Source organism: Melospiza georgiana, chromosome 1, assembly GCF_028018845.1.
Source record: "Melospiza georgiana isolate bMelGeo1 chromosome 1, bMelGeo1.pri, whole genome shotgun sequence".
Lineage (NCBI taxonomy): Eukaryota > Metazoa > Chordata > Aves > Passeriformes > Passerellidae > Melospiza > Melospiza georgiana.
The window spans coordinates 18,748,465-18,892,643 of record NC_080430.1 but is presented as its reverse complement, the minus strand read 5'-3'; the positions used below and the strand labels follow the sequence as shown (position 1 = coordinate 18,892,643).

Genomic DNA, 144,179 nt, shown 5'->3' with positions numbered 1-144,179 from the left:
AGAAAAAAAGGCCCAAGAAAATCCTGTGATAATGAAAGGAGATGACAACCAGGTTCGGGTAGTCAGACATTTCTGTTGACATTGAAGGGTCAAATGTAGATATCTGGTGGAGGGCTGCAAATAACACTGTGGGTCAGGGTTTTCATGTACAAATAGTTCCACACGATGCCTGAATTATGCTCGAGCTGCTTGCACTTGCACTGGCAGTGCTAGGGTGGGTATTTTTGTCATGGCTATACTGGGAAGATGTTACCAAAATAGGGAGAGTGGTGTGACGTACCAGCACAGTCCTACAGCTGTGAATGCCCACCATGCGACCACGGGATTGCTTTCCACAGAATTTAGAGGTTAAAAACCCCCAAAATTAGGCTAGTAAAATTGAATCTATGTTAGGGGATTAGGTACTGTGACCAAAAAAAAGCAAAGTAGGCTAGTAAAACTGCATTTATGTTAGGGGATTAGCCACCATAACCTACATGCCTATGCCAGCAGAACTCTGGAGTATCTCAAAAGTACTTGTGTCCTGTCTAACTTGTGATGGGTAACATCCGTGCCCAGGAAAAGCAAACAGACTGCAAAGAACATGATTGTAATAAAAAGGGAATGTTTTATCATAGAAATATATGGGAAGTGTTTCTCTTGTCATGCATAAATCAGGAGCGTGGGGTTGCCTGAATTTTCCATTCCATTAACTCTGCACTTTTTGAGTTGAGATGAAAATAACTGGAGAAAGGAAATATTCTGTGCTGTACAATGGGGATATCACAAGGCATGTTAAATTGCCGCGTTACTTTGTTGGGCATTAGCCTGCCACTAACTTCTGTTTATTACATGGTTTATCTTACAAAGTAATTGTGTTCAGAATCCCGTTTATTGCATGTGCAGGAAGGGCATTATTTTATCCTTACATTATTGGGATTTATTGCTTATACTTTAATCTGCTTCATGCTGAAATTTGACCAAAAAAATGTAAAAAGAGTTGAGAGGGAGTATTTTTCTCTGTTTCACGTTTAGATTCAACAGAGAGGCTTCTACTTAGTGGAAACAGATATTCCATTAAAAGTCCACTGCTGCTGTATAATTTAAATGCTTTTTCAACACCACAAAGTACCTCAAGCCAAACAGCTGGTGTTGACTAAGAATGGTATTTGAGCCTGTTACATGCTGTGATTATTACTTCCCAAACAAGAGTTTATCCTTCATTTTCAGTGAAGATTAAATTAATTAGAATGGCAATGTGACATGGGAATAAGGAGGTGAGTGAAATTAACAGTTTTCACCTACTCTGAGATTTATTTAATTAACTATTTTAATTTGGAAGTGGTGATCTGGGACTATATTTTAGCAGTGATACTTCTTTTTGGGCAAATAGTGAGCTTCACAGGTCATGCAGGAAAACACAAGCTTATCAGAAAGCTGATCAGTGTTTCCATTTTGACTATGCATGACATACTAAAAGAAAAAAAATTCTATTGAACAGATTTAAAAATCTGTCTTTTCGTAGCATGTATTGAAAATAAGTAGTATCCCCCGAGTAAGTAGGAAGAGTTGGAATGTATGAAGAAATTGTATTTTGCTCCTTTATTATATTTGAAGAAATTCCTTTCTCATGTTGCTGTAAGTTGTCATGCTAGAGAAAGCTACTATTTCCTTTTCTCTCCATTAAAATGTAGTGAGCATTCTCCTAAACCATCAATATTATTGCAATGCTTCTCTCTCCACAGATCAGGGGCTATTTCCCTCTCATCAATAATCAGGTTTCATGTTTAAAATCTTATTTTTGCATTTATAATCAATTGTTGATAGAAAAAGAAATCTTCACTATCCTTACAGTTGTCTTAAGATTTCATAAGTCATTTAAAAAAGAAATAAAAATGAAAAACATCTGCTTTAGAGACCAACCCCTAAGAATGTGATTCTACAACAACGCTGGTTGCCCTCACGTGCCCTTAATGACCACTTATTGGCAGTAACATAACTTAAGGTTTTAATTGATGCTTTAGCCAGGCTTTTGACTTCAGAGTAGTATTTGTAAAGATTCTAATTATCATGATATAGTAGAAATTAGAAGGCAATTTGTAAATGTTTAGATCAATGTGATTAATACAGTAAAACTACAGCAGCCTGAACATGTATACAGCTTTACTTGGGGGAGCAGTCTGTGCTTAAAAAATACTGACAAATAACTGCAGATTCAGGTATTTTGAGATAAAACACCAACAGTCTGACCAGATTTTTATTTCCACAGAAATCTGGTGTGTAGTGTTACTTGTATTCCACCAATCCCACAAATATAATTTGCATTCCACCAATAATATAAACAAAATTTATCTCTTCTCCTGTTTGAATTTCAACCACAAATGCATACTGAGATTTCTGAATATTTATTATTTTAAAATATGTAAGCAAGTAAATCTTAGTGTAAATCTTCATGAATTTTTGAGAGGCATGTAGACATCTGAGGTATTTTGATTGAACCTTGAGGAATGTTTCTTGCCATGAAACACAGACTGGAAATCTGTATTTCCACTATGTGCCGTGGTAAATTCCAGACTCCCTTTCTGTGAGGATTTTCTCACTTTTGGTTAAAAATTACTGTGTGAGTGACAGTCTCGCCAAAACTAGACAGTATTTTGCCCCTCTGGCACACATTTGAAAACACTGGATACAAAAGGAATGTAAACAAATTGAAAACAAATTAATTAAACAGCAGAACTGTTTTGTAGTAACATTCTAAGGCGTTCTCAACCTTCTGCCTTAGCACTCACCATTTAAGAAAAGACCAATTTAGAGGTTGCATTTTCTGTTCCAAACAAGTGAGAACAGCTTTCACTGTGCATTGCTTACAGTGGTACAATTCCTAAAAAAATATAGTCCTTTAACATTTCCTGATCACAGCAATTTTACTCATCTCCTAAACTATGCCCTTTGCATGCAAAAGCCAGCCATCAGAGTTTAAACAGCCTTCCCCCTACAATTCTTCTAAAAATTACTTTCCTTTCACGATTTTGGTCCAACCTGAGGCACCTTTATTTCATAGAGGCAGGGAGGACAGAGGCAGTTTGTTTCTGGGCAGCACGGAGTACCTGTTTTGAGTTAGCTCTTGCTTGTCTGACTCCCCTGAATGATTCTATTGATTTCAAGGGGTCCACTTGCATGAGAAAAGTGAGCAGCAGAGACTGGATGCTCCTTTTATTGTTTCATCCAACACAGATTCATTTTATAGGATCAGTTATTCTGTGTGATGAATGGGAAGTACAACTAAAAAATTGAGCCTAGAAATCTAATGTTAGCAATGAGCGTATGAAAGTCTGATTGTGAAATATGATCCAGAACACATTTACTAACAGACAAAACTCAAGACTCATTTCTCACACAGGCAGGACTGTTAAAGTCAGTAATACTTTGCTTTTCCATTACAGCCAACAGGATTTCTGCTGCACAAAGGCTAAGCAAAGCAAAGATGGAAAGATCTGGTGCTTGGAGCAGGAATGTTTTCATTTACTGAAATCTCATGTGTGCAGAAGGTAGAATTAATTTAATTGCAAATAAATGTCAAGAAATAAATTAATGAAATAATATTAGATTTTGCTAAGAGAATATGTTATGGGTAAGCTATTCTTTTGTGTCAGTCTTCCTAAAGAGAGGGAAACAAAGGAAAATGGGTAGGGGAAAAAAAGGCTGTACTGAAAGCACATACAGAAATCAAACACAGGAAAACTGTTGGGGACTTAATAGTGCTAGAGGTAAATTGGCCACTATTCTTTCTATCAGAAAGAGACCAGAGTATTTGATTAAGTTAAACAGGAGCCATTTCTTTGTTCCTGAGAACAGAGAAAGCTGCATTTCAACCAGACAACTGAGACAGAGAACCCAGGAAAAAAAATCTATTAAAGAGATAACAAAGGAGAAAAGCACTTACACTAATTCTGTCAAAACTCATGAAGCATCCTGAGAGGTTGATAAAGGTGATATTCTTCTAAGGCACATAGAAGCTATAGTAGAATATTTGTGGTAGGTCCAAAGGATTGGTGATTTCTTTACAAGTTAAAGGCCCAGTAATGCCTATGAAATAAGCTGAAATGATATATTTTTGAGGGTCAACAAAAGAGCACAGCTGTGTGGCTTAGAAATTAAATGTTATAAAGACAAAAGCACTCAACCCCTGTAATACTGAAGTTATTTTAAAAGGCTATGTAGAAAGGCAGGCCAGCAGATTTAATGAATATTTTAGCTGTTTTACCTAGAGCAGGCAACCCACACATCCTAAATAGAGGACTGACAGTAGTATTGATATAAATAAGAAGATAAAAACCTGTGATTTCTTGAAGCTGGTCATGTCAAATTAGTACTCTTTTGTCTTCATGATAATTTATTATATTTACCAGAGTGTAAAATAAAACAAACACCTTGCCTGATCCTGTATTCACTTAAATCAATGTTCACCCTCAAGCAAAAAATAATTCTAGCTGACTACTGTTACCTATTTGTCAGATTTTCAGATGTGAAGAAATAGTCCGTTATCCTGTAAAAAATAGTCTAATTTTCCTATTTCTGATAAATTCACACTGACTGTATTTTACAACAGTTCATAAACTAAACACATTTTATGCAAATACAAAGGTATCTTAGTTGGGCTAATTTAGGGTAGATACTGATTTGAGAGCAAAATATGGCTCATCAGCTTCCATATTTAAGTTAATGCAAAGATTTATTAGTCCTCTAGGTAAACATTGACCTTGGCTTCACCTTGGTCAATATTTACTTCTCAAGTTAATAAATCTTTATATTAACTGCAATTGAAGTCACTCTCTGCTTAAAAGATAAAGACCAAACAGGTCCTCATATGAAGACAGGATTCATCAGATAAATGCTGCAGCTTGATTTATCTTTTTGCCCACTTGTCTTAAAAAAATGGTAATCCATAGATGGTGAAAGATGTTCCTCTCTAGAGAGAAAGAGATTTGGGTTTTTTGTTTGCTTGTTTGTTTGTTTTATTTTTAACCTGTAGATTTGTGATTTTACTTACAGTACAAGGCAATGGCGCCAGCTTTTTGACTCTTGCACTTAGGAATCTTGAGTTTCCAGGATGCTATTCCAAAGGATGTTACATTCCTACACAATCTATTTACCTATGGGCAAGCCTGGAGACTGAATTACTCAGTGGACAGCCCTCTTGCTCACTGACTTGGTTGCTATTTGGTTTCAACAAGGTGACAGGTTTAACTTTTTGAAATTCACTGCTATTTTGGGAAAAGGTGCTGACTGGGGGTGATGAGAATGACACTGCAATGAAGCACCAATAATAAACAAATCAACTAACATGTGAGGACCTTGGAAAACCAGGAAACTTTGAACTTATCAGAAGAGAAAAGACATCAAAGACTTGACCTAATCCAGCTACCAGGAGTGGGAATCTGAAGTACTGTAAAAGAAATTGTGTCAAGGAGCATTTGGATAAGTCAAGGATGAGGTAACAATTAGAGATTTCCCTGAAATTATAAGTGAAAAGGAAAACCAGACAGGAACAAATTTATACATCTTCTCTTTCTATGATTTCAAACATTATTGCATTGATTAAAATCTCACTATGCTGTTTTCTCCACATTTAACTAGTGCTTTTAAAAGCCAAAACAAACAACATATGTTTTGTCCATGGGTCTCTCTGATTTAGTTCAGATTGGATTAGATTATGCCATATATAATTTTTTACTGCATTCTGAACAATATTAAACCTTTCTGCTGGCACAAAAAATTGAGGACTTTCTGAGAAATACTCAATTACAGAAATTAAAAACTTAACTTTCTGAGAAAGAGAATCAAAGCAGCAATAACTTCAGAATCTAAATGGCAAAGCTGTTTCATTTTTAAAACCATATTTAAGATCTCACTTAAATAAACATCAACCACTTCACTTATGCAGGCATTCCCTTTGAAGTCAATGGGATTAGCCATGGATAAAATTCATCCTAAATTCTGTGTAGAAAGACAGGTACAAAGTCACTGAATCACTTAAACCCCACAGAGTCTCAGGCTTAAAAGCTGCAAAGGTTCCTTGTTAGTCCTTTGGACCGGAGTGCTTAAAAATGTGGAAATCTGGGGGGCAGGATTTGTCCTCACTGGAAGATGCTTTAAGTCTCTGCAGTTACATTCCTCTCTTCCATCGAGCTGCAGTTTCAGCACCCTCTTGTTCTCCCCATGCAGCGCTGATGAGTTTACAATGATGCTGTGGTGCCTTTCTGCAGGCAGTGCAGGGAAATGTCATGCAAACTCCATTAATAAATCATCCTATTGGCAAAAACTGTTTGAATGGCACAGCCGGCTCTACTAGCAGGACAAAGTATTGCATGGTTGTGCGTGCGTACAAAAGTATATATTCTCATCTTTCAACCCCCAAAAACCTGATCCATGCTTTTATCTCTTTTTTCCCTCCTTTTTTCCCCTCCTCGTTGAAAACAGCAGCTTAGTCAGTGAATGACGAGGCATACAAAGGGATACAAGCTGTATAAGTCAGTGGTGACTGGTATGATACACCTCTGACTTCCACTGTAAATGGTGTAACTATTCAGAGCTGTACTCCTCTCTATGCTTTCTTATTTCTAGTTCATGAAAATAAAGCCCAGATAGAATTTCAATATAGGTATAAAATCTGCCAGGATTTAAAAAGAATTTTTAAAAGAATAAAAATGAATAAAGATGGTTTAATTTACTGGCATTAGAACTGAGAGCTGGGAATGTAGCTGCTTGAAGGCTATACTGCGAGCAAGTGGCAGTCCTCAGAGACGGAAAACCAAACAAATTATGGCTGCTGACTCCCAATATTCCACTTTAATTGGTGGGGGTTGTCCTGGAGAAAGATACATGAGCCTTTCCCGGCGGCAACAGGAATTTGCCGTATATAAATACAGGGGCCCATTTGCGTTTGGGTCTTTCACGCACCCGCGTGGGAGGTTCGCGCAGGGAGGCGGCCCGTGAGCCCCGGCACCGCTCCCGCCGCGGCTGCGGCCCCGGCCCCGCGGGGCTCGGAGCCCGGCTCGGGACGCGGCACCGGCCCCGCTGCGGCAGCGCTGCCCCGCCGGGGCGGCTCCGAGGGCTGCGCGGAGGGAGCGGGGGCTGCGCGGAGCTCCCGCCCGGTTGCCATGGGACCGGCGCCGCCGCCCCGGGGCCGCCGCTCCGCGCCCGGCACCGCCGCCCTCCCGGAGCCGCCGGCTTGCGGGAAGGGGGAGGGGGCTCCGGGGCGCTCCCGCTAATTTTAACATCCTTCTCCTTCTCCTCTCCCCGAAATCAGGCGGCCGAAATTGCCGGAGAAGCGCCCCCGCCCCCGCGGCAGGCGCTCGCCTTTGTTGTGCTGAGCCCGGCAGCGGCGGAGGCGCCGCTCGGTGAATGGCAAAGTGTCTCTAAAAGGCGCTGGCGGGCGATGCCCGTCCCTGGCCAGCCGGCGGCGGGGGCGGGGGGCGGCCGGTGCCTGGCGCTGGGACACAAGAGGCGCTTTGAGGGGTTCAGACACCTTTCTTTCCCCGTTTAATCCCCTCTCACCCTGGCGTGACCGGCTCCCCGACACACTGAGTGCCGAGTGAGCCGGACACACAGGGTAGGCAAGGGCGCATGTGTGTAATTAATAAAGTAAATTAAAGGGTTTTAAAAATTAATTCTACTCATTTAGTCACCAATCTGTTAATGAGGCAAGGAAAGCCCCCGGGATCGATAGTCGGGAGTAAAGCCGAAGCAGGTGAAGGAGGTGCCTGCTGAAAGATAAAAGCTTTATAGAGGAAGTATCCGTATCTCAGGCGATATAAATATATATAAGAGGATGTGTATAAATCTTTGCCTGGTCTGGCGGGGTCTGGATTCCATCGGCGCGGTGGAGGCAGCCGCCGTCTCCCCTAGTTTATGGGGCTCCGAACTTTCCCTTCGCCGGTACCGCGGGGCTTCAACCTTTGCTCCGCCGCATCCTCTCAGCCACAGGAGCCTCTGGCTCCTACCATAAATATTAATACTCTGCGCTAGTGCGAGGCATAATTATCTCCCCTTAATTGCAAATTCAACCAAAAATTGAGCCTGCTGTCATTCAGGCACCTCTAAATTATTGTAATTAGGGCGCTTTTTTTATGTCAAGTGAATCCCTGGGCTGAATGTTAGTCCTTGTATGCAGTAGTGCAACATGTAAACCATATGCTGTGCCGCTGCTCGGGAGAAGCCGCCCTGTCCCGGCTCTCGGGGAGCGGCTGGGCTCCGGGAAGGGCTCCGGGAGGAGCGAGCAGCCCTCGGGGAGCCCCGGAGGCTCTGCCGGCCCCGGCAGCACCTCCAGCACCGGGGGCGATGCGGGCGCGATGCTCCGCACCAGCACCGCGGCTGCCTCCCCACTCTGGCACCGCCAAATCCCCTTCGGAGAACAGACCCGCTCCCCCTGACCCCCTGCCCTTTGTTCCGGGCCGGAGGGGCCTGGGATGGGGTATCGGAGCCGGGCAGGACGGGCTGGGGAGCGCCGGTGCCTCAGCTGGTGCTGAACCAGCTTCCAGTGCCAGTGCGGGGGCTGCCGTCTGCAGGTGCTGCCAACTCCTGTCTGTTCCCCTCGTCTTTTGGGAGGGAGAGAATGCGTCAGTGCCCAGCACAGGTGCCTTGAGTGGCCTGGCACCGTGTCACGGAGCCAGAGGTGAGGCTGCAGGGCACAGCCAGGGTGTGTGGATACAACGCTCCAGCCATGCCTTTCCCTCAACCAGCCCTCCGAGCAGCGGGCAGAGCGCAGCTCCTGCAGCCTGCAGCCCTGCCCAGGGCACCCGGGGGCTGGGGCCTTCTTCAGGCTCATGAGAAAAGCCTTGTCTTTCCCCAGAGTGCCTTGGTAGCTGAGGACGCTGCTCCTGACCAAGGACATGATCATTCTCTGTGAAGCTGGGCTGCTCTACCAAAGCTGAAAGGGTGAGAACTAATTGTTCATGTGGAAACTTGCCATGTGGAAACATGGCATCAAGCTTTCAGAAAACTGCTTAAAACCACAAGTTTTTAAATTGGTGCTCAGGAAATGATCTAGCACAGCACTAGGTGCAAGAGCCACGTGAACACAATGTGCTTCTGCCCCGACAGGAGAGATGCTGCTGGCTCCAGTTGTGTGTGATCTCACTTTTGGTGGCAAGGCTGTGCAAGGAGCTCTTCCCCTCTTATCTCCAGTTTATTCATTCCTGTCCTTGTGCTGCCTGCTGTGATGGACTAGCAGAGCTGTTTGAGTGGTGGTGAGTGATGAAGACTGAAGAACTGTTCCCCCCCAATTCTAATGACTCAGAATTCTACTGGGAAATTGTGCACCTCCCTTTCCTTTACTGGGCACATCCCTACAACTGGGCCTTCATTAGCACAGGCCACACAGGACTCACCTGCAGCTTCTGATTTCCCAAGATGGAGCGCAGGATAGATGGAATTATATTCAGCAAAAAGTTTACTTTTTGTGATGTGCAGTGTTCTCAGTGCAAGGTTTTTTCTGAGTAAGAAATTCACAGAATAGAAATCAAAAGAAAAAGTACATAGAATGGAACACTCAAAAGTAGGAAATAACAGCCCCTGCAAGTTAATGTGGCCTTACTATAAAAGGGCTTTTGGTCCATTTAGATTTTGAGATTTTACCTTATCTTTGCTGCAAGAATCTCCCATGTAATGCAGAAGATGCCTCCTGCCCGGCAAGTGAGTCCAGATTGTGTTTTTGTCCTTCCCTGGCACGGGCTGCAGTGTTGGGCAGGCAGCAGGAGCAGGCAACTCTTTTCCTGAGGGGGAGCCCACAGGCAGCAGCTTTGCCTTTGGGACAGCTCATCTGTCACCTGGGCTGGCCCTGTCACAAAACTTTCTTACGTGGCTGTTCTGTGCTGTGCTTAGTTCTGGTCCTCAAAGAGCAGGAGAGACCTGAGGTGAAGGGGACCTGATTTGGGAAAAGCTTCTGTTTGAGTTGTTGAGAGCTATGCTGTGAGTCCATGAGGTACTACAAAATGTGAAGATATCACAAGACTCAGCTCTGAGGGTTTCCAGTTTGGACATCCAAAACACAAGGCACTGACACATCTCACTGTGCCTGCCCAGCCTCACCTGGGCCTCCCTGACCCTGTCCTTGGCCCAGGGCCCTGTGCCAGCCCAGTCTGTGGCTGTCAGTCCCTGCCCCTGCCCTTGGCCCCAAGGGAGCAGCCAGCCCTTTTTGCTCCCTAAAGAAAACCCTTCAAAAGATCTGACATTTCTGCTATCATTTTTTTCTTCCAATTTATGTCTTGCATATACAACTAAGAGAATAATGCCACCTTGCCTCACAGTGATGTAGTGCAAATACATCAGGATTTCTAACAAAATGAGCTGGCAAGGTGGGAAGGCCAGAGGAAGCCCCAGAGAGAAACTGGTGGCAAAGTGAGAGGCTGGAGAGTCCCCACTGGAGCACAGCTACAGCAGCTCCCATCTTAAGTTCTCCACATGGGAGTGAAGAACTGGTGCTTCTCTCTCTGTTGTCTTGAGCAGCTAAATTGCTAAAAACAAAAAGGTCCTTTGAAAATCACCAGACATGTTAGCTACTCTGTATATCTGAAATTATGTTACACTGTGATATTTTTCAGTCTGTGGCCTGTTACTTGCCTCCTTCAAAAGCTTTTACTTTACAATGGCAGAGGTGACCTGTTCTGGCCCTGTTGAAGTCAATGGGAATTTCCCTGTGACTCATGAGTGCGAGTATTTCCCATGGGGTAAAAAAATTTGCATTCCTTTGCCTTCTTAAATTCAGCCCAGGTTAGTGCAGATTTGTTTAGTCCTAAGTGTTACAGAAAGCTCTTTCCATGAGCCTGCAGATACTGGCCCTGTTTGAGGTAAACTGAGTTGTGTGTTAAGTTCCAATTTTAGAAACAAACACAGATGTGATAATTACCACCTATGAGCAGGAAACCAAGATGGTGTAAATGGGTCAACATGCTGCCTGGGCTTGAGCCAGAGAAGTGTTTTATTTATATAACAGAAACCATAGTATGTTTAGAAGGGAAGTTTTAGATTCAATCATAGGCCCTTAGAAACAGTGACAGTCAGTGAAGCTTGTGTTATAGTTAGTTCTCAGTAATTCTGCAGAGTTAACATCTGCTGTATATTTTATTTGTTTTGTATATTATTTGCAACAGTATTAATAACATTGTTTGCAATATTAATAATGCAGGATTTCTGTGAGCTTGTGCTGAACTGTGTGCAGCAAATGGGGCTGGTAACATACCACCTGTGAATGTGCAGTTATTTATCAGCAGCTTTGGTGGGAAGGGCCACCGTGCAGGAATTGCTGCCCATGCTCTCAGCCCTGCCCGGGGGCAGCATCCCAGCCCGAGGGGCACCGGCAGGAAGGAATGGTGCTGGCTCTGCGGTGTGACAGCATGGAAATGGCACTCAGAGTCTCTGGCCTGCTTGGAAACAGAGGAGGATGTGAGGGTGAGCTTCTAGAGGAAAGAGGACGCTTTTCTGGAAAATGTATTTTTGCGCAGATGAAGAATTCCCGCCGAGTGCCTCGGCAGCAGAGAAAGGGGGGTGATGAGATGCAGAGCTCCTCCTTGCCCACCTCGACGGCGCGCTCCGTGCCGGGATCCAGCCCTTGCTAGCTCCGCTAACAAAGTCTCAACCCAGATTTTCTTTGTGCCGGAAAAGAAGCGATTTTGGGAGGCGAGCCTTGTGGCCCGCAGCTCAGGAGAGGGAGGCAGGAGAGGCACCGTATCCCATGGAAACTGCAGGGGGCACAGTGTCATTACTGCAGCGCCGGGATAATTAGATGCTGCTAACTCGCCTCCCCTAACGACGAGCTCAGAGGGGCTGTGGGTGGCAGGAGATGCAGTCCGGGCTCCGATCACCACGGCAGTGCAGGTGTGATGCTGAGGCAGATCAGGGCGGGGGCCGCTCCTTGGCGAGGAGCCCCCTGTGACACCGGGATGCCACGCGTGTCACCCTGGGAAAAGCGCTCGCTCCTGCCCGCAGCAGCAGGGACCCGGCGCGGGAGGATGCGCTAAACGCCCTGGCAATTTAAGGCAATCGGTTTGCCTCACCTTTTCAAAAATGTTAAAAAGCACTGAATATAAAAGAATTCTTGTTAACAGCACGCTTTCAGCTAATGCAACAATTGTTTTATTTTCAAAATATTTTCTTTTGGAAGCTGAATACATTCACTGTTACTTTTTCCTCCTCACCTATTCTGGGTCAGCAGGATGAGGCATTTGCTTTCAATGTGAGACATACATAGGGCCATTCAAACGGTATCTTGTGGCTGGTTTTTTCCCCTGCAGAAATGCTTGGTATAGTTGACATCACTGGTTCAGCAATCTACAGTGCTGAATAATCATAAACATGTTTGTCCTAGTTATTCCCCTGGAGGATTTTTCCACCTAAGATATTTAAAGGAATATATTCTTGCTGTGACACGGGTCTATTTTAGAAATACTGTCAGGTTCTAGTACTGTTAAAGTTCATAGATTTAGTAATTGTTTTCCCACAATTAAAACCCAAAAGGTTTTGCCTATAGATACAGAGCTCTTTACCAGCTGAAGACATCATAGCTGTCTAAGCAAAAATATTTATTTTATTTATATAAAACATCGTCTCATATTAAATACATGTATGTGAAATGACTGTTTTGTGGTCTTAGAACTGATAAAGTAACTCTGGAAATATTTTTTTCTCTGTGAGTCATTTCTGTGAAATATAGCTGGGTACATAAGGAGTTTGATATTGCTTGAGCACTTGCTCTTTCTATACACTTCAGATAGTGTTATATTTTGTAAACTTTTTCCCTCTAATACTTGTCTCCAGGACCAGAACAAAACTTACAGCCTTTTCTTTTTTCATATTATGTCTAGGAAAATGACAGTCAAACAAGAGAAAACTACTAACAAATTAAAAAAGGGCAATATAATATTGCTTACTCTTATGTAAACCTAATCTTTGTGAAAGCAGAGGAAAAGAAAAAATTATTGGGGAAATGGTGTTTCCTGAGCTTCCAGGAAGCACTGTTAACAGTTTATTAGAATTTGTTGTAGTAGTTAATAGAATTTCAATGAAAGTATCAATAATATGTATAGTATTTAATAATAATTATAGACTAATTAGTAATTATTAATTTTAGTTGTTTCCTGGTTTTGTTTTTATCTGATACCAGTGTTATTTGCAGATTACCAGTCATGTATAGCATTAGGATTTATTCAGATACTTTATTACAGTTAAGCTAATTAATTAAGGAAGTTTATTAAAAATTATCCAAAATACACTGTTTGTAACAGTACAGTGGGTTGGACCATGTATTCTCCTAGTTAAAAAAATTATCTAGAACTTCTGCATATATTTAACAGCAGAAGGATTCATTTAAGTTGGTAGAGGTTTCATCTATGTTTAGGTGACTGCATTTTTAGCTAGTAAAGGAATCAAGCAGAGAAGAAACCTGCCAACTTCTTTCACAGGTGGAATTAGGAAAGGAGTCCAATGGAGAAGAATCTTCTGAGTACTTTTCATAAACTGAGTTACTTATAATCCATTTTTCAGCTCAGCAGGTTCCTGCGATGGAAGGGAACTGATCAGAGGAGATAGGGGTGGGGGATTCCTGCAGGTGAAGCGTGGCTCAGCTGCAGGGAAGATGAACCTTCCCCACAGTTTCTGCCCTCTGATGTGGCAGCACCCCCTTGCCCAGGCCTGGCCAGCTCTGCCCTGGCTGTCCTGGAGCAGTTGTGCCAGGCACATCTCCCAGGGTCAGCTTTCTTCCCCTCCCTTGACTTCTGATCTGTCAGCACCTTCCAGCATCTGGGGCTGAGCTCTGCTATTTCTGAGGGGAACCAGAACAAATAATTCTGCCCATCTGCCTTCACCCCTTCCAGCACTTCCTACAGATTTGTGTTTTGTGATTGATCCTGAGTTCCTAATGGAACTTTGCTGTGAGGAAATAGTCCATGGTGTCTCAGGTAGTGGCTGTTACCTTGGGGACTGTACTTACACCTTCCCTTGTGCAGGGTGCTTAGTCCCCCTTTTCCACCTGAACTTCAGTTCCTCTGAAGATGTATAGGAAATAGATAGCTCAAAGCAATCTGCACCTCCCTGTTAAATTTGGTTAAAGCTGGCCAGAGGATCTGGATGAGAACTGGATCAGACACATTCAGAGACACATGGTGCCTTTGCATCTCGGTTTCCTTAGGAAACGAAGTTAAAAAGATATCCGTATTTTTTCTAAGATCAGAAGCCAAATTAATGCATCTGTGCCCACGGGGAAATCCTTCCTCTGTGACTCCTGTACTTAATAGCAAAAAGCTTAAATGAAATACTTGAAGAAAATAATAGCTGGCTTCATGGGAGGCTACAAAACATACAAGTCTGGCCAGTGTCCATAAGAGCTGGGTGGAAAACTAGTTCCAGGGTCAGGAAGAGCAGCAGCTATCCAGCCCAACTTAGGCATGCAGTTGTTCCTTGGCTCACACTTTTATGACTTGTTTTCCAAATTTTTATCACTTTTGTAGAGCTTTCTATAAGGAAGCTGAGAGATTTAAAAAAGTGGGCATCAGGATTGCACATAGTAGTGGTCTTGGGAGTGAATTGTACTGTAGCAAAATCAATTCCTTTCACTCAATATTTCCATTTGCACCTTATGCCACAGGCTTGTGTTCTGGATGGCCTTTTCAGCTTCCCTCTGAGAAACTGATTTTCAAAGTAGTCTTCTGTCCTTCCAGCACCCCTTGCATTTCTGATTTCCATTAGACTTTCCTGAAATTTCCTGTGGGGCTGTGTCCATTTGTCAGAGCATATACGAATAACGTGTTCACTTCTTTCTGCAGACCTTGGTTTTAGTGCCATGCACCAGCTCTACTGACCAAGCTCTTGAGACTGAGTAGACCATCAGTGAATAGATGAAAAGACTGAGAACTCCACTCAGGAGGTTCTCCCAGGAGAGGCCCTTTCAGATGTTTTCTCATTAAATGACACCTTGCATTTCTATATTCTTAATTGAGATAGCTTTTAATCTATATGTGCCTTTTTATCATCATATAAAGTATCACCTGTTGTGTGGTTCCAAGTCAGACACCTGTGAGAGATCCAGCTGTGCTGGCATGGCCTCCTTCTGCTTTCTAGTCACTGATATCAGGCAAAACGGTCCTTAACTTCTGAGGCATTTTTCCATGTTTTAAAATAAGGAGGCACAATTTGGCATTTTCTATACTTTTGAGAGAACCAGGGCTGTCCAGGCAGCATTTGAGCTTAGAAGCTTGGTGTAGGTACAAGGGTTGTGGGTGAAATGCAGAGTAGAGGATGGGGCAGAAAGGGGTCAGTCCCAAGGAGAAAGACTGGAAGTCTGTGTTGATTAAAGCAGGGATGTGATCTATGCTAAAATTTCTAAATCTTGCCTTTCTTTTGCAATCACACAATAGCTGAGACCTTTTCTGGTGAGTTTCGCCTTGTGTTCCCTTCCAGTGCTGGTCCATGCAGATGTGACAACCTGCTCCTGCTGCCAGCTGTTTCCTTACCTCATGGCAGATGTGTTTGTGGTGAACCCAAGGGTGTCAGCCCAGGGGCTGAGCCATGTGGTTCATCATCCATCCATCCATCCATCCATCCATCCATCCATCCATCCATCCATCCATTGGATACAACTGCCGCTGCCTGGGGGGTTTGCCTTCAGTAACGTGTCTTCATTTGCCATAGGGGTGGTATGACCATTGTTTAATGATTAAGGCAGCCAAATGATGGTCTGGAGAACAGCAGCCTATCCTTGCCCCTGCAGAGCTCTACATTTTCCTCATCAGATTACTATTTAAGCCAAATCTTTTCCAGGCAATCGCTGTTTTCATGTTTGCAAAATAAGGCCTGTGGGAATGCAAGACACTCAGAGGTGGAGTTGGCATGATGAGACCTGTTCCTTGAATCTATGAAGTCCTGTATAATGTCCAATGCTTTGAAAATAGGTTACAGGCATCACAAAATTAAAATTTTCCCCCCTAATCTGTCTCCAGTTCCTGGTCCATAAAATGGGATTAATAATGGTGTCTCATATCTGACGTAGGAGAAAAATAATACAAAATTAGAGAAATAATACATTTGATCCAGTGATTAATGTCCATAAGGACATGAGTAATTCCTTTAGGATAGTAGAGTTTCAATAGCATGTACAAATAAAGTCTTGGAATACACCTTGAATAACAGGAAGAAAACAGAATGCTGGTTTTGTGTTTGTTAAATTAACACTGTCTTCTCTGCATGAATAACATAAAGACCTTGTGGCTGAACAGTGTGCATGTAATCAAAGATCATATATTAAAATCTGATAGACAGATATGCATCTGGAGGCAAATCAAAGTCGCACAGATCTTTAGTTCTATTATTTCCCCAAATCCAGGATCAGAAATCCACTAAAGTGTTAAATATTTTATTTCAATAGACTGCCTGAAAGATTATTTATCAGAAAACCATGATAAAGAGCATCAGGAGTGGTTTTGTGTCCGTCTCCCCACACTCCCTCCCTGCCTGTTGCCTCATCCATGTCGTAAATCCTCCACATTGTTGCTCTCTAAGGAACTGTGCAACTGGTTCATTGTTCGTTTGTCAGTTTGCATATGCAAATGGCACGGCGCCATACATTTCAACAGCAGAAAAAGCTGTTTCTATAATCAGGAAAACTAGCAATTAATGAGGTGGGAGTAGGAGCAGATATTGCTATAGGCAGGAACAGCAGGCTTTTGTGCTGCTCCTCCGCCGCTCGTCGTGTCCCCGCCTGGGTTTCTGAACTGTTCCGTGGTGGAGACAGCCCCTGGTCGTTGTCTCTCCAGTCACTGCTGCCTTCCAAGGGCTCAGCACTGTGTAAACATGCAATTGAAAACTCATTTGCTCTGAGAATGAATTTGAAGATGAGGAGACTGGATTTGAAGCGAACTGCCTAACTGAATGGCTTTCAGAAATGTCATTTCCTCAGCACGTATGCTGCTCTCTGGGCTGCCTGAAGGTGGGAAAATAAGAAACTGCAACAACTGAGGCAGACAGTGGCTGGAGATGTGTATGAGAGCTGGGACACCCTGCCTGAAGGGGCCATGGACAGGAGATGCTTCATTCTGGACATTTGCTCTGCCATATTTTCTGTGTATACTTCCACATAACCCCTGTATTTATCTAGTAGCACTCTACTCTGGTATAAACTGACATACTTTACAAATGGTTTGGATTGTAGCATGGTATTTAAAAGGAAACACAGATGTTAGAGAGCAATTCAGAGAGGAAATGAAAAGAGGAAGAGCATCTGGAGACTTGAGTCTGGGCTGGAGCTCTGGTTGTTGGTTGATTTAGTAGTCGGGGCTCTTTGCAATCAGATCTGGCCTTTCTGCTTTTAAGTAGGTGCTCCAAAGTATTCCCCAGCACACCTGACTGTTCTGGCTATGGGACCATGCACTGTGCAAGGCTCTGGAGAAAGGACAGGCAGAGGAATTACTTTGATGCCAACTCCAGTTGCAATATTCACAGCCACAGATTTTAGATCCCCTTCAGATCTTATCAACCTTCTAGTAACACTGGTGTCCACCAACAGTTGTCTGTTTTAGGAAAACATTGGCAAAGGACAATCACCCAAAGGGAAGAGATTCTGGGGACTCTACCTAAGGGTTTTGTGTTTCAGTCACTGCTCTGAGTCCAGGTAAAGCTGGCAAACCTGCTCCTTTCATAGGTTTAATAGACAGGTTTGAGAGCATCTGCACAGCAAACTGTTCCACCACCTGTGGCAATGATAAATATTTTATACTGTGCAGAATTTGTGACTTGGTTACAATTACTTGCATGTTTCTGTTGTGCTCGTGTCTGTTTGCTGAGTTTGTGCAGATGGTATCTGTGCATCTGAACAGGCTTGACAGAAAATTCTCGTGTTATTCATCTTCTCTCAGGCTGAGGAATAGAGAGTTCAGGAGCAGTTTTATGTTGGAAGTGTAGTGGTGCAATGTTATTTTCACTCCCTGGTACTTGTTGGGAGAGGTGTTTCTTTAACATCCCCACAGCCTGGTACTTTCTCTCCCTCAGCCTCTCTTTGTCCTCAGTGAAATGTGAGATTTAATGAATTCTAAGGCTTACACATAGCCAGTCTCTTTTCTCAGCTAATTTTATTATTTAAACAAACATTCTGTACCCTTCCACTGACTTTGTTAATGCATAGCCCTGCAAATACTGAGTGATTTATCTTTTACTATCAGGGATGCAGTTCATGTCTCCTAATAAGTAATATAGCCATTATCTGTGTTTAATGTAGAAATTTCTTTCTTTCCTTGAGGTTTGGTGCTGTATATTATATGCTATCTAAATCTAGTCAAACTTAAAAGCATCATGGAGGACATTTGATGGAAACCAATCTTAGGGTCAGTTCTTTGTTGTCTTTGGAACTTTTTAGGAACAGTGTGAAGGAAAAAGTAGAATCAGTGAGATAAGGAGATGCAGGGTTTTGGGTTTTTTTCTGCAGACTTGTTTCCAATTTATATTTAAACTTATAAAAAAGTAAATTCTAAAGACAGAATCCCCTTTTTAATTTTTTTGAGGTAGTTCTTCCTTCCATTTTAATTTTTGTTGGAGGAGGAGGAGGAATATTTTACTCTGCTCTGGGGTATTGACCACTTTAATCCTCTAAACACAATATCCAAGCCTCCTGGATGTTTCTGCCGGTGCAGCTGATTCAGGCTCCCAGGGCTGCAGTGAGGGAACAGCATGAGCATGAGAATTCCTGCAACACTTGTGGAGGCCAAGGGCATTAAAGGGAGGGGTGGCTCCACTGAGGGCTATTAAACATAATGGCCCAGATGCAACTGTGGTGTTAGTGGGGATGTGGACGCTGAATGCAAACTCATTGGTTAGATCAGAAGATTTTGTGGTAGTATATATGTGGGTTTGAAGATATTTTTATTTAGTGTGTGTCTGTTTTCTAGATAACTAAATCATGTATGAGTGTTGCAAGTGTATCGGGGTTTTTATTTCTAAAAGATAGAAAAGAAAATGCACCCTTTATGTAGCTTCCTTTAAATAATATAACATGTAGGAGAGTATAATAGATTCAGCTTTAAGCAGGCTGCACAATACTTGTTTTTGAGGGAATTGTTCTGTTCTTTTGGAAATCCAGTAGAATATTATCAACATGAATAGGATTGAACGGTAAATGCTTAAAATTATCAAAGCTAAATACATGCAATTTAGCCACAAATTGCATACAGTAACAAAAATATCACTAGCAGAACTTGTAAAGGAGTCTACATATGGGTTATGGTGAGCTTCAGCATTTAGAGGAAGAATGATGAAAAGAAAGAAGAAAAGCAAGCTGCTTATGGAAATCATTTTCTGGCTATCCTGGGTCATAAATAATCTGTGCCAAAATGCACAAAAAGCACTAAAAAGGTTTCTTCAATGCAAGTTTGACTGTTCTAGTATCAGACAAAGCAGCTAAGTTTGCACAACTGCATAACTGCTGTGTGCATAAGCTATTTTTTCCCTAATTTTTTAAAAATTGCTGTTATCCCTTCTGTTATAATGAAGTTATAATGAAGTATAGGATATAGAAAAGTTTGCAGTCTTTAACATTTTACAGAGCTAAAAATAAAGTCCATACATTAAAAAAAATCCGAATTTCTTTATAAAACCAAATGACACCTCTGTTGATTCTATGTGAACAGGAACATGTAGGTTGTTTTTACCCCACATTCATTGTCTTCTAAAGACAATGCAAGTTTTGATGGTGCCTTTATGTGCCATGATTCTCTTCATATTGTGAAAAATGCTTTCATGTTTCTGATAGAGAAATGATAATTTGCAATCTTGAAGAGATGGTCACATAAAGGAGACTGCATGCACTGAGCTGCATCTGCTGCACAGATGAGGTAATGTCTGTGGTGCACACTTGAGATTAACCTGTTTGAAGCACAGAATACCATTTTAATGATGAATTAAAAACCAAAGGGGTGTGTGTGTGTGAACATATTACTTTGGGCAAAAAGGTGAAATCCTTCTCTAAAAAGGTTAAACGTGAAAGAAAAACACTGTGCTGCAGAAATGAGCTGGAGAATTAATTCATTGTCAGAGGGAGTTTGGAGGAAAAAAAGAATATCTTCCCAAGATGACATATGACTTACTGAGGGGCTGAAGAAATGTAGTGGAGGTGTAGAGGGGAAATAGATAAAAATAATTCCTGTTTCCTCTTACCATCAGACTTCCAGGTGTTACATGTTTTCTTTGCCTCCTGAGTCTAATAAAAGACTTGTGGGAGTCGATGAAAACATTTTTGCCTCTGTATTCTATTTTCCCCCAATAACAGAAATTCTGAGGGGAAAAAAAATGAAACACCATGGCAATCTGAAAGGCATTTCTTTAGTTGATGTAGATTGGAAATTATTTTCTTACAGGACAAGAAGTGCAGTCTTGGGTCATAGTTCAGCTTTTACACCAGTTTTGATCAATTTTCACAAAATCAAGGCTTTAAGAAAAGTAATTGCCAGACAGCTTCAAAATCTACTTACTATTGCAAGTGATACATTGAAACCTTTTTGAAAATAATTGGGGTATCATCATTGAGTCCATATACTACTGAAATATACTGTTTTATATACAAAGAGGGGAAAGAGCAGGTTTGATAAACTACTACACTGAAGCTTTAGAAATGCAGCACAGTATTGCATATCTAGATAGACTCAGTAATTGCTGGGACTTTGTAGCCTAATGATTGAGTCTTTTCATTTTCCAGATGTGAGGAATTTCAGCCCCTGTTATGCAAAGAAACTTCTTGCTCTATTTGTATTTCTTTTAAACTGAAATTGTAAGCTGCTTCACTAACATGCTCCATTTATCATGCTCTTAAGAGTACACCTACAAAAGGGATTTTGTGTAACTGCAGAAAGGGAAAGATGAGAGGTAGTTTTAGTAATTGAAGAAGGTTAATGGTGAACTTCTTGCATGGATAATAACAAATGTCACCAAAACTTCAATTGTTTGCTGATGTTCCATTGCCACTAGTTACAATAATAAATGTTATATTAACAGGACAATTATATTAATATAGAAGTCCTTAGATAATTATTTTTATAATGATAGTATCTAATTCTGGATATGCAGGTGCAAGAAACACCTATAATTAAAAAACTGTACATAATGTTGATGGTTTCATGCCAGCCAGCAAGAATCTTTCCCCTGGAAAGGCAGCGAAAATACCAACAGAAGCATGATGTAGGTCATGGATTAATGACATGAAGGTGTGTCAGGGGAAGTTTAGGCTGGGTAGCAGGAAAAGGCTCTGCCACTGGAGGGTGGCTGGGTACCAGAGCAGGATCCCCAGGGAAGTGATCGCAGCACCAAGCCTGGCAGAGTTCAAGAGGCATTTGGACAAAGCTCTCTGGCACAAGGGGTGACTCTTGGGATGGTGCTGTGCAGAGCCAGGAGCTGGACTTGATGATCCTGAGGGGTCCCTTCCAACCCAGCAGATTCTCTGATTCCTTGCTGCTTGAGGTCAAACTGCAGCTGCAAGTGGTGATTTCTGTGGATGCACCTTCCTGTACAGCATCTAGAGGAGTGGAGGGAGGAGTTCTTCTTGGATTTGTTTCATATTACTCTGTGGAACAGGGGTTTTGTTCCATTAATGTCCGTGTGTCTCAGCTGATGTCCAGCACTGTCAGTGATGCCGCGGCTGCACTGCGTTCATTTAATGCACGGAGTGAAGGCTGCTGTGCCACCCAACCCCTGTGTGCTGGGGTGTTCAGACAGAAACTGCTGCACTCCTACTCTGCTCAGCCTGTGCATGAGCCTGAACCTTCTGGGAAGTGTTGGATTCACTGTAAATGTGCAATAAATTTAGCACTCGGGGAGTATTTTGGGCTGACTGTGAATGTGTGAATCAGTTGTGCAGGCTGCTAATGGCAGATCTGGAGCTTCCAGGCAGTGTCAGACCTATGCTGTGTGAGTGTGCAGCCACAATCACAGCTGGCTTGGCTTGGGAGGGACCTCTGGGGACCAGCCAGTCCAACCCTGCTGTCATGGGATGGTCACCTCTCACTAGCCCAGGCTGCTCAGAGCCCCCTCTGGCCTGGCTTTGAACATTTCCAGGGATGGGGCACCCTCAGTTTCTGTTGATGGCATGTTCACCTCCCTCATTGTAAAAAAAATATTTTTTACTCCTAATCTAAACATCCCCTCTTTAGATTAAAGCCATTACTCCTGGTTTTATACTAGTTGACCTGGACAAATCTGCAGGAAATGCATTTCATTTCCAAACGACAAGTAGCTGTAAAAGTGGCCTTGTTTGGGAAAACCTGGGCTAAGGCAGTCCAGCACAGATTGCTGTAGAGCTGGTCAATGCCTTCTGAAAATCAGCGAGACTTCAGCCTTGTCTTAGGTTTGCTGTTCCTTTAAGAGGGCTGTGTAAGGCCAGGAAAAAAAGAAGAAGAAGAAGAAAAAGTAAAAGTGAGGCTTCTTTCCTTATGGCTTTGCATTGTCTTCCCATAAGCTGCATATGAGGCAGTGATGGAGAGGAGAATGTGGAGTTCCTGGAGATGAAGCATTTCAGGGGAACAAGTACAGGTAAGCATCCAAGAAAGCAAAGTGTGCTTTGCCTCTTTCAATGAATCAGCTGAAGAATGGATTTTTTTTTTTTAATCTCATTGGGAATAATTTTGCTGCCTAGTCTTGAAGCTGGAGGCTATTTTTAATTTTAAGAGGATTTCTCTCTTGATGAGGTGATAACCTAAAATGGCACAGGAGGATCAAATGCAGCATGGTTTTATTCAGGGACTCTTGTTTTACAGTCAAGCCTAGCCAATATGAGAAGGAAGCTTAAAAAGAAATTGTTAACTTTATTGATCCAAAGTTGTTCACTTTTCTGCACATGTGTCTTTATGGTTTTGAACATTACACTACAACTTACATGCCAAAGAAATACTTGGATCCCATGCAATCCTCCAACTGCTTATGCATCTCCAGAATGTTGCTGTATATGTGGAAATACACATATTGCACAAAAAGCATCTTAGAGAAGTAGTTAGGGAAAGCTGCCCAGCACAGGACAGGAGGGGATTTGAGGATGGACTCCTAACAAAAAAGTGAAGAAAATAATCTAATAATAAAGTTGTTTAGGTTGGAAAAGACCTTTTATATCATTGAGTCCTAACATTAACTCAGCACTGCCAAGTCCACCACTAAACCATCTCTAAGTGCCACCTCTAGGTGTTATTTAAATACCTCCAGGGATGGGGAGCTGTGAAAGACTGAGTTGTTAAGTGATAATGGCGCCAAACATTCCCCCATGTGTGGAGTGTGCAGAGGCCTTTGCTCAGATAGAGGTGAGCTTTTGGTGTGTAATGCCAAACCTCTGATCTGGTAAGACAGAGAGAATGAGGGGCTAGGAGTGAGAGAGGGGAGGATCCTGTGGAGATGGATTGTGCTTCTCTTAACACTAAATTGTCCTCCCCTACACAAACCACCGGGCTGTGGGGCTACCCCCTCTCCCCGGGGAAGCAGGGACACTGCTGTGCCCTGAGGCTGCTGGTCTCTGCTGATGGGGCACAATCCACTCAGCTGCTGATGTGATGAGCAGCTGTGCTGACTTACAAGGCATCCAGGGCTCCCAAGTGTCCCAGATCAACACTATTGCATCAATCTCCCTGCCCCAGGGGAGCTCCCTGGGTGTTCCTGAGTGGTTATGAACCCAAGAGATCATGTTCCCCAGAGATTTTCCCCACCACTTCTTAGGGACTTCCTCCTTCACCTGATGGATGCAGTCTGTGACCAAGACTGCAAGCAGCCAAGTTTTGTTGCAGGGCCTGTGGGTGGTGAGATCTCCACTCTGGTCCCTTCTCTCTCTCTCTCTCTCTCTCTTTATTTTGTGCTTCATGCTCTTGTCCTTTCTTTTCCCTTGTGCATGTCCTTGGATGATTTTGTTGTACTTTGATATTGCAATGCTTTTATGTTGTTCTATTAGTGCAGATAATCATAAGCAAATTGGCTCCATAACTGCTTTCCTCTGCAACCAAATTGTTTCACAATAAACCCCACATGTGTGCTCACCAACTCCAAGCCTTACGTGTTGCTCCCCTCTAACCTGCCCCACGGAAGGACCTGGGTTGTTCTCACCTTCTGCAGGGGGCTGGAACAGGACTCCACCACTGGGCAGCCCGTTCCAGTGCTTGATAACCTTGGTGAGGATTCTCTTCCCATTAGTCAATACTTAAATCTCCCCTGCTGCAACTTCAGGACATTTCTTCTTGTCCTGTTACTTGGGAATAGAGACCAACTCCCACATTTTAAATAGAAGTACCCCAGGAGAACCATGACTAGCAATTGCAGGGCTTCTCCCAGGTGCTTATGGAATTTTTCATCTGCCTCTTCATCCTGGCTGGGAGGTCTGTAACAGAGTCCCATCATGGTATCTGCCAGGTTCTCAACCATAAAGATTCAATCCCGCTGGTACCCTCATTAAACTGCAGACAATCAAAAGTGCCCCTAATGCACAGAGCTTCCCCACCTCCTCTCCTTCCTTGCATATCCATCCTGAAGAGTTTATACCCATCCACTGCAGCTCTTCAGCCGTGTGAGCCATCCCACCACTCTTCTGTCACAGCAAATGCGTCTCAGTTTCCCTGCTGCACAACAGCCTCCAGCTGCTCCTGTGAGCTGCATTGGTGCAGATTTGCACTGGTCACAAGGTTAAAGCCCAAACAAAAGGCAGAGGGCAGAAGGAATGTCACCACGTTGGGAAATATGCACTCACAGCTAATACTGTTGCTGCAGATGGATTTTCTGGGCACAATAGCTGGGAGCTGTCCCAGAACAAGCACAATTGGTGCTTCTACCCTACAAACAGCTGATTGTGGGTGGTGAAATTGCTGCCTTAAAATCAAGTCAGGCCATGGACATCCTTTTTCTTTGCCCTTATTGCTTCTCTCTAGAGTGACTTCCAGGGCATCTTTAATAACCTTTCCTTGGCACATACACCAAAGGTATCTATTTTTTTTCACTTTTTACCAGAACGGCTGCATATTTCTTCCTGTTTGCAGCCTCCACCCTCACCCTGAGGACATGATGGTAGGCTATGAACTTCTGAAGTCAAGGATCAGCCCCTTAACTGCCATAAAAAGTAAAAAAAAAAAAAAAAAAAAAAACAGAAAAAAAAAATCCCAATCAACCTTGGCATATTTTTCTAATTGATGTGAATGAGATGAAAGGGATAGCTGACTCCTGTGACCTCTGCCGGGTAATTGTGTATCATGTGTTGCATGAATAAAGGGGTGTGCCATAGCTGCAAAAATGGGAATTGACACCATTCTGCTCTTTAACAACATCCATTGGTGTGTGACATCCAAGTACATTAGCAGCTGTCACCCTTCATTTCTCTTCTGCTCCCCTCCCACCTTCTTTGTTCATTTGCATGATGAAACTTGCATGGTGAGCAAAACAGTTTGATGCTTACAATTGTTGAGATTCTTGTTCCAAAATATTTTCATAAATGTAACTAATTATTAGTCTGCTTATACTTTTTTCATCTTTACCAGAGCAAGACAGAAAGAAAGTCAGCAGAATGTCTGGGCAGGCTCTTCCATATCTTGCAGTGTTGGAACTTGGAGGAGGAGTTCTTTGACAAAGGTCTATGTTACAGATAACGCATTCCTTTGATTGCTTATCAAAGGTTCTTCAGTGGTGCAAACTGACGTGGATTGTTAAGATTTAAATTGCTCTCCAATTTTTTTTTCAATAAAAATATTTTGAGTTGATTTTGTGGTATTTCATTCTCAATCAAGAATGATTAGTATTGAAAATGTTTTGAGAAAAATCAGTTAATATTGTATATTTGTGAAAGAAATATTGCTTCCATGTTTTTAATTCATTAAAGCTTTTGTGTCTGGCTGTAAACCAAACTTCTGTCATGTCTTACTCCTCCATGGAAGATTCTGTAGCAACAAAAGCTGAAGAGCATCATCTTACTACACCATTTCAGTCAACTTAGAGCTGAAATGGTCATGCTTTTGTTTTAAATTATGTATTTAAGTATCTTTTGGAATTGAGAAGTCTAACACAGAGCAAGCTTGCTTTCCCTTCCCTTGGTTAGGGCAGAGAGTTCTCCTGTTGCATAGAGAAGCTGCATGGTACTAATTACACTGCAGGGAAACTAGCACTACTCTGTGTGTGTGCTGGAGCTGGATTTGTTCTGCTCTCATCTGGTCTGTGGGAATTTATTTGACAGTTGAAAGGATGTTTGAGCTGGCTGTTAAGTACTACAAGAGCATTAGGCAAACGGGTCTGAAGATTCTGTTCAGAAGGTCTGTTCAAACATCTGTCTTGCTAAGTCATTATACTTAATATAGTTATACTCAGTAAACCTTTTGGTGAGAAGTTTGACTCTCCTTTTAAAGCTGCAGTTATGCTGTAGAGCTTTTAGTACAAGAACCATCATAGATCTTATGCTGGTACAAAGCAGAATAACTCCAACAAGCATCATAAGGAAATACTGGGGTATGGGCTAACAACAGAAGTGCTTTTACCAAGATGTATCTAGATCCATGGTAAGAAAGACTGGAAATACAAGTTTATGCTGGCACAGTTAAAACAGCAACACCTTTTAGTTTCACAGGACTAATTTGTGTGAGTCATGGATGATGAAAAGGTTATGCTTGAAGAACCTGGTCCAATAACTATTGAATTTAGATGGAGTCTTTCCTGGGCTTTGGATCAAGTTATAATTTCCAACTCAAGTTATTTGTAAGTTAGAAAATATTTCAAACGCCTCTGGATTTCTTTTGATGTGTTGAACATGTTCCAAAGTGAATAATTTGAAGGAATAACATGTGCTTGACAGAGTGAACTTCAGAAATAGTACAACTTGCTTTTTACCATGGTAAATCTTTGCTATAGGAAACTCACAGCTAAAGCCAGACCTGATTGTGACTGCACAGGGGGCAGTGCAAAGGAAGTTGATGAGACCATTTTCTATTATTCTGATTAAAAACCAGAGCAGTGCACTCCAGGCTGTGAATTAGTCTGGAAGGCAACATTTTGATTTGTGGAATAAACAAGAAGGGGCTAAAGAAGTTTTTGTGAGCAGCTTGCTTAAAGACCACATTAAGCCACGTAGGAGGTCTGTTTAAAATTACTTTGTTTAGCAAAAAGCAACAATAAGAATTAGAAACAGTTTGGCTGTTAACATCAAAAACTAATTTCCTAGTTGAGACTTCATGGCAATATCTGTATTATATGAAAGACCTAAACCAAAATATTGGTCAAAATATCCTGAAAAGGTCTGGAAATATGTTAGTATGTGATCCTTGCCTGGTTTCTTTGAACGATTTGAACTTTTCCACCTTTTATCTTCAGGAGAAACTGTGAAATGTAGCCCTCTGGTTAGGCTTGGCTGTGACATTATGTTTCCAGGAGCTGGCCAGTCCCTTAACTCTCATGTACAACCTCCCTTCTTTAGCTGCCCTATGAAATGACAAAATGTGTGCTTGGAAACGTCACAAGCCCGAGTACAGGGACTTTCTTTGCAAGCACTCCCCTATCCCAGACACAGCCTCTGTGTTTGTGTGGGCTGGGGCTGCCTTGCAAAAGCTACACCTGCTCTGGTGCCCACAAGCCCCAGCAAGCACAATTCTCTCTGAGCAGGGTCCCAGCAGGGTTTCTGTTCTGCTCACAGCTTGTGCCACTCATTTACTCCCTGACTTCGGTTCCTCTGATCCTATTATGTCCCAGCTGCATTCTTCACACTGTCTGCCTATAAAGCATGGATTAATTCAAGCTGATAATTTTGATCTATAAAGCATTTAACAGCATAAAGCTTGGCTGTTTGAAGATCATCTTCAGCCTTCACCTTCTGGGTATCTGTGGTCAGCCACGGTTCACTGTGTAATGTTTCCCAGCCTCTTGCTCTGAATTACAGATGTACACTTGTTCTTACTAGGGTGCAACCTGCTTTGTTTCTTTGTTTGAAAAAGCTTTTTTGTTTGAGAATGTAATGGAATTTGATTAGTTCTGTAAATTCTTTCTCCTCTGTGAAGCCATGTTTGTCTCAAGAATACAACAAATCTTGTTTCAGTAATAATCTTGGTAGTAAATGTACTGTTGCTCAGTAGTCCACTGTGCATTTGGAGAGGGTCTGGATAATGAGCCCTGTTCACCAGCACAAGAAAATATATGACAGCAACTCTTCTCTGGATGTTTTTAAGTACAGAACCCCATTTCAGGAGAGCATTTTTTAATTTAAAACATTTGTATTCTAATTTTTCAGAATAACCACACATTTAAAGCACGAGCCTTCAGTTGCTCTGTATATATCAGACTAGATGACTTCTAGGGTATGAGCTGTGATCTGCTCTTCCGCTGCAGCATCATCCAATGAATTGATGAGACACATGATGCACCTTCCCCGAGCAGGCAAGTCAGAGCCCTGTTTGCTACCTTAAAGGCTGAACTGAGAGCTCAAAACTAACTCCCAACACGTGAGAAGGAAGAGCTGCTTCCCAGTGGACCTTAAGAGAATGACAGCCTTTTCAAACCCATCTTCTCATCTGAAGACTGTTCCTCTCCTCTATCTGCTCTCCCTTGCCCAAACGTGCCCATGAAAACAATTGTGTCAGGCCAGACAACTCAGCACCCTAAAGGAAGCCACAAAGTGTTTGTGGGGCTGTGTCTGATGGAGGGGCTGAGTTAAAATGGGGGGGAGATGCAGCTACACAGGGCACGAGGAAATGTTTCTGTCCAAAGAACATCCCCTCCAAAAAAAGCATTTCCACAGCCTGGTTTGGGTCACAGAAAGAGCTTATTTGGATGATGGAAATGTTCCATGTAGCCATCTTCCCGCTCAGTCTTTTCTTTATCAGCATACTATAATATGACCCAAGTCCAGCAGTTTAATTATGTTTTACAGGGGTATCTCCTTGAACCTTTTACTGCATTGCTTTTAAATATGCTGTGGGTTTAGGGGTTTTTTTTAGGGTCGCTATCATTTGCTCTCTAGGCTGATCAGTTCTCTCTGATTTGCTCTACTGCTCTACTTCCAACCTTACACCACAGCACTGTTCCCATTATTTCAGGTGAGAAGGTAATTATTGTAAAATGCTTTTATGGTGTTGTCAACATAGTAATTTATGCCTTTCCTTTTGCATCATAATCTTTATGGTCGGAGATTTTTCTCTGCTCCCATAAGGGACTGTCCTTCCTGACCCCAGAGCAGAAGCAGATAATACCAAACCCAGGGCTGCTTCTTTGTATTTTGTTTTTTATTCTCAGCTTTATTTCTTTACCAGCCTCAATACTGTCTCTTCCTTACCACTTCAGAAAAGCTTTTTTGGTTTGTGCTCTCCTCTTACCCTAAACCCTTGTTACTGCAATCTGTGGAACCCCCCTAGTGACAGGTCACCAGTCTGATGTCACTCCATGCTCTGTAACCCTCTGTGCCTGAGCCATGAGCCAGCTGCTCACCCATCACAGGATGTGTTCATCCAGCTGTGAGCTGGACATCTTGTGCAGAAGGGCTCTGTGAGAGACAGCATTGAAAGCTAAACTGAAATCCAAAAATCTCATTACATCAACTGGTTCCCCTTGATCAGCCCCATGGGTTACCTTGTCACAAAAGGAAATCAGGTTGGATAAGCAGGACTTTCCTCTCATGAAGTTGTGCTGGCTGTGACCAGTGAGTGTGTTGTACAGAAAACACGTTTTCCTCCCTCCAGACCAGGACCTCCAAAAGCATCATTGTACTGCTGGGTGCAGTTTCAAGGCCACAAACACACTGAGCTTTCTCTCCTTCCACTGACTCAGTGCCACCCACTCTCCTGCATGCTGGGGTGACAGAGCAGCCCAGCACAGAGATGCTGCAGCCTGTGGCATGGGAAACACAACTTGCAAACCTCTGAGCCAGAGCCCTTCACAGTGTAATCAGGTCAAACACTGCAATTCCTGCCACACAGATCTTGGCTGACTGAAGCTGCAGAGCAGTACCAAGCAGGTGAGCATGCCTATCACTGCTTAACTAAAAGCAGATTCTTTCCAGTCTACCCTATGAAGAGATGATCAGCATTGCACAGTACAGTTTGATATTTTAACATCTTAAATACAAAGTCTCTGGTGCAGCTGATGTACAAATAAATTTCTATCTAAGACTTACTTGGTTTTGTTATGCAATTCCACAGTGTGAAAGAAGATGGGGACCTGACCCAGAATGTAAAGTTCAATTTGGGATAGCATGCCTGGCTGAAGTAGGCACTAATTAATCAGACCTCTTTGTCATATATGTCTTTTTGTATCACTTGAATCCAAGGTGCTGGGATAAACAGGCACATCTCAGGAACAGAGGACTTTCTCTTAAACTGATTCAAACGTGACCCTGTTATCCTCAGGTGATGGAAGACGAACCAGAATTGCTGCCAGCCCAGCCACTGCAAGAGGGAAGAGCCCTTCCCTCTGCCTTGGGAGGACACATGCACTCTAAACATTAGAGTGACTGAGAGATTCTTGTAACAAAATAGCTTTATGCATCCACTTAAAAATACATAAAACTGAAAAGAAAGTAGAGTGCTTTGGCCTTGGGCAAGGTGAAACACCAGAAATGTAATGAGTTAAATTACCTTCCAGGCTTGTGTGGAAGTGCTAAACCTCTTCAAAACACAAGGTTCTTACACAAACACCATTTATTCCAATAGGACACACATTACTAAATAAAATGAGTCACTATGAATGAATCAGATTGAGTTGAAACAAAGTAGAAGCATTTTATGAACTTGAAGCATATGGGGAATAACTAAAATGCCTAAAAATATTCAGAGTACTGGGTAAGAATGAATTTATGCTGCCTTGCAAGAAGTATTTTTTGTACCTTAATACTTATGGCCAAATAATTATTTTATTTGATTATCACTAATGGAGATGAGACAGGAAGCTGTGAAAAGGGAATGTGATGAGAAAAAACTAAGATTGTGATATTGCTTAATTTGGGAAAAAGGAAAAGCAGCATTTTATTGCAGTTATAGCCACAACTACAGCCAAGGATTAGCTGTGCTCATTTTGAAACTGCACTTTGTGCACACAGCAATTATGACAAATTTTTTTTAGTAGATGGTAAATGAATGACTATGAAATTCTCAAAACAGAAATTCAAGAAGCACCATTTTAACTTTTTTTTTTTTTTTTTTTTTTTTTTTTTAATTAGGCATTACAGAAAATGGAATAGGCCATTCTGCCTTGCTCAAACCATTCTGATAATTTTGTTAAATAAGAGAGGGAATATTCAATTTAAAATGTGCAAAAGCTAATATTTGCATTGTTCAGTACACAGAGGCAGGATCACATTAAGAGAAACTGGAAGAGGAAGAGAATAAACTGTTCTTAGAGTCCTCTGTAGATAGAACAAATATTAATGAGCTTAAAGCATAGTAATGTAGTCAGGTAAGATTTTAGAAAAAAAATCTTTGTAATGATAGAGCTAGTGAGGCATGGGAAGAGAAAGCACAGGGAAGTCATGGAAGTAGCTCCCTGGAAAAGATAAACCCCATTCTCACCAATGTTTATTTACAGCTGAACTGCTCTGGGACTGAATATTATCAACTTTTCAAGTTCTCTCCAGACCTGTTTTTTAACAGTTTTAATAAAGAAATTTTTAAATTATTTAATCTCACACACAAGGCCTTTGTCACTTGGCATTGTAAGGGATGTGCTCACTGCCAGAAAGAAGCTCCTGCCACAGAGAAATCAGGGCATACAGAGAGGAAACAGATTTCTCCTGTAAGTTAACTGCTCTCTATTCTTGTATTTTTCCCCCATTAAATACATGAATTTGAGGGAGACCAAAAGGACAGCACATATAGAGAGCAGACACTGGATAAAGGCAGGCTTTGCATCAGAATGCAATGGTGCCTCTTGATGCAGGGACTTGCTAACTAGTATTACTTCGGAAAAGAAGTGTGCACAAGGGAGGGAGCAGGAAATTCAGATTATACATTTAGGTAATATAGTTGACATAGAAAATTATTGTTCAAGAATTTAAAATTTAATTATTTATTATGTTGCAGTCCTTGCAGTGACAAGCCAGCTGGATCTCCTATGTGGAATATCATCACTGCCTTAAGGAAAGATAACATTTCCTTACACATTGCCATGTACACACTTGTGCCAAAGGCAGGGTCCTGCAGCTGCTTGCTGCCCACCGTGGCTAATGGTTCAGTAATCTGAGCAGCATTCCTTGGGCACCATGCTCACTCCAAACTCTCAGCAGCTGCAGCAGCTGTGTGAAGTGCAACCTTAAATTACCCGAGACATTATTAAGTGAGTAATTAAGAAGCTGAATCTCTCCAGTCTCTATTGTTTCACCTACTTTTAATAGAACAGCTCCTCAGCCCCTTGTCTTTGGGGTATATCTACTTTGTCATGAATTCAGACATGTATTTTACACTTAATACTGCCAAAAATATTGTTTTGCTACATCTGTGCAATAAATTGAAAAAAACAGAAAGTGACAAATATATTAAAATAATTAAAAGTTAAGTCAGAAAAAGACACTTTTCTGCCATTTGCCCACAATGTGTAGCACAGGCTGTATCATGCACTGAAAGCCCCAACAATCAGCATCCTGAAATTCGAGAATAGAAATCCCTCCCTCCTTCCCATGAAAGTCTGGACTTATTCCCAAATATTTTTAAAATGATTGGTTTAGTATAAGATCACAGCTAAAAAAGTTCTGCCAATCCTTCTATCAATTAACTATCATGGATGATCTTGCTGTTTTGTTATTAATACTAGGATTTAGACCACAGATTTGCCAATTACAAACCTCAGTATTTGCTCTCAGAGCCAGTCTCAGCCCAAAACCCCAGAGACTAAATGTTTCAAGCCCCTTAAAGTAAGCATAGAAGAAGCATGTTAAAATCTAGTGAAAAATCTCAAGTTTAAATTTTGTCTTACTTTTTTTCCTTTGTGATACAGGCATTTAACATCCAAAATTCATCTGTAAGCAATCAAAACCACAGGTGAAACACAAGAACAAAGGATTTACCTAGTGAGTCATCAAAGTGCTTTATTTTATAAAGCCTTGCTCATGTTTGGAGTGTAATCTAAGCACTAACATACACAATAATGAGTCTTCCTTGCCCTGTCCAAATAAACAGTTTATCAACAAGAGTGAGTGACAAAAATGCTACACAGACAAAAAGAATGCTTTGCTGTAAATGTTTAAAATGGTCTAAAATGTACACTTGTTGGCCGTAATTAAATATGTACTCTGAGTACCTTGTTTTTACTCCAGGGTCTCCCTGTGGCCTCATACCTTCAGAAGCTTCAGAAAACGAAACTTGGGTGAGAACATAGACAACCAGGGTGTTTAGGGAGAGGAGAAAAAAAAAATAAAATCAAGCCACAGTACCAACTTATTTAAATACATACAATACAAAAGTATACACATACATTACAGTGCTGCAGACATCACTAAGTCAAATGTAACAAAAATCCCTGTGGGAATGGTTGGGGAAAGGAAGAAAAATTAGTACACAGCAACAGGGGTAGTATTGCCTTTGGCCACTGGAAGTGTAATTAAGGGGCTGCTGTTGCAGGGGCTCCTCTGAAGGGAACCACAACACAGGTTATGCAGAGTTGCAGGCTGAGCAGCACTGACACTGGTTATGGAGAAGGCATGCTGGCACTCCTGATCCCAGTTAGAAATGATGAGAGGGAGGTTTGACTTCTCTTATGTTGCCTACAAAATCTAACAATTTCAATAAAGAAATTTTAAAGGCACAGCTTTAGCACAGTGTATAAGTAGATAAACTTTTAAGCATATGTAAATTTGTCTCTTTCAAGCATGAAGTCTTTCAGGGAAAAATACAAGAGGAGAAGGAATACAATGTTGTTTAAAAATTTTAAACAAGTTAAACATGATCAGCACAGTTTCAGGCAATGTACTATACAATCAAAATTGAGTAAATGGTAGGACAGGTCATTTTGATGCTGAAAGACAACCTTGGGAAAAATCCCTCCAAAATATCCTTTCTCATTTTATTGTAAAAGAGTCTATCATGGAGGTGAGCGAGACGTTCACTTTAGTACACTACTGCATATTACCTCTTGGAAGATGACAAACATTACTTCATTTGTACTGCAAAATAACTTTACATGTAAACTCAAAAGTCTTATATTGTACACGGCTCTGAAATTCAGAAATATCCCTGCTTTCCTAATAATGTAAACAGTAAAATTCAGGGTTCATTTTTCAAGGGATAATCTATAATAAAATACTGCTATTTCAACAGTACAACATAAGCATTTAAACTTCAAATTCCCAGTAAATTACAAGGGAATGGAATTTCTATCAGTGTGCACATCTTTCAGGATGGGTAGAACATGGAGCTACTATTGCCCAAAACTATGCACTTCTTCAGATAAGCTACTTTTACACTTGTAACATTATTAGTTCCTATATTGCAAGAATATAAAACAAATGAAAACTTCAGGTAACAAAGAGAAATAAGCAAAGTTTTCCCTTAATGTAAGTTTACTATAGCAAAAATGTACACATAGCATGAATGATGTTAGCTCTTTGTAAGGTAAGAGATGCCAGCTCTCAGATGTCTGAGAGGCTGAACTTCCTGATGCAATGTGCTGAAAAAGAAGACAAAAAAGAGAGGGAGGAAAGAAAAGGACAAAACCCAACTGCTAGGAACCAAATGGGAAAAGCCTCCGGCACCAAGGGCTGTTGCAGCTGTGTTTTTAAGGAGTGCCAGTGTGCAGGGTGTAACATTCGCAGTAAGGTCTTCATTATTATCACCATCACCATCATCATGAAGAATACTGTCATGTATCTTTTTTCAAAATATAAACTGATCCACAGTTTACAGTTTGATATCAATATTGTGGATTTAACATGCATTTACTCTTCCCCACCCCCACCCCACACCTCTTTGCTCATTTATTCCATTTCAGCTGGTAGCATCAGAGTATTACTGTCACAGTGCACTCTGAGTAAGCTGTTCTATTTATTTAAATTATTTTAAATTTTTTTTTGCACACACAAAAGAGTCAGAAATAGCTAGAACTATGCTGGGAATATCAGGCAGCTGTTAAAGCGAGTACTCCACCCCACTTCAGTCATCTTTGCCAGCAGATGTAAACAAAGGGGTTGCTTTCTGTAAGATGAGTGCTTCTCTGAGTTCCTTTTTTTCCCTACAATGTAGCCATTGCTGCTGTCCCCAGGTCTCGTGTCTGTCCTATGTAACATGATAGGTTACGTCAAGATGTTGGCAATAAAGTCCAAGAAGCGCTTTGAATACTGTTCTGGATTAACAGTTGAAATTTCTGCACCAGCCTATACAGAGAATTGGGACAAGAGAAGAAAGAAGGAAGAACCAGTGTTTTAGTTGATGCTTTTGCCATTGAAAATGTTAATAAATTTCATGTTTCAGTTTTCTAGAACCAGAGACTAGAAACGCAAACTGTAAATTGTGACCCACAAGCAGAATCTCACTGGTGCCTTTTTAGGCTTCACAGCAGGACACTGATAATCAGTGCTCATCCCTGTAACAGCTATCATCCATTTCTGAAAAATTTTCTTTTTACTTTCCATGCTTCTCTTTACTTTCATTGTCCTTCAGTCTTCTATATGATTTTTTACAGCACATTAGCCATGCTACCCACTGATTCACCAGCAGATTCTGGTCCCTAGAGCAGCAGTGCCTTCACACAGAGAAGACTGAATTGCCATCCTTACACCTGGCATGTCAACAGTTGTGTAACACATATTGATATCTGAATGCTACACAGCCTCGTTTGAAATACATGGGAAGAGTAACACTTTTTCAATGTTTATGCATTTAAATCTGGTCTCACTGAATAAGCCATACAATTGTTATTTCAATGAAGTAATGATTTCATTAATATTTTTATTTGAGTTTTTCAGAGCCTTACCCACGTTTTTATTTATATTTTTTCTGTTTTAGAAAAGAGACAAGTTGCATGCATGCAATTAATGAATGAACTTCAGTGTCATGTGGCTCAGGATGAAGACAGAGAAATAAACAAAATGAATGTATGAAAGTAATGAAGTTCTGCAGTAAGTTCTAAGCACAATCAGCTTCAATAATCATAGCTGTTGCTCACAAAATATTTCTATCTGTTATTCAAGCCAGAAGTGTGAATTTTTAAAGTCTGCTACTTTCAAAGTTCAGTAATAATTGCCAGATAATGGCTGCATATGATCTGCATCAACCTTCAGCTGCCCAGAAAGCAGAGAGTAATGAAAGCATTGCTTTAGAGAGACAAAAAAATACCTCCTACAGGCCTTTGCAGGTCATATCATTCTCTACTGTAACTAAAAAGCCCAGAGCCTTTTGCCTAAAATTTCTCACAATGCCCTGACCCTTTAGACACTTAGACACAGAAGGGATTTAAGCCTCATGAATGAATATGCTCTTTTTAAGAAGTTTATGAAATTTGAATGTTAAACACCACAGGAGTGATAACAGTAGACATAAATCATAAATCTGGAAGACTGGGCTGTTTCACCATGGTTCTTTGGTGTCTGCTGCTAAGCAGTAATTTCAGTCAAAATTAAATAATGGCAGTCAAGCAGAAGCCTTCACTGAACAGTCTCTGAGTATTTAATATGTAAATGAAATTTTCATGCCTGATTTTGTAAATTGAATTTTTTTTCTGAAGAAGTCTTCTAGAGTGAGCCATGTTATATGTTGAAGAAGTAACTTTCAGCAGGCTGTACCAAACAATGAAACCATCACTAGGGCCCTGCATCTGAAATTAGATTCATGACAGCTTTCATAGAGTGGTGAACAGCTTTGTTTGCAAGAATAAGGTGCAAATCTCACAAATTTAGGACAGTCTTAAAAAGCATCTCACTAGAGTTCTCTGTGGGTGAGAAAGCTGGGCACATAGCTGAAAAAGGAGTTCCACTCTCAGTATGTAATGTAGGATTTATTTCCCCTCTCCTAGCTTTACTGAACTGTCCCCTACCAGGGCACTAAACAAAAACAGGAATATAAATGAGTAAGAGGAAGAAATCAATACAGATACTTACCCCATGCTTTACTGTCTTTGCAGCATGGGCAGCTTTCTTTTTTGCATCATAATGAGTAAGAATGTCAATAATGGCCATGAAGTACACCTCCTTCCTGGGAGCATCTGACAACAGCAAACAGGGCAGTAAGAAGGACTTCTGAAACATCTTAACAACGAGTTCTAACAAAGGAGACTTGGTACAACTCAATCAGCAGCTAAGACAGGTCAATGTCAGTCATAATCAAGATGTGTAAAAAGCACAAGCTTAAGCTGTCCTTAATTCAGAGTTTAACTGAACTCATATATAATGCAAAATCCCCTAAATGAGTGTAAAACAAAAAGCTAGCATACAGAAATAGACATTATTGCTCAGTTAAGGTAACGTGGATTTAATCTTTGTGGAAAAACTATGAAGTTTTATATGAAAGGTAATGCTTCTGTGTCAACAAAGAGAATTACAGAATAAACTAGGCTGGAAAAGGCCTTTGATATCATCAAGTCCAACCTATGACCTAACACAAGGCACTGAGTGCCATGTCCAATCTCTTTTTAAATGTGTCCAGGGATGGTGACTCCACCATGCCCCTGGGCAGACAATTCCAGTGCCCAATCACACTTTCAGTGAAGAATTTTTTCCTGACATCTAACCTAAACTTCTCTTGGTGCAACTAAAGATCATATTTTCTTTATGAATCAAACCACTCTTTGTCAATACTTATAAAAAAAAAAGAAAAGGTAACTTTCCTATATTGAACAGCCACAGGTACCCAGTTACACTTAATTTTACACACTAACATTAAACTCAGTTTTAAGCTTCTTACATACTCCTTATGAAGACTTTCTTAGTTGCAACATAGAAATTGGGTATGACTGCACAAATTTTCAAAAAGCAATGAAAAAAAAGAAATATAACTTGGAACACCGCTTTTCTCATTCTTTTTACACTGTGTTTAACAGTGTTATCTGCCAGAAAAGACCAATTATAGTTACTAGACTTTCTGAAAGGGATGAAAACCCCATGAATTAAATGCTGAAGAACTGGTGAACCAGAATAGCTAAGCATTATGGAAATCTTCTTCTTTCTGCTACCACCAAAGAGCAAATTTCCTTTTCCACATAGTCAACTTGTTTTTCAGTTTATATTTGCCTTTACATGTTTGTGAATACTTTAGAATTCTGATGCAAGGATCAAACCACCTTAACATAGAAATACTTCTTACTGCTTACTTTCATGGGATTTTATTCCATAAACATCAATAGCTGGATCAAACTCCCCTGGAGCCAAAGGCAGTGAGCTGTTCAGTGTATTTCCTGGACTGTCTGGAGGGGTTCCAATAGGGTGGGTTCCATCACTTTCACCTTCCTCTTCTCCATCATTCTCTTCACACTCTACTTCTTCCTGTTCAGCTCTTTCAACATCATGAATTCCAACCAGCAAGCTGTAGTCCATGAGTTTTAACTGAGCAAGGAACTAGAAAGTGATAATAAGCATTCTATCAATATTGCTGAAAAACATAAGCTCCACTTACAAAAAGGTGTCACCAATTGAGAATAACTTCTAAGACAATTCTGAGAGAGAGCAAAGGGAAGATTAAGTGATAAAGCTGGCAAAGAGATACCTGATTTTACTAAAATGTATTAGCAGCACAGAAATTACCTGAAACTTATTCTGTAGCCCATTCTTCCAAAAGCCTCAGGGAAAACAAATCTGTGATTAGTGAAGACCAGTGTGCCTGCAAGCCAACAACTGTTACTCCAGACTCGTGTTTCAGTTCAATTAGATTCATAGAATAGCCTGGGTTGGAAGTGACTCCCAATGACCATCAAGTGAACTCTTGGCCCTGCTGCACAGAAACATCCCCCAGAGTCACACCTTGTGCCTGAGAATATTGACCAAATGCTTGTTGAACTCTGTCAGGCTTGGTGCTGTGGCACCCCCCTCTCTGGCCTCCTTGGACAGCTGCCTTGTGTTGTGGCGCCCAAACCACACACAGCACTTGAGGTGGGGACTGCTCTGTCACTGCTCAGTGTCCAGAGCAGCCTCTGTGCTATCAGGTGTAGAGCATGCTATGATCTGATGCTGAACCCAATCTCTTAATCCCTTTTAAGTCTTATTAAAGAATCATAAAAAACGTTCAAATATTCTTGCAGTGGAAAGCTGTGAAGTTTCACACCCTGAAAACATGAAATGATGCTGTGTTCTCTTCACAGTGACAGGCTCATGTTTCACATCACGAAAGCAAAACATGTATGTGAATGAAAGGGTGGTTTTGAATAAAGAATAAGGATGGGAGATTTTAGGAAACTGAAAGATAAATACAAACAAAGAGTATGTACAAACAAAGAGTATGTACAAAGAGATATGTACAAACAAAGAGTTATTTTAGTTGAGGAGAACAGCATAAGGCAGAAAGAGGGGGATGGAAATAAGGAAAGTATAAAAGCAAAAAAATGGGGTAAACAGCTCAAGGGGGCAAAGGACAGGCAGGACAGAGCTGTGCTGCAGCTTAAAAGCAGCACTGTGATTTCAAGCTTGTGAAACCCATGCTTATGGTATGCAGAGAAAGTGGCTGAAAATAAAAATTGCTACAGTTTTTATAAACTCTAAGTGGTTACAAAAAGGAAGTCAGAGCAGACCAGGACAGAAGGCATTCGAGCTAGACTTTGGCATAGAGAGAGTGATAGGGATGAAAAAGGTAAAATACTGGGCAATGAGAAACTCCAGTTTGTCAAAATCTGATTCTGAGGAAAGAGGTGAGCTGGAGATAACGGTAAATTCAAGTGCTGGAAGAAATATTGTGAGCTTGAGAGGAAGTTTTAAGAAGAAGAAGAAACTGGTTTTAAAAGATTTCAGTATCATTTATTTCAATATAATGAAACAATAGATTCTCACAAGACTGGAAGAGATCTAAGTTTGAAGAGATGACACACAACAATATACAATACAAACAAATGAGACTGGCCAAAGGCAATGGGGTGGAAGAACTCCAGGCATATTATTCACTACTTGGTAAATACAGGGAAAAAAAATCTACTAATAATAATACAGAACAATATGAAAGAGAATGGACTCTTGGGAAAAAAACAGTGAGCTACAAATTAGAAGAGAATGGCTCTTGGAAAAAAATGTGCTGCTGCTAATAACAAAATGACTTAGGGAGATCAGCACAAGGAAAAAAATATGATTTTAAATGGAAAAAAAATATGTAGTTTTGCTCAGGACACCTGCAATGGAATAAGGAGATGGGAAAACAGACAAGGGAACACCAAAACAGCAGTAATGACTTGTGTTTGAACATAGGAAGGGGACACAGGACTTGATTAGGAGAGAAATATTGAAACAAAGATTAATAAAAAACAAGAACAGATGTAAAGCTATATAGCTGAGAATGGTATCCCATGATATGTTTAACTATAAATACTGTCTGATAAGATAATCATATACTAAGTTTTGTGCATTTCTTCTCATTGTAGTGAAATGTGAGCTTTTACACACTGGTTACAAAGTGTGTCTATCTGTTATCTAATAAGGGCAAAAAGAATCAACAAAAGAAAAGCAAGGTTAAAGAATAGCTTGCCATTGTCAAAATCAGGAGCCAGATCACTTCACACTAGTGGTTTACATGGATATTAAACATTTCTCTGTATAAACTTCAAACCCATAAAACCAACCTCTCAAGTCATAATCTGGAATCTGCCATTATATTCCCAGTCTGGTAAATGATATAGATCATACACAATCTACTTTTCAGGGTAAGAAAGTATCTTACACATTCCTTCCACACACTTAAGATATTATCTTCAGCCTACTTGCTGTAAAAGCAGTAGTCAGCAACAGCAGCACATGTTAAAAGAGCACAAAATTTTAACCCAAATAAACTTATCTCTAGAGCTGTGACATCAGTAGAGCACAGTATTTTAAATATAAAATAAACACACACTGATATTTCACAAAGTATTTATGTTTTCATCATCCTCACCACCATAAATTTCCCATTGTTACTATGACAGGAAATTATATTTCCTCAGAAGCAAATTATTAGGTAAATTCTAAAGTAACAGTATTTTGTTTTGTACAACTAATGAGATAAAATCTGAAGAATTTGGAAAGTCAATTCACAGAGCTCTTTTGATATAAATAGCTGAAAGTCTTATTAAGTCACAGACACATTTTGCTACCAAGTCTTTTCCAAATCTGTCTTTTTACTTGAAAACAGATTTTAGTCTTTGAGTATAAAGCTGCAAAATACTGTGTTTAGGAAAAATATTTTAAATTATGCAAACTAATGGCAAGTTGTGTGAACAAGTTAGTCTGATATTTATTATTTGAACAAAATCAGTGAAAATGTTTCAATAAATTCATACATTAACACTTTTCTTTCAAGTATTTACTATACTCAGCCAAGTAAAATACAAATTTATATGAAAGACTACATTAGGGTAATGAGAATCCAATTACTGTATTTAGATTATTGAAGCACTCTACTGTTGTGATACTTAGAATTATTTAAAACTGGATTACTAACATGAAACAAAAAAGGCATGCACAGCTGTGAGGAGGGCAGATGCCCCTCCTCTGTTATGGACTACAGCCCACATTTGGCCTTAGCTCTGGTGGAGCTCCACCTGTAAAATACAGCTAACAATACTCACCTCTCTCTCAGGGGCATTGGGAAGCACTAGGCTTGTAAAGCATTAAGTACTAAGCAGTACCAGCATTTTAACATCACATCATCAAGGCAGGAACAATGTATGGCAACCAGCTATGGCAGCAAGCCATTTATCACATCAGCAAAGCAGTGATCAACTCCTGAAAGTTTAAATTGTGTTTCATTTAAAACAGTCAGTTTTTACAGTTTTATAAACAAGAGCTTTTATTAATGAATTACAGGTATGATTTCCTGGGATATCCATAATTTGCCACACATTTTAATTACATGTAACTGAACAGGCACATTCTTACCTCAACATCCTTTTTGAGTTTCTCAAGGAACATCTTTTTGTTATTCTCATCAATATGAATCTTTTGGCCATCATTAATAAAATCATTGTCTTTGAACGTCGGCAGCTCTTTGGCCTGAAACAAACCAAAATTCCTGTATGAGCACGACTGTAAAGAGGAGTGCAGTGAAGCTGCTGGCCCGGTGCCTCCATGGCACACAGCTCTCCATAACTGCACCTACAGAGCTCTTTGCTCACCTTACCCCTCCTGGAATGGTCTGGAAGGAATGTGTTACCTGGGCAGCAAATGCAGCCAGGAAAAAAGCTCCACTCAATACCACATTTACACCAAACACTGATTTGCATCCAGCTTCTTCCAAGATGTCATTTGTCAAAGGAACTGGCAGTAAGTGAAGTTAAAACAATCCCTCATAACAAAGGGCCTGCATCAGGTCTTACAGAGGAAGTCAGACAGGATTGCATTTTGCACAACCACTGTGAATATTCACAAGTGCCTAATACCAAATAATCATTGGAAAGCATCAAATGAATATTGAATTATGAAATTCTGCTTAAAAGCAGCAAATGCCAGAGAAGACCACCGCCTCTTCAACATGTAATTAATAATCCTGATGTTGGAGCAACTTGATTACCTTCATCTTCAACTCCCTCATGAAGTGATTTGCAACACCTCAAACAGGCTCTGTTTTTAATGGACAGTGACTGGAAGTCTACTCAGAAAGCCCCAGCAAACTGACAAACAAAAGAGTAGTTCCTTCAGGACATTTGGTCAAGCAAGCTAGAAGTAATACTTACTCCTGCAATCAGAGCTTTTAAAAAATTGGCCCATTAAGAGCAATGAACAGCCTTTCTCCCTGCCCCACCTTTAACCAATAGTATGGAAGAACAGGTTTCCTTTACAAGGAAAATGTTACAGAACAACCAGTGCTGCAATTCCTGTGAACTGTCAATGGTCAAGAACTAGTGAGTACCCTGTACAAAACAATTTCCCCTTAATCTGAAAGTCCTTCTCCTAGGAATAAAAGGCAGCTAACAGCCTGCAGGAATGTCCTCCATAAGTTTAACTAGTCAGACATTGCTTATAATCTTACTGGAGATGGTATTTTTCATGAAGTTTATTTTCTTCCTATGAAACAGCAAGGAAAAGAACCTGAGAGCTTCTTTCCTCTACTCCCAACAGGTATATCTTGGAAAGCACAGCATTAAAATGTGAGCACCACAGCAGACTCTGGGAGGTCCTTATAGATCTTCACAATGGCTAAAAGTTTTTTTTGCTGTTGGGCTGCGTGCACTGAGGTGGCCAAAATATTCAGTTCCCTAGCTGTCCAAATTAATTTTTTTGACCTAGAATTTGTGAATTGCTTGAGATCCCACAATGTTACTTTTGTTTAGAAAAATGATCCTTTTCGTCCAATAACTGCTCAAAACCACTTGAGAAATTAGTAACATTGAACAGTTACAAATCCATTATTAAATTCATAGCATCCTGATATCTATGAAGTTTGAAAAAAAAAAGGTCCTAGTCTGGCTGAACTGAATTATTATTGTCTTGCATTTAGAACACTCTGATACATTAAAATACCCTCTAATAGTGATCCTCTATTTATATTTAAAAAAAACCCAACAAAGTAAACACCTAAGCTGCTGAGATGGAGCTAGAACCATTCATCTGACCCAGAGTCATTCAGCAGTGCTCTCCTGCTTTACTCAAAAACAGTGCTGGACACTTTCTGAAGCTCACAATGAATTGTTTACCACAATTGTTTACCACAGTATGACTGCACAGTGCACCATGATGTTCTTTCTGGCCTACTCAGTAAGAGGTTTAGGACAAAAAGGAGCAGGGGTAACATCAGATAAGCATTCCAGGCTAACAGCTGTAGAGATTACCATACTCAATTGAGCAGAGTGTCCCATGGACAGGGCTAATTGCACAGAGGCAGGACTGTGGATCCAGGGATGTTGCCAACACTGGAGGATGGAATCCAGTGCGTGGGACACTTAAGAATGGAGAGGAGATTTGGATGAAATAATTTAAGATGAAGCAATAATGAAAAGAATGCAGGAAACCAAGCTTCCTTTATTTTTAGCCCAAAATCGCTTAAAAAAATCCCCCAGATTATTTTTCCACCTAGTATATCCAAGTTATTGATTAAATTAGGCAGAGGTTAAAGTGAAACAAACCCATTAACACAGAACCCCCCCTGCTAGTGCTGTTTAAAGCTGGAGGGTGAGCACAGAGGGGGGATGTGCTGTGGTTAAGATGCTGAGATGCTTGTTTGCCTCCAGGCTGTGCCGCAGGCTGCCTGCAGAGCACAGCCCAGCCACACCGCGGGGCTGCCAGGGGACGCTGCCTCGCCACTGAGGACAGGCCTGTGGTGGCAAAAATAAACTCAAATTACAAGCAGCGTCTTCTTTGGAAGATGCTAAGGCTGGTAAGCCAATTGTGCAAGTGCCATACTTCACTTTAACCTTGTCTCTAACCTATTTTTAATAGAAGTGAACTAGCAAAGCTGATCTGCTGCAGTTCTTGCCTGCCAAGACCCAAGGGGCACTCCCAAGGACGTTCTGGGCAGTGAGTCAGCACTCCCAAAAAGCCAGACTTCACTGCCATGGATGCAGGTTCCCCCAGACCACGATCATCCCTCTGACAATATTTACCTGAGGTAATCTTTATTCACCCAAATACCCATAGTTATAAAGACTTGGCAAATGTAGACCCATGCAAGTTAAAAGGCAGTTCTGAAGCAAGTGAAGAAGAAGGACAAAGTAAAAGCAGTGGATCCCATCTAAGCAAATGAAACTAAAAAGCCCTGTGCCAGTGGTTGCCCTCACTACATTATTTGCATGATGCTTCCCAGCCTATTCTCTTCCCTCTTTCTAGGTGCTACTAGACAAACCCCTTTTTCTGGTGTACTAGGCAATATTATTCTCCCTATTTATTTGAAGCTGAATAGTCCCAGGATACTGGTGCAGTCCCACATATTACTAATGACAGACACTGGTAGAAGTGCTTCTAGTAGCACTTTAAATGAAATTTGCCTTAAAACTGATTTGTGAATTTAAGAACCAAAGCCTATGAAATATTCAGTTAGGAGGGGCTCTTGTAGTTATGCTGAATTAATAACACATTTGTTCATGCTGAAAAATCCCACTATGTAATTTCTTACATGCTGAAATAAACACAAATAGAATCACATTGTGGCAGTTTAGAGCATTATCTGAATTGAAAAAAATTGAGGTTTTGCTTTAATGAAACAATTGATATGGTTAATTTTTTATGATGTCTCAAATATTTCCAATGAAGCAAAATCCTTGTTGGAAAATGATTCTCCTAGAATGTAATTCATTATAATGAACATATTACTGTCATTAAAGAACTAAATATTTTAAGAGCTACACAGGAGATGAGCATCTAACTACTTCCACTAAATTAATAATAGATTTTCTTTCTGAACCACCTCCATTGTTTTTAATCTCCTACTTAAAGATGCAAGAAAGGCACAACAGATTTTACAAATATAAAATATCTATTAAAAAAGCATGTTATCAGCACACTTCAGGTTTGCATTCCAAAGTTTGCCATGGTCACAGAGAATTTTAATGGCAGGAAGATTTCACTGCCTTTGAAAGGCTGAAAAAATCAATAAAGATTTCTTAGTAACTAAGATGACAGAATGTGCAAAGCCTCATTCAAAATAAAAGTATAGTGTAAGAGCTGATACTGTTTTGAGTTTAAAAAAACCCTTGAAATGTAAGAACCAGGTGAAGTTTTATTTCTATGAACATGGTAACAGTTTTTGTTTATTTCTTAGGACATCTCAATTCAGCATCCTATCCTAATGAGTTGAAATGAATATTAGCAGTTTTGTTCCCCCCAAAGAGATTTTGCATATCTCATGACAACAAAAATAATGGTCACAGCTAACATTAATGCTGGCAATTTTGGAAGCAGCTTGATAAAACAGCTGTAGGTCAGGTAAGTTTCCAAATAAGTGATTGAAAAAGGAAAAAAGACTAATTGTCCTCATGATTTGGCAGCAATTTCTTATCTAACAAAGACAAGATTTAGATTTTAGGAGAAATGTTGCATAGCAGCCTTATTTTTTTCTCTGGAACTAGCCACAAGTCACATTATTCATGCAGCTAATCATGGAAGAATTTGGCTTACAACTTATAACTTTTGAAAATTATGTAAAACATCTGCCAAGAGTGAAGGTCCACACCCTGGGCCTTTTTAACAGCAAATGACCCACATACACCTTCGTTTTTTAAAGTACTGGGCTCACCAGCAGATATGGAAGGCAGTGTTTGGGAAAAAAAGGCTATACTACTAAATATAGTTTGTAATAATTTGGAACAGGTGATTTTGAATTGAATCAAAACTCTGGAGTCACTAGATCTACAAGAGGGAAGAATAACTTCCTTTAGAATTACGCAGTTTCTTGCCTCCAATAGTTCTGTGAGCTGGATCCCAACTTTTGTTGTACAAATTGCCTTGCCCTAGACAGGGGCTCCCATATGAAGTGTCTGCAGCTCAACTTACAAGTCTGTAAAAGGCAGTGGAAATACAGCTGTAACCCCAAAATAGTGTTTGAGGGTAAACACTGGAATGACTTTAGCCAGTACAACAAGCATTTTCTGTAGAAAAAAAAGAATTGTGCAGGATACTGTAGAAGGGTTAAGTACTCAAGCATGTACCAAAATAGAAACTGTCTTTTCAATGCTCAAGGAAATGCATCCAGAATTATCTCTAGCATTATTGTCTTCCTGCTGCAAAATGAACATGTAACATATAAAATGCAACACAAAATTCCCCTGTTATTTTAAAAATTCTTTTAACATATGGAAAGCAGACTTCTAAACAAAAATGAAACAAAACACTCCCACCCCTCAAAACCATACAAGGGCAAACTAGTGATTTATTTTGAAAAACTGTAATGGGGTTGGTGTCACAATAAGGCTAAATGCTGAAATCAAAACCCTGAATGTCTCTCCCTGTCTTTGGAGTATGATGTTTTGAAAAGTATAATATCTGTACATTGCAATGTTTAGATTTATTTCACAGATAAGTATCAGACACTTCACAAGTCTCTTGTGTGAGATCAGCACAAAAAGTGGACTGAAATCACTAATTAAAGTACAAAAATGTTCTGAAATTAGTAATTCTAAAACAGCAGGAAAAAACAGGTCAGATGTTGGAATGATCTCCCTTAAATAATGTTTTACATAGTGACACGAAAAGTAAAAAAACCTGAGTCAAGACTGAATGATCTTGTTCCTATCTTCCTCTACTAAAGCCCCTCTTCCTTAGGTTATACTTTCCTCTCAGAAATCAGTTAATTACTATATGCTGTAATATATAAAGTTAAACACAAAGTTAACATCCAGTGATAACTTCCAATCTAATTATCACAGCTATGTACTTTGCATACAATTTAATTAAGATGTAACATAGCTATCAACTATGGCAATCTTTTTGTCAAAAGAAACTTGAATAGAAAATCCTTTATTTAATTGTATTGACTATAATTTTACTGCACTTATGAATGGTGATTTGTGAAACAGCACATACTACAGAGGTGGCAATGCCACCAGTTTTAGATTGATTTAGAAACACATGATAATCTCTGAAATTGCTTGAGAAAGACGAAATGTGGTGGGCACCAGTTAGGATTTATTTTTCTTCTTCAAATTTCTTTCTGAACTGCTCACTCAGAAGCAAGAGCTTAGATTCTTTTATCAGTACAAGTAGACTCAGCTGTTACTGCTAATTTGATCTTGTACGGCAAGTATGGCATAATTGTGAGCAGCTAGACTGCCTGGGGAGTTCTGCATTATCCTCATTTCACTTGAGAGGGCAAAATTGTCCCAAGAATGAATAGAAAATGCCCACTGCTAAAATAATAAAAATTTTAAAAAGAGTAGTAAAGCCCAAAAAGTCAAAAGGAGCAGCTGTCAGAATTTGACAACTGTTGAAACATCCTGTTCTTTTAAAATCCAAGGCATCTGTACCTGTATGTTATGATACATGTTGCCAAGAAAGTGATGTCTTTATTATTAAAAGTATAATTTCTAACACAAATGAAAGGCATTGTGTGTTAAGGTGAAATTTAAGGGATTGGTGCTTGTTTCTGCACTGATTATCACAAAACATTGAAATGACAGTTTTGGAACTGCTCATCCATATGTTAGGATATTAAACAGCTGATGACAGTCAAACAGAAGGTAAACTGCAAACAGGATGGAAAAGTACCACTCTCAATCAGGCAACTTTTCATCCTAAAAAACTGATTTAAAACATGTTTGAATAGTAATATCTCTTTTACACTACTAAGCTAATGAAGAATTATACTACTTTCTCTGATTTCTTATCCATTAAATCTTTTTGCATAATGTCTCTTCTTTATTAATTGAGTAAATAACTTTTAGTTTGATAGGAAGAAGATTCAAGTACAGAAATTTCACCAAATTTGCCTTTACAAAGTAATTTATCTATAATTTACAGTCTGCATTAGAATGTGACTGAAAGACTTGCTCTTCTGTTTTCTGTCTTTTGCAGCTTTAAGAGAAGTAAATATATCATGCCTAATATTCTGAAAACCATTTGATTACTTGAATGTTGTAATTTGAAACTTGATATGAATGACTTAAAAGCCCATTTAAAAACCAGGCATTGCCAGACAATTTAGCCATACATTTTAGTACCAAAAGCTTCCTTTATTACTCTCACATGTGAATAGCCATACAGTTACAATAACTAATTATACTGCCACTAATTGAAATTTATTAATATTAATGTCATTTCAAGATAAAAATAATAAAATGATTATTTAGCTTGCATCTGGCTAAAAATTAGCTAATAATTTACTACACAGCTCAGGTTTTCAGATTGTCTGGTTTTGTTTAATCCCTATGGGCAATTCGTTCTATGATAGGAGATACCAAAATCTCTTTGAAGAATTTGTTAAAACACCTTCCCTCCTTCCCTTCTAGTCAAACCTTTCTAGTTGTTTTCAAATCTTAAGATTGATTTGAGATTTTCACAGATGACAAGAAAAAGTTTGAAACATTGACATCTATTTAAGAAAAAATGGAAGTAAAAAACCATGCTACAGGGCTCCACTTGCCACTCAGGAATAATGGATCATCTACATATTCAGGTCAACAGAGTCCTCAGGCCCTGGAATCAGTGGCACATGTGCAGAGATACCTCTCATGACAGCAGCTCTTTGGCACCGCTCAGAGATTCAGAACCAAACTTCCCTTGTCTAGTCATATAAATATACAACACCCTTTTTATCTAAGCCTAAAAGCTGTGTGTTAGATTTGAGTACTCTAAGTGAGTAAATCTGTTGTCATGCCTACTGCAGGAGATTCAGATCATAGTGATGACAAGCCTTCTGAACATCTCCAATGCACAGGGAAAATGTATCCTGGCCCTTTCAAATCAAACAGCAGACTCCAGAACTTAAACAAAACCCATGAAATAAACAAAATACTAATTATCCCTTGTTTGAATCCCTAAGAGTCTCAAAGTCTAAAATGATGTTCCCTCTATGAATGTAGAAGGCTACCCAATAATTTCCTTTCTTAGCAATCTTTTTTTCTGAATGCAAGCTTGTCACTTCCCTGCTGCATTGCACTGGCTTTGAGGGGAATGCTGAGTGACAGAAAGCTGCTTCCAAAGCCTCAGACTGTGTGCTGACAACATCCATAGCCTTTGTGCAGCTCCATCCCCAAGAAATCACACCATTAAAATAGCACAATAAGAATTAGCGGGATAAGGCTTTTATACATTATTTTCAGAGAAGTATTCACAATCAAAGGAAAAGTTCTAGATGTGAAGTTGATAAGAATTTTTGTTGTCTGCCTTATGGAAGTTATGATTTCACATTAGATTTACAGCATAATTGTTTTATGCAGTTATATAAAACAACCCACATTTGTTTAATTTTATCTATAGCAAATTCTATAGTAATTCTGCCATGAACTTAAAAAGGAGCAAAATTAAGGCACTGTTTCTTTAAGGTTCTCACTCAATGTATTAACTACAATATACATGTACTATTATTAATCTATCTATTATTATGAGGCATATTCCAGAGATTGCTCAAAACTACTTTGCTAAACATCTGTATAGTATCAGATCCTGTATAGTGACCATACATAATATTTTTAAATTTTTATGTTACTAGTCCAAGCATTTATGTTGCAACCTGAAGCAGTCCAATCCAAGTAATTTGTCCTCATCCTTTCTATCAGATTATTTTAATAGTACAGCAGAGGTTTTCAGTGACATGAGGTATTGTTTCTAAGACACTGAAGGGTTACTTCCTGCACATTTAAAACACTACAGTTGCCACTAAACAAGAACAAAAACAGAAGACAAAAGAAAGAAAAGAGAGCATTCAAGACATGATCTTGAGGGCCTGGTACAGCAGAAGAGAGCTATTGCTGGCAATGGTAACTGCAGCTCACAGGTGGGGCTGTGGTACTGCCTAATGCTCAGAAGAATTTTAAGTGTTCCATCATGCCTTAGGAAAGGTGAAAAAACCTGCACAGAGTTTTTCATGCAGTGAGAACTGACAGCTACTGCACGTCCCTTACTCCTTTAGTGCAGCTGTGTGAACTGTAGAAGCCTCAGAGAGGCAGGTATGGCAAAACTACTGCTTAGGAGAAAAACAAATGATCTGAATGGAATTTGGGAACAACAGAAAATGAAGTCTCTTAAGAGAACTATTGAATGAGCTCATGCTAATTCAGGAGGAATGTGCTTGAACAAATTAGGAAAACAAGGGCCATGGGTTGTTAGAGCTTGCCCAAATTTGAAATCTAAACCGTCTCAGATGATGGAGACTATGTTACACTTCCAATTATCTGTAGAATCTCCAGAGAAACCTCTCCTAAAATGCCATCTGGCTATTTTGCTAAAACCACAAAGAAAAACTGAGAACATCAAATTTTCCAAAAGAACTGAAGTTGGAGGTGAAGAAAAATAAAGCAATCTATTTCTGTTTAGAGCAAAGTTTCAGCCCAGAATTTGAGGGAGACTGTCTCTCATTACAGCTACATGTACATCTAAGTCTTCAGTCACTTGCTTATTTGTATGAGCTTTACATACCCAAGTGTTCTTATAATTCAAGGTTTGGTTCATCCTTGCACTCAGTTTAGAAGGGGTGTCCCATCACATAATTCCATTACTTCCATTACCTGAGTATTCATAAATCTCAATATTAAATAGGAAGAGAAAGAAGATGAAGAAGGAGAGAAGGGAACATAGTTCAGATGTTTTCCTAGCACAGGGCAGGCCCTGAAGAAACTAAGAGAAGACAAAAGGAAAAGGAGGAGGTAGAGGATTGGCTCACTTACCTCTGAAATTACAACACCTTTGCAAACCAATATTCAAAGGTCTGCAGGAAATAGAGGACAGATAAGGGAGGGATAAGGTAGAACTCAAGAGGGAAGAATATGTCAGAAAAAAAGGAAAGGATCAGAACAGCACTGGTTATGTTTGTTCTGACTCTGGCTAGAAGGTTAATTAATTGAAAAAGAAACAGAAATGCACCATACCTTTTCTTTGTCACTGGCTTCTCGAGCCACAGTAGAGCCCTGAAACAGAAAAAATGGATCTAAAAATGTGCATATGTCAGAAACTAATTTGAAAATGTTATAACAGGTCAAAAAGAGGATGAACTGTATCCTTTTGAACTTGAGAAATGATTTAAAGAAAGGTGATATGGTGGGTAGAATGTCCAGGACTGCCGAACTGCTGCAATCATATGAAGAAGATGAGAGAAGAAAGATGGATTAAATCCTCAAATGCTCTACTTCTATTGTCCTCCTAATTCTTGGAGCTTTTCCTCATCTCTCATCCTCATTTTGAGTGTACCGTGCTGGAAGTTCAGTTTGCTTGGCAGACTTCTCATCTTTTTTTTTGGTGCCAATTTAGCTGCATGGGTATGGACTAGCCTATTCAGTCTAACTGTCTGAACATTTGTAACACACATTTGAAAAGGATGTCACACAATATAAACACAAAAAGTATTTAAAAGATCATAAAGTACAAACAAGAACAAAGCATCTCACAGCAACATGGAGTAAAAAGAGAAGAGACCAACTGTGCATTCACAGGACTTACAGTGTTTGCCAAAGACATTTTGGATTTTCTTTTTAAATTTAGTTTTTTGATTAAAACTAGTGAGCAATATGGTGCTTTCTGAATGACCTGGAGCTGACAAAAAAGAAACTGTATATGTTTCCTTAAAAATTTCTTGGAGCAAGACCACACTTTTAAATGCCCAGCGTGTGTTTTTATCACGTAACAGCACTGCAAGAAATAACTACAAATATGGTAACTGGGCATTGAAAGATGGGTAAATTAACTTTGCTGTTTGTTAAAGGGTGTGCATTGTGTAAAGAAGTGCTGGAGTGGAGTCCTACTACCTTAAAGAATGTGAGGATCCCCAACCACACCCTTTTATAGCATGTTTTAATCTGTTTATAGAAAGAAACTTAGAAAACTCAGAAGTGAGGAAGAGAAAAGATATATGGGCCAGATTATGTATGGCCCTGAAGCAAGGACTTCATTGAATTATTCTTAACTGATAATAAAGCCTGGTAAAAGCCTAACATTTCACTTTACTCAGGAGAAATCTTTTATATTGCATTCTGTGCTCCAACAGATTATTAGGCCAGAAAAAAGATCAAGTGAAAACCAAACTGAAGGAAAAGGAAAAAAGAGTCACAATAGTAAAAATTAGGGAAGATGTCAAATTTGACATTTGGTAAAAAAATGACATCGAAATAATTTTAACAAAATGCATCCATGGCCAAAAACCCCTTGAAATCCTATGCTAATTTGTGGTCTTTTTTTCTTGTATCTACAGAGGTAAGACTCCTGCTACAAAGTGAGTTCTAAACTGGTGTCAAAAATATTACTGTACAAAAAAGGAGTCTGAATCTACAACTGCAGATGACGTAGCAAAGAATATCAAGAAAAAGTAATTTATAATAAATTCAGTGTCACTATAAATCTGTTCAGTGAAGGAGTTTGTTTTGAGGAATATGATATTGATGTTAAATTTGAATTGCATGAGAAGTTAAAGCAATGCTGTCCAGCTGGACAAACTGAACAGACTACAGAAGCATTCACAGAGTAAATAACATAAAGAGCTGTTGACACCAGTGTTAAGAACATAGTGTATATAATTATTTTTTCTTTCTGTTGTGCTTTCATGCCCTTTTTAATGCATCTGTACATTATGATGCTCTAAGTCACAGTTCTCTCAAATTGAAAAAAACAAACTTTCTCTGCTAACAATTGCTGCCAATATTACTGAATATCAGAAAGTAAATTGTTGACAATCTGGAAATCAGTTCTTATAAATCAAGTTCAGTCAACTATCTAAGCAATGCTAAGGAGACTTGACAGTAGGAAAGGATGGTCCATCACACAGCATTACAAATCTCCTAATACAGAATGATAAATGAACATCTTAAAGCAAGCCTGGAGATGCACTTAGTGGTTCAGCACATAGAAATTAAACATATTAGAAAGAAGTAGGTTTCTAAGGGGATACTTTGCAGAGGAAATTAAAATACCATCCCTTGGGTAGAAAGACTAAGACTGCATTTTGGGTATTTGTTGTAAGCCCTGTATACTAGCTACTGTCAAAATTACAATGATAGGTAAAAGTTCTGAAACAAAACTAAAACAGATCTTATGATAAAAGCAGATGTCTTGGTTTTTCAAAGACTCTTCTCCTTTTCACTTGAGGTTTTTTTTTTTAAATATTGGATAAATTATTAAGCTTTGGCCATAGTGGTGTACTTTGTTAGCAGCATTTATTGAAATGATGCTATTTAATTGTTTTATAAATGCCCTCTGCAGAATCAACTGTGGCTTTCCATAATGTTGATAAAAACCTGTAAGAAGCAGAATTATTATTGTACTAGTGTGAAGGGTTTTACCTCTAACTACTAGCAACATTTAGCAAACATACCTGGCTAAATTGCTGCACTTAAAAATGCACAAAACATATAAATTTATATAATGTCTATAAAACCACCCTTTAGTTTTGTTAAACCTAGGTGTAGAATGAAATAAGTTATGCTGGCTCTTGCATGACACAATTTTAAATTAATTAAAATTCTGAGCAATATTCAAGCATCAGCATAATCTAACATTTATAGTAAAGATTTTCAGCTACTCTGTCAGTTATTTAATCAGGAGTTATTTCTCACCTTTAAATCATATTTTCTATAAACAGATAAACGATGGCTGAACACATTCCTTGTAACAACCATATATACTTCAACTCCATCCACAGTAAGCCGGTACATGCCCAAAAACTGGGGAAGAAGTGTATTCCCATGACACTCCACAATAAACTGCAGAATGAAAAGAAAACAGAAATTAGGATTGACATATATCACATAAATATATATTTAGATTTTAGATATAAAATAACAAGAAACAAATTTTTTTTTCTGAATATTTGTGTGGCGACAAACTTTCAAAAAATTATGCAAAAGCAAACCCCATCATGAGGAAGTTATTCTGCTTTGAGGCCAGTGTTTAAAAATTAAAATCATAAACTACTGAACTTATAACTCTTGACTTCCACAGACAGTCTCCTAGAAAGAGGAGACTCCATTAGACAGACCTTTTAACCTTTATGTTAACACAAAAAGCAAACCTAAGCAGACAGCATATATTTGGTAGTTATGTCAAAACCCAAATATTTTTTTGAACATCACACTGCTGTAAACCCATACTGTGTTGTCCCAGATCATATTTAAATTGTATGTTTCTTCATTCTCAGTATTTGCTTATGATGAACACTCATGGTGCTGTCACCAGCAAGGGGTATTATTTATTATCACCAACTTTCTGTCAGTTCCTATGTGGTGGTTGCATTTTGGGGTCAATAGAGGATGTGCAAATTCCCTGTATTTATGAATCCTTATATTTCCTTAAGGCCACCATACTCCATTACAAATGGGCTATTAACCTTGAAAAAATTTGCCACCTGCAACCTGCCTTTTTTTCTCTAATCATTTGCCTTACAAGTAATTGTTCTATTAGAAAGACCACTGGAGGAAGCAGTAAAAGCAGACACACACTGATGATGAGAACTACTGAAGGATGAATTTTTATTCCCAGAATAAAAATGCCCATACTATATTAATCCTACTCAGAAACATTCACTTATGTATTTTGTGGAACCAAAGAAAAGTTAAGCCACAATGATACAAACCAGAAAGGACTTGCCAGCTTTCCTCTTTCTGTTAGTACCAAGTCTCAAACAGGAACTTGGAGAAAATGTAAAAACCCAAGGCCCACATAGGAAACATGAAATCTAACCAACGGCCAGCTTTTAAACATTAATTGCATTCTGAAGCTGCTGTTCCTTTATGCCAAAGTGATCCACTTATTAGAAACACAGATTTTAGAAGAATTTAAAACAAGCCAACTGAATAAGCAATTTCATTTGTTTAACAAAGGCAGGTAATATTTGGTAACAAATACTGTAACAAAGCTCTTGAAACCCCTGAGATTTTGCAATTTTAGGCTCCTCTGCTAATTTTAATGAATTATTCTCACTAACTTTATACTGGAATCTACACATATCACAGACAGACCTTTTAACTGGCAAAATAAAGACTGACTGAAGAATCCTGAAAACAATCCTGTCCACCAAGAAACAAAGGAAATGAATGACAAATATAGAAATTGTTGACTATCAGTTGAACTCAATTTTGACTGACTGACAAACCCTGTTAAATCTTGCTGGCACATTTTGGGCTGTAACTCTGCTTTCTGCCTGCCCTGGAGCTGTACTGGAGGTTCAAACCCTAAAGCACAGAACACAGTCACCAATGTAGTTGTGCCACTTCACAGCAAAGCACTTTTAAGCTCCAGCTGCCTATGAATAGGCAAATTATCTTAATGTGCTGCAGAGACTCAATGAATACAAATAAGAAACTTAGGAAAGGAGTATGATTGTATGCCTCAAAACATAAATAGAAGTTTGGCAATAAAAGGCCACAAAAGCAAGGTCAGTCATGAGCAGTGCACAAAGATCGATCAGTTTGCACCTGAGAAGATTTCTGTATTTAAAAAACACTGAAGTTTTAAGTTGAAATTCTCAGTTTGGAGGATTTTCACTGTCATAGGGCTGTTAACAACATCACAAAACAGTTATAACACATTACAGGATACACAACCTATTTTGACCATCCTTTCTGTTAAAGATCCAATCATAAAAGTACTAATCCATACTAGCAAAAATGCATTGATTATTTTTTAACAAATGTTAAGTACTTGGCATATATTCTAAAAGTAAATACTTTTTAAAGCTTTCTATAAAATAAGAAGGGTTGTTCCTATAAAAACATTTATTAACTGACTTCTACTTTAAGATGATTATGTTCTACAAGATGAAAATGAATCTAGTTTCCAACAAGAATTTAGTGTCACAGAACTTCTAGCTATTCAACTCTAATAGACCCAGCCGCTCCTAATCTTATGGCTTTTAATTACAGAATTTGAATTAAAATAAATACCATTGTTCCAGTTTTCCATATGGGCATCTGAGATGCAGAACCTCTACCTGAGATGATACAGAGAGTTTGTGCCATGTGAAGGAATGCCAGCTAGGCATCTTGAGCAACAGACTAGTAACCCTGTGCCCTTCCTCTCAGCTGTGACAGCCACAGTACTGACACTTAAACTGTCTCTTCAACCCTAGCTACTGCTAACACTCCAATTTTAACCTTTCTGGTCCCAATTGTACCCATCTGTAAAATGGCAGTGCCATTACCAGAGCATGAGCACCATGCCCACTGTAACATCACACAATAAATTACTTGGTTAGCAGTATACAGCCCCCTCCCAAACTCTGTACTACGTAACAAGGACAAAAAGGCCACTAGTGAGAGTTGCTTCAGTCCTGTTTGTAAGTTAGGGTTTGCCCTTTGCCAGCACTGTTGTTTCATTATCTTAATGTGCAAACAAAGACATCTGAAAGGGCAGTGTTACCAGCATGGAACACAAGACATGAGAAGCTCTGCTAGTATTGCTCCCCTTGATAAAAAGGGACATGGCCATGCCCTCTCAGACTTCTAAGAGACCCTCTCAAAGCAGGCCAGGTACTGCACAGTTGTTTCCTATCTGCTGCTGACTGTGGACACTCATGCCATTGCAATTGAAAGAAAATCCTCTAAAATTGTTTCAGTGTTTCCTATGACAGTATTTCTTATCCTGATGGGGAGACAAAAGAAAGAGGGAGGAATGCCACTTGCTTTCAGTATCTACAAGGTTGGTCTAGAACTTCCTACCTTTGCAACTATCAATCCCCCATATCTGCATCACAGAGGAGGCAAAACGTGTCATCTGTTTGGGTGGGAGTCCAGCAGGACTTGCACTGGTGACTGTGGTTGGCAGATTTTCAATTTGTCCATCTTGATATAAAGGAAGTAGCAATTTAGTCACCTCAAGGTGCTTTTCAGGAACTTTCCTGAAGTTTCCCACTCACAGCTGGAAAAAAAGTGAGCCTAGAAAATAAGCCAGTACATGCTTAACAGGACTGCTAAATTTCAGTGAAAGAAAAAGACCTTCACTCCTTTAATTTTTTCTAAAAAGAACATTAAAACAATTTTGCTAAGCAGACTTGCTAAATAAAACTGTAATACTCAGCTAATACATTTACAAGTCTATATGCAGCAACAAAATAATTTTTAAAAATGAGTGTTGTAATAAACACCCCATAATTTCCTTTTGTTAATTCAGACAATTTTCATGTTTGTGCACAGCACAAGGACAATATTATTATTAACACAGTAAAGTAACATCAGCATATTGACACGTTTTATCAGCTGTGCAGCACATTGCAAATAAGGAAATTTCTGAGCTCTCTTGAACCCCATGCTTCAAAAGTTGAAAATTAGTAAGAAATTCTTTATGAGTCTATTTTCTCATTAATGTTTGTATAAATACAGCTTCAAGATTCTTAGTAAGAATAAAACTTTACCAATCTAACTAGCTTCTTGCTTCCCTATGGCAATGTTAGTAAGGTATCATATATATAAAAGGATAACGTAATGCATACCATTAATTGGCAAAGAAGTTAGACTACTTTTGGCTCTTTTTGGAAAAACACAGAATAAAATTTCTGTTTCTACCATTTCTCCTTCTCCACTTGGAGATCATCTGTGGAATGATTTGATATTGGTGCAGATTAAATCATGAATTATATCTATCTTCATTCTATGTGAAAAGTCAGCATTCCTATTTCTCACAGCCCTATTTGGCAAACATTAATCCAGAAATACACAACATGCTCATTCTCTGTTACCCCTTTATATATTATTTTCACAAATTTTGGTATCATGATTGGTATCATGATTTGGTATCTGGACAAGCATTTGATAATTCAAGCAGAATTATGCGACAAGTCTATATGTTCACCAGGATACTTCCACTAAAGAGACTGAAGCGCAAGTTACACAATTATTTAAAACTATTTTAGACATTGTGCAGGCCTAGACATTGATAGTAATTTTGTGCTCAACTTGTTATTTTATATCCTCTTGTTTGCAGTCAGAAATATCCTTCACTAATTTTGTGTACAAGCACTGACATGTGGACTCATTCCCCCCCAAAAAGACTAAGAACTTGCTCAGTTATAAATATTCAATTTATTGCCATTTTCCTGTACCCTAATAATTCCACAGAATATTATGCATTGGGTACTTATGTGATACATTGCAAGGATAAATTAGTCAAATTACAGCATACACCAGAAAGTTACAGATTTTCAAGGCATATAAAGCTGTTTTCTTCAAATAAGCCATGTAGGAAAATAATTTCATTTAAAGAAGTAATCAATAAATATACAGGTTTTATATATAAGCCTTGTGATTCACAGCCTTACACGTCACATTGTTTCAGACATGGCCAGTTATTTTTACTTCTGAGTGCAGTGCAATCTCAATGTTACCACTACACGTGATTATCTAGGCTGCAGATCTGTTACCAGGAACATCATACCTCATACTGCTTCAGCTGACTCACTGTGGGGATTGATCTCTTCTGAGAACTGCTGTGCACAACATCAATAACTTATATATACAAAAAACAATAGAAAACACCTGCCTGGTGAAACCCAGGCCTCAACAGAGCCAGCGCAGCCAAGACCATTCTGCCATTTTGTGTAGTTATTTACCTATGAAATGTCTTTCAGGGAAGACTTTCAATGTGGTTTTCTTTGTTACAATTCTAGTCTGTGTGGTCCCTTTGCATATCAGCCCTCTGCAATTCCATCTGACAACCACCCTAGTGAGTTTCCCATTTTTAGGGTCACCTATAAGCAGAGTGGGCCTGTTGGGGGCAGGTGAAACACAGACTGACGAGAACACATACATTCTCATGTCTCCTTTTTCTGCCTCACCTGTTTTTTCAGATCAAAGGTGCTTTAAGTCAGTTATCTTAGCACAGGGCAGAAGCTGTGTTCTGTGCTGCCTCTGGATTCTCACACAGAACTGCTGAAAGGCTTTTTTCACTGCATTTCTTTGCAAACCTCCCAGAAATCTTCACCTCTTACTATCTGAGGACATACAGAATCAAGGACACCATTATATCTTTCCTCATTCATATTTGTGTTTAAATAACATTACATTATACTGCCTTGCTTTGCCTTTTTATCTTTTTCCTTTTTCTGTGATACATATGAACGAAACTCACATAGCAAAAGCAGAGATGGGGGTTGGGAGGAAGCCACTGATAACCTGTGCAGGTACTGATGTGGAGGGAGGATGACACAAACTTTAACGTAGCTCTGATTCAGCAACCTTCCAGCTTGACAAGCCCATCTATAGCAGCGCAAATTCCTAGGCACCCAGTCCCCACTTTGTTTTCTGGACGATTCTCCAGTCTATGTTGTCATCAAGTTTTTGTCAAAAATTGTTTTTTAACCTACTATAATGTTTCTCTATTTCAATATTTATCTATTTATGATTTTAATTTTTCTCCTACATTCCACACAACAATCTGCTGCTGTTCCTTGATTCCTGTGTAGCCCTGAACACTGTTACTGGTGCAATTTCTCCCATTTTTACCTTATTGCCTACATTTTCTTCCCTTTAATTTGATTTCTTCTTTCTTTACTATTTTTCCCCCTCCAGCAGCTAAGGTAGAATTTTCCTGCTTTTGTTTTGTCTTTTATTTCTGCCTGTTTATGCCTGTCATTTCCTCTTTTTTTGCTCATTCTATTCTTTCTTCCCATTCACTTCCCCGTGGCTGCACTGTTTGCTGTGTCTGGTAGATGGGCAGTCCCTCTCCTTCACCACTATCCACTATTTCTGCTGGTTGCCAGGGAGACAAACAGGCAGTGCACTAGGTGTCAGTCCTGCATACAATTACCTGTGCAGGGAAGAGAACTGTGCCTTCAGCAGGGACAGCTGCCTACAGAAAACCAGCACTCAGGTCCCTTTTAGGAGCTTTATGCTGGAAGGTTTGTATGCTAACAATTCTTTCCTGTTCACCTGCTTTGAGATGGCTTCTCTTTTCTCTACCAAAGTTACTTGGGTGTAAGCAATGAGAAGTCATCCCTTCTGAAGTAATTTTAATGAAAAAGAAAGTGTTTGAAGGAGACATTAAAATTGCTTTATTTTATTTTTAAAAATTTCTAACCTGCCCATCATCTGTTCTCAAAGAGCAAAGGACTCTTTTTTTACACCAATTTAAGATTTAAAGCAAGTTAATGTCACTGGGAAGGGCAGAATGTCTTGATTCTGACATTTCAGACACTATAAAATCTGCCTTCAGAATTGTACTCAACTGTTACTGATTTCTGCCCTTGAAAATAACATTTGTACTTTAGAAAATATCTACAAATACAGTAATATCTGCAATAGATATTTTATATAAATTCATAAACTTTTTGCACAGGACAAGATTTAAAATGTATATGTATATATAAACATAATTTGAATATATGATGAAACAGAAACTTTTCCTTTAGGAGGAAGGAGGTTATTACCCATTCCTTAAACACAGGGTGAAATTCTGACAACACACTTATCACAGATGACTATGCTGAACTCTTCCTTAACAATGCCAAAGGTAGCAGTAGCTTTTAAAAGCATTTTTCTGGTCCACATTCTTGGGGTCAGGAGGCTAGGTTTCAAACATGATTGCACTAGATTTGGAGCTATTTCCAATGAATATTTGATTTTGCTCTCAAATACTATTTAATATAAACATATTTGATTAACTTGCACAATTTTAAGTAGTCCAACTACATCTATGAGCCCACACAGCAGTAGTTTCCCTAACACTTGAAAGTCTGACTATTTTGATCATATCAATGGTTCTACTGCATTTGATAAGTAAATGACATTCAGCTGAGTAACACTTAAAGAGTGGTGAAAGGAGTTCTAGTCATAACTGACAATATACCAATAATACAAGCAGTCCAAACTGATTGCAAAATATCAATAAATGTGACTAAAAGCAGTATTTCAAACTATGTACCAAAAATTATGACAGTAGTTAGAAACTGGCTAGAATGGCCAGTCACAACATAAGAACCTAGCAGGTCATATATTTGTATTTGCCCTAACACTTCAAAACCTAGCTCTAGGCCATTTTGTCTTTCAAACATAGATAGAAGGCTGATCCATGCATGATGGTCTTTAATAGTCTTATCATAAAACACAGGATGCTTTGCTGCTTTAAACACGGTGAAAAGTATAATTCCTCCTATTTGCTTAACGGTATGTTTTGCTCAGTGGTTTTTGTTTTGTTTTCTTTTTGTTTTTCTTTTTTTTTTTTTTTTTTAACTTTGGAAAAGAAAATAATTATCTCCAGTGTTTCTACTCAATACTAAAAGTGTCAGACTCATCTGATGAGTTGACAGAATGTGTCAGTGTTTAGACTGAAGTGTTCACCATCTGTCTGAGGTTGTGGGCCTGACTGTTATGTAAAAAAAAGGCATCATAGGGTAAATGAATTTGGAAGCCCACGATTTTTGAAAACTCATGATTTTGAACAGCAAGTATAATTTACAATTGTCAAGATTATTTAAAATTCAACAATTTTAAGTTGGAATCACTATATATACACATACATGCTGTTTCTATAACTTCTAACACTCCTTCAAGCCCAGTTCACTTTCGGTTATTTACACATTTCTAGCATGTAGCCCTGGGCTTGGAACTTATCTTTGATCAGATCATCTTTGATGATTTAAAAACACCACTCTAGATTTGGGATTTTTAAGCTTACAAGTGTCTACAGGCTACGCTCCTTTTGTAAACTCCTACATGTACAGACTGTGTAATTAGAACATCATCTCCTCTGAGCTCCAAAAAACAGACAGGTTATTACACCTTCAGACGTATGGAGAGAGGAAGGACTAACAGAACTGCAAGGGCTTGTGAACTATACATTTCCATGATGGCCAGTTACTGACAAAATAACCTTCATTTCTATCTGCCAATGGCAGTGTACATGTCTGTATCTAACCCTCTGGTGACTTTCCAAAAAAATAACTGATACCTGGAATTAGATTTTGGAGGTTCATGGGAAAAGCTGCTGTGCTATATTCCTCTGCTAACCACACAAACTCCTAGATGTCTCATTGGTAGCTCTGTAGTTCAAAAAGGTGCAAGGAAAACAACAGCTTTTTTACAAATGCCAAGATCAAAACTGTTTGGGTGAATGAAGGACACATGGAGTCTCACACTTCTGCCTTGTGATGGCTCTGTCTCAAGCATTCTTTGTTTCAAGATAGATGTCTCCTCTGGTATTTATTGTCAAGCAGTTCAAGCAGTCATGGAAAATATTTGACAAGTCTTGTTTGGTCCCTAAGGAAAGACAGAGGTGCTTTCAAGGTCTAGAATGATTCTATCAGCCTTAATATGGAAACAGGTCAGTAAATATTATGGTTTAAATGAAACTCATTCAGAGTTTCAAACAGGGAAAGGAACCTGGAATGAATTTGCAGAGGGGAGAAAACAAAACCTGAAAGAGATTGTCTGTCATAAATGGCATGAATTTCACTCATACTTATGTCAGAAGAAATGGCAGATAATTACTGCCTTCTTGGGCACTTGAAAGAGGGTGCAAGATAAGGGTTTACACAGTTCTCAATGGACAGATGATCTAACTTCAGTTCATTTGGGGGAACAAGGGAGAAAAAGCCTAAAATTCACATAAACCACTTCCCTAGACTTCATGCACCTGAAAAAGGCTGTCCTTTCCAGGATGATCCCTGTACTATTGGGTATACACACTCCCTTTCTCAGAAGGCTGAATCTTTCAAATACAGCTCTGCTCTCAGGGCAGACTGGCACAGGGTGTGCTGCAGGTGCATGCCACTAGAAGTTCCAAACCATTCCCAATCCCACTTGGGCTGTGGAACACAGCTCGGCCAGGAATTTTCACGTATGTGATGAGTGATGATGACAATCAGAGAACTGAAACTGGAGAAAAGCTAACTAACAGACTTCTCCCTAAGAATCCCATATTTGGCACTCTAGTGTACAATTATTAACAATCAAGAAAGATATTAGACTGTAAGGCATGAAAATCAATAGAGGGAACTTGACAATTCCTGTACTGGCAGAAGAGAGTATGCCAAAATAAAACTGAACTCATGAGAACTTGTTTTATCGACAAAGATTTCTACAAGGGTACCAGCACAGCATCTGAAAAGTCTTATGCCACCGCAACTGTGCCATCCTACAGAACCATACAGTTATATCCACACCAGTGAAACAGACAGGGCTTGGAGTGTCCTCAGGCATCAGTTCCAGCTGGAATGGAATAAGTCACATCTAAGTTATTAACCTCCCCTCTTAAAAAAAATGATGCTTACATTCAAACTCCCAAGTAGGAATATTAACTCATCTTAATTAACACCTTTACTCTTGCCCAGAATTATTTGGGAGACAATAAGCTGGCCCAAATGAAAACCACAACAGGCACCACTAATGAGCTGAAGTGCCAGTGGATGGTATCTGGCATTGCACTGCTTGCTAGCAGAAGGCCAAACAGTGCAGAACAACTTGGTCAAGGGAATAATAACACCTTTCCACCAGGACAAGGGGTTTCCTAGACTTTGAAAAGCAAGTGAAGATAACCTTTGCATGCCTGAAAAACATCTAGAGAAATAGGAGTTAGATACAAGCTGCTGTATCTAGTGATCCCAAGCATTCAACATTCAGCAGCAGCAGAGGACACTGTGTCAGCTGTCATTAGAGCTAGTGGATTTAATTTAGATCTTGTTCAGTACATTGCTGAAGATACTGAAATGAATTTATTTAAATTAAAAAATCCAATTATTAAATTGTCTTTAATTTACTTTGTACTTGAGTGCTTCTGTATTTAGTTTTGTACAGTGCTTTCAAATTCTGAGACAAAAAGAAATACAAGTTGTATCTTTATGAATCTCTTGGAGGCATCAGAGAGAACTATTTTATATGAAAGATTTACTAATATAAAGTGAAATTAGGTGCCTGCTAGAGATAAATTTCAGATCATTATTCCTTGTAACCTAGCCTAATATGAACCCTGATGTTAGAAAACATTAATGAAAAAGATTCCAAATTATTAGCACATGTTAGCACTGTCTTCATTGATACTCTTGAAAAGCAAAGTTACTGTATGGAAAAGCAAAATGACTTTTCAGCTAGATTAAATCTCAAAATCTGTATCATTAATACTAGCTTCTAATGCCAAATATGAAACAGACTAAAACTTGAATTCTGCTGTACAGTTTCACAGATCAAACCCTTTCAGATGAAAATTAAAATACTAAGTTGGAAAATTCACATAAAAATAACCCCCAAAATACAATTAGATTTAAATTAGTTTTAAATTTTTTGTGGTAAAACTGTTATTAGGAGAATGTCTTAAGAAAATTTTTGATAGTAATACTTATATTAAAACAAACACATGATGGTCTTGTTTAAACAGAGGAACACCACAGGAAGAGAGAAAAGAGCTAACATCTAACATCCTGAGGGCTTCCCAAGTTACTCTGGACTTGGAAGGCCTTCAGAGGTCTCTCTTTGAGATTTACAAAGATGGCTGGCAATATCTTCAGTTCCAAGTACCCTAAAAGAATGCTTTGGCTGCCCACCTCAGAAGTTAAAACCGGTTTTACAAAAGTAATGTATTAAAAAACCTCTACTACAAACAAGAACATTGCACAACAAAAAATAAAGCACCTAAACAACAATAAAGAAGCCCAACCCCAAATGTCCTTAAGTCTTTACCTGGAATTCCAACTCACAGAAAGGAGAAGGAAGTGGAAAGAGGGACAAAATCCCCTTCCTATTGCATAGCACTTTCAGGTGATTTTTTAGAGGCTTTCGCCTGACTTTGGTAGCTTTAGAACTTATTTAAACAGATATAGGGCTAAGAAACCTAGCACTAATTTTAATAAAGCCTTTTGTAACTCCCAGGTGCTGCTCCCCTCTGTGTCAGCCACACAAACTATGCACCAGCACAGTATGGCAGCTATCAAGGCTGATTGGAGGGATCTCTGCTGCTCACTTTTAACTTTACAGTTGTGTATGAAAATTCTCATTATCAAAACCATTTTTTTTGAAGAGTAGGGCTTTTACATTAATCATATCCAATTTTTAATTTCTTATATAATACAACTTTAATCTTTGAAATCTGTTGTGAACACAGAACATTCACTAACTAGATCAGAAATAGAAGGTCACCTGCAGCACTTGTACACCGACATCTTCAAGCAAGCCCAGAATAAAATACCTTCAAGCTTGGGAGTGCACCAGCCAAAAGAAAGGCCACCTTTTTAGTAAGGACCTTACAGCCTCCAAGTTACCTCTATAATGTAGACATTTCTTTTTTATGAAATGCTAATGCAGGTATTTAGAAAAGTCCATCCTTGTGAATTACAGACATACAGTAAATTGCTGATGCAAAAGGGAAAAAGTCTGAAGTGACTTTTTCCATGACTTTTTCCATAATAATTAATTTAAAACTTTTAAGCCTCTAAAAAAGATCAGCATTCTAATATTTAAGAAGACATCCCACACCTCAGTAGAGTTCATTTATTACCTGATGGTACTTCTTGAGTATGTTGTGCATTTCTGCTACATCTTCACTCGTTATAGTTTTGATGATATATCTTTTGTCGTAAGATGTGTGAAAGCGGGCACCACTGCGTGCTTGGGAATCATTGGCAAGGGGTGCACTTCTTGTCAATGAATTCTGTCAATTGATTTAAAACAAAAAAAACATCAGGTCAGACAGAAGTATTTAACTTTTATTTAGAGCACATATAAACAATTTACACTGATTTTAAAATATTTTTCAATACATCTGCACCAAGATGAATTCTGAAAAGCACGTATTCACAGACTACATTATCTTGAGAAAACACTTCGAAAAGAAAAGCATGAGAAGAAAAGTATGTTTGAGGAGGAAGGTATTGCTCATCAGTGGTTCAAAACCCATCCTCAACATTTAATAAGAATTTATTGGACATTGGTGCACATATATTATCAGCTTTGGGGAAGAAAACATACACTAATTAAAATCCAGAAGGAACACTGCATTACACCATAAAAATCATAAAGAGATGATTCAACCATAGTCACAGTTTCACTTAACATAAGCAGGATTTGCTCCTGAGACAGTGTGATCTGGTACACAACCAAGATCACAGTTACATTTCTGAGTTCCAGTACCAGGGCTATTCCAATGATTTCATATCTAGATTTAGGCAAATAACATTGTACAATACCTCCATACTATCCCAAGAGGAGAAAATTAGTTAATGACTGTACAGCATTTAGAAGAGAGATTAAGGACTATTTTTAGAGTGAAGTTTAAAATTACTGGTTCTTCAACAGAAGAAAGAGATGCCCTCTGCTTTTTTCAGAGAATAAGTAGTATCTAGGTTAGATTTCTTTATACTTATAAAAACAACCCCCCAAAAAATTAGAATAAGTATAACAACTTTTTGCCTGGAAACATCTTTCTTTACCAATAAGAACATATGCCAATTGTTATACACTTGAATTGCACTAAAAAAAAAAAAAAAGTAGTAACAGCAGCAACACAGCCATGAGAAAACAACGATGTTTTGGACCCCTTGTGTATTTCCATAAATACAAACATACTCTGAAAAGATTAAACAAGTTAATGATAGACTACTGGAACACTTCTATGTTTATGAAACAAACTTGCAGTAACCATCTGGTATATCCCTATTTGCAGCAGAAAACCCCAGCTCCTGCTATGCTTCCTCATCGTACCATGCTGCACAAAAAGCTCTTGTTAAATTGAAATGTACCTCCCTTCTTTCCATATTCACATAGCATAATCTTTTCCCTGCTAGGTGAAAAGCCATTTTACTTTCAAAGATAATTTAAAAAAATGTTATATATAAATGCAAACATTGCAGATTCCTAAACAGCAAAATTTCAGCTCCAAGTCACAGAATAAATGTTTGTGTGGTTCATGTTGTGACCATGAACTAAGTCACAAAACAGATTTGCACTAGAAAAACAATGATGCTCTGAGAGAGTAATTACCAATACACTCCATCTACCACATTCAGGTACCAAAACCCACACAACCTTATTTATGTAGGACTTATGTTTTATTTGGAGGTTTTAGCCATTGGTAAATCTGTTTATATGCTCTATGGACTTCAGCAGGAGCTGGACATACAGATGCAAGCCCTGTAACAGAAGGTCAGTAATTACTATAAAGTAATAACCCCAACCAAGAAATTAGGGTAACCATAGGCCCCAGTTTAAGAAGACATACAATTATGTCTTTGTATTTTGGAGATTCATTGATTTCAATAGGCCTTCGAGCATTGTTTAATTTATCCCAACTGTGGGGTGCTTTCTGAAATCAATTTAACATGAAATAAAACCATTTTCCCACAAGGTTACCTAGTTCAACAGAAATACTCATGAGTGGTGGGAATAACAGTAAATCACGTAAAAGCACACAGCTCTACAAGGGCTTATTAGAATGAAAACCTTAATTATGACATGTAGGAGAAATAAATCTTTTGCACCTCTTTCTATATATTTCTAGGCTTGTACAATGAACCAGAATAATTACTGATGTCTATGATAAAAAGTGACACCTTTCTCTATTATGCTCTCTTCTCAGTAATGAATGAAAGGATGTGGGTGCTTCTTTAAGGTTTATAAATCAACATTTTTTCTAGACTAATCAGAAGAGAGCTTTAGGGACACCACTACAGCTCCTTCTCTACACTGGCTTTTGGACAGTGAATTTCAACAAATACATATCCTGATACAGCACCACCTCACACAGTATTGAGATCATGGAGAATTCAAGTATTACAGCAGTTTTCTTTCCTGTTTTCAGATTTTTTTCTGTTGAAATTGATTTCCCACCACTCCATTACTGAAAAGTTTTAGTGTACTGAAGTCTATTCAAGGAAACAAGTATTATAAACTGATTAAATTTTCTTAATGCTACACTTGATACCAGCACTCCATTAATTTTCAGATTGAATTGTGGAGGTGGTGGTAGAAACTCTTTGTGCTCTACAGTCAGAAATTAGTTTTGTTTCCAGGCCTTTATTTAATAGTTCAAGATGAAGAGCTGATAATAAAAGTTAAGATCAAAAAAGAAGCACAAATTCAGTTGCCTTCATCACAAATTGAAAATATAATGTAATGTAATGATTATTTTTAAAAAGAAGTGAACACATGGGTAACCATTAGTGTATGTAATGAATTAAACTACTGCTAAGTTATTCAGCTATAATTCAGTTAGTAATAATAAAGGCTACTGAGTAATTACTTGTTATTGTTCCCAGCAGAAAAGGGTACATTATTCTGAGGTTAACTATTGCAATAAAGCAGTAACTACAGAATTCTGAATGTATTTTTCCTACAGAACTCTAGTCTTCAGACTATAATCCATATAATATAAACCTTGAAAGCAATTAACCTGGCAGGAGACTTAAGTTGTTTAGCTATAAAAAGCTGCAAAAGAGGTTATTGGCTGGTCAGCCACTAAACATGTGAAGGAGGAGAAGGAGGAAAATGTGAAGTACATGAACTCAAGGTTTCAAGCACTCTTAAGGTGTATTTTAATATCCTTCATGAATAGATTTTCATATTTGAGTGAAACACAGGCCTGGGTTGTACTTGGTATAAAAGAGATGCTAGTTGACTGGACATTAGAAAATGTGATGCCCACCTACAAGAAGATCCAGAAGAAGGATCCAGAGAACTACAGGTCTGTCAGCCTGACCTTGGTGCCAGGGAAGGTCATGGAGCAGATCCTCTGGAGTGTCATCACACAGCACACACAGGACAGCCAGGGGATCAGGCCCAGCCAGCACAGGTTTGTGAAAGGCAGGTCCTGTTTGACTGACCTCATCTCCTTTTCTGTGATAAGATGACTACTCAGTGGATGGGTGAAAGGCTGTGGATGTGCCTACCTGGACTTCAGGAAAGCCTTTGCCACCATTGCCCACAGCATCTCCTGCAGCAACTGGCTGCTCAGGGCTGGGCTGGGGCTCTGTTGCATGGGTGGGAAGCTGTTGGCATGGCCAGGCCCAGAGGCTGCTGCTGAATGGAATTGCAGCCAGCAGTGCTGCCCAGGGCTCAGTGCTGGCACAGCTCTGTTCAATGTCTCCAGCAATGATCCACGTGAGGGGATCCAGAGCACCCTCAGGCCCTGCAGACACACTGAGCTGGCTGGGAGTGTTGAGCTGCTGGAGGGCAGCAAGGCTCTGCAGGGGGATCTGCACAGGCTGCACTGATGGGCAGAGCCCAGAGCTCTGAGGCCCAACAAGGCCAAGGGCCTGGGCCTGCTCCTGCCCCTGCCTCACAACAACCCCTGCAGCTCCAGCCTGGGCAGAGTGGCTGCAAAGATGCCTGGAGGGAAAGGTGCTGGGGGTGCTGCTCAACAGCAGCTGAACATGAGCCACAGAGTGCCCAGGTGGCCAAGAGGCCAATGGCATCCTGGCCTGGCTCAGCAATGGAGTGGCAGCAGGGCCAGGGCAGAGATCATCCCCCTGATCATCCTCACTCAGCACCGGTGAGGCCACACCTCAAATCTGGGTTCAGTTCTGTGCTCCTCCAGTACAAGAAGGACATTGAGGTGCTGGAGAGAGTCCAGGGAAGGGCAATGGAGCTGGGGAAGGGTCTGGAGCACAAATCTGATGAGGAGAAGCTGAGGGAACTGGGGATGTTTAGCTGGAGAAAAGGAAGCTCAGGGGTGACCTTATCACTCTCAACAACTGCCTGGAAGGAGGGTGCAGCCCGGTGGGAGTCAGTCTCTTCTCCCAGGTAATAAGCAAAAGGACAAGAGGAAATGGCCTGAGGTTGCCTTCATCTACACAGATCCCTGTTTTTCCAGCAGTAGCTTTTTCTTCCGCTAATGAAAATTTATTCTGCCTGATTGCTAACTATAATGAAAATCAATTTACAAATACAACTATCATACCAAAAATGTTTCTAACAAGAAAATACATCTCTGGATAATTACTTAGCTGCACTTTACTTTTTATTAATGCTTTAATGGGTTACAGATAGTGATGCATTTATTTTTTAGTAGATGGTTATTTTATTAGTAGTTATCTATATCAAGATTAATTAAGAATGCACATAGCTATCATTTTACCACATGCATATTAATTTGTCAGAATAAACCAACCAACTTCATGCTAAGCAGCATCTTTCCATACATGCACAGATAACCCAAGTGCCCTCTCTACAATTCTTTGTCTACTAATAAATTAAGAGCAAATGTTTAAACATTAAACATGTTTAAATAAAAAACAACCTCTACTTAAACCTTTAATGAAATTAAAGTCTTTGAGGCTTTATTTTTACTAACTCCCCACTCTTGTGATAGCTCTCTCAATACAATGAACTTTTCAGGTACAGAATGCAGTTACTTGGAACTTTAAAAGCACATAGAACATAGAAGGCATTTAATATTACTATTTTCTGTTTTCTTTTGATACTTGCCCAAGTTTGTTAAATAAGTGTGGCTTAAAAAGCAGAAAAAAGAAATCTAATTATATCATATTGTGCAGATTACTAGTAATTGCCCCTTTCTTGTGTTGATAAATACATAGGTGAGTTTTGTCAGTAGATGATTCTATTTGCAATGGCTAATTCTCTCTTCTGTGAATAGAGAAAAGTTCAAATTCCTTCTCAGGTAAACTTTCCAGGTACCTTGCAAAATACTCCATCTCTCAACTAAACTAGTTATATTTGTTTATAGATAGAAATCAGTCTTCAGTAAAACACATCTACTGTTGCCTGGTGATAACAATGAATCTTTAACTAGAGCGATAACAAGAATTGGCTTCACTGGTAAAGCATCATTAACAAGTAAGATCAAGAAACAGCTTCACTGAAAGGATCAAACTAGGAGATTTTAGGGTCCTCAAAGAGGAAACTCTATGGCTTTTAAAATCCACTGTGATTTTTCCCTTTTGATCTAGGTGAAGCTAACTTACCTGTTGGACTCAGACTGTTCAGGCATCTCACTGAGCTAAATACTAACATTAACACTACAATCATTAACACCACTAATAGTAACTAAGTTAACAGTACATGTTTTGGAATTGAAGAGATTCTTTATTAGAAAATGTTGTGTTTTTTTTGTTGTTTTTTTTTTTTTTTTTTTAATATTTAAGACACTAAATGGCCAAGAAGGTCCTACACTTGAGCCACTTTGAAGCACAGACATTAGAAAACCTATAACTAGTAGGAAAAATTAGAAACACCACATGTGGTATCAAATTTCACTTTTAAGTTAGACTTTATATATATCCAGATAAGTTAACAATTTTAACTTACTCGGGGGTTATCTTGTGCAAGTTTTTGAGATCTTAAGGCAGACAATAATAAGAAAGTTACGCAGTCGTGCTCATTAGACAGACTAAAAACACACATTTATTTGAGTTGTACTGCCTTGTTGTTCAGACAGCTATTGGTCACATTGTACAGACTCTTCTCTTACTGTTGAATGCAGTTTTGAGATACAAATGGTAGCTTCTGGGATCCAGACAGCTTTTGCCAGAACACACAGATAAATTTCAGCGATGACTTGTACGAAAAGTAAGAAAGATAAGTTGCACTGTAGACATCTGCGCACAAATTCCTTGGAAGCAAAGTTGATTGAACCTGTCTCAAGAGAGCAAGCCGTAGGCCCCTTCCTCTGCTTGAATCCTGGAGGAAATTCAGCTAAGAGAGACCCACTGGGGTCCCTGGCAGAAATATCTCCTTCTTAAGTAAGGCATCTCTACTGGACTAGGGAGGAAATAAATAATGAAACATAAGCATCTCCCTTTTCCAAAAGGAAAATATAAACGGGGTTGAGGGAGGGGGAAAGGAGAGACACAGAGAGACAGATCATGGCAAATACCAGATTGAATTCCCTCTGGCTCTGCTTCTTAATTAGGGGAAGTCTAAGTGGAATATGAACAGATGGGAAATGAGCCACTCCTCAGCACAGACAGATCTATGAGCCACAAAGCCAGAACAGGGAGGATATCCTTTAAAAAATGAAGAGACACAAAAAATACCCCAGTCTTACCCTCCAAGAGACACAGGTTTGATGCTGTAACAACCCTTGCACCATCACTTTGCTAGGACACAGCTCCTCCCTACTGTGCCAGGAGCCAGCAGAGCATATCTCTAGCTGTACAACGTTGGCGGTATTAGCCCCATCAAATTAATAAAAATCAGCTGCTTATACAACAGCATTAGTGAGCTCAAAATTCAATGCAGTAAGGGTCAGACTGCCCTGTACCCTTCAGATTTTCCCAGCCTTCTCCAACTCTTCCACGGTGTGCCTTGGATCTCTGTAACAATTAAAACATCTGTCAGCCACGCATACCCTGTTCCACTTAACAGCTTCACTTAGCAACTCCCTGCAAGTCTCCTGCTCAGAGTGTGCCAATTCCCCATCCACTTCTCATTTGTGAAGTTTTAATCTTGTGCCTGCTGGTTTTTGGTCTCAGGAGAAAGAAAAGGTTTTGTACTTTTAAAGTGTGAATACTTTCATGAGGTCATTTAAAGACCTAAATTACTTGTGTAATTACTTATACAACTGAAGACACATTTAACGTGCCAAACTCACAGATACCTCTACTAGATAAATTTCTCCATACATTCCCCTCTTTCTCAAATAGTTTCCCTCTGACAAGTCACTGTCTGGAAGCTTAAGTGCCCTTACATAAATGAATATATATAAAAAAAATCATCCATACTGCATCGACTAGCAGGCAACTAGAAATATTCATAACATCTTCAGTGCTGAGAAGCTACAAATCTCAAAGAATTTGTCCCATACACATAATTAATTTCCAATAAAATGATAAAAGTAAAAAAAAAGAAAAGAAAAAGCTTTAAATATAAATTACTGAAAGCTACATCATTTACTAGCACTTAGCTTCCCAGAGAGTTCTTGAGAAAAAAAAGTTAATGAGTACACCCAAATTACATGTCATCATTTCACCCAAAACCAGGATATTGTTCAGCAAATTACATAAAAGGTTGTTTAATTTCGCTATAGACTCACTCTCTCTTCTTTCCCAAACCCTTAGCAATCTGCACAGAGTTTTATTCCCTACAACAAATATTTAACAGGTAAGGTAAAAGATTTTTTCCATAGGTGTTTTTGGGAGCTGATCTACAATTCTTTGACATTCACAGGAGCTTCTTCTGGAGATTTCAAGAAAATTTCATAAATTAGAATCCAACAGAACTGCTTCAATCAGAAGCTATTTCATTTCACCCAGCACTTCCCTAATCTAATCTCTACTTTTGGATTAGGTAAATTCCAGAAAGGCAGTCCTGATTTTTTCTATCTTCAAAAGACCGAGATCTACCACAACAGTTTTTCTAATATTTAGCCATTTGCACTGCTGGAAAGGTGAGTTTAATTCTGAATTTTAATTATTTTCTTCTCTGGTCATTCATATTTATTCCTGAAGTATCTAAAAATACTCACACTCTACTTACTTTTTAACTCTAATTTTTGCAAGTGCAGCAGGTCAGACTGTCACTCCCAACCAAATGGCATTTTCTATGTTCTTAAATTCCTTTGACACTTTTCTGGTATTTTTTCTACATCCAAATTTCAACTTCCTTTTTTAAAGACTACTAGCTTCAAAACTATATATAGTATTAGCTTCAGGTATAAAACAAACAGATATCAAAAAGAAGTTAGAACACTTCCAATCTTCTTTTTATGCCTTCTAATTTATCCACCCTAGGGTGCAGTTACTTCTAATCTGAAGGTCCTCCTAGTACTAAATTCTCATCCTCTTTGACCTCTTGTTCCCTCTCAGTGCTACCACCTCCCTGAACAAAGCCCTCATCTCTGTAGTTCTGCACTCCTTTTTTAATCATATAAGCATTCATCTCATTTGGACAGGCTCAGAATGCCAGGTGATCAAAGTGGGTTTTTTACAAAATCTTTGACTTTATTCTGCTTCAACATTTGAACGGATTTTGCATCCTCTGCAAGATTTCACTACATGAAATGTCAATTGCTTGTTGGCAATTAAATTTTGACTGTTATTTAATTATCCATTATTTATATAATTTTTTTTGTTTTTATAATAAAGTTCTGCAATAATTAGCATTTTAAAAGTCCAAGACAAAATATCATGGCAAATAGTTTGTAAGAAGAATCCTCAAGAGTCCTTAGACACCAACTCCTCCAAAACTCTTCTAATGCTTTATCCTTTGGAAATTTATTTTTACCTTACACGTTGGTCAATAAAAATAGCAACCTATTGTAATTCAATAACAATAATGATCTGACACAATATCAGATATCAACAAAATTAAGCTAATTTCCAGAAAGGCTTTGATTATTTCTAATAGTAAAAAGTTAAGTTTGTTTGGAGCTATTTTATCTAATTGAAACTATTTTTGTGAAGAAAACACACGGAGCAAAGCCACTGAAGTACAGGAAGAACTTGTCCCCCATCTCACATCATAACTGCAAGCTATATTTATAACTGGCAAAGCATTGCTCCCCTCTTCAAAGACAAACTGCTGGTGAGGCTCTTCTTCTCTGCCCACTTTGCTTAAAATGTTCACAGCATGAATTTTTATCTCCACAGTGGGAGGCCAAGGATTAGCCCCAGTCTCCAAGAGGGTGGAGAGATTTAAAGGTCAATTTAATTAGCTCATTCTAATCTCTCGCACGCCTAATGTAAATGTCATTGTTTTCTAACTGCTACTTTAGCAGACTAGATCGTATTTTAGAAACTTTGAACACATGAACTGAGTGTTGGATGCAATACAAAAACCGTGTAACTAATTTTAAAAGGGATCCTAATAAAAATTGCCATTGAGCCAGACCTTTTCCTAAGAAAGAGAAAAAGGGCAATAGGAAAATTCTGGTGGCAAAGCATAGAGAGCTTTAGAAGAACAGTAATCTTTCAAACTGACTGGCTTAACAGCTTCTCATTGATTTAAATCTTCCCCGTTTCAAGACGTCTGGACAAAGGCAAACAACAGTTACTGGTGCTGTGATCTCATCCAAAAGCTGTGGAAAACTAAAATGAGCTTTACAAGCTCAACGTACCCTAAAGACAAATCAGATCACATCCCAGACTATTTAAGAGTGCCTCTGGGCAAGCTTTGCATGAACAAATAGGCAAAAACAAGTGCACAGATGATGCTCTGCGATGACTGAAATCATAGGTCAGTGGAAAAGCCTGACGGTGGCTCATGGCTGTTGGAGGATGATGCACACACTGTCTGGCTGTTCTCCTACAGCACAAGTCACAGTGCTGCTCTCTGGCCAGGCACAGCTCCCCAACAAAACAGACCTGGAGCTTCCCCCAGCCTTTTGTAAAATTTTTTTACAAGACTTCAGGAAGCATGGATATGGAAATTAGACCAGGATTACTGATTAAGAAGGACATCAGAGAGACAGTGTCATACAACTGACATAGATGCTCCAAAGTGATGTGCTGTAATTTGAAACAAGTTTTATTGTCCTGATTTTCAGGACAATGTTTTGTCAGTGACTTGTAGAGGGAAGAAAGGCAAAGCACTGGGCTTTTTTTAAAAACGGAAGCACCAAGCCCAGAGATATCTGGGTGGTCATACAGGGACAGGTAGGGATGACTTGTGGGTCTATTTTGTATGGTGACACTGCTCTTGCCATTAAGCAGGTGCTTACCTGGAAGTCCTGCTGCAGAAGCATGACCAGGCAACACTGATCTCTGACACTGGAAGGTCTATAAGGAATCTGACATGGAGAAAAGCATACCTGACCTACCAGTAACATGCTACAAGCACATTCAGGGGTGTACCCTCCCCTGCCTTTGCCAGATATATGGACAATTTTGCACAATGATTTCTTGTCAGCTCATAAGCATGGCTCTCAAAAGGCCTATGGTGAGTGTCATGGCACCCCCAAAGGATGAAAACAGGGCACCACTGGTCATGTGCTGCACCCATCAAAAATACAGAGCTCCTTCTATGATCTGGATGCAGATGCACACACTCTAAACACCTATGAACATTAATAAAAAAATTGTATTGAGGGAGTGATTACTATGGAGAAAGATGTGAAAAACTTTGACAGAGAAACACAAACAACTTATTTTTTGCATTGAGCTATCCTTCCAGGAGAAAGGTGATGGGTTCCTTGACTTCCTTGAATAAGAGTTAATGAATAAAACATGAGAGTCTTTCCTAAATCAAGCTATCCTATTGAGACCATAGATCTGGATTTGGAGCTGTCAGCTTAAGGCATGCTCTTGCTTTGGAAAGAGTTGTGGCTCTTTTTCTGGAAGCCTTTTCCCTTTAGCCCTGCAAAGCTTGGCTTAATGCCTTCCTTTCAATATCTCTAAGAACTCAGGAGTACCTATCAGTTTGTTCTTTTGATGTTGCCAGCACATGCTAAATTATATTTTCCAGTTTGAATGCCCAGTTGTGAATGATACTCAGTTTAGCAAGGAACAGCCAAAAGCAAGGCAAATTAAATATTTTCTAGGGAAAATTGAGAGAAACCACAAATTAGAATTTCTGTTGCCATAGGTACTAAGGTTAACTCCCACCATCACTAAATTATAATTTGGGCTGACACTTAAGGCACTAAATCTTAGAACATTAGATTTAGATTGAAAGCTTCATTTTTTACATGCTAGAAAGACTACAAACAGCAGAGGTTTTGTTACTAAAGCTGGTTCAACACTTTACTACCACCACTGCCTATACTCACATCAAACAAGATGTCAGCAGCTCTGAATGGTGACACCAATGTCTTGGTGTCAATGTCCATTTGGGATCCACAAACTGCATACTCTGCTATAGGAATCTCATCTGACAAACAAGCCCAGGAACTTTTCAGACACTGACAGACTTACCATGCTAAAATAAAATGACTAGCACTGGTATTTTCTTTACAAGACAGTTCTTGTTTTGATGATTTTTAAAGCACTTTATGGAATTAATTGAAGAGATTGTCTTAGGAATAAGCTCCAACTTCTAACATGGCTACTGCTGACCTTGCTGTGTGTAGTTTGATGCTGGAGGTGGCTTGTTCTTTCCCAAACCAAGGGCCAAAAAATAAAAGCATGAATTTAAGTGCAGAAGCACCAGCTGAGAGCATTGATTAGTATTTGTCTGAAGAAACATCTCACCTTGGATTGCAAAGTACTTAAAGTTCTTAAGATGATGTCTTAGGATTGGATAAGTCATGTAAAATGAACAAAAATATTTTGAGATTGAGGATCTGAAGTTTAGATACCTCAAAATAAAATTATATTGAAGGCTGACATCTAAAAAACAAGCCTGGAATTTGCATCGTTTTCCTGATGCCTTGCTATGAGCCTAGACTACAAATCTTTCTGCACAGAAAGCTCTGGGAGATATTGAAAAGTATCCTTAACAGTTTTATCAGAAAAAGTTGGACACAAGTTCATGTGGTTTGTTATTAGAGAAATTGCTTAAAAGCAGGAATTCTCAATTATTTTGGATTTCAAGCTGTTATATGGAAAAATGTTCAGAGAAATATCAAGCATAGGTAAATGAAAAAGAACTTACAGACCCATCTGCTAAAAGTTCTTCATTAATTCTTTGTCCTGTACAGAGAATCTCTACAAACTGCTCCTGCAGACAGGAAAAGTCAGCTCTGAGCCTGTCTCCTACTACCCTGAGTACCAGAACGTGCAGGGCAGTGAGCTGTGCCCTCCCTCATCCCCAGCAGAAGGCTCATCAGGTACCCTGGGACATGGCTGCCCTCTGGTATGAGCAATTGCACTTTACTGGGCAAGAACCCAGTCTTCCTCTTCTGCCTGGCAGAACCCAGATTTAGGATTCAGCAAGAGCTTTAAGCAAGAACAGATGTGTTGGAGCACAATAAAAGAAGTTTCCCTTCCCAGAGCAACAGCAGCAGAAGCATTTGTAACAGTAGTAGATCCTATTTTTCTACAGATTGTTGGGGGTTGTTAGGTGAGCTGTCTGCCTGTTAACCTCTCATAATTCTGAAGTTCACATAAACTAACCCTTTAATTCTTCTAACAGAACTCTACTCTTGGATTTTCTAAGGTAACAAAGTATGCCAAATGACTTGAGAAGCAATCCCAAAGAAAAACAGCTATCCCATTAATTGGGGGAGAACAGGGTGGGGGAGTTGGTAGAGGGGGTAGAAATCTTTCTGTAGAATAGCCTTTGCAGTGTCTAAAGCTGAGGGGGAATGCAGAAATTAAAATTTAGTGCTTAGTGAGGGACTTTTCAATATCTGTTTTCTAATCACATTTTCTGTTCTACTAGAAACAGTTAATGCTCTCAAGTGTTCTCCCATGAATAGTAGAAGTATTCTTTTTCAATTAAACAAGAAAACATTAACAAAAATACATAATTTACCCTATCAAGGCAAAATCTCTCATTACTTGATAATTTGGAATTGACACTTTAAAAAGTAATCTTCAATCAGAGAACCATGTGCTTGTGACATCCAGCAGTACAAAACAAAACAATAGTCTCTTTCCCTTTGATAATTTAGTCTTTCTAAGTGGTTAAAATGGTTTTGAAGTTTTTCATCATTCAAATGCAATTTTGATTCATACTGACTGATCAGCAGTTGTGTTCCCCCTTTTAAGAAAAAAACAGCCAGACCAGTTTTTAATTTAATGCAGTAACTGTTTTAGAATTTTTTAATAGAACAAAGTTTCTTAAACTACATTAAGGACCTCATTTATCATAACAAGTTTGTATAGGAAATCTTTGAATGAAACTCAGTATTTCACTTACTTCATACTATATTTTCTACACTGCTGTTCATTATAAATCATTAAGCACAAAAAAGGCCACACTGTATTAGCAGCTGCACATGTAAACTTCACATGTAAACCACAAAACTTCAATCCCAGTTCAGTACTAAATATCTCTTGGAAATGTCCAACTAGCTAAGAAATATAGACAGATGCAGGACAGATTACCAAAAACATCTCAAAAAAGGGAGTTGGTTTGTGTCATGTCAAGGAAGGGAGTTCATTCCAGGAACTGTAATTGCCATTACTAGAAATGGCTTCTTGTAAGGCATGAACCATACACAACTTAAGGAATTCCTCAGACTTCTAAGTCCAGACTACTTGCAGGAAAAAGCCGTGTACTTTGTGAGATTTAAATCTCTCTTCAGAGACATAAGGAGATCTCTGTAAGACAAGTTCCATATATTAATTATTTCACTAAGTGAACTAAGTCTATGTGTTAAACAGTCCACAAAATTACTACAAAATGAGAAACACAATGTAAAGAATTAAAATTAGTATAGCCCACTACTTAGAACATATGCTACCAATTTATTTCATAAGTTAGGTTTTGTTTTATTAGTGCTTACTCATAAGGAAAGACTATTTGTCCTCTGGAACAACTCATCAAGGATAAAGGATATCAGCAGAACATTCTGAAAACAAAGGCATTTAAAATGAATGTTCTTTGAGACTGTGACTGATGTCTGACTAATGAACAAGGTAATTGGTTTATTTATCTAAACCAATCCTTTCTGGCTCAATAATGGGAATGATATTGTTCACAGTTGACTAGAACTCCCTTCCTGAGAATCACTATATAAGAAAAACTATCAAAGAAAGTAACTCAATATTTCTTCCATAAGCTTTCCCTTACTTTTACACTGCAAACAATTTTTTAGTTCCAGGTTTGATTATAAGAAATCATTTTAACCAACAATAATTGGAATAACTTCCTTGGAGACAAAGGTTATCTGAAAAAAAGTATATATATTACATTCCCTTTTTAAATCACAGAGACTGTAACATTAAATTGAAAGCAACTTCTACTTATAATAGGGATAATCCCTATCTTACACGTGAGGAGACAAATTTTCTTTAAGTTTAGTTCTGTAAAAAAATTTAATTTTGAAAATGAGTTTAAAATACATTAATATTTTAAGCATTTATTTTCTTTTTAATCAGATTAGTCCAGTAGAAAAAGAATTCAGAGTGATAAATTGCTTGGGCAGAGGAAAAAAGCAATAGTGAATTACCTTCCCTTAGGTTAAAATTAACTATCTTCTGTTTTTCACTAAATATGCTTTAAATACTAAAAACCATGAGTTTTTTTTCCTAATACATAATTTTGTTGTATCAAAAACCAGGATGTAGTTACATGTTCTTATTTTGGGTTTTTGATTGTTTACATTACCAAAACACATAGCTACAAAGAAGTATTTTTGGGTTTAATCTGAAAATATGGACAATTTATCCAGTGACAGTTACTTAATGCTGCTTTATCATTGTTATCATTAATAAATCCAAACAGTAGTATAACATAGTTACAACAGGAATTTCTGCTGCAGAACAGCAGTGCATTTCACAGTGCTGTGGAATACAGCATTTTTGATTATGCCAAGTTTGCCAGTTTTAACTCACTGTAGCATCTCAAGTGTTCTACCATTTACTGAACTCTACCTTCCACTGTCTAGTAATGTCAAAATGCTCTAAAGGCAGCAAGCATGAATTGACATCACAATTTTAAGAGCAATCATGTCTTCCTTCTTTGTCAAGAAAAATTAAATCTTCATATAAAGGGATCAAATAACTTCTCAAGCAGTAGGATCCTGCTTGGTCCAAGAGCAGAACTGAACCAGGAATGCCATTTGATACATCTATTTAAACTGCTGGCCTCAGTCTCGGTGCATTTCCTTTTAAACAGTTCTTCATAAACAGGATAATGAAAAATCATGGAACATGGAAAGATCATGACAGCTCCAAAATAAACCAACAATCCTCTTCTCCACTGACTGGCAAAGTGTCTTAGCAAGGCTACAGTGGCTGTAAACTGAGATTCATAACCTAATCTCTGTCTACACCCCTGCACATTTTAAACCACCTATCCATTTCTAACACATTGTTTGATCCTGAAAAGGGGCAAATTGGTAAAAAGAATTGTTGAAAGACTCAGATATAGATTTTGGCTGCAACATTCAGTTTACTCCATGGGCAAGAATGGGAGTGTTATTGTACAAATGCATTTTGTACCATTTGTTTAGCTACTTAAAACCATTTCTTAAAAATTCTCTTAATATATCTTAGTGACATTATAAATATAACTGCAGCTCACATCAAAATAGCTTAAAAAAGCAAAAAAAATATGAGAGGAAGCAGTTACACAGCAAGCATTCTTTAGTTCAGGACATCTTGCAGTGTGACTGCAGAAGGAATTATCCTGTGACTGAAATGCTGTGCATTAGGAACTGTTAATGGAAAAGGGAACTATCAGTGAGAACAGGCAAATCAGGCTGAAGCAGAATTCAGGGACTTTCTTCTGCAAAGGCAGAAAGAAACTCTGACTGCATGGAACAACCCTGCCAAATCTAGAGCAATTTCTTGGTTTGCTGTATCTACTTTACACAAGCAATTTGTTTCCAGATCCTCTTAACGTCAGGAAAATGAGACATGATGAAGTAGGATGAAGCTGGCAGGCCATAGGTCACTGTCCTGTAACCAAAAAAAGCATGAGGGGAAATAAAAAAAAAGGAAGAAGGCTATGGTCATTTCAGAAACCACATCTCATACAGACAGAGCACTGAAGAAACTGTTATCTAAGCCACTGGGCTGAATACAGAATCTCTTGCCAGAGGTGTCCAGACATTATTTTTCCTCCTTATTGCAAGAAGTCTTACCCTGCAGCTTCAATAAATGTGGCTTATATGGAGGCACTCTAATGAGGAACACAGAGGACTAAAGATGGCACAAGAGCAGGAATCAGAGGAAAGCTGGGGCAGGCTGAAACGTTAAACACAAATGTGCATTTCACCAGTCTAGGCTTTTTCAAAGTGAACTTACCTGAAAGTCTTGATCATCAATTCCAAATCTCTCTCTCAGATTCCGGAACACCATTGGACAATATTCTTTAAATTTGAAATGACTTGGCATGTTTTCTCTGAAAGAAGAGAAAACCAATTCAACTTCATTGCTTCATTCATGCATATATAATAAGCAACTTGAGAATTTTGTCTCAAAGCTGTTCATAGAAAGCTCAGGATAACAATCCTCTTACAATTTCTCTTCTAGTGCTTTATTTTTTTCACTGAGATTGGGTTATCTTGTTTTTTTTCACAATGCTTAATGAATGTTTATTAGCTTACTATAACATCATTATGTCATAGCTAAGGAACTACAACAATTATGAAATGAACACAAACTGTATTTTGACAATTCTGAAACATAGACTCAAAAGAAGAAAAGAATGCTTTCCCACTGCCCTAAACTTACTTCAAAGGTGAAATTTTAGATTGGATTCTACAAGAACTACTATGCCATCTACGACATCAAAAAATACTAACAGTTCCAAACTTCAAGAAAATGTCACTCATTCAATAGAGAACTAGTTTTAATATCCTAGTGTTCATTTTAGACTTATAAAATAGAAAAGTTATTTTCACCTTTGTAACTGAGCTGAAGACCCAAAGTAGCAGAATTTTTCTACCTATATTCTTGAATAAAATTCACGTTATACACACATCAATATTAACAGTTTTGTATGTTTGTAAATACTGTTCATTAGGCATTTTATTTTTAAGAGACAATAGATACTACAAGAAATTACCATAATGCTTTTGAAACATCTATATGATGGGTATGATTTTGTATTATGGAAAATAAAAAGCTGAACATTATTCACATTTGATATAGGCTTTAGATTTTCATTCTTATTCAAATAGAACACTTAATAAAGAGCGCGTGAAGTTATATTTTTTAAATATACAAATTCTTATACAGCCATAAATAATCACACCAAGAAAAGATCACCTTCAGTATTTCATGTACTCATAAGGCAATAATAAACCATATGGAGGAAAAAATTCTACCCAGCAGCCTTTGCTGTTGCTTTTTAGAACAGCACAGACGGTTATGTTTATCTCAGGATTAACTTAATCATCAAAACTTCAGTTCCATGCACTGAAAAATAACAGAGTTCATAGTACTTCATAAAAATATCACTACCACTATCCACTTCTGCACAAAACTGTTACTTGTACTTACTTGTTGAAAAGGTGATTGTCCACCTTTATCTTTGAGTATGCTTTGAAATCATCTGGCATCAACATAACAGGGATTTGAACATGGCTCAGTTCATTGATCTAGAGAAAACAGAATATATTTAGTTGCTGCTGTCTTTGCAAAGAATGCTACATATATGTCTTAATCCTGAAAGTCTACTCTTTCCTGTGTATATATCCCAGGAGTGAATGCAGGGAATGGAAGAATGTAAAAGCAGTGTTATTCTTTCCAGATCAAACAGAGTCTCAAGAGTGACACTTTGGAAGAGAAGAAACAGCATTCCATATTTAGACTTGTTTCAGAAATAAAAAAGTGCTTTAAAGCACAGCTGGAGCGTACTTTTTATGGAAGGTCAATGACAATGCCACCAAAATCCTTTCCTATACCAACACATTGTTCCTATTTTGCCAGTCAAGTTATGCCTTCCAAAGATAATTCAACTTTTTATTTCCAATGACTATTTACCCCTGCAGCTTATGAAGAAATTTTATATGCCTGTGTCTTGAACGGTTTGTAGAAAGCAAAGTGAAATTTTGCATGCACGTGAATGTATGTATTTTCCGTTCCATAAGCAGAAGTTTGTTTCTTACAGTAGTGCAAAACTCAGATGAGTTTTTGTAAGTCACAGTATTCAGGGTTTTTTTGATTGTTCACATTAGACAAACCATTTAATTAGATAAATTTTTGCTTAGAAATAAAGGTGCACATTAAGTCCTAAGGTTTTCCTTATTTTCTTACATTGATGTGGACCACCTACTCTCTCTAGCTTTGAAATTAACATTGTCAGTACTCTCCAGATTAGGAATTTTCCATTTATATTTCTAATTTACTTCTGACTACATCTCCATTATAAAATGTAGACAACTTTATCATGACCTAGTTTGTAGGTATGTTTTTGGTATTGCATGTATTAATCTACCCTTACTTGACTTAAGTTTAAATAGAACATGATAAATACAAGACAGAATTGTTAAGCTTGCAATGGTCCTTCCAAACCAGGAATGACATACCCATTATAACAACAGTCACCAAATACCCATGACACATGTTTTATCCATGTTTTTATGGCACTCTACACTCTGGTCATGCATCTTAATTTACCCAGTCAAATCTTTTTGCTCACATAGAACCCATTTTTCTCAGCAGCTTTCTACAGGGTTTAGAGCAAAGTCCCACTCTATAAGAATGGAAATGTACACGGGGGCTGGAGGTAGCAACACAGGTGTGCTCCTCTGCTCATCCACCAGTGTTTTCCAACTAGGAAGATGTTAATTGCCTGTAAATGCTACCCTGCTTAAGAGAGGCTTTTGGAGAAACCTTCACTGAAGCAGCTATAGGTTAAAAATACTGGAGAAAAAAAAATGCACTCCCTGCAAGCATCACCTTTAGAAGAGCTGAAGTTAAAGAAAACAGGAGAAGAGTGAAGAGTCCTCTAGCTCTTAAGCAGAAGAGAAAAACCTTCCTTCTGGCAGGAAAGTCAGGTGGTCTCCTTACCTTTCAATACTTTAAAGCCCCAGTGATGTTCCCTGCTATGTCTCATTTTTGTCATTCTGATCTTGCAAGCCCACATGAAAAGTGCAAAGAAAGCTTCTTTGGAAAGACCTGAAAAGTTTTTGATAGAAGGATGGCAGCTCTCAGCAGAGCAGGGAAAGGAAAGAGAGATGTTGGGGATGAGCTCAAAGTGCTCCACTCCTTGGTGTTGTAGGGAGAATGCTCTTTTCTCACTCCAAAGGGAGAGAAAGAAGAAACTCCAATAAATTTTAGAAAACACAGCTGTACAAGCCTAATAAATCATGATGACACCTCATTAAATACAACATAAAATAACAAAATGCTGATTGAAAAATCACTACACCCAACATACAGGCTCTTTACTGAAGCTGATACTGCTGTACATCAATCTCACCCTGAAGCCACAAGGCAGCTCACGAGTCTGCAGAACCAGTCCAAATAAAACTAGGGACATGTAGATATATTACACAGAGATATGAAATTCTGAATTTGTTTTACAGAATTACCATCTCTTTCAGACTGCCAGATCACACAACAAATTTCACACTTGAATGAAGAGTAGCAGAAATGTACACACAGATACACTACAGACAAAAATGATCCCAAGAACACCTTCTGCTGAATACTGTAAAAAATCCTCAACTATCTACAACAAAGTTTGCTTGCAAAATTACATTTTAGGTTATCAAAACTGCATTGATCAAATTTTTATGCGTACTTGCTTTCTTAATTTGCTGATATGAAGTTTCTCTGCATACATCTACAGATTAGCTTTCATGCTGTGGGTATTTAAATTTGTGCTATATAATGGCACAGTTTTACTTGTGCCTGTAGGCCTTGCAAGCATCACCTACACAGTGGAATGAAAAAGCCTTTGTATGTGCATACTCTCAGGATTCTTTGATTTTAAGAAAAAGAATTCCAAAATACTTCTCCTAAGATGTTCTCTACAAGATATAAATGTACACAATCCCCATTCCCCAATCAGCAGGTTTGATGGTTTTGTTCTTTTCAGGGGGGATGAATTTTTCAGGGTGCTTGTCTTGGTTTGTCTTTTTTTTTTTTTTTTTTTTTTTTTTTTTTTGGTTGGTTGGTTGCTTTTTTTTTTAAGATTCATCCAAATCTGAGGCAAGTAAAAGCAATTTCTTTAATATTTTGGGGAATTCCTCTCTAGCAGAGTAGGAAAATAAAAAAGAAGGTGATGAATACACAGTAGAAGTGACCTTTGGTGTAGCACACCAGCTGAGTAATGGCATATCCCAGCAGCACAGACCATTAATTAATTTAAACCTTTTGAAGTATAAGGTCTGGCTCTCTCTGCAATAGGACATTTCTGGACAGATTTGATGAGGCCAGACTGGAAAATGTGCACAAGAGAGAATGGAACACTCGTGTCATTAGATCTTGGTGGAAACTGGAACCACATTGTGGGGGGAGGGAGAAGAAACAATAGCCAAAACACCTCCCCCAAACAGCTCTTGAAAAGCTAAAAGAAAAGGGAAAGGGATCGATTCTCTACTTTGCCATCACTGTGTGAAGAAACAATCACATCTGAAAGACACTAAATGTGAAATGCAAAGAAAACATTTTGAGTCTTCCAACTTATCTCAGATGAATATTTTGCTTCTTTTTCTGTTTGAAAGTTCAGCACAACAGAAAACGTGTTAAGATGGATGTGATACCTTGGACAAGTATCATGTCCATCTCTTCATGTTACCCATTAAATACAGCGAGCTCCCTTAGCAATAGCAAATGAGATGTGTGCATGAGGATGAAAGTTCAGCATTCCAAATTACAACAGAAACTGTAACAATAGCTGTAATAGTTACATAAGAAATACTCATTTTCCTCTAAGGAGTGCTTTTGAATGTAATAAAATCATAACCAAGAAACAATTGCCCAAGAAATTGAGGTAAACAAGAGATAATTGCAAAGCATAAATGAAACAAAAAGAGCTCACTGGACAGAGGACTGCGGGTTTGGGATCAAATATGCATTTAACTGGAATTACTTCTGAGAATCTACATGTACAGCATCTCTATAATAAATATATGTGCATCATATTAGGAAAATTCTTCTAGTCCTGCAACCTACATCCTTTAATTGCCTTGTATTATTGTTGCCAATGCAAAATTTTGCTCCAGTTTGTCCTTTTTTGAAAGGGACAATGCTTGCTGCATCTTTGAGGAATTCAAATCCAATAAAATAGCCTTAGAGAATGTATTACTTTAAATATGAATGACTAAAATTCTAGTTGCACAGTAACCACGTATATTATGTATAAATACCTCATGTGCATTAATAACATTTGTAAACTCACACACACATGATACTAACAAGAGACCCAGAAACCTCCATGAAGTAATTCATTCAGTATCTTTTGTGATATTAATATAAACACAGGTAGTTGTGACACTTGGAAACATCTCCAGACAACTTATAAGCTTTAGGACAGAAGAATGTTAAAAGTCTTAGACTGGCATTGCCCCTTTAAACACGCATGCAAACAATTGTGGCTCAGAGTGGTGGCTTGGTCATGGGAGGTGAGAGAGGGCCAAAGCAAAAAGAAGCTTTCAAGCAAAAACCTACTGATTGCAACTCATTTTGTTCCTGCAGGTTTAGCATTGAATTCACACTGTCAGGATAACAGAGGTTGTAATTAAACTGCAAATAAGGGAATAATAAAAGCCTACTGGACATTGAATAAATAGTAAGACTCAGCTGGTAATGATTTTGAAATTAGCACACAGAGAGGTGTTCCCACAAAGCCATCTTATATTGGTGACATTTCAAACAAGCTTCTCTAATTTATATGATTTGAAATCAAGCAATGACTATAGCATAAATTGTTAGGCATTATTAATGGCCCTTATTTAATTCAGATACATTCACCCTAAACACCACATTACTAGGGCAATGCATAATTAAGCATTAGTTTTCATTCTGTCAGAACATAAGCAGCAATAAATTGCTTGTATGCAAAGCAGACAATGAGATATTTAAACTGCATATAATAAAGGCAATTTACAGCATATATTGCATGTTTAGCTACAAGAGGCAGAACAACAATCCTGTTTTCCAACAGATACAAGCTGTTGCCCATTGCTACAGTGTTACAGCAAGAAACCTGTGTAACACATTACAGCTGGTATTACTCATTTAAAAACCCAAATCAAGCAAACCAACCAACCAAAAAATCCCCATTAAAAAAATAAAAAATAAACCATGTACAACATCCAAAATTTAATCCCAAGAAGACCACAAATCACACTCAGACTACTTAGCAATGCCTGGTTTCTTTTGAAACTCTCTTCCTATTTAAGGCCTTCATACCCTATGGATTCAGTTTTTTTATTTAATGTTGCAGCTTTAGTATACAGCATATATACTGTTTCCTTTTATTTTAACATATCAGCCCACCAGACTCACTGAAACTATGGAGGGATGAGGTGTTTTCACACTGAACAGCCTGATAAAACATCTCAATTGCAGTTACAGCTCTTGGCAGTTTCACACACAGGAAAATCCCTGCTGCTCCTGATGCTGGATGTGGCACAAGTTGTGGAAGTGCTACTTCTTTTCAGCTGTTTATCTCCCAGCTCTCCTTCTGTACTGAAAGCTAATTCACAGCAGTCTGATCTGTTGAGACAAACAAGCTTCAGCTGGTTTGTTACTCTAGGAGAAAGTCAAGCTCATTTTTCACAAATTTGTGCATTCTTAAACACTGATTTTGGAAGAAGTGGGAGTGATGGAGACTTCAGAAGAAAGAAATTATTGGGATGTAAAAATAGAACTGAACTTTTAACACCACCAGCAGTACTGAGATTTTTATGTTCAGGGTTTTACTTTCTGCATTGCAGCTTCTACTTTGGCAAAGAAACTTGCACAGAAAACTGAAGAGAAAAAAATATCAAACCTTTTTTTGGTTCAGACACAAAGTCACCATTTGGAACAGGCCACAGACTTCCTCAACAGCACAGTTAACTCATTTACTGGTAGGTTAATGCTTATGAAAGCAAGCCTATGGGCTTCTGGTGGATTGTTCATACAAAACAGGGCTGTAGAACAAGAAGACAACAGAGGAAATTCTTTGGAGTATAAAATTCCACATTAAGAGTCTCTTCCAGCACCTTCTTGATACTGAACACCCTGCAGGTCTTACCAAACAGAGCATTTTCCTGCTCACTAGAACAGGCACCTACAAGAGAAAGTTTCTTTAACTTATTCATTCTATTGTCCTGTAAAAAGCCCTTTGCTAAGCTGCCCCTATTTTGTAAGGAGCAGAGGTTTAGGTTAAAGCAGCAGGCCGAGTGGTGACAGGCAGAGCTACAGGCAGCATTTACATCCTCTCCTTCCCAGATGTGGAACACACTGAGGTATTGCTACCAGGACAGTAAACGCCTTGTGCTGAAGTATAAACTCAAAGTGAAGTGATTATTTTACAACTCTTTGAAATCTACCTTGAAGGGTCTGAAAAGGGTGGATGAGGTCAGCAGCTAATCAATTTTGTGGAAGACATTTGCCTGTTACAGGGCAAAACCATCATTTGATAAATGTCATTTGACAGTTTAAATTACACTCAAACCCATTCTTGCAAGAGAAATAAAAGGTTAAGTTCTGCTGTAGAGAAATAAATCAGTTCAGCAAAATACGCCTTAATATGTTTTAAATGAGGTTTTCATCATTTCAATCACACAAAAATTCATCTCTTTCCCCTACCTCTCCCTGCCACCCTGCAAGGTAAAAAATATCCAGGCTTTTTTTTTTTTTTTTAATTTTGCAATGTGTTAGACTTTAAAGGGCAGAGAAGTCTTCTATAAAAGGAATATCCAGTTACCTATTCAGAATCATGTCCCAAAATTAATGCAATTATATGAAAATTAAACAATGCAATTATAGGAAAAACAGGGTAATACATTTAACTTTTTCTGAGTCTTTGGAATTATTGCAATTTAAAGTATATGAACAGAAAAAACCTCTAAAGTAAAAAAACCCCCAAATCAAACAAACTTAAACCACCCTGCTGCCAGGCAGCTACATAAAAGAATCTAAATTTTACATGTCTCAAAACATCTACCAGCAATTACCAGAGCAGCTTTGTGTTTTTTACAGTTCAGGTGATGTCTATCATTAGATTTGTGGCTTTCAATAAAATTCAGTAATTTACTATTCGAAAAGTATGACAAACTGAACCAAGAGTATTCCAAACTGCCTTAAAATATACTTTTCCTGAAGTACTAACCACAGAATATATGAAAGACTCTGCAAGAGTATTAAATATGGCTCCTATTTAGCAATACTAAAAAATGAACAGCTCAACAACAGCTATCACATTTTATCAAAAAGAGTAGCAAGACCTTTGTGAAGTCTTATGATCTGCCTTTGAATTAAAAAAAAAACAAAAGAAAAAATTTCACAGCAGACCCCAGATACTTTCAAGAGACTTCTTGGCTGCTGTTTTCCACAGGAAAAGGATCTGTTTGGGCAGGGTAGGTCTGTAGTACATGCATCCATGTGGAAAACAGGATATTGTGGCATACTCAAAGAAAGCTCTGGACAGGATATTGTCCAAACACAGTCCTAAAACACAGCAAAGAAATGGTTTCCAAAAAGCATTCATGTTTGCTTTTAAATTTGGAGTATCAGAGTCCAAAAATCCAGACAAAGGGTTTTATAGCTTGGTTATCACTCCTGATCAGAGAGTTTGGAATGACAGGGTTTAAGAACCTATAACAAAAGCACTTAAATTTCATTTCCTTCCCAACAATTTTGATTGCAAGCTTTTAAGTCTTTCAAGTCTCTTGGACACTTGCACAGTCTAGAATATCCAGAACAGCTGCTGTACACTATCAGACAAGCATTAAGTCACATTTCTACAGATTTGGTTAAAGTTCCCATGAATCCCCTTACACATTTCAATGAGTGCAAAAACTGACACTTCATAATGTGCCAAATAATCAAAGGCCAAAAATAAATTAAGCAGCTCAGATACAATGTCTGTCATGATAATCCCTCACTCTCCTAAAAGCTAGGTCAAATGCCATAATATGTACAAATACATTAATGCCCATTAATGATCTGGGAAACAGAATAATAGAAATACGACTTGTTTGTAGTGGAGATTCTTGACAAGCTAAACACTTCCAGTAGCAAACATCACACAAGAAGAAAGTCCTATCTCAGACCAAAAGAAAATTGTAAAGGACTGTAAGCTCTTTGTACTTGGATGAGTTTTGAGGCACACTTTAGACATGAGCTCATCCTTGTTTGCAAATGCAATTCTTAAGAAGACAACAAGACAAGGGACACAGCTCAGACAACAATTTGCAAGCTATTAGCTTCCCACAAATCTGATAAAAGAACATTTTATTTTTTGAGCAAAAATATCAAGTCATCTGCTTGAAACTTAAATTTGTGCTGGGAGGTTGATGTACTTTGACAATCTTTCATATCAATGGGCATCCTCAATTATTGTTTGGCATAGTGATTCAAAATACACACACTTGTCACAAGGTCTGATAGCCATCTGGTCTGTATTCTTCTAATTAAAAAACAAAATGCTTATCTGGCAACAGATAAACTTTTAGCTCACTTGGCTTTGTCCTAAAAGCTTCACAAAAGAATGACCAAAAAGAGGAAGATGATAGGAGGCACCAGGTATTTATTACGACATCAGGAAAGGTTTGAAGAAGACAAGATCAATTCTACACACAAAGCAGAATTACAACTCACAGACAAATGTTCTGCCAAGTCTCTGAATTATCTATGTATTGTGGATTCTAGAAGAAAAATTCAACAAGGAAGAACACAATGAAATAAAATTATACTTATATTCCATGAATCCTGTTACTAAGATCTGGGGAAAAAACAAACTTGCCAACCAACCAGAAAACAAACATAAAGGAGTCTATTAAATAATGCTCATCTCATAGTAGCTTTTAATATTATATTTTTCAAGTATAATATTTCTGAATAAGAAAAATGAGGTAATGAATTTAAACATAAAATTCCAGCATGCAGTTGAACAAAAAAGGAGATGCTGTAGCCTTACCTGAATGCTGTAATTGAAAAATGAAAATCAATAGGAAAAACTTCTCTTCAATACAGAAAGGCAAAGTATAATGGGAACAGAAACCTAAGGAACAATTTTGCCCATAATACTCATCTGCTTAATGAAGAGAAAGGCTTTAAAAGCATCCTGCCTAAGAAAAACAACCTAGGAAGTATGCAGAACAAATGCTATGAAGCAACAATTTAAGTCATGAGATGGGCCTCATTAATTTTCACAAGTTATAACAAATGCAGAAAAGCCAATTTTTTTGCCTATTTTTACACTGGTATAATGAAGGTAATGCATTTCACATTATGATTAGTAATAGTAGTAGCAACAGTATTAAAGAAGACCAGTTGTGAAGGGAGTTTAATGTCCTCTCACATATTCCAACCTCACAAATACATTATTATTTAGAAAACTGTTGACTTGTGAAAATATGACATTAAAGCATGACTCCTTCTGGCCATTTCTGACTATGGTGAAGGCTGGAGCTGTGAGGCAAATTTTCTGCAAACAGCAGCAATGCTATTTGCATTACATAAATCTAATTTAAAAAGTTAATTAACTGACCAAGAGTGACCCTGGAAGTACACGAAGGTCACACCACCCATATTCCTGTGCTCTGTAAGGTGATGCAGCAGTTGCTCCCGGTAACATGGACCAACAGAATAATTGGAGAGCACAAGGGACAGAACTTGCTCTGCCAGCATGTCTTAGCCTGCAGCTAAATGAACCTTTTTTAGCCTCAACCTAAATCTCCCATCCTTCCAGAGAAGTAATAACTTTACATGTAAGCACCATGCAAAATATTATCCTAGAGGTCCAATGGGTAAGAATTGCATTTCCTCGGTTTAGCGAAACTCCTCCATTCACCTCTCTGATGCATCTTGGTTGTGGCACTGTATTTGTCTTGCATTTACCATACAGTCTTTCACTTCAAAGTAGTGTAATGCCTGATGCTGGGCTAAGAGGTCTGTAGTCACCTATGAGGGTTATCAGCTTTCCAGGTTTTATCACTATTTGAGGTGGTGCATGCCCCTCCATACCCTTGTCAGGCTGCACTGTGATCTGAGAAATGCTCATTAGGCGTCAGCCTTGAAAACAGCACCTGGGCTCAGCTCCTCTTGAGCTTATCAGAAAGGCTATCTGCTCCCAGGAATGGCTAACGAGCTCCTGTTTCCCTTATGAACAACCTTGGAAAATTCTTCTTGCCTGAATGACACAACGTTCCTGTCCTTACACTTTCAAAGAAAGTGCTGACCCAAACTGTGGCCAGGATGAAACTGAAACAAATTATGACCAAAAAAAAAAAAAGTTTCAAAACAAATGAATTTGTTTTGAAAACAAATTATGACTAAAGCCCACTCTCTTGCAACTCTATAAACAGTAGTCCAAAATGAGCTCTTCTGGGCTGCAGTGGGCAGTGACCTCCCTCTGACTGGGGCCTCTCAGAGCCAAAGAACCCTCATGGTCTGCCAGACTTGGAGAAGTGTTGAACCAGGAGTCCTGGACTTACCCTCCACTCCTCGAGGCTCAGCCTTTCACCCAACAGGACATCCAGGGCATTCAAAGTGATTCTTTCACTGCCCTCCAACAGGAATTTTTCACAGGTGCCTTGCCTGCACTGACTCTTTATGTCTGTGTGCATATACTACAAATCTGTGTGCATATACTACAAATACTACAGCAAATCTGAGAGGAATGCTGCTTTCTTAGATGTTTAAATACCTGGATATTGAAGCAAGATAGGCCTGTAAGTAAGCTTAGGCCTGTAAGTAAGCTTGTGACATATGACTTAACCTTACTTAAATACTGCTAAGTGCTGTTCTTTCGCTGAGTTGCTAAGTATAACTTCAAAGTTATAAAGTAAGGTTAAATGCTAGTAAGCGTTATTCCTTTGTTAAATTGTCATGATTAAGTCATTATTTGGTTTAAGATAGAAGTAAAGTACTGTTACGTTTGAGTGCTGTTAAATGCTGTTTTAGGCCGTGTTCTTTTTTATCTTGCTCTCACTGCAATAATGCACACATCCCTAGACAGTTCACAGTTCATTTCTGTTTTGTCTGGATTTTGTTTGGTTTTGTTGTTGCTTGTTTTTCCTCGCTGTCCCTTCTGTCCTGTAAGTAGTAGAGTGAATCTTGCCAATGAACTTTGTCATGGTGTCACTTAATATAAATCTGGCTTTTGCTGATACCCTTGCCAATGATTTTTTAAGCCATCTCAAACACTCCTTCATATCAGGATGCCATCCAGACAGTTTTTGCTGCATGAAGCCACTGTATGGACTTCATTTAAGAAAATGCTCTCAGAGCAACAGCAGAAGCTCTTGCTGGTCAAGACACCATGACATCTGGAAGAAGACATGAAAGGCCTTAAAGTCCCAAGGAAACCCAAAGAGAGCCTGAGCTGAGTAGCAAGCTCAGAACAGACATCTGGGATTGTTTAAAGCTTGTTTTAGCACTTTCCTGTCCACCTCGTGGTCACTGACTTCTCCTGTATATTGCTCCTAAATATGCATTAACCTCTCCTTCTCACAGACAGTAAAACACACTTATTTGGATGTAAACTCTGCAGCTTCTGGCTACTGAAGCAATGAGTTTATGTGCCACTCCTTCAGAGTTTGGGAAAGACCAGTATCCAGGTATGGTTATAAGGAGCTGGGTTTTGCTATTGCTCAGGATATCCTTTTTCCTCACAGAATCTCAATTTTATTTTGGCAGTAAAACGACATACAAAATTTCATTAATTTATTATCGTTACTTAGGAGATATTAACTGCCCAGATATAACAACCCTAATGTTGATTTTGCTGAAGGCTATGTACTGCACATTATTTCCAAACCCCAGAAAGCCTTCCCAGCCCTGCAGAAGAAGGGGGTAAGGAGAGGGTGCAGCAGAGCCACCAAGGGCTCATTGTCTCCCAAGTCCTGTCACCCTCCTAGTTCAACTAAACTGTGAGTTGAGATAATTATACAACTCAAGGTAAGCATCTTCTTTATCCCTTGATATGAAATAAAATATAATTTCTTAAAAGCAACATAATATAATTGTGCAACCTTTTGCCTCTGTTTACAGGTCAGAATTTTGCTATCAGAGGATTTCCATAAGCTTAGGGGGACAATAGGACACATTCAATGGGCAAAGATGACACAAATCCGCTTTCTATTTATACTTTTTATAGCCCATAAATAAAAAGTAACCCCAGTGGTTTTAGTGCTGTTAATCTGAACATGTACCAGGTGCCACAGTGCCTCTGAAAGGAGATCAAACAGAAATGACCAAACTTTGTTATTCAGTAAGCACGACCACAACAAAACCGCTTCAACTGTAAAGACAAAACCAAACTGTAATGACACAAAGTTTTCTGCAGCAGTTTCTATTATGCTAGCCATGGTAACACTGCTCCAAATCCAGTCAAAAAGCATTTCCCATGATGAGGTGGCTGGTGACAGTATTTGATCAGCTGCCACTCATTTCCTCTCCTGAACCCAGGAATCACATTTCCACGACTCGGAGCAGAACCACCCCACAGAAACTCTCTCTCATCACTGGCATTTGAGTCAGGTTATGTATTGCTAATGAACAGTATGAGAAAGAAAATCTACTTTTTGATTATTTCCATATGTGAAAATCCAAATTAAAAACATTTAATGATTTAATTTATCCCTTAAGCAAGAATTTCATATACATACATACATATTTTATATATACACACAAATAATTTAATAAAAAAATCCCTGAGCTGCCAACATGCATTTTCAACCATTAATGCTAATCTGAACACAGCAAATTCTCCAATGCAAATTAAAAAAAAAACAAAAAAAAAAGCAAAATGAAGAGTTCTGAATAATGCACCCACAGTGAGCACAACATTGCATTTTTGAAGAGCTGAAGCCACATGGTATCAAACCAAGCAACATTTTTGGGACCAGAGGCAGGAGCAGGCAGCCTGCACAGCACTGGGGCTGGTTAACTGGACTCACAGCTGCTTTGCATCACTGCAGCAGCACAGGCGATCTGGAATGTGCACCCTCCTGCCCTCCACGTTCCTCTGAGCACACAGACTCATTTTCCCATTTTCAGGGTAAGAAATATTTTTTTAAAAGCAGCGTTAAAAAGGAAATACTGCCCTTAGTTTTCAATTATATTTAAAGATCTGAAAAACATACTTGATTTTTTTTTTGAAAGAGAAACTCACAGTAAGAGCCGCTGCCATTTTTCTCAAGAAGACAGACCACAAGCTGCCATACTTTGTAAAATACATCATAAAATGAGAAGTAACAGTAATCTGCACTAATGACAACACAGACACTGATTTCCACAGCAGCAGCAAAGTGAAGGGGCTGCAGGGTCAGGTGTGATGCGTTGGCCCTCCAAGCCATAAGGAGTCAGAGGGAAGTTCACATGCACCAAGTTAAGCATCCTGCTTGTCACTTTTAATCCATCAGGTAACATACAAACCCCAGGATGGATTTAAAGTATCTACTTCAAGCTTGTAAGCTCAGGCTTTTATTTCTGGTATTTGATACCCCACCATTATTTATGGAAATTTAAGATTTTGCGCAAATTTGACTGAAAATGCTCAGTTAATACTGGGGCACTTTACAGGAAATCTAGAAGAAACACCTCTGTGTAGTTACAAGAAAGCTTTTGAGAAGAAAACAGGCTCAGTGAGCCGCAGGTGTTCTCAGAAAAACACACAAAGGCCTATGCCTCAAACCAGTAGTGTTGCCACCATCACCACAAAAGAAACATTTCAAATCTGACCCATTTTTTCCTGCTGTTGCACCAAGATTTTTCCCCTTCTGACATGCCTGGGTGTGTTGTCAGTTGTGTGATAAACCAGAGCTAGAACCCAAACTAAACCTGCCAAAAAAGGATTTTTGTTCATTTGGATGACTTGCCAAACCTGCTTACTGCAAGGCTGCAGGAAGTGGAGGCAGCAGAGAAATGTTTCCTTCTGCAATTCCTTACCCTAAAGTGTTTGGACTATGAGCTAAAGCCCCTCAAGCTGGGAGCACTGCTTCCAATCTGAGATATGATTATTACAAAGTGAGGAAAAATTAATCCAAAAATGTATTTTAAAAGTTAAATGAAATTTTAACTTCAATACCTTGTACAACATATGACAAAATGAAAAATAACAGTAACCAAAATTAACCTCCTGCACATAAACCTATTTTGACATTTGATTTTGTTGCCAACATTTAAGTACTTAAAAAATCCCAAGTTTGCTGAAATGCAAAACTAACTTTGGGTAACAAACTTTTTTTTTCAGGTGAAGACAGCATATTTTCTTCATTTTTGCTAACAAAGTTGAACAGATAGGTCATTCAGAGTTGAGAAACCAACTGGGACTCAAAAAAAAGACTTGTTTTCCTTTTCTGGTCTCCTAATTAAAAAATGTTGTGGAAGATGAGATGTAGTTTTGAAATCTTAAAGCATGTTTGTGAGTTGAACTGATTATAGTCTTCAGATAATACTTCCTTTGTTTTAAAAAAATATTACGATGTCAAGTATAAAACTTGGTTTGATTAACTTATTTTCCAGTTTGTGTATCCAGGACATTTAAGGCTGCTTTATTTAACTTAGGCAAAAGAATGCTGGTTTAGTGCATTGCTTTGCAATTTATCAGATGGAGCTTGACAAAGGGACTTAAAAAAGGATCTCTCTTAAAAAACAAACTCTTGCCTGCAGTCCACTGTCAAGAATCTTCAGAGGAGACTGGCATTCAGTTGACTTTCCTATTTAGATAGTACTGACTTCATTAAATACAAACACAAAACTGAATTAAAATTAGTTACATATCAATACCAATCAGTTGCTTATCAATTTAAGTTTCATTTAAACTTCTGCTTTAGAATTCACTACAGTCTGCTGCCTGAGAGTCACTTGAGCAGAGCGTTGTTTGACATGTTTTTTGTCTCATACTATCTTTTAGAACCCGAATGGATGAGATTTCTCTAATGCCCAAGTAAACAGAATTTCATCTACTCACAGCAAGAAATTGTACAATTGCAAAGCAGTCGTCAAGAAAACAGAATAATCCTCAGTTCTTGGCTAAGAACTGCCATGCCTAAGCATCAACTAGACTGAAAAAGTATACATAAATTGAAAGAAAAATATTGTTTTAAAATATTGTTCTTCTTTAATTCAAGTCTGTATGACAAATTTCCAATATTTATACATCTTTCCCAGGTAAATTTGCTCTCTCAGTATAAAAAGACTTGTAGAGACTTTGCATATTTGTCAAATGCAAGACAAACATCTCCTTTTTTGGACAGCCAGATATTAGGGAAAACCCATTTACTCTATTATTTCTGAAGTTCTTCAAACTTAGTGTTAAATTTTTCCTTTTAATGTTTGAAGCAACAAATAGTGACACACACTATCTCTGTCTAGGCTTGCAGAAACAGTTATGTCAATAAAATCTTTATCAGCCAACCAACTTTATACCACAAACTCTAAAACTTGAATTCAAACGGCAGTGAGGCCAAAAGCTCTGCTGAACTTTTGGCTAGGAAGATTATCTTTCCAGTTCTTGTCTCTGTTTCCCTTAGACTGAAGACATCTTTGCAGGCTTCAAACACAGGAAGGCTGCCAGCACTGTAAGGACATCTTCCTGTCTTCAGGCTCCTGTATTGTCTCCCTCCCACCTCTACTGTCTAGCAGTAGATAAGCCCAGAAGGCACGACAGATCAAGTAAAGCCAATTTTCAGAGCTGCACTTGGCACAACATGAGGAATATCTTGTTTTTATAAGGTCATAATCCAGGGGGAAAAAACCCACCAGAAAAAGGAAAGAAAAAAAAAAAAAAAAAAAGAGGTAAAAAAAGAGAAATGTTTTGGACTACAATGTGTAAAATCAGTCGGATAAAAATGACTCATACAGCCTGGCTAGCTCAAGTGACCTCAAATACTAACACAGATACCATTAAAGAAAACACTACATAAATACACATTCTAAAATAACATACCATCTATCTGCCAGTGCTAAGAATAGCCTTGTACTAATCTTTTCAAATACTGAATGATGGATAAACAGATGCTGTCGTACTGTGATGTCTCTAACCACAGCAGTGACTGTGCTTACCCGACCCAGGACTGAAAGATCTAAAAGCAAGCACAAGGGTTTTGTGCATGTCTGCCCACTGCCTAAGAGAAAAGGTCCTGCATTTCCTCCAACACAAGGGCTCCTGAGAACCTCCTGCAGTGCAAGTGGGCTCTACAGGAACCACTGTACAGGTATTCACAAACAATCAAGGCAATTTATCTCTCTCTGAAGAAGCAGAGGTTTTATTTCTCAGAGTCGTCTTCATGAAATAAAACATGGCAAAGAATACAACTAGCTCAGATGAATCCCACAAGGAAAGCAGCCCAATTTCCTCAACAGTCAGGTGGAATTAAGGACTAGCACCAACCAAGAAGGCATTTGAGCTGCTTCTTTTGAAGTGTTAGTCCACATGAAGCATATATACAGAATACCATATTCTCATATTTCATTTTGGTTTACCATCTGGAAATTAGTTTTATTCAGGTTGTAATGCAGTTATAGCTAGCTCTGCACTTGACAGCGTCACCAGAAAACCACAAAGTAGGCCTAATTTATGCCAGCAGAAAATTGCACCTCTGCCAACATAGCTTACTTCATCTCACGTGAGCTGGAGACATTGGTACGAGCTGTTTTGGAAGGAGTGCAGTTTCACAAACAAATCAAAACCACAAAACAGCTCTTGTCTATCTACTCTGCTTGTCAGAAACCAGCTCCCTTTGAAAACATGGCTGGTGCACCTGGGTCTTTTACATCCAACCTTACACAGATTTTTGGGTGTCCACTTTAGAGTACTTCTCACCTGGTTTTCAGGAGAGCACAACAGAAACAGCTCCCACTTACTCGTGTTCAATTTTGGGAAGTCTAGGCTTCCAAGAATTAGCTTGACGATGTTTCTAATTAAGGTTTGAACATGAAAAATCAATCTCTGCAGATGAGGTTTAAGTCAGAGGTTTCAAACTGAGGTAGCATTAATTGCTATTGAAATGTCTCTAAATTACAGTCAAAATAAAAATCCACTATGGACATAAGTTAGCATTAAATTATGAGTTTACTACCGGCTATTGGTACTATACAAGCCATGTTTTCTGTAAAATATACAGCTCTCACAGCCTAAAAGTAATAAAAGTTCAGTGACATAAAACAGGAATAACTTTAACTTCAGAAAGTATGAATTATGCTATTGAAAGAATCTCCTGATAAAGCAAATGCTGGAGAGTGTGATATGAAAACAACTATTGTCCTATTTCCCTTTCAGAAGTGCTAACTCACAAACTGTCACCAGCTACACATTTTCTTTGTTTTTGAAAAACCAGGAACAATTTTTAAAACCAGTATCACTGTAACAACCTCTCTTTCAGCTCCTGACACCATCTCACACACCAGACATTTCAGCTCTATTTTAATGAGTGCTCTGGAGGAAGCAAAACATCCAGAGGACTTAAGGCTCTACTCAGAGATAAGAAATGCATTTGCAGTAAAATTATTGAAATGCTTATGTGACTCTTTAATAGCATGTATCCTGTCTTTATACAATTAGTCACTTGAATTTTTTTTTATAGTAGATTCTTTGAGAAGAGGGTGTTTAAAGGAAAGATGTTCCTGAAGTCACAAATTACTGCAAATTTGTTGTTTTATAGAACCTAGGGGAAAATACAAGTATAATTTATCCTTAAAACATCCACTTCATTGTTAACACTTTAAAAGTATATGGAAAGCATTTCGAGCAATAAAGAGGAAAACAGTATTCAAAACATTAAATAAATTGTTTCAACAAAGAAGTTTATGCAATTTGCTTTTTACCTTAATAAGAATCAGAGATTGCCTTCTTTCCTTGTGCCACTAATGTATTTGAATAGCAGGCTGAATTTGGCCACAAAGTGCTTTTTAACAGTATGCTTAAGTGCTCTGCTTACATTAATGCCTTCGGGCAAGCAGTAAAGCCAAAAGCAAATCTGGCTTTCACTAGCTGAGGTGTAGGCACTTCCAAAGCAGTTTAGTTGAGCGCTTTTACTAAAAAAAGCCCAAACACACATTCTGCTCCCAAAACAACCCCCACGACACCTCACTAGCATCTCCTTACCTGTCAGGTGGTTGCTGTTCCAGTTGCTATGACACACTTCCCATTCACCCGTGCAAATCACATCCAAGATCCAGCCTGCCAGAGCCTGTTACCAGCTCACAGCTATACAGTGACCAAGAGCACCTCAAGTGTTCACACCAAATTGTTAACAGCCTCTTAACCTCCTCTCTCTTCATCCCATCCAACCACAATCATCTTTTAACAACTCCTGATGAACAGGAAATACAGCAAACACCCACATAATTTCTCACTTGCTTCACTTTCCTTCCTCTATCATCCTTCAACAAACTTTGGTCTTCTCCAGATAGAAATTACATTGATTGAAGGATTAAACTGTAGGCTGCTTAAAGATTCAATGCACTCATTGAAGTTGTAAGTAATTAATTTTGCAACTATTAATTAAGCAGAGTTCAACTGATAATGGAAATAACAAGAGATGAAGCACAAGTTGGTAAGTGCAGCTGGGCCTTATCATGATGGTGACCTAGACAACAACAAACTGGCTCCAAAATGATCTTGCTATGGTCAAGTATTTAAAACAGGAAATAAGATAGAATGACCTTAGTGCAGAGAAAGAGGTGCTTTAATTCCCAGTGGAGTTGAGTGACTAGACAGCTCTAGACATCTGCTACTGTAGAGGCATGGAGGATTGATTTCATTTATCATTCCTTTGCTGCTCTGCTATTCAAATATTTGCAAAGCACCTACTTACTGGAAACTCTGATGTAGTATGAACAACTTTTGGAGACCAAGGATAAAGACTGTTGACTCTCATGCAAAATACATTTTACCTTGCAGAGAACACAAATACACACAAGCAAACAGCCAGGGGGACATGCAAAGGTGCTAGGAGAAAAAACCCAAAGCACACACACAGCAAGCAGAAGGTCTGTGAGCAGCTGCTCTTTTTGCAAGAACCAGACCTCTGCAAGTGCTCTGAACCACCAGCAATGCTCACCGCAGGCTGAGGAGGGGAAGAGAAGGAAGGAAGAAAAAAAATACAAAGCCTTAGTTTTGGTTTCTTAAACTTGATTTGATGAGACTTTATTTATAAGCATGTGTCTTGTCAACACATTTCAACATGAAATATGCAGTGTTATTGACAGAAAATATTCTCCTGGCTCCAAGTCTGAATTATCCATCATTTACATGTAACTAGTTTGAGATCTGTTCTCTTTTTAAATAAGTATATTATGCTTCTTGAATATTTTTCTGATTTTTTAAGTTGTATTTTGCAATTAGTCACAGATTATGAACTGTTTTTTAATAAAAGTACAGGTAGGGAAAAGAGGGAATAAAAAAGGAAGTCATTAGTTAAAGTAATCCTAGACTAGAAAGAGCAAGTAGCAAACACATTTATGCCACCAAAAATTATTTACTCTTTTCTGAAGTCTTAACCAGGCCAGACTTTCCACCTCACATGGAGTGAGTTTAATTTTGTGATTAGTATATAACCATTAGCATATGTAATTTCCATGTGGAATCTTTCTATTTCATGCACTAATTTGCCCATATTTTCAACTGTAGAAAGACTCCTAAACACTTTAAATATAAAATCCTGGGTACACTATTTAACCTATAATTGCATCTACTTGGATTTTGTGAGATTTTAAGGTAGGAAATCTAAGTTACTAAAAACCAAGAGTGCTGCAATTCAAGGACAAACTATGCTCATCTTATCAGTCATTGCCCAAATGACAACATTTAGTTATAGCAAAGCATTGAGAAATGGTTAATGAACTGGAGGTGCTTAACTATACTTCACGAAAGGGCTGACAGGCCTTAGATCAGCTCTTACAAAATGCAACACATCTTTATCCCAAGAGCACAGAGGGAAAAACCTGCTGCCACGTTGGTGAGGAGCCATTTAGCAATGTGGTGACGTACAGCACCCTGGAAAGCTTGTGCTAAAAATATCCACTTTTTCTTTTTCTGGAAAAACCAAAACATGCTCAACCTCCAGAAGCAGTAATCTGCCTTATCAGAAAAGGAAGGCTGCAACAACAATAGAAGTCATAAATACAGTTTCTACATGCATTACGAATCATTAACTGATTACAGGATGGATGTGCTTTTTGAGAGCAAGAACAATCCCAGGAGGATGCTCTGTTCACAGTAGCCATTTATCTCCCAGTGTTACAGCTCCAGTGAAGATCTCTGCCTTTGGGCAAAGCAGCATTTAAATCCAAGCATCTTCATTTCCTTCTCCCCCTCCCTCAAACTGTGCTCTACAAGGAGCCTTAGACCAGGTGTGACTGCAGACATAATCAAGTCAAGTTACTATGAGAAGTTCATAAAAGTTTATAGTCACAAGAAAGATCCCTTTCAAACACTTTTCAGCAGTCAGGAACAGGGACTCATCTCAATGGTGTCCTTGATAAATGCATGTCAGGGTCTCTTTCAAAATAATCTTTGCTTTCTGCTGAGTCATCAATAAAAAAAAACAACAACCCATAACAGATTAAACTAGTTTCACAGCAGGTTGTTTGTGGGTAGCTTTCCTCTCTCTCTGAAATGCCATACCACAACACTGAATTCATGATAAAACAAGCCAGAGTCTCTAAAACAGAAAGAACAAAGCAATTCTTTTATCTAGAATAGGAAAAAAAAAGCCACCATTGTTTGCACAACAGAATGAATGCTGATGGCAATATTCAGTTTCAAGACCAACTAGTACTGTATGGAATCTCCAAGGTAGGACAGATACCTTAAAGACAAGAAATTTGAAGTGCCTTTGACAGGAGCCTTAAGTGTTCAGACAGATAAGCAGTGCTAAAGGGACCTTCAGTGTTTCTGCCTTTGACATAACCACTGCCACGAGTGTCTCAGCCAGTATGTAGCAGCCTGGTGTCCCCTGACACCAAACATTATGCACAGACATCATATTATAAGCTGCTGCTTGAATTTGTATCCCAAAGGCTGTGGATCAAAATCATCTAGGATGAGGTCTGTGAAACAGTCTCCAAAAACCACTGAAATAAAAAGGTGAATCACACACTCAGTGCCTGTCTTCCCTATATCCAAGAGAATGAGGGCTAGGCTGCAGAATTGGAACTACAGTAACTTAATGGAAATATCCACTGACACTGACAGGTTAAGAGGAAGAAAAGCCAAGAGCTGTGTAGAAGGAATCTCTCTCCTAAATGAAGGAGAGAGAAACTCAGTGGTAGGAAGGAAGAAACAAAAAAAAAAGAGAATCCAGGCAACTCCCAAGGTATCAGCATGACGCTAACCTAAACCAGCTATTTTTGGAATTACAAGTTGTTCTGGGCACATCACCTGCCCAAGCGTCTTTGTAGTTGTGCATGTTTCTAAAATAAACAAACCAACAGAAGGTTACCTGGCCTTTCATACACAGTGATTTGGACGGGAAACAAAAGACTGAATAATAATATGGGTAAAATGGCAATTCTGCACTGTAAGCAAAGCACTGCCAGTTCATCAGTGTTATTCTTGTCCCAGCCTTTTCTGACCCAGATCTTGTTATTGCAAGGCAGAGCTAAGTTGCAGATCTAAGTCAGCTGCTTCCTGAATTAAATTTAACTGCTTTTCTATAAGCCGAACAACAAAAATTGTAAAGCCTCAGTAAGAAGAAATAGCAAAAAGCCCTCAAAATGGTATTTCCTTTTTTCCTGGAAACCACTTTTCGTATGAATCCTAATGTCAAAGCAGTTTTTGGTGGGGAGCTACAAAGAGCCTGACACTCTAGAGCATCTCGCCCCGTGCCTCTCCCCTTGCTGAGCCACAGGAACAGCTACCGAGATTCCTCCTTCTCCCTTCAGTGGTCAACCTGCTGAGGTGGCTCATCACTGCACCACATCAGTGCCACAGCCAGCACAAGACAGCAGGACAGGGTGACACAGCACCATGGCAAGCAGCAAATTAGGCAAAATATTATACTGTTGTACAGTATTTCATCCTGAGCAGTGCCCAGCATGACCCCATGACAGTTCTGTCCATATCAAGGCTTTCCAGTCATATGTGTCAAGTTATCAGCTGGATCTAAGCCACTGGTGTCTTGCCTCAGACTGAAGGGGACATTGCCAGGAGATCAATGGGACATGACTGTGGCAGTCTAAACTGCTGGACCACAGATATAAATAAGCAAATGATATAGCATATATTCTGAAGCTCCAGCAGTCTGTTGAGCTTTCCAAGCTTTCAAAGACTGAATTAGAAAACGAATTCTTCTCATATTAGCCTACATTGCTAAGCTAGCAGTAGGTTCTAGCATCTGATTATTCCAAGTTATCTTCAGTTAACCAAGAAATCCAGAGATGTTTTTCCCCGATGTTAAAAAAAAAACACAAAAAAAATTTCAAACCCCAAATAAAAAACAGTGTTTGTAGTAAATCCACTCCACAGCCTGCTTAAAGAGGGGTATTTAGTGAGTGCTCACATGGAGTCTACAGTTCACTCGATTTTTACTTCACCCCTTTAGATAATCTTTGCTTTCTTGAACAACAAAAATCCTTATGAACCATCATATTTATTGGCTGATATTAACTCATGTAGTAACTCCAATTGTATTACATACATGCAGCCATAATAAATTATTAGTATTATGAAAATCACATCTTTTTAAACTGTTATGTCTCACTGCCTGTTTGGAGAGCTTTAACACCAATGTGAAACAGCATTTCTCAGTAGTAAGCTACCACTATTTCTCTGGAAAAAACCCAATTAAATCAGGGATTCTCATGAGAAATTATGTATTTGATTACAGCACTCATCTTTCTGGAAGTTTAAAATTTAGTTTAAAAATACTATGCCCCAACTTGAAAACATAAACATGCATTGAAAGACCCATGGGTGGCTGAGATGCAATAAATCAATCCAAAGCACATCTTCAAGATTTGGGAAAACAAGGTAAGATTTTCGAGTTTCCTCTAGCAGCCCTTAAGAAAGCAAGCAGTAAAGCTGAGAACACACATGTAAGTGATTTCAACCTTATCAGACCTGCAGTTTTACCTAGGTGTACACAGGGGCAATAGGAACTCACACAGGTGCATATTTAAATAGGCCCCACCTGCACAACAGGGAAACCCTGCCCATTAGAGCCTCACCCAGGGCACAGAACCCATCCCTGAAGCTATAAAGCTTGCACTTCTGGGAAGCACAGAATCGCTCTTGCTCCTGCAGCAGCAACAGGTGAGTCCAAGTAACACCACTCTGTGTGTCTGTAACAGCATTAGAAGTCCCTTACGCAGCAAGGAGAGGTCTTGGAGCTGGATGCTACAAACACTGATGTTAAACCTCAAAGCAAAAAGAACTGGGACAGAAATAGAAGGGTTGAGTCTGCCTTCAACTATTGCTATTTCATTATTTTAGCACATTAAAAAAAACAGTAGAACTCCCTCCAACTCAAGAAATTGAAACTACACCACAATTTTGTTCTCATGATAAATATTTATCAGTACAGATGTAAGAACTTTAGAGTGGACTATTCTAACAAGCCCTTCTAGTCTCACTTAATTCAGTCTTGTTTTGACTTTTTTAGAAGTTTCTTATCTATACAAATCACATTACATTATCGGAAGATCAATGAATAAGCTAGCTCAACTCAAGACCAGCTTTTTTTCCCCAGAATTGCCAGAGATGATAACAAGCACACCTGTGCAAGTGTACTGGAGCACACTGGCACACACACTGCCAGCTCCTGACTTTTACTCATCCCCACTGTGCTTTTGAGAACTACAGGGTGCTGCAGCAAAACATGTGCTCTGATTGAACTAAAGGTTTAAGGACCTTTTCATAAAAAAGAACAAATGCCAAGCCTTGGTAATTATCCCAAAGACTTCAAAATGACAAAGATATATTTGAAATAGGAATAGTAAAGTCACACCACAAAATACTCTTCCTCTGTCCTTGCAGAGGTTAGGATTAAAGAAGTAGTGCAGGTCTGTACTCTGCCTATATTTTACTCAGTGCACACTTTCAAGCCAGTGCCTGATAAACAGTAACTTAATGGAAATATCCACTGACACTGACAGGTTAAGAGGAAGAAAAGCCAAGAGCTGTGTAGAAGGCATCTCTCTCCTAAATGAAGGAGAGAGAAACTCAGTGGTAGGAAGGAAGAAACAAAATTAATTACTAGTTTTAATTATTGATAAACAGAAAAACCAAACATCTAGAAAATCTGTATCTTACAGATTTTATTACATTGATTTTGAAGATCAGTTTATAACAGGCAGGCAATATAACAAAATACTGCAGACCTGGTTTTTGTCCTGTCCTACCAAGTAAGTGTTAAATATAATAAAGAGAGCTTCTGTAACTCCCTCACACACTTTCTGTTTGGTAAGGAAACTAGACAGACCAAATGTAAGAAGCTGACTGTTCGTTACATGAATCATTTCTTCTACAGAGAGGAAATTCCTTTACTCCTTCCTGAAGCCCATCACCACTGCAGTTTGGTATCCCAGGCTTTGCAGAGCTCCCCCCAGTCCCATCTCTTTGGCTGAGTTCCCTGCAAGCACAACAGCTCAAGGCAGCAGTTGCCACTCCAGTTATGGGCTATTGGTCTGATCTGTTTTTATTTCAGAGGAGAAAGCACTGGTGTCCAAACTGCTGGGCTGACTACAGACAAGATGCCCTTTCCTCCTGCAGTAGTGATGACACAGAAAATGCAGGGCCTGTGCAGCTCCTGTGAGGCTGAGGGCAGTTTTGGGAGATTAACTCCCACACCACTGAGCACTGCAAGCTTCTGGGATTGTTTTAGAACAGTCAGGACCACTGCCACCTGCCTTGCCACTGTCTTACAGCTTGCCTCGGTACAAGAAGAAAGTGAATCATGACAAGGACAGTGACAGCAGCCAGAAATCACCTTAAGGATGCAGTGACTTTTTTTTAAAGCATCAGAGATGAGCGTGGGCTAAGAGAAGCAGACTATGCCAACTCTGATCAGCTACTGTACGATGCCAGAATGAAAAGGAGCATTTTTCTTCCCTTCTGCACAATCCTGAGCTGTAGAGATCACACAGTACCACAAGAATCTCTGTTCTGTTTCAAGCCAACTATCATCAGCTGACAGCACGGCAGAAATCAAAGGATCCATTTAATTGCTAACCACTTGTTGTCAGATCAGCTGTAGATGCTTCTCTGACAAGGGTGCATGTAATTTAGAAGAGAGATATCACAACAGGAATGAGACTTGATATTTCATAGTAGGATGATGGCGCTTGTGTACAATTTTTTCATTGATACTACTGAACTTGTTATTTTTGATACATCCTTCAGCCCATACAAACAGAGGTCTCTTTTGTTTGCTCTGGTGCTTGACCAAACCATCACACATTCCAAATTCTTCCATGGAAAAATGCAGAATGTTACAGAAGCCTTGCCTAATTTTCTTTGCAAGTTTACAGCTCAGTAGCAGCTTACAGCAGCATTCACACGCTCCCAATATTCCACCTTTTGTCCTTAGAATCTCCACTTACGTTCTGCAACCAGGTAACTAAAGAAATCTCTTTGCTGGTTATTTGTATCACATGAAGAAACTAACTTTTACAGTGATACAAGTGTATGGAAGAGCAGCAGTAGCAACAAAAAAACAAGAGGCTTGCAACTCCTGAGGTCTAGCTGCAGTGAATTATAAACACCATGTTATCCCAGCTGTATCTCAAAATGTGAGGAAGGTGTAAGTAATCAAGTCCTAAACAATGAACATCTGCTGAAACAGAGACTACCACTACCGAGGGAGGTTCTTCTCCAGAAAGCAAATTCACTCCTAAAACATCTACTGCTGGTAAAGGGAACAATATCTTTTGTCATTTACACCCTCTTTTTCAACATGCATTATTTTTTGTCAGCAAAACGTCACAAAAAAAGATCAACGTACTGATATTTTTCCCCCCTGATTTCACACAAAAAGAAAAAACTATTAAACACTTCACTGATAAAACTTCATAAGTAAGAAGAAAACAGCACAAATATCATTACTGAGACATACCACTTAGCTAACTAATGTTTTTAAATCCTAAGGAAACAGTAAAAGTGGAAATTGAGTGCTGTTTCCAGCGCCAAGAGAGCTAGGCACCAAGTTTTTCTTAGGTGCTCACTAACCAATCTCAATCTCCAAGATGCTTTAAAAAATCCAATTAAAAACACCTTATCATTCGTCTAATTCAGAAGTAGGCAAAGTCAGATATCAGAACAATTAAAATTCCTTTTATTCCTTTTTAAAATTATAACAGACATTTAGGATAGAGAGCACAAATGCAACCTGTTACCAAGATAGCAAACTGACCTGCTCTCTAGGGTACATCACATGAGTACAGACTCTTTGATGAAGGAAAGTCTTGACAGCAAGTTTCTTGGCTCATTCTTTCTTTCTGGAGGTGTTTGAAGGAGTAAGGAGGGAGTGAGATCCCATGTCGTGCAAACCTGGAATCCTCCACTGAAATCCCCTGCACGTTGTCACAGCTGCACCAACTCCTACTGCAGGAGCCCCCGCTATTTACTTCAGAAATGTGTTATCCTGAATACAGTATCCAATTCTCTGAGCAAGCAGTAACTGATATTCCATTCCATTTCCATCAGACTTCAAGTCTCTACAAGTTACTTTGAATTTCACATTCCCTATGTTTTTAAGTTTCCACAGAAACTTGTGAACAAAGCACTATATTCTAAAAACCAAATAACTTACTGATAAAGGTTATGCTACAGCTGGCTCATCATTGTTTCCTCTGGGGGCTCAATATTTAGGGTTTAAAACGAGATTTCAGTGGAAACTGTCAGTTTGATTTCTTTCATTAAATCATCAATTGCCTCTTTATACAAGGATGTTTTTTCATTGTAGGAGGATCTGTACTAGCCATTCCCATCTCGGGAGGAACATGGTGTCATTAATTATCACACAGTGCTCTGAGGCTGCATAAACACTGCCAGGCTTGGCCAGTTCTTGCTCTTTTCTCAGTCAATACAGAGGCAACTGAAGGATCTAGACTAATTTAGCTGTGAAAATATTAAAGTGTTGGTCTGTAAGCTGTATTTCTTCTTATTTTCCTGTCACAAAAAGATGTTATTCTAAACATTCATCACTTGCAAAAAGCATTTAAAAAGAGAGGCATGATAAAGTTGCTACAGCTGCTATTTATGATGCATTTAAAAGTCTAGTAATAGTATTTTAATTGAAATAGTACCAAAAATGTGAAGATCAAATTCCTTTTAATAGCTCAAAGGCATGCATTATGAACAGTCAGTAACAAAATTAGATTGAAATGTTTTAATGGCAACCATACAGAACTGTAATTCTCCAGTCCAAAATGGCAAATTCCAGAGTAAAGTGATTATAATCCTTAGTAGAACCATGGTACAGCCTGACTTTTTCTACTGACAGAGAACATCCCCAGCCCCACAATCCAGTCCTGTCAGTTTGGAATCAGATGCCATCATAAGAACCACCCTGCACAGACAAGAATTTGCATTAAAACTTGGCTAAGAAAGTAAGAGACTGCTGCTGGTGCCCAGATGCAAAATTTCTATTCAGAAACACCTTTAGGTTCTAATACTTGTGGATTAAGATGTACAGCTTAATCCTCACGGCAAGTGAAGACACCAGACCCACCCAGACTAAGCATTTTGTACCAGATCCTTCCCTGAGGTTAAGAGGTTAAACTCTGCCTTGAGCAGCAGCATGAGGACCTGAGCTGCAGTGCTCCTGCAGCACCAGCACAAACCCTGCTTCACCTGCACACCAAACACCTGGAACCGGCAACCATTGCAAGAGTGGGAATTCTCCTTCAGCTGGGGGAGCAGCTTGAGCCTGATGCAGGTTGATAAACCAGCCCTGTGGTCTTTCAGACTTTTTAATAAAAATGCATTATTAGCATGAGGAAATGAAAAGTGAAACTTTCACTGGGTGGTAGAGAACAACGGCTGATGGTCTTGTTGGAGAATTTTGGGTTACCTTTTTCTTCTCATTGCTCAACCATGGTGGTGGTAAGTAAGAATTATCTATGTTCATCAGCCATGAATAATTAGCTACACTTATAAACCATCTTTACACACTTACACAGTAATATGAATGTCTTTGGTTTCACAGAAGTAATAAATACTATTAAGTCTTTGCTTTCAGCAAGAAAAAAAGGTTATTTCCTAGAATGAGGTGCAGCTTTCCTTTCTCCCTGTCCTTACATGTGGCCAGAGTGTCTTGCAAAAGCAGATCCACAGATAGTGTTTGCTCACTGTCTATCAAGAACCACCTCTTCTCCTCTGCAAGTCAGAGCATTTTTAATTCTCTGGAGCTGGAGGTTTTGCAAGTTCCTGTATCCACTTTAATTGGTTCACAGTTTAATGTGGTAGCTTCACATGCCAGTACATCTGGCATATCTCTATGATGCCCCTTGGCATTCCTCACTGCTTCCAGCAGCCTCATGTAAGGCTGTAACTATGAGGGCAGAAGGACACCACAGAGCCCTCCAATGATTTACTGCAAATTGTTCCCCAGAAATCTTTTAGAGCCAACATACTCAGGCAGCAACTTAGGTGCTCTTATCATCAGTTTTTCATCAGAAGTGCTTCAAGACAAATGTTGAAGATTCACCAGGAGCACTAGGATAGCCCATTCCTAGATAATGATGGCAGAGAAGGTGCTACTTCCCCATGGTAAATACAATCAGTATGACAAGGAATCTCAAATTTACGACTATTTCCCTTTTTATGTATAATAGACACTACAGAGTTCTTAGCTAACCTCCTGTATTATCTACCTACCTCCATGCAGAAAACTGGATTATAGGTAAAGATACCTGATACTGTATTGCTTCTCCAAGTCCAGGGATCTTTCAACCCATTTTTAGCAAACGTAAAGTTCCCTAACAACTTCAGAGGTCAAAAATAGTAAAGTAAAATAGCAGTAAGTTAAATATTTATCTTACAGAAAGCTATTGCAGGGGAATTCACACCATGCAGCCCAGTATAGGACTACAAGAAGGATAAAATAAAGGAAAAAAAAGCAAGTTGATTTTACACCTTCACACTTTCAGATTTCACTCACTCCTACATAATTCAAAGTACCAAGATGGTGTTTCCACTACAAGTTTTGACAGAAGGAAAACAATTAGTCTTAAAATTTTTGGGGTCCCCAACTGGTGATAAAAAAAAAAAAATTTAGGCCTTTTTTCCCCTGTATTCTTTAAGAGCCACTGATTATATCTGGTAGTTCTTTGTCTCAAAATCACAAACGACAGTCTCAGTGAGCATTAGATCAGGTTGTCAGTCCATTATCAGGTTTTCCTTCCCAGTTAAGAGGAATGGGGAGCACATGGGGCATGCTGCTCCTTCATAACTGCTCTCCTGGTGCTAGGGTGCAGCATCCTCAGGGCCTTCTTTCGAGCCTTTTGGTCTTGACAAAAACAGCACACCCCTCACATTCTACAGCTAGGAATGGTGACCTTGGTTATCAACAAGGGCCACATTCTGAACCCTTTTTTCTGCAGTTTTCTAAGACCCTTACTATGCACACTTCTATTCATACTGCATTTGGATCAATCTTAACGTTTCTTACACAAAACTTCAATTCCACAATTTTTTCAAATGACCACAGAGTTCATGCCTACATATCCTTAAAGGATCTCTAAGAGATCTTCAGGCTTTTCTGTGCTCTAGTTTTGCTACAGAAAACACAACATATCTTGTTCTTTTTCCTTTTGACTCTGCATGTAGATGCCCAATAGTATATTAGCACTATTTCAAGCTGAAAAACACGGTTGGGATGTCACAACTAACCACTTGTAGCCTTGAAGCTTGTTGTTCAGCAATAAAACAGTAAGAGGTCAAAGGAAAAGCTTGTTTCAGAACAGAAGACTACTGTTGCATGAAACAGAATGGGTATAACATAAGGGATGCATCACCCATGTCAAAACCCCCTTGATTTATATAATACCTATTAATCTTAATGCTCGGGCTTTAACTATTATTTTAATTTACCAGTGACTACATATACTTTCCACTGTATTAATTCTATTTTTATGTTTTACTGAGTTGTAAGGTATGTGCAAGCACACATGCAAACTTGTAGAAAACACAGGAAAACCAAATACTTCCTTGGCTTTTTAGAATATTAGAAAATAGCAATTGTTTATCATAAAATAGCTTTTTAATTCAGAATTTTTATAACTTACTGAAAAATAGCTTTAAAATGGAAACCAGCCCATGATAACTGCCTGAAGAGTCTTGACTAGTGACTGTAGCAAAGCTGCTTTTTACAAGTTATTTGTGCTTTTCTACCCAACCTGGTTACTTTTAATCACTTTCAAGACTTTGGAGGCAGCATATTTCACTCTCTTATACCTCAGTTTTATTCACATGTAGAGCAAGAAAAGAAAAATCTTCAAACTTTAAATTAAAAAAAAACCCTTTTAACACCTACTAATAGACCTCTGCCAGACAAAGCTAATTTTAGCAGTCTGAAGTTTTAATCAAGGTACTTGCTGTACATTAGGTTTTATTCCAGTTTAGCATTCTGATCTTTAAAATCTGAAAAAAAAACCTTGAAAATTTCAACCACTGTAGCACTACTGGTACTACCACTTTCAGCTTTAGAAAATGACTGACATTGTTGCCTATTGAACCAATTAAACACAAACCCCTATTTAAAATGCAATTTTGACCATATTGTGTAAGAGATGACTGCTTGTCTGAGTAACTTCTTGGTGCAAAGGCATTAAGATGATGCCTTCCTTAGCACCTCCTTGTAAAGTTATTTTCAAAACCCTAGACAAAAGATCTTATTTTATTATTATTATTCTTCAATCATACCTTTCACCTCCTGAAGCACCAGGACAAACTCCTAGCTGGGGAGATGTGGTGAGCACTAGGCTTGAGGAGGAGAGCCCACCCTCCCAAGGGAGATGGGAGCCACAGGGGATGAACCTTCACATCTCTGCTTTAATTAAAGCCACCACACATCCAAACCACACTTTGCTTTTCAGTCCAAACTCTGTGTCCAGACAAAGCTGCTGACAGTCCATTTGGCAGCAGAGTCAGATCTGGGATGAGAAGGGAGTGCCAGAAATAATTTTTACATTGAACTGGGAGGAGAATCAAGTCCCTTGTGTCCCCAAAGCCATCAGCAAATGGACAGAGTGAGAATCAGAACTCCATTAGGATCAGTTAGTCTTATTGATTAAACTGGAAACTAGATAAAGCCTTAGATATCTGATTTTATAACAATGCTTTTCTACTGTGCTTCAGTCAAACCATGGGTTGTCCCACTGGTACATGGTACACATGGAATCACTTTTTCTGTAATTTCAGTTCTTACTGTATTTGTCTCCAGTAATGGCCAATGCATGTCAAATGAGACTATAAATGCATTAGAGAAAATAAGCCATATTTATGCTCTTATCACATTCTTCATTCTCCTACTCAAAAATGATTTTATGAGATTATTTATGCATTCAAGAACATTTCTTTAATATTAAAAGCTCAGACTCTACTGCTACACTTTAAAGCTGATGGTTACCATTGCTAGGAAGAAGACCTGGCAATCAAGTGACCATACACCTTCTGCCAAAACACACCCATGGCAGATCCTGGGCAAACCAAAAACCATTGTTGGTGCAGTTTATTCCACTGGTGTTTTGCCATGAGCTCTTACCCCTACCACCTGCTTTGTGAATTCATCTCTTGATAGGTACCTAAAATGATATAGTTACGATAGGTTAAAAGAGTTACTGTCTTCAAAAAGTAAGATACTCTTTCCCAGCAAGGAAAAAAAAAAAAGTGTTTACTATCCAAAGATCTAAAGAAAAAACCATAGTAGCTTCATATACTATAAATAAAAATCCTTACTTGCTCAAGTTACATACAGAAATCCATTACCACTGAATGTTATGGTGCAACAACATTGGTTTGAAGTTAGTAACTCCTGCTAATTTATAAAAAGTATTATCAGAAAGTTCCAGTTTCTAGGATCACTGCTGGCTGTTTCTATATAAGAGCAAAGTTAATATCTTGTCCACGTGCTTGAGAAGCCCATGTATATAATATAACCCACAGAAGTTTGAAGCTAAAAACGACCACTGAATGAGTTTTAATTTTTGTAATTTCTTCCCATTTCACATTTTTTAGACAGAGCTAGCCAGTTGACACTGCTTTGTAAGTAGTGGAGACATGAACTGAATTTACACGCTGGGACAATCTCTTTCTAAATTTTAAAGGAGCAGTTACTTAAAAACCAATCTTTTAATTATCAAACAGCCTCCTTTACCTTTTACAACTCAGTCTCTCCACCAGGAAAAAGCCTGAGCTTCTGCCCATCTTTGCCTGGTGCATTCAATAATCAGCTGGATAGAGCAGGATTAATTCTGACCCTCAAAACAACACTACTATGTTGTAGTTCTAGAGGAAAGGATGTCAGGAAGAAAAAAAAAGTCCCATATTATCCCCTCTCCAGCTTCATCTGCTATCAGTCAGATTTGTCCAAATCACCCTTTAGAAATATGACATTGGGGGCAGTAGGGTTTTTTTGTAAAAAGGAGGAGGAGGAAATGAAAGGCAGGAGAAAGGCAGCAGTGGGTGGTTTGTTGCTTGTCTCCCTTAAAAAGAGCTGCCCCACCATTCTGCTGGATGGATTAGATGAGACCTTTTAATGTATTTTCCCATGACATATGTTTAAAATCCCTACATTATGAACACCAGAATCTAGATGTTTATAAATATATTTAATGCACTCTCTAAAAACTGAAAGAAGCCATTCATCCATCTGGGAAATGGAATGGGCACAGTGCTGACAGGTCTGTGGCATGGAGGGCAGAGCTCACCCTTTGAGAAAAGAGATTCTCCTTTACATCAGCACCTCAGCTCACCTGGTTCTGACTCTGTGCACTTCAGGAAAGTTTTAAGACATTACAAATCTCTTAAATTTCCTTTTGTTTTTGATGTGCCTATTGTTTGCTTTTCCCCTCTAAACAAGGCAGAGTTATTTTTAATTCTGGGGGGCACTGACAGCTGTTACTGATGAATTCAGGCTGCAAAACATTTCAGGGAAATTTTAATTCAACAAAATCTCAATTTTGATACTTATCAAAAAATTTCTGACAATATTTGCAGACATAACATCAGGCTTAAACCTTGTAATTGCACAGGTCTTCATACTTCTGTCAGGGACACAAAAGACAGGAAGATAACTTGCTTCAGTATCAGGAACTTAGTTTTGAAGTTTTTGCCAAAATTTGTTGGTGTGATTAAATTCAGGACTAATTTGACCTCTCTCACTCACTGCAACAGATGTTTTCAACACACAACAGTCTGAAACAGGTGTGCTTCTCCACATCCCCTCTGGCCCCTGCACACAATTATCAGTAACTAATGGCTGAACACATACATGGAATCCTGAAGAATGCAAGAACAGCCTTCTTTTTCCTTAAATTAAAACACATTTACACTTTTAAGCTCAACATTTTTCCTTAGTATGGAAATACTTGCTCCTTATTGAGGACAGTTCTGCTGGGGAATCAGTCTTACAGTATCTTCTCCTACCACCCAGTGAGTGCATTCTACTCAATCCAGCACTGTTAAATAAAATTCAGCCTCCTGCTCCTTCTTCCTTCTAGAGAAGACATCAGATGAGACTGTACGCACAAATTACTCTCTTTTCTTGATTATGATAAATAAACCTGCACTAGATTGCTCTTCCTTCAAAGCAGCAGAATTAAATTAAACACAGGAATTCAATACACTTTTCAGGGACGATAGTAATGACTGGAGCAACTTTGCCAAGATAGGAGTCCCTAACCAGAAAAACAGAACTGGTATCACTTCTACCAGATATTGGTAACCTTATGGATTTTTAAGAGTATAACATCTTCTAAAGGTGTTGCTAGAATTTGAGACCAGACATCTATTTTTAAAGATGACTCCACTTTCTTGTTCTTTCTTTCTGCATGGATGCAAGAGATAGAGACAAACAGAAAACAAAACAACCTTCTATGTGTGGAAATTATTATAAAGACTTAATGTTACTGGAGCTAACAAGATGCCATCAGCATATGAGTAAACTACAGGAGTTGGAACTGCAGTCCAAGTTCTTTTATATACTTTGAGGCCTTACAGCAATTTACATCAAAGATCAGAAACATTACCAGCTAACAGCATCACACATCAGACCTGTGTGAGGCTAAGGTGTTGTACAACCAGAACTGCCTTGGAATATTCATTAAGGTCCAAGACAAAAGGATGAGACTCTGATGACCCTAAAACACACTAAATATCCTCAAATGACTCTAAAACACACTCTAAATACCCTTTAAATCAAACTACAGATTACAAGTCAACAATGCAGACAGTATTTTTCAGGACCATGAAATTTTTTCAGGAACAGTTTTGCATGTTTCAGTAACACATTGTGACGCTGCTTCATCAAGGAGCAGAACCAATGCTGTCCACATCCATGAAGCCTGATGCTGAGGAGCTTGCAGATTCAACTGTTTAACTTGCAAATAAAACAAGTGAGAAACACAAATAAGGGAGAAGCTATCACATGGAGAAAAACTTAGGTACATTTTTAGCCTCTATCAGGCACAACAATTAGATTGACAGGCTACTGAGAATACATGCAAGATTATTTATAACCAAGATGCATACAGTCATGTCAACAAGATTTAAGAGGTTTTATATCAAATTATGTCTAACTATCAGCTGTATTAATTTTTTTACAAATCATCTTTTCCTGTAAGCTCAGTCTAAGCAATTTAAATTATAATCTCACAGAACACATGAGATCTGCTTTATAAGTGGGCAAGTGAATCTGATCACAAACTATCCAGAAACTGCAAGTCCACCAGAAATGCAAGTCCACACAAGGCATTTAAATTTCATGTTGTCATATGAAAGCCTTTTTTATTACAATATTCATCTGAATAATAAAAAAACCCTTTCACATTAACAAGAGGACACTGAACAGAAAGCCTTTAACTACACATCATGTACAGAAGTAGGTAAGTAGTCATTAATTGATTTCCTTTAATGCTTTGATGTTTTGTCATAAAGTCACGTTAGTAGCTGCTTAGATCCTGTTAAAGCCAAAGTAAAAGCATCAAAGCAGTTTTACTATTCTTGTTAGACACTGTAAAGAGATTGCATAGTTTTCACCTTTGACCACTCATTGTAGTTCCTCTTTCACTTCATCATTACATTTTTTTCATTAAGACTCAAACAGAACAAGCGGCAACCTCAGACTTTGATAAAAGGTCACCTCTCAAAATTTTGTATTTTATTAATCTCCTAAAAGTTGTATGAAAAATTAAAATTACAGCTCATTCTTATATCTCAACAAAAAGCAAATAATGATATCACTCCATGCAAGACCAGATTTTAGTTATGCTTACAAAAAATGGTACCTGGTGAAACTAACACAGCACAAATACACATATGCCAAAGGAAGCCAGTGGTCATGGAAGCGGGCACTGCTGCTCCTAGATGATGCAGCAGTGAGGTGAAGTTTTGAAACTCATCAACTGTAAAAATCCTGTGTTTAAAAAAGCTATTTAACCAAGCTGCCAGCTACACGATTTAAATAAAGAAAGCAATCTTTAATTTTAGCTGACATGGTGTGTTGAGGACAAGGGCAAGATTTACTTCTTATAATCAACTCTTCAGCAGAGCTTTGCCTCCATCTGTCCCTTTAGAAGGGTCATCTGTTCAATTATTCAGATGTGCAACTGAAAGCATCAAGAGTAGATGGTGAAGCAAAGACTAAACACAGGTCTTGATTATCAGCTACCTTGCTCCCAGTGATGAGCTTTTTGTATAGTGTCTAACAAAATTCATTAAACTCCTACAGCTTAAACTGAGGAAGAGAACATTAGGCTTGATCAGAAGAGCATTCCCATGTAAACTTGTACAAGCGACTACAAATCACAACTACAAACAGTAGTATTTTTCTTTGGATTTTAATAACAAATATGAAACACATAACCAAAGTTCAACTCATCAGCTAAGAAAGACTTACAGTAAGCAAAAGAAACATTAAAAACAAAGGTAGCCTTATTTTGGATTGGTTTCAAATTCATTACAGTAAAATCATTAGAATCCAGTGAAGTTGCTACTGTGCTATGTTTAAGAATGAACACAGAAAATACACATTATTTTTGAACTGGAGGAGCAGCAATAGCTTGTCATTGACAAAGTAGAAGTCTGTGATAGTTTAAAATGCAGTCCTTCTCTTCCAATGTAGACAGCAAGTCTATTGTACATCACAACAATTTCTGTTAAAAACCAACAGTCTTTATTTCATCTTTGATCTTCTGAAGTCTCAAATTTGCTGTATGAAGAACCACTTGGTGGTTTTGAACCTGACTTCTACATCTTTAATGGAAAAAGGTAGAAATCACTTCCTGCCCAGTCCCCACTTTAGCTCATAACTTTTGATACTTCAGATCTCCTTCCTGACAACTCTTGCTGCTTAGTCAAGTATCTACACCAAAGCTGTTTGGTATTTTTCATCATCCTTCATGCCCTAAACTGAGCTTTAAGCTCTACTATACCTTTTAGCAGGAGGAGACCGTACAAAGTATTGCAAATGCTGATTTACAAACTGGATTTATACAGTAACACAGAAACCTTTTCTACTCTACTCAATATTCCTCTTCTGGTAACTGACAATTGCTTGTTTGACACCTACTAAATAGTAACAGCACTAAGACCTTGCTCCTGCACAGTTATGGCCAGTTTAGCACGCACCACTAGATGTAAAACTGGGGCTGTTCTCCTCAATGCAGCTCCCTGTTCTCCTGACAAACAACAGCACTGGAAATTCAGTCATATTACTTTCTCTGTGGTTCTTCTCAGCTGTACCTCACCCTTACCATCCCCATTAATTTAATATCAGCAGCAAGCTTTCTTCCCCACTGGTCACCAGGGCTTTTAAGTAATTTAGCAAAGTCTTATATTCCTACAGCAATTTGCTGATACAGCCAAGCATTTATTTCCACATTATTTTCTTTACAAATTAAGGAATTATTTATCAGCACAAAGACCATCCCTTATTATGCTATGGCTTATTAACTCCCTTTAAAGCTAGTGAGGGACCCTCTCAAAATTCACTCAGAAACTGGAGACACCTAAATCACTTTTATCCACATGCTTAATGACCCTCCATCAGCCTCCATAAAGTTAGAAGACAGTTTCCTTACAAAAGGCACATTGATTGTAAGAGAGAAGGCAGAGACTACAAGGACAGAAGTAGTGGATAGCTGCATAAATAACATTATTAACTGAACTGTGTCAGACACTTGCGCCAGAGCCTTACAAGTGCTACAGTCTCCCTTACCTAAATTTTGGCACCCCACCTGCCATTCTCTATAGCACTGGCTACACAGCAGATTTATAAAAGAATTTCCACATCAGCAGCATTCTGCTATTTCATCTCTGAGTATTTAGAAGCAGAGTGAATACCACCCTGTCCTTGTGCTGCACTGCTGATAATGCTATCAGCTACATCAACTAACTCGTCTCCTGCCTCCGTCACGTCAGACACACCAGTTGAGGAATCCCTCACAAAGTTCCAAAATTGAAACCTTCCATTTCCTCTCCACTGAACTAAGACACAAGTAATTTATTTTCCTGCAAAAGCTGTATCTACTATATATGCTTCATTTACATCCTCATCCTGAATTCCTACAGGCAGTGGAACCTTTCTGATCTGTAAGAAGAAAGCATCATTATCGGTTTTGATGCCTTTTGTTAACCACAAACTTCTCAGTACATTTTTAGATTAGATTACTAGATCCATGATTTTCACACATTTGAACATTCCTTCTGCTCTTATGTTTGTTTGTTTTGAAGGCAGTTGTCTCCATGTTACCCAAGTTTCTTCTGCTCTCTTGTAATTCTGCTAGATGGTGGCACACACTGGCACTCTGTTCCACAGTCCATCTCCATACTGTACCTACACCTCCTTCACTGTGCTCTAGGTAACCTTGATAGATTTAGATTTAAGACCTGTCTGGTTACTTTCTTTTTAAGAAAGCTTTTTTCCCTATTTTTATACCATCTCTTTGAATGACATGGACTTTTGTACACCATCAAATACATGTACCAAAGACTAGAATGACTTAAATCTTCCTTTAAAAATGCAAATTAGTCTGTTCTCACCTACCATTTGTTTAAAATATGCTGTGTGGTGATAAGTGTGTAATAAGAACAGCTGGGCCACATCGCATGTGGTGTGTGCAGTTACAAAAGCAGACACTTCCATTGACTCCAATGTAAGGCTCCAATATCCTTAAAAAACCAAAACCAAACCAGGGCAGGAAGGACAATACAAAAAAAAAAAAAAAAATCCCCAAACTCACAGAAGCATGGATTTGATAAAGTTAGATTTATGGCTCTCCTAAATCGCTGCCAGATTGGTTTTTGTTTTGTTTAAAACACAGAGTGGTAACTGAACTTTATTTGCTCACCAATTTATACTCTTATTCCAAGATATTAGCACTGGAATAAATCCACTTTCCACATAAGTAATTCATATGCACTTATAACATTACATTCAAGTTATAAAACAAAATTAACAACAACAGTTAAAAGTCTGTAAGATCTACAAAGACTGAACAGTATTATTCTGGCTTAATTTTGTTCATTTTCCACCCACAGACTGCAGACTGTGCATCACTTCTTATAGAAAAGAGATATGAATAGCTATAAGTTACACCACAACATTAAATTTGCATAAGCTATAGAATCAGTTCTCATCAGTTTCCAGAATAATGGTGTTCAGAATGAGACTAATGCATTTCAAAACAGGTTACCTTATAGCTCAAGACTGCAAAGGCAGGACCTTGATCTACCCACAAGACAAGGTGGAGGTTCAGAAATATTATTTCACAGTGTTTAAAACAACATTTTAGTACTTGGCATATTTAACATCCAACTGACAGTCACATTTCACTTCCCAATATTCAGTATTCCTTCAGAGTAGAACACTTGCTTTAGAACACACTGAAATAGGAGTATCTAATGCTCACCACATCATAGCAACTAACAAGTCACTTAGCTATATTTTTTCAGTGAGGGACAGAAGAGCCTAGTTTCACCTCCCTTAGATTTAGCCTTAGTCTCAAAATAATTTTTCCAGCTCCTCTACACAATAAACATTCCCATTTTTGTAAGAATCAAGGTACTACCCTGCACATAATGCCTCCCCTTACTACAGAGTCTTGGTTCACCTCTTCAGCATGAAAAAAATGTATAGTGAAGACAAAGGAGTCTTGCTTAAAGATTTAACACAGTTAAGTACTGCTGGAGTCTCATTAAATTTTGGGAAGTTTAGCAGAAGCTTTGAAGCCTTGCTACACACTTTCATCTGTTCACTTCCAACAATTGCAAGCTAACCTGCATAAGTAACAAAAGTAAGACTGGAGAAAGAAATACAGCAATAAAACAGTTTGGTTTTTTTTTATAACCAGAAAGTAATTATTTAAAATTCATAGACCTCTATATCACATGTAATGGCACCCTAAAACATTGCAAATATTACAGAATTTAACAAAACCGAAGGCATGAAAAGGCATTTCAAATATACTAAAACCTATCTAACATCACTGCAGTTACATCACAGTAGTATGATATATTATTAACTGGGGAAAAAAAATCATTTAATTAAGAACCTAAGAAGTTTCTCAAGTAATTCACATGGGTGGCTTCTCTTACAGATACAGCCTTCCTTGAAGGTTTCTCATCAACAATCCTTTAAAATAATTTTATTGAAGCATAGCTATTCATTTTTGTAGACTAATGCAGTTCTTGCATTAAGATATTTTCCATGAAAAGTATTACTTCACCTTTTACTGCTGACTTCAATTAGATTGATGCCTTGACCTGAAAAATTCATAAGGTAAAAAAAAAAAAAATCTAACACACTTTTATGTAGAGAGCTGAACTAATCCAATATATGGCCACCTACTCTGTAGGACCATACCAGCACTCACAAATGCTACAGTAATCTACTTTCCCCTTGTCTCAAACTATTGGTGGTATTGATGTAAAAAGCACTTGTAGCCTTTTAGCAGGAGTGCTCCTGCAGAACTGAACTTGTCTTGGCATGAGCCTGGCAATTCCTATGAATTTACTCTTTGGGGTTTAGGTTTAAGATACTTCCCATTTCTTCCAAATTAAAAGAATAACCTCATCCTAAAGCCATCTTACTTTAATATATTCTTCCTTTCACTGATGTATCTGGAAGTACAAGGGACTGCCCTACGAGTCCATTTCTTTGCAACATTTTCAGCTACAGTAAAATGGAAAAGCAGCCAATCCAGCAGGCTCATGTCCAAACTACCACCCTGAAGTCTTGTCAAAGACCCCATTGACCATGCCACAATTCCACTATATTAGATTTTATTTTTTGTAATCAGTTAATTATGTCAACTATAGAATGGATTTCACATAACTAATGCAGCAGTGTTCCTTGTGAGGCTGCAAGGCTGCCAGCACAAATATTTCAAGGCTTTTACAACAGCTAGTTTTTATGGTAGGGCTTCTCTCATGCTGCTGGAGTTTCAGTCTTCATTGTGCTTAACATAAAGGAGAGATCTATGTCGTGAGGATACTGTAAAGCTGCTTTTGAGTATTAAAACAGATTTTAAAATTAAATATTAATTGTTAGAAAAGCGTACATTAACACATACAGAGACAAGCAGACCAAGACTCAGTGGCCACAGTAAATTTAATCAGAACCCACACTCCATTAACAGCTGAAAGAGTTCCAGAGGCCGCTTGTGCTCTTGGCCATCTGCCAAGACCACTGATTGTGTTTTAAGTCCCCTGAAATTACAAGGATTTACTCGAATATGCCATTCTCCACTCTTGGTGCAGTATTTACAATTTTCTTTTGTGGCACATATAAAAAGTAGCTGTCTACCTCCCCACCAGTACATTGCATGCTACAGATGTACACAGTCAGACATTCTTAAGGCCACCTAAATTGCAACTCTGGTACATTTTGCAAATGAACTGTAGAAAAGGCACTAGAGACACCTAACATCAACAAACCATAAGGAGCATCTAAGACTTGAATTCAAGTATGAAATTTAATCTATTGAGACAAAAAAATGAAAGCTTTCAAGCATTTACCAGAGCTGTCTACAAGTATGTTAGAGACAGGCATCAAAATGCTCGTCTCCAAAGCTTCATTCACGTCTGCTGCTCATTAGTCATGGCACGCACTAATACATAGCTCTTACAATAGTGTTGTGCAGAGAATCCTGAAAGGAGGAGGAAGTGTTAAAACTAATCACAATACCTGAAAGTCTTTAATATCAAAATGAGAAGCCAGTTTGGCCACAATCCAAGAAATCTGGCAAGTATATCTCCCAAGAACATCTGCCATGCAGTCACAAATCTCTTTAATGACCTTCATATAATGCAGTATTTTACTTAGGTAAGATACCAGAACATCCAGGTTATGAAAAGAAATAAAAAACAAGGCAGGTAGTGATGACTAAAAGCTCTTGCAGAAATAGTGATAGAAAGGGAAGCAGAAAACACCCACAAAGCACAATGGTGTTTGTTCGCTTGCAGGTCCAGAGTACTCTGGAAGTATTCGATGCACATGTCGCATGTGGGGTCAACTCAACTCTGAATTCCTCAAGCCCACACCAGGGTCTGCCATCATTAAAGGAAGAGCTAGAATATTTGCACAAAGGGTGTGCATTACAGCTCACACAGACTAGAAGCTGCTCTTGAAAGCACATCAGTGCAAGCACCTGAGTACTGCCAGGTACCAGGTTTGATGTATGGAACCCAACAGCATAAGAAAGGGAAAACAGTCATTGTCAGAATGACTCTTCCAAGCCCACTGTACAATACAATGCAGCCCCAGAGTGCTAACTGTGCTCGCTGCCTTCCCCAGTGCAGCTCCACAGCAGTGACCCAGCTTGTCAGCCAGATCCAGCCTCCCACCCCCTGGCATTCAACATGCCTTTTGTTGAGCTCAGCTGGTGACCTACCCAGACAGTAGCCAGCAGCAAGACCAGCTCAGGCTGTGGTTTTTCCAGCCTTTTGCTTCCCAGCTAAGCTGAATTACATGATTTGCCACTTGGCAAGTGGGAATAGTCTTGCCTCCTTTTCCCCTTTCTACCAATAACCCCAAAAACCAGAAGGCAAGCTGATTCAGCCTATGAACCCAACAAAAATGAGAACAAAATAAAAGCCCAAAACACAGACTTTTTGCCAGATTAGTCTCTGGTCTTTTAGCAAGCTGAATTGATTTACTGGATCATCAGGCAAATACTAGAGCCAGCATAAACTAAGCAGTAGGAACTCAGCCTCCTTTTATTGAAGCCACAGCCACAGCTGAGAAGGGCTTGATCAGAGTTATTTATCCCTGTACCTTAAGCCACAGGTAGCACTGCTGCTCTGCTGCAATTCACACTGCTGGGACACAGCCTAATAGAAAGACCACAGGAGAAAATACAAACAGGTCACTCAGGAGAGAAAGCACTTGAATCTGAAGCACGTCTTATTGAAGCAGCAGAGAGAGGAGATGTCAGTCTCTAAACAAAGGGAAATTAAAATGGTATGTTGGACCAACAGTAGATGCTGAAGGTCTTTTTTAGTAAGCCAGTTAACTGTTAGATGCATCATGTAAAACATATGGCAGTGCACAGTGGCTGCACAAACATATGTAATTTCAATTAGAGTTCTCTCCCTTTTTCACCCATGTAGATATTATACCTGCTTGCCAAGGCACCCATAGAGTGGCACTGCTGTGAGAGTCTACAAGTGCTCCCAGTGTGGGAAGTTAAAAGTGGGATGCAGGACACCAAGACAGTTTGCTCCTATCACAAGGGGACAGACTCATTGCTCCTGCATCCCACCAGGCAGCTCTGCCTGTCCCTTTTCCATGACTGCAGTACTTGTCAGATCCCACCAGAAACTAAGTGTTCAATTTCCTAAAAATATTTCCTCCTCTCTATAAAGCAGTTTGGCCAAAGCTACAAGGTTGGGGGTGGGGGGGGGGGGGAAGAATAGGACCAAAATCCAACAACTGTTGCTGAAAGAAAGTAAAAGCAAAGCAACACCCAAAAATGAACCACAAGCTATCACTTCCAAGCCTCCTACCAGCATATAGTCAGGGTCTCTAAGGACACAGAGATGCAAGCAAGCTAATACAGCTTTACCTATCTGGCAAATGGTCATTCAGAGTAAGCATAAATTGTTTCTCAGGGGAAAGATTTACTAGAGACACAACCCTAAACTGGAAGGGACACAGCAATGGAATGATGTACATTCAGAAATAGATAGGAAGAGACTCTAGGCATGGAAAAAAGGATATAATTTCTGTGAAGATTTCCAATAGTCTCATATAATGCCAGGAAGGAGTCTCGTCAGAGGACTAACTGAAAGAAGACAGACTTTTCCATTTCTTGGCAAAGAGGCAGGAGAAAGGTTTGTTCAGGTTTCCTTATCATTTACTCCAAAACCTACAACATTAAAGACAGAATACTACCTTTGTGATGGATGAAGTCCAACACATTCATTTTTAGGTTCAGCTGTAGACTAAAACTGGTGTCAGTGCCTCCCACTGGGACAAGCAGAAGCACTTCCAAGATACCACAAGCTACCATGGATATGGACTATCTGTATTCCAAAGGGATTTTTACAAAATATACCAAAGACTTTCATTACACTTTCATTTCCTTTGCATTTTAGTTGCCTAGCATTTCTTGTATATACATCTAAAAACATCTCCCCTAAAAGACTGATATTGAAACTGGCAATATCAAAGTTGTCAGATTTTAGTGCTTCTTTTCTTGACACAGAAAGCAAAAATTGATTAAGTGTTAAGAGACTTGGTATCTGTTGTTAGAGGACAACAAGCTCAAGAATAAAGAGGCTTATTAGAATAAGGCTGCTGGTAAAGCCTATAGAAGCAGTAACTTCAAGCAGCAGCTGACAGATTTCACTTTCTCATCTATTGCTCCTCCTCTTGAGGATCACCATTAAACTTTCCAAGTTCCAAAATCACTACACTCCATGCAGGGAGAGAAACCAACAGAGTCCCAAAAAGGAACTATGTGAACTATGCCAGTTCACAGCTGGCACAGATCAAGGCTCAGCCTTATCTCTGCAGCAAGGCATCACACAGCTCAGCTCCCAGTGTGCCCTCCTGCCCACTGTTCCCAGCAGTGCTTACATCCCATTCCTGCCCCTTCTGCTCTCCCCTGCCTGCCTTCACACAGAGTTAGTTTCCAGCAGGCAGGCAGCTGACCCAGCTGACCAGACACACACTGCTGGCAGCTGAGCTCACCCCTGCAAAGGACAGGTTTCAGGGAGGCCCACACTCACGATGAAGCCATGCTTTTATATAACAACTTGGCCAGAAATCAGAGAAAGACAACTGAAAGCCACGTAAATCCCCAAACAAAATTCCCCTCTAGTCTGCAAAACACCCTTCCTCTTCCACTTGTGGAGAGTGAAAGTGCAATGCCAGCTTTAGAGCTTTGGAAATCTTCAGGAGTGAAGGTATTAAACTGCAGTATTCCTGGTGGCAGGTTAGGTTATTTCATACTTCCTGACCTTAAGTACACCTTGGAAGGGGGTGGGGGGGGAAGCCAATAAATAATTGAAATAGTTCATTAGTAAATCACCATGGAAAATCAACAAGATTAAATGTCTTCAGTTTCATATTGCTGAAGCTAAGTGACTAAGGAAAGTGTCACTTAAGCAGGAGATTTTTATACTAACACAGGATATATTTCATATTTACAACAGAAAGTCATGCAACAATTTTGCAGTCATGGCCTGGATAACTGAAGATGACTAACAATGTTGTGGAGTTTTCATTGGTGGTTAGCTTAAAAAATTGTGCACGATTACTTCAAAACCAAGTTATTTCATCCTAATTTTTGGTGGTGATTACCATTCCAAAACTTAAGACATCCACAGCATGGGCACCTCTCTCTGATCAGTCACCCCAGCTGCTTTAAGAGCAGATTTCAGTGTCCATGACCTGTGCCAGCTTGACTGGCCTAAAGGCAGAGCTGCAGGCTGCATTTGTTTGACTGCACTTCTGTCACTGTTCCATTTACCATGCCCCTCCAAGGTGGCTGCAAAGCTGTCTGCTTGCTGGGGGAGCTGTGAAACAGGTACCTTGTGCAACAGTGAGTGCTGCCAACTCCACCAGAAGCCCCAGTCAGATTCTCCTGAGCACTTTCCTTTGTGCATTACTTATGCAAATACATGTAAAGTGCACAGGATCTCAAAGCTTTAGGAAACATTTCAGAAAGCAATAAGTTAATAGGCAGGAAAGCAGCTTATCTGTCCTGGAAGATACAGTAAAATTCAACAATACCAGTCCTTTGGACAGTCCATTAAAAAAAAAAATTATAACTTGCAAGCTCCCCTCAGTTATTTAGCAGCAGCGCTGTGACTGACTGCACACTGTTTATTTTATGTGCAAAGAGTCCAAAAGCTGAGCATTTTCACTCCTGGTTTGTCTGGTCCCTTTTATCCACCCTACCTCAAGCTCTGAGATATTAGATATATCTGAAAACTTAAATAAAACTGCATGTTTTTTAAAGAGTGGTCATGAAGCCTAGCACAAATTGTAGAGATTGCTATATGGCATAACTACATCAGCAACTATGCTGTAACAAAGTTTAGCATTCCTGGACAAAACAAACTTCAACAACTGAGAGAACTTTTCCACAAACTAAGTACCCTACATGGTTACAGCCCACAGAATTGTATTTCAAGTAGTTGACATACTCAAGGAGTATTTCTCACTTGAGGAGAGAGACAAACACTACTACCCCAACAACTACTATTAGTCCATATTGCACGGTGTGGAAAAGCAGGATGCATCAAAACCATGGAGCAAGGCTCCACATACAGTACCCAGAAAGATTCTGTATCCCTCAGCAGAGCTGCCTAGCATGGGAGGTAACACAGCAACTTCTGTGAAAAACTTATATTCAAGTAAGGGGAAAAACACAGCAAGCACAAATCTGACAAACCAATTCTGAGCTCATACTTGCTAGCTAGTGAAGCAAAGGTAAATAAGTAGCAGAGAAAATGTAGCTCAAGGATCATGCTTTACTACCTTGGCTCCCAGTTGCTTCCTGCACCTACTTGAAGCCATAGTGTTAGATTTCATCAGCCAAATGATCCATGCCAGCCCACACCACTATTTGAGCCTGTTTGCAATAGCAGGTGACAAAAATCAGGGAAACCTTTGCAGTAAAACTTTGTCTTTACAAGTAGCTATACAACTTGATCCTGAGAACTCCACACAACCAAATCTATGTTCTTCCTTTAATGAAGGCCTAGGTTTTTATTATTTAAATACAGAGAAATCAGTGTGCCCCAAATTATCTCATTTCAAAGCCTTTCATCAGCAAGTCAAACATTCATAGAACATTGCACACTCAGCTGCTTTTTTATTCCTTTTTTTTGATTAATAGGCTAGATGTATTTCAAGACTATCAGTAAGACACAGAGGATCCAAGTTCCTTTCCATTTTGCTTATCAAAAGGCCACTATTGTTCAACACACAAGTCTGATTGAAAAACAAGCAATCCTGAAATCTCAGTTATGTGCTTATATGTGACACAGATCTCCTGGATGATGACTTCAATTCAAAAGGGGCATGGCAACACAAATAAAAGCAAGCCACTACTTCAGTTGTTACTTTCCACCACCTGAGGACACTGATGTCTATGCCCTTGTGTCCAGGTTCCACCTGACATCTTGGCCAGCTCAGCTACATAAAGTTACACCCATTAAAATATGATGGTTTAAATCAATGTCACCTTGTAAATAAAAAACCCACACAGGATCTCTTAAGCTGTGGAAGCAGTTTTAAAGTGAATTTTAGCTTTGCTACTGAGATAATCATATGCACATAGTAACAGCATGAATTACTGTCTGCCAGCTAGACATATTTCTATATCCCTCATCTGTTTTTCATTTCTGAACTTTGCAGCATTGTGCTGCCACAAGAACAGTATTCTATCTAGTGACAAAAATCAAACAGTGTTTTCATGACACTACAAAGTCTTAAGGCACATGGATGAAATAAGCATTTTTACATGTCAAATAATATAAGGGTGGCTTAACAACTTACTGTAAAACAGTAAGAAACATGGCTTTCCAGGAAAGAGTCTCTACATCTTGAAGGGCATTTATAATGGGTTGAAGAAGACCTCAGGCACATTGCTCCAGAGCAGTGAGCAAGAAGCAGCCCATTGTAAAAGAGTCATCACCCATCAGAACCCAATAAATCTTCATCTTTCAGGTGACCAGCACATCATGCAGGAGCAATCACTACTTTCAGGCTCTTCCAGTAACTTCTTAGGTGCTTAACCTTTTATTGTGAAGCAAGTCACATTCAGCCAGGAACCTCAGCAAGTCACCCACCAGAAAATGAAAAACTTGACCTAAAGTCTGGGAGATTTCCTCAACAAGACAGGAATATTAAAAATATCCTATGGAATGGCATCTTCCAAGGAGAAACTTGCAATATACTTCTCTGATAGAGTCATTGAGTACAAAAATAAAGTCTGAAGAGGAAAGTGCGAAAAAAAATAAAAGCACCAATAGCAACACTGGATTACTGTTGTAAAATGGGAAAAAAACCTTAACAGGTGGGAGATATTGTGGAGAAGAAGAGAAATCCACCACACTCACACCAAGAAAAAGGCATATTGCATTAGCAATAGTCAAAATACTCAATATTTCAATACTGTTTTGCTTTGATGTTCTGCAACAGAGCAAGCAAAAGAGTGACAGGGGGTGCAGGATTCTGTGAGCTCACCGACATCTGAACCCTATTAACATCCCTGAGCCAACATAGCCTGAAGGACATTGCTCACTCAAATGAAATAACCAGCCACAAGCGCCTGCAGCTATAGGTAGAAAGAGAAAGCAGCGTTGTTGAATCAGCTGAAGCCCAAAATAACAGCTGGAAAAGCTGCTATATCAGGAACAGAATGGGCAAGAGGTTCCAAAATCAGTGGTTGCAGTGCTTTTTGCCTGCAAGCAGGTACATAGGTTTGTTAACAAGCCACTACGGTTTTGTTTCTGTAAATGACTTTTACCACTTGTCTCCTTTAAGCCTGAGGAATATCCAGAAAGCTTTTCTTGTTTGGTCCTGTCCACTGTGTCATCACAGGAGAAGGCTGGTTAACATACCACAAACTGCAAAGCAAATCATGAGTCAGATGAAAGCACAATGATCTGACAATTCTGCTTAAGACCTAAAAGAATTATTAAACGAGAAAATTTCTTTTCAATTCTCCTCTGTACTAAGGGCAGGGGGAACACACACTGAGAGCAGCAGGGACACCCTAATTAGCATCAACCCCAAGGCACTGCACAGGAAGCTGTGTCAAGCATCTGACACCACATTTCAGTTTGAGTGAGTCATTTCTAAGCCCTCTACCTGCAAGTTTGCAGTGACTGCGGAGGTTTGGAATGGACGTAGCAGTAAAGTCAGCTTGTCTGAGACTGCTGTCTTTCCTGAGAGAAAACCAGCTCTTTTGAACAGCCAGCTGAGACAGCATGTGTTGGTAAGTCCTTCCTCTTCCAGAAATAAAAATAGATATCCCATTCCTCAACTCAACCGTTTTCTCAATTTTTGGTGTTTTGCAACTTGGTCTCCCAAAACTAGCTTAATGCTTAGCTCAAAACACAAAAAGTCAGAAGAACCAAAGCAGGAGCTCAGAGATTAGCAACCTTGCTTTTGTTATGTCAATCTTCCAACTTTTGCTCAGCTCCAGGAAACCATAATACATGAGATTTGCACATTGTAAAGGGCCCCAACAACCACAAACTTTAACAACTATTTCTCTCTTAAATCCTCTAGAAAGTTTTGTTATAATCACTCAGAACCCAACCCACAAGGGTCACACCACACCACAACACCAATACACACTAACTACAGAAAACTTACATTTCTGAGAGAGAAAAGCATACTGAACAAATAAAAAGCACAGCCAGCAACACTGACATCATAACCTGGCGTACCAAAAATGCTTTTGTTACCCACATGATCTAGCAAGGGTCTACAAAACACTGAACAACATACTTATTGAGGCTTGGCACCAGAAGCTAATCAGACATTTCTCAATTTCACTTCAGTACAGTTAAACTATTAACAAGCCACTTTCTTTTAACTGGTCTTTGGCTAACCAAGCTGGGTATTTTTCTCCCTTCCCAAGAAAACCCCAAAATACTCCCTCCCCCGCCCCCCCCCAAAAAAAAAAGTCAGTGACTGCTACAGCCACACACTTGATAGGCTGCAGGAGACTATTTAAAGGTAGGATTCTCAAGAATTATTGTTTAGAAGTTCTTCCAAATGTTGGCAGTCACCTCTAAAAGCAACCTCCAGAACTCCAGCCCCTAGGAAACCATTACAACTTTTCTGAAGACATTCAGTCTCTAGATATGCAAGTTATGAAGTTAGAGGTTTTACCATGTTCTAAAAACAAAGACTGTAGAGATAACCAGAAACCAATGGGTGCCATATAGACAGTTTTGTCTTTTTCAAAATACACTATTTCAAGAGACTAAAATAGTTGAGAAAGGTCTCCTCATTACAAGTGCAGAATCCAGTCAGAGTTCTCTACTCAAGTGGGTTTTTTTACTGTGGACAACAGTTTAATTTGAGTTATTACACATGAAACTGAGCTATAGACAGGAGACAAGTGGTCAGCCAAACTGCCCACTCTAAAGCTGTACAAGTCCCTCCAACTGTCCTTAAGCTGCTATAAAAACTCACCTCTAAGTATACATACATCAGACTCTTCCCTTTATGCTCCCTGCAGTGTTTGCAATTCCTTTTTTAAGCTGGGACTGGCACTTAAAATATGGCCTTTTGTGGTACACAACTCCTACCCCATTCACTTTTCTGTATGTCTTTTTCTGTTAGTGTATCTCCCAAATGAACCTGCCATAGGATCAGACCAGTACCAGAGAGAATGGAACCAGTCCAGCAGCCCCAGATTTAGCAGGCCTTAGTATTATGGAGGTTGTAGTTTGTCTAACCTTACACTAGCTTAAACTGGCACTTCCTTACAAGGAAGTTACTTTCCTCCATCCCTTCTGTTTTTGCATCAACTCCACATTCTTTGTGCTGGCACAGCTGTTTGCATAGCTGGACCATGAACTTCAATGAATTATGGTCCATCTAAAAAACCCCTCAAAATGTATTATTTTTCTGGATTATCACTTTGGAGCTGAGTAATAACTAATAAGGAAAGCAGATATGGCTGAACTTGTTAACCAGGAAGACGGTAATGGCAGAGATTGATAAAATGCAAACACAGGTATGGCCGAGTTGTGAGACAGCATATGACTAAGATATCAGGAGGGAGATGAGGAAAAGTGAGACTAAACAAGTTAGCTCAAGCAGCTGAAAGGTGGTTCTTTACGTCTCAATCTCACCAAGGAGCTCCACAGGCTTTCTAATAATGGCACATAAGGGAATGGACTTTTTTTTTCAGTTTTGTCTTACAATCTAAAAGTATCATGCATATACTCACAGTTGTGTTAAGAATGTTAGGATTGCCTTGGGAACTCAAACACACACTAAAGAGCTGGATTAGACTGATTACCTTGCTTCAGTACACAAGGTAGCTGTTCACCAAACCAGATTAAAATCAAGTACTCTAAAAGGTGTAGGCCATTAAGTACTTTTACTGCAAAGTATTCAACCCCATCCCTTGAAGATAAAGCCAGCGTTTTCTTTTTGGTTTGAGATCCATCACTACAGCATTCAGTTACTTCAAACAATTTTCACAACACCCTTATTAAGCAATCTCTCAATACAGACTAATTAACTTATTATAGAGGCTCAACAGGAAGATCATAAGACAGATGACCACATGCAAGAAGTCACTATCTCAACAATTCAAAGCTAACCAATTTCACCATGCACCAGGATGCAGACTATGAACACTAACAAGGTTTGTCAGTCATTACCATCCATAGCAAGGCAGCCACTTCTTAGACTGCTCCAACTATTTTGCTAAGTGCAAACACATGAGTTAACAATAGCAAAAATGAGGAAGGGAAATCAGAACTGTGTTAGATATTGCATAGTTGGTACCAAGCAAAAGAAATGGAAACACATGGAAATATGCCTTGGAAGTAAAGATAAAATAATGAATTCACACTGGAGTATGGAGATGAATATGCACTCACTCCCATTTCAAACCTTTAAAACCTCATAGTTAACAACTAAGATGACTAACCTCTCAACAAGTCAAGATATCCATAAGCCAAAACTCCCAAGTGCTTAGTTTGGGCAAGATTACATCAAAGACCTGTAAATAATGGGTAGTTTCACCTTATTCTAAAGTTGTCATGAGGCTGCACGATGTACAGCCAGTGTACAGATTCCTAAGGCACAAGATGTTTTCAAGGAAGAACAGAAAATAGGACTGTAGAACAGGAACTGAATAATGGGGTGAGTCAGTTATTGTAAACAAAGCTTGCCACCCTGAAACTACAGGAGGAAAACGAACATCTACCAGGCCCTGGCAATGGGCATAATGCAAGTGTCTGCTTTAATGAGCAAGGAATTAAAAAATAATACCCTAGAGACTCTTAAGGCATCTGGTGCAGGCTACTCAAATAAGACAACTAAGTTGAGCCAACAAAACCAATTCACGCTGCCTATTTGCTTCATGGAACATTGTCCAGCCCTTTCTGCTGGGGTTAATGAAATTCAGTTTCAAAAACCCACAGGGGGAAAAAAAATGACCCTAGCCTTTGCAGCACCTTATCTTGTAGATTGGAAGAAACTACAGAAAGTAGTTTTGAAACTGCTATCAGAGCTCTTTCGTAGCTCTCCCACTCTCATCCTTAACAGAAGCTATTGTATGCGTCCCTTTCAATAGTTTACAGAAGGACATGAAATATCACTCCCATTTGTACTCCACTGAGGAATGTTTACTATCCTTAACCTAACCACAATATTTACAATTTATTTTATTAGTCCATCCACTCAGTTGCAAAAGCAGTATCAAATTAATTTCTTCAGTACACAGAGCTTGACACCCAAAAAAGAACCAAGTTTTCAATAAACAGCTCTTCCTGCTCTGCTTCCTTCTATATGCAAACATCTGGGCTGAGTGCCCAACTGACTAGTTTAAAATAGTTTTAATTGCTTTATTATCTGCTCTGATGTAATCAATGCTTTTTAATACATTGTTTCTTCTGGCTTCTTAGAAAGAGCCTTCTCCCACAGTCTAACAACACCTTCGTTAAACAAATCAAAATATGCTTTTTTTCCAAACTCACCTTTGAAAATCTTGATTAATACCTTTAGGTTTACTTTGCCTAAGTTTTGAAAAGCCACTTATAACACAGCTGCAGCAGTGATGTTTTGCATTAAACACAAATAGTAAGAACACACCTGACAAGTGATGAGTAGCCCTCCCCACCCTAAGAGTTTGCAACCAACCTGCTGTACTGCCAGCCAGTGCCATGAGTCAGTATCATGGTTCCATATCCTCAGGGTGCCACCAGTCACATCATCATTTATGACTACATTAAAAATATGGACACAGAAGTTATCAGTTCCTGTAACTTCTGAAGGCACATGACCAGGAGTAAGTGCTGTGGGCTTGTTTAGGTCAACCAATCTCATCCTTTCTTTAATGAAAATTAATCATAAACATGGAGGTTGTATTCCACAGGGCATCACCTGGTTTTCAATTACTTAGGTTTCATCTTCCCACAGAACAACTCAGTAACAGCTTTTCAGTGTCATTTTCCTATGTGTACCATGTGTCAGGACAGAAAGTTCCTAGGAGACATGCTAGGTAAGTCAGGACTAAGAAAAGTGATTTATGCCACAACCAAGATGTTCCACTTAACCTAACAAGCTCTCCAGTGGCATGTTAAAATATAAGGACAAGTATTAATTAATAAGTGAGCTACTTGTGTATTTGTCTGGATGGAAGTTTGTAACAGAAAAGATCAGTATACTAGCTGAGAAAACCCCCAAACTGAAAACTGACTAGAACAGACATTTTTTAGCTTTCTGCAGATACAGAAACATTCTCAAAGGGATCAAATATATCTTACTACATGAGAGGGGAAGAAAGATGCATTTACTTGTCATGCTTTTTTCTCCCCCTCCCAGTTTCTAACTCTAAGGTGAAGGAACCCAAGAGGTACACTGACAGACTGGAGTCCCACAGCTCTCTTTGCATTATTCTATCCTGGTGTTGTTGCACTTCTGTAAAAATATCAAGCAAGAATACAAGGAACAGTGCAACAGTAGCATGAAGCTCACAGAGCCTCATGTGAGCAGTTGAAGAAGGTCATGGAGTTCACTGTGTGTTGAATTCTTCAGCCACAGAAAGTACACGCCTTCTGATGTACTCCACAAAGTGCTGGGGGAGAAGTAATTTTATCCATGTATTCTTGTTTCTCCACACTTGCTTATTAGGCAGCAAGTGCCATTGAGAAGTCAGGCACTGTTAAATTTTTGGATCAGCTTGTAATCATCCAAGAAACAGATGGTGATTACAGATTCCAGGGGCTGGGGGGTGTGGGGGGGCCAGTTTGGTTTTGGTTTGTTTTTTTTTTTAGCTTGTACAGTATGCTCAATAAATTCATTAGGCAGCCATGCTCTTCTCCTAAATACATTTAATTTAATGGTTGACACAGTAGGCAAGCTCTCCAGCAGTCTGTTCTTCACCTCAAAATGAGTAAGAAAAAACCCACTTGTATTAGTTTTCTGCCGTCTTTCAGGGTGACGTTTTGAAGGACCTAAGCCTACAAATTCCCAGCTTTCCTAAAAAGCTCCTAACAGAAGCAGGCAACCAATTCTAGTGAGAGCAGACCATCATTGTGCCTGGGATGATTATCAGAGGATGCAGAAAACACAGAATGTGCAGCTTTCATTTTTAGGCACAGAAAACAAGTTATATGCCACCTTCCTTCCCTCTCCTCCTTCCTAACATTATTGGAAATCCAGCAGCAGTGACAATATAGAGGCAAGAATGTTTTTTACCACATCAGTTGTAAATTAAATACAATTATGGTGCTAGCTAAAAATACAGCTGTAAGTCATACTAACCACTGAGTTTAAATATTTATTTCAGTAGCACAGCCAGATTATCTTTGACACAGGGTAAAAGACCAAGATAAAATCAACTGTTAATGATGCAGATGCCTGCAAGATCCAAGCACTGACAATTAGTCTTTGCTGCTACAAGTCATCAGTATTATAATCAGATCTACAAAATGGGACACAGTTGCTTTCCCTTTCACTTAGCAGCAAGCTTCATTCTACAGCATATGTCAGAACACTGAGAAATGAATTTACAGCTCTGAATGTGAACACACTTTTTTCTTGCTTCATAAGACATTGGGTAATGTTCGTGTGTTCTCCTCTCACATGCCCTTTGAAGTTTACTGAATTTGACTGTACTACAGGCAGGATTTTACATTAGGTATCTCTACTACTACCTAAACAGCAGCAGCAAGTTGCTTACCGTTTCTTGAATGTGTGGGTAATTGATAAGACCCTTGGGTAACAGACATGCCTCTGCAAATTTTTCCCCCCCCATTAAGAATTCACACCTCTGCTGTCAGCCCTCAGCTTTGTGACATCAATGTTTAGGTTTTCCCTTTAGAGTCATGTTTCCTTCTAGGACAGGAGAGTTAAGACAATAGTTTGTTGGGGTTTTTTTCTTAACTTCTTCACATTCAATTTCAAACTCTGAAAATCCTCCAAAACTCAACAATTATGTGTAGTCTTAAGATTAAAAAGCTAATAAACCTGCAGCAAAATGTTTTTCCTTTTTATCTTCACCAAGTGTTTCCTTCCAAAACAGGCAGCAATGTCAGAAACATAGTAACTGCATCTCAGCTTCACTGTTTCAATATATATACTCATTCCACAAGACAGTTAGTAAGACTGAGACTTCTACTGTCTCAATAATTGCCAGGCATTACAGGCAGTCTTAAATATAATTTTTCAGATGATTACTGTGTTCTAAGTTTAATTACTCCCATAATGAACTACGATGTATGCTCTGTTCTTAGTCTAGCCCTTGCTTATGGATTTCTGTTTATTCTGCTAAGAAACCTAAGGATTCCTAATTCCTCTTCTTAATTAATCCACACACATTGTTTGCATTTCTCCCATGAGAAACTCTTATCGGTGATAACAGAGTTAAACCATGCTGCACACTTATTTTCATTTGCTGGACATTGCCACATGAAGCATTACAAAATGACAGGAAAAGCATCTAACAGAGGAGCCTGCAACACTTCAATGCTGCATTCTTGGCCAAGAAGAGATGTTTAATTTGGACGCATCAAATTAACTTTTTTTCCATGCTCTCTCATTCAGCAGGATTTCACTTCCACAGGGCCTCCAAGCATTACTCATGACTACATTTTGCAGTGGGATGAGGAAACGGAATGCCATCTGCAGAACACAACAGATATTCACACCTACAACCATCACCTTCATGTGAATGTGAAGCCTCTTTTCTCTGAGCCTGTAGTGTTGCTGGTGCTGTTTTTTTGAGCCTCTTCAAAGAGAGGATTTCAGTTCACAATTTTACATCTTCTGTGCATGAACCAACACACTTTGTTACATTTTCTACCGAGGACAGCTATGCACACTACAGCACATGATTGCAGGATGGTGAGGATCGCATATGGTGCTGCATTTGTCACTGTATACTTGGTTATTACTTGTAGTGAAGAGGTCCTTCCTCTTAAAGTAGTGGTATTTCCACTGTGAACTCACATAGCAACGAGCTGCTGCAACAGGAAGATCTCTGCTTCCATCAGCAATCCTCTCCCTCTCTGCTCAGGGAGACAGTGAACAGCTAGCACATGCTGCCATTCAGTACAAGTCTCTCACCCTGTAATTACCAGCCTGCTTTCTTTAATGAAAGAGGCCTGTTTGGGAATTTTCTATAACACTAGCCACTACAAAAGGAGCAAAAGAAATGTGTGTATTTAAGCTCAAATCAGGCAAACAGTATCACACACTTCCACAATGAAACATATTTCTCCTTTGTAGATAAATAACTACTGTCTTATCAGTTTGTGACATAGGATGTCACTGCTCAGAACTGACCTACAGAAAACTTGAAATCCTTTGTCACCATTTCCTACCGACTCACAGTGCTACCTTAAACAGATTTATTCAGCTTCACTGAAGCTTCTCTGTCTGGTACATACAGCCAAAGCATTTCCCCATGATCCTCACTTCAGGCACTGTGCTGTTTAAAACAGCTCTGACAGAGCTCAGTCTTGATGCACAGACTCCAGGCTTTGGGCAAAAACTACTGAAACACCCACAGAGGTAAAAAACTCCCGGGATATGGATGTGTGGGAAACAAAAGGAATAGTGAGTAATACTACAGGCTGCTCTGTCGATTTCATGTGGCCGTTTCAAAATTTGTAGTCTGATCTCAAATTGCACACTGACATTCTTACAGGCTCGTTACTCAGCAGCAGACGTAACCCGTGCAAACCCGACACAGGCTCCGCTCCGCCAGCAGTAGGGAATACGCTCTCTGCTCAACTGCCCTGATACCCGATTTTTGGCGATGTTTGGGCTCTACACTTTTAACTTGCCATGGTGGCTATTTAAAGATGCAAAGCTGCGACCTGAACCTCGTAATGCCCAAACCATGTGACATCTTTACCGGACTCCTAACTTTAACGCAGACCAGCGCCCGGCCGGGGGTTCTCCCGGAGCCTGGCCGCCCGTCCCCGCAGGGTGATGGAGCACTTCGCAAATGGTGCAGTTCTGCCGCCTTGCCACACCAAGCCCTTCCTCTTCCCCTCCCCCGCGCACACCGGCAGCGGACAGTTGCCGAAGCGAACTGCACGGACACGGGACGAACTTGGCCGGTTCCCACCGAGAACCGGGATTTTTCCCAACTGCAGCACATCCATGCGCCGCCCGCGGGCGGCCGGCGGCAGGAGCGGAGCTGCTCGGGCTGCGCTGGCACCACCGTCCCCTCCCGGGCACCTCCCGCCCGCCGCCGCCGAGCGGAACCGCGGGGCCAAAGGGCGGGCACCCCGCGCATCACCCGCGCCCGGCAGGGCACCGCAGCCGCTCCGCGCCGCACAGCCCGCGCTCGGTACCGCGCTCCCGGCCCCGCCGGGCGAGGGGCGGCAGCCGGCGGGGGCTCCCGGCGGGACGCGCCCGCCCCGGTCCCGCCCGCGCCCCCGCAGCCCCCGGGTGCGATGTCCCGGCGAGGCGGGCGGGCTCGTGCGGGTCGAACGGCGGCGCTTACCGAGTGGTTGACCCCCCACATGAGGACGCTGAGCAGCGGGTCGCTAGCCCGGAACAACTTCACTTTTTGCGCCACGAAGTGCTTTTTCTTGGTCTTGGTTTTACTCGCCATGACGGGCACGATGCTGCTGGGGGCCGCCATGGCGCTGCCGGCGGCAGAGGTGGAAGGGGCTGGTGTGGGGCAGAGCGGTGGGCGGGCAGGAGAGAAAGGCAGGGGCGATCAGCGCCGCAGCCCCGCGGGCGAGCGGGCGGCGGGCGGGCAGCCGCGGGACGCCGGGCGCATCCCGGCCTGGCGGCTGAAATGGCCCCGCTCGGCGCGGCGGCCCGGCCCCGCCCCGCCCCCCCCGCGGGGAGCGGCCGCCGCCCGCCCGCCACGCACCGCGCGCCCGCCCCGCCCCCGCGGGAACCGCGGAGCGCCGGCTCTGCCGCCCCACTGCGCATGTGCCCCGCGCGCGGCGCCTGCGCGGCCGCGGGCAGCGAGGAGGGGGCCCGTCTGCGCCGCCCGCCCCTCAGGGAGAGAGGGGGGGGAAAAAGGTGGTGCTGGTGTGCTGCCCTCCGGCCCTCACGCCCATCGCCAGTCCTCCGAGAAACCGAACCTCCCTTCGCCCTACTCTTTAGCTAGCCAGTCGCTCACACCGTAACTTCGTACAGTTTGTGTGATAGTTACTCGGGTTCCAGTTCCCTCTCTGTGAAGGGATCTGTAGGAACGAGAGGGATCTCTGCGGCACGGCTTTGCCTGCTGCTGCCGCCTCAGCTCGGCTCCCTGAGCAAAGCGGCTCCTCACAGCCGCCGTGCAGCAAATACAGAAAGCTCGGTCCCCTGCGAGAGTATTGCACTCCCGTAACCTCACTGTGCTGTTACTCCCCCAGCAGAATGTTTCTTGATTGCCTCCATGACCACTGAGGATGTGGTCAGTGACAGGAGACATCCTGCAAAGGCACATCTGCCCAGCTCAGAAGTACCAAACACCACACACGCTCTGCTCCGCTGTATGATGAGGAACATCACAATGACATCTGCCGTCCCTGTTCGGGGTCAGTACCCACGGGTCACACAGAGCATACATCTGTGCCTTTACAAGAAGTCATACGTCTATCTGCTTCTGTATAATACAAACTGACCTGCCTACTGTAGATATTCCTGTTCATTGCTGTTCATTCTTCACCAGATCCTTAGGGAGAAGCAAGAGAAGGGCAGCTCCATGAGGTGGGCAAACCACAAGTGAGGGTCATCTCACTGCACCCAGTGCCTCAGTGACAAGGCATGTGCCCCACATTCAGTGAGCAGGGTGCTGGCAAGAGCACACATCACATCAGCAGTCCCAGAGAAACTGAGGAGATGAATCAGGTCCATTCAGGAGGGCACAATGTAGGCACAGGGTCCATCCAGAGCCAGAAACGGAGGTGCAGGCAAGTAAGAGAGAGGTCCAAGGTATAACCAGAACACAGAGCTGGAGACAGGTATACCTACAACGTAGCTCAGGCAAAGACCTAAACTGTGCCCTGCCTGAGGTGGAGGTCCTGGGCAGAATGTGTTCCCAGGGGTGGTTGTTCAGGGCAACTAAGGTCAATACATGAGTCTGGGTCCCCAACACAGGCTTACATAAATTTAAAAATGTGTTGCACATCTCCATTTCTCTTTTGCCATTGTGATCTCAACAGCAAAGTTATCTGTCTTGCTGGAATCCAAAGCAGTAATGTTTAATCTCCTCCTGCATAGAAACAATTACTGGGATTTATTTTATGGTCCCTTGCCTTCATCTTATGGAGAGTAGGACAAAACAGAGATGTATTTAATTTTCTGTCCTTTTTTTCTTCCCCCCAGCAGAATTACTTAGGAGTTACAAAGATCTAAACTGTAATTTTTGTTCTTGAAAATAGGTTCAACAACAAAAAAATCTCTTATATTCTGCTGCAGTCAATGGAAGCAGCTGAGTAGTCAGCACCTTTGAATAAAAGCAGGTCACTTATATGCCTAAATATAGATTTGAAGTCAGACTTTTGGAAGAGTTCAGTACCCATTTTATCCCTTACATTACACTTAGAACATGACATCTGAGCATTGTGCAATGCTGCACACATCAACATGACTGACATCTGCCACATGTGTCTTTCTTCATCTTTCCAGAGTAAATCCATATAGTGAAATCCATATTTTGGTTTATAAATAATAAAAGTAGCAAACATTTTAGTAGGTTTTTTATAGGGAAGGCTGAAGAAGGAAGTTGCTCTTTTTTCCAGAAGACTTTTTTGTCATCTTGGCATAGATTCTAAAGAGCTCTTCCCTGCAAATATGAGCGCTCACTAAAGAAAGTTATTTTATCAGAAGAACAAAAGATCTTGGCCATAACAATTACAGCAAAATTTAAAAAAAAAATCAAGGGCCTGGGCTATCTACACGACAAAGTCTGAGGCAAATATTTATCCTCTTCAATTTCAAGTACCACAAACAAAGATGGTTGCCTGTGCCTGCCTTTCCTGTAGGAACCACTGAGGGCACAGGTTTTCCACTGAATCCACGATACAGGGGCCACTTGAAGAGACAAAACTTGATTACATTTGCAGCCTACACTCCTCTTGGGATGTTTTTCCCTCAATTGTAATCCTATCCCTTAAAACAGAACAGAGGCTGAGGCCCTCAAGTCAGTGCCCACAGTAAAGATTTTCCCAGTCTACTTCTTGCAGCCTAGACTTCCCTTTCAAACCTCATTTAACTCACCTTCAGCTGGAGCTCCAGGGCTCTCTCTTCCCCAGTTGTAGCACTGACCCTGAGGGAAAATGTAATTTTGTGCTGAGTCACAATGCAGGGTCCCCAGCCATTGCCCACACCAAAATGTTGTCACAGGCACTTTCCTCTCACAATCTACCCTTTGACATGTTCCCTTTCTAAGCTCCTTCCATCTGCAGCTCTAGGGTCTCTCTGTCCAAATGCCCACATTAACACTAACAGATCTTTAGACCAGGACTCCTAGCCAATGCCCTCAATAAAGTATTCTCCTTGACACATTTGCTCTATCCCACACCTTTTTTTTTAAAGATCTACTTTCTAGCTCCACTCCAGCTGCAGCTCCAGGTCCTCTGTGTCTCATAGCTCTAACCTTAAGCCTCAAACAAACAATATGCTGGGCTTTGGATGTGGTGCCAGTGCACGCACCAGGAAGTTCTTGCTGCCAAGTTCTTCTGGCAGCAAGAACTTCCCTGGGGCAGTCACTTTCTCGCCCTGAGCCCGATGCAGCTGTTGCCTCTTTCCTTCTGTCAAACATCACCTCAAACCTCACCCTACACCTAGAAGTTATGTTGAGCCTTGGACCAGGCCCCTCAACCATTGCTTCCACCACCAAGCTTTTGCAGGCAAGCTATCCCTGTGGCCCAACCTTTTCACTATCAGCTGCTCTCCAGCTTCCCTTCATCTGCAGCTCTAGGCTCTCAAAGAGAGCACCAGCCCTAACCCTCACACAAGCTGTATGGTGGACTTCAGACCAGGATTGGTCTGGAGAGTACCAGTCACAACAAAAAGTTCTTGCAATGAAGTTCTTCCTGCACCCCAGATGTGCTAGGCCTGTTCTAACTGCAGCACTACACTCTCTTGTCAAAAACAACCTCAGCTGTAACTCCAACCTTAAAAGTAGGCTGGGCCTCAGACCAGGCAATCCTGCCAAGTTCCTTGAACTTAGACTTCCCCTTTAAAGCCCTTCTCTAACTCTCCTCCTGCTGGAATTCTAGGCTGTCTC

At 39.3% G+C, this 144,179-nt stretch overlaps 1 protein-coding gene across 2 annotated transcripts; it reads right to left on the bottom strand.

Moving 5' to 3' along the window:
• Positions 1–32,978: 32,978 nt before the first annotated feature.
• Positions 32,979–140,711, bottom strand: PIP4K2A (phosphatidylinositol-5-phosphate 4-kinase type 2 alpha). 2 transcript variants are annotated; one of them, XM_058037554.1, is made up of 10 exons: positions 140,451–140,711; positions 83,502–83,599; positions 82,302–82,398; positions 66,053–66,205; positions 54,196–54,342; positions 51,523–51,561; positions 41,951–42,064; positions 38,215–38,458; positions 37,007–37,110; positions 32,979–35,284 (listed from the first exon to the last, which is right to left on the bottom strand). In XM_058037554.1, exons 1-10 carry the CDS (start codon positions 140,589–140,591, stop codon positions 35,204–35,206), a joined length of 1,218 nt encoding a protein of 405 aa, XP_057893537.1. In that variant the 5' UTR covers positions 140,592–140,711; the 3' UTR covers positions 32,979–35,203. The 2 variants fall into 2 exon arrangements, with proteins under 2 accessions (XP_057893537.1, XP_057893545.1); XM_058037562.1 differs by lacking the exon at positions 51,523–51,561.
• Between the last annotated feature and the right edge of the window lie 3,468 nt (positions 140,712–144,179).

Bases quoted from the DNA above. Each gene is read 5' to 3' on its own strand.
- PIP4K2A (XM_058037554.1), bottom strand. From the start codon at position 140,591: ATGGCGGCCCCCAGCAGCATCGTGCCCGTCATGGCGAGTAAAACCAAG. The intron at 66,206-82,301 runs GTAAGTTCACTT...ATCAATTGACAG, and splicing joins TTGATGATCAAGACTTTCAG to AATTCATTGACAAGAAGTGC. The intron at 54,343-66,052 runs GTAATAAATGAA...TTCATTCTGCAG, and splicing joins TACTCAAGAAGTACCATCAG to TTTATTGTGGAGTGTCATGG.